We start from the raw sequence: 143,025 nt of genomic DNA on the forward strand, positions 1-143,025 counted from the left end.
GCTGCATGACATTGTTGCGTTCAGCCGAAGTCCATCTGGACTAAATAAGGTGCCATATTTGATGCGATAATAATAGGCGTCCCAAATAAAAGTCACAGCCACGCAAATGAACTGCAGCCACCAGGAGCTTTCTGCTGGTGCAGTTCGCTAAGGTAGTTGCCATCATGACCTTGTCCGTGTAGCGAAGTGGGGCGAGGAGGCATTGAGCAGGCCCTCTTTACTCTAGGAGACATGTGCCAATGCAGTTCTATTATTTAGGGGAGAACATCACTTATAGCAGTCGTACTCAGGGAAAGGTAACAGAAACTGTATTATACAGGGAATATAGCAGGTAACAGAAATGGACATTGCACGCTCAGAATACCTGAAACGGAAACTAAAATAATTTGCGGTAATAATTCGAGTACTGCAGGACCGAAATTATTAAAATCTGTTACTGTAGCATTTAGATAAATTTATGAAATGAAGCGAACTAAAGTTAACTGAGGCACTAATACTAAAATGCACTATCAAACTGGTGCTTTGAAATAAATAGTAGTATAAGGTAAAGAGAAGTATAATTCTTATTGTGGCTTTTAAGTTGCAAGCGTGAGTAACATTCGTGAAAACCACGTTCATATTAGCTGTTCAAGGACACGACGTAGACGTATTCTTGAAGAAAAAAATGTGTTGTGTGCACATATCCTTAAAGTCCAAAATATATTTCATAATATGTACATAGAAGTAAACTTACTAAGAAAAATAAGGAAAAACAACAAGAGGGTGTGTCGGCACTGAATCAGTAATGTAACAGCAATGAAAGCAACAATGGTAGTAATGGAAACTGAAAAAAATAAATTATGGGTCCATAACGGAGGTGGTAATGGAAACGAAAAAGATTTCGTTACCACTCCCTGGTCGTACTGCGAGAGCAGGAGTGACATCGCCTGCTCATCTGCTGCTACATTAATGTGATTTTTATATTTTTATTTTGTATTTCATTTTATTATTATTCTTTTTTTTCTTTTTTTTTTTTTCGGAAAGACAACCAGTATCATTTTTAAGTGCCACATTGAAAGGTAAACTGTTTTCGTTGTCATATTTAACATACAATATTAATTCCCGCCCATATTTGGAAGTGTTTGTTTTCTGGAACAGCAGTTGGTCCATTAACATGCATCAGATTGCGCATTTCGTTTTCGAAGATCGCTTCCCCTTCCTCAAACCCTTCCCCTCAATCTCGGTGCAACTCCGTCACGGTTGCCAGCGCAAGAAATAATGACGTATGTGTCCATGCACAGCGACCAAGGAAACAATCAGCGATTCACAGAGCTCCCATGACCACAACCACATCACCATCATCTCTACCCCAAAAGAGAAAAACTTATAGAAAAAAAAAAACGTGAGTACTGGCCAACGGCTGTCGTCAGCATCGCATGCAAATTGGCCCGGTCAGGAAGCAGACACACCGGAAATGGTCGGCGGCGCTGTTGTTGTTTGTGCTCTTCCGGAACGGACAAAGATGACGCTCGCGCAACAGCCGCCGCCCCCACAAGCATTGTGGCCAGACGAAAGGGGTGACGATGATTTATGACAGAGGTGTTCAGTGTCACGAGAGGAGAGGAAAGAAAAGGGGTTGGTGGGGGATTCCCCTTTCACAGGGACGCTAAAGAGCGTGGACTGCGTGACCTCCGCCCACGCTTGTTGAATTATATTCTTCCTTTCCCTTATTGAGGAAGAAAAGGGAAAGATTTTTTTGTCCGACCTGTCGTTGGATGTTCATCTTTCTTTCCCCTGATTTTTTGTGGTGGTTGCATGGTTTTCCGCGGTTTTGTGCTCTTTCTTTTCTTTCTTTCGGCGGTAATACGTTGCGTTTTCTGGAACAACAGCATCCCCCGTATTTCGTATGAGGCTGTTTTTTGTGTGTGAACGAAGCATGGGTGAAGCGACAGAAGGTGCCCTTTTTTTATTGCGGGAAGATGGGCTGTTATAACCGGATGTGGCAGTGACACGAGGTATTGAGTCACTCTTTGTGCTCTTACATACAGCAACTCAAACGGCTACGGCATGGGCTGTATTCTGCGCTCGGCATCGAGGCTTTCTCTTTTCGGTACCTGCACGATTTTGAGGAGCCCGCGATCTACATCAGTATGTATTAAAGGCAAAAAAAAAAAAAAAAGTGGATTCGAACTAGGGACTTGGCCGACACCCCCGTAACCCCCTACCCCGCCAAAAGTAAGAGAAATACGTGCCAGAAAACGCCGGGAAAACGGCAGATATGGGTCACCACGCCACAACACCACACCACACCCGAGACTGGTTTGAACGACCACGAAGTAATGTGAAATAAAAAGAAACGAAACTTGCAAATTAATAAGGAAGTTTGCAATGACCTTGAAGGATTAAAGACTTATTCTTAGGTGAGGGTCTTGCTGAATATAGTACAAGGAAATTGTATCTTCCACTAAAATGTGGAATTGAAAAATTTTATTACTTTTGTACCTTTGGGGTTGTGTAACTAACGATCCCCTCTTCTCATAATACATTATTAACGTTCCAGTTCATTAGTTAGTTCAGTCTCGCTTATTCTTATTGATTCCAGGAGACCAAAAAATCCGGCATTTGTTTGAAAATCTGCTCGCTGGCTGGAACTGTTCCAAGAATACCGTTCGCTCGCAAAAGGCTACTTTGCTGTTTGTTAGTTAGTTTGTATCGAATCGTGCAACAAACCGGTGCGTCTTTGCCGGTGTTTACTGGTAGCAGACGGAAATGGTGGTATCTTGGTTGGCACAGCTAGTAGCCCGTAAAGTCTGCACCAGAACAGAACACCATGGGACCACGGCTCGAAGCAACTGTTCAAAACCCGGAACAGTTCTTCCCGTTTCTGCATCACATCCCGTGTTCCGCTCCATCGAAAAAACTTTCCGGCATGCTGTCATCGCTCCACTGTCAAGAAACGAGGCAAAAACAAAGAGCAACCTCTACGAAAAAGAAAGAAAATGCTGGCCAACGTAAGCGTTGTGTTCCCGTCGAATGAAGGGAAATGCCTTATCTGTCTAGCCCCGCGTTTTAACACCCTGAGTGAGCCGAAACGTCGTTTTCGTACTTCCGGGATGGCACGCATACCGGAAGAAGAATCCCCCTTTTTTTCCGCTTTTAAACCGGTTCCCACGACTGGCCAACGTCTCTCCGCCGCCTACTTTGAAATCGAAATAAAATCCCCCAAAAAGAGACGCTTCCCCCGTATTCTCTTTTTTTCTTCGGGAGGAGCCAGGGTTGAAACTCTAACGACCGCACGTAACCTCTTGTAACCTGTAAGGAAAGACGGAAGCGGAACTTGGGTTCCGAGTCTAATGAACTCTCTCCCTTCGCTCTGTAGGGGTGTTACGTTTGTTTCTCAATGATTTGCGTGCATTGTGCGAACCATTTTCTGGTGCCGTCTCGGCCGTCAAGTTGTGACGTCGTAGACCACAAATGTGTTGGAACTGCAGAGAATGAAGCGTCCGAAAATAATTTTAACGAGTGACGACCTCTCGACTTCGTCAGCGCAGACTCTGCACGAATTAAAATTGCTTTCAGATGTTTCAATCTTTGCCGTTTGAGCCACTGTGGGATTGAGCTATGAACAGTAGAACTTTCCACCTTGTTTCTTCCATACTTGAATCGGAAGTTTGTGTATAGGTGTCCCTTTGCGTATCAGGGTTGCGGAGTTGCCACTCCGGGGTCGGAATGATTCCGGAATCATTCCAGATTTATCAGAGCCCGGAATGGAATTGGAATGTTATGGTCTGGGTGCCACACGGTCAAGGGCGATGGTTTGGTTTGGTTTTAAGAAAAAATAAAATTGAGATTTTGGCTTCACTAGTGTCAGGCCCTCAACCCCACATCAATTGCACCAGTTACTTTAGTGGAAAACTCCTGTAATGATAATGCCAATGAAGAGGAGGAGGAGGAGGATCGGAGGAGGGCGAAATAACCTTGTCTTTCTGCTTTTTCCATGCTGGGTAATGTCAATCTCCTCTATAGCACTGCTGGGCTAGCTAGTACGGTTACCGGTCCTAATTCTTTTATTGGTGGAATTAAAGGAATGGGATGGGGTTGCCAAGCCATTCCAGGAGTGGGAATTGACCATACCTTTTCATTCCGAGGAATTAAAAGGAATGGAATTATCACAGATCTTCATTCCTCGGAATGGACTTGGAATGGAATGGGTGATCCCATTCCGCAACCCTGGCGCGTATACCTTGAGATGATTTTTTATGAGCTGCGGCGGCATATGCATTATATTTATAGACAAAAGGAATTTGAAAACAAGTACTTTTCTGGGATTTGGAAGGGGGCTCCCTCGTTCATTTCAGCATTGTTCTCTATAACAGGGAAAGTATTATGCTGAGGTATTGGACTAGGTTTTGTGGTGAAAACCAAATATGTATTAGTTCAGAAATGCGCTGTACAAACGGAACGTCGAAGGCAAGTAGATGCGCTAGTCCATTGAATCACGGTTGGTGCTTTTCCTGCTGTCAACGGTGCATTGCGTCGAAGCTTGCTCATATTGGCGCGCGACTTATTTTGCCAGCTCGATGAAACCGTCGTTTTTCTTTTCTTTTTGTTTGTGCTCCTTGGACGCAGGTAAATTACTTTAAATGACCTGCAATTTATAACGAACATGGCTGCGTTTATCTGTAACATGAACCCACTCTCTTCCTCTGCCTAATGGAAGCTTAATTTTTCTTACGCCGTTCGAATCCCTCGACTGCAAAAAAGAAAAAAAGGAAATCATCTCTTACTGCACGCCTTCAGGTAAAAGGGATGTCAACCCACGCCATGGAATCTCAACCTATAAGCGCGCAGTATCACGTGTGGGGTCTCTCAATAAGATCCTTACAGAAATAAAACTAAACGCGAAAGAACATAGAAAATGTAGCAAATCATCTCTTCATAAAACGACAGCAAGCGACAGCGATCAAGTATCTTTCGTGGTATCCTCTTTATTCTAACCGACGAAATTAAAGCGGAAATAGGCTTAACTACGGCACGTCAGGGAAAAAGAAACTAAATACCCAGTGACGGCGAATGATGTAAATGCAGTCAGACAAAAACCCATTCCAGGGATGAAGCACGTGCTGCTTTCGGACCGTTCAATTAACGCCAGCTTTTGGTCGCTAATGTACGAGCGAAAAATAGTAAAATGGTGCAGGGATTTCCATGGACGACCTCGCTCTGTGTTCGTCCATTAAAAGCCCATCAAATGGCTAAGAGGGGAGTCGTGTTTTCGGGGCCTAAATCCAGGCGATTCCGCGCTTTCCTGCGAATTAGAAGAAAACGACTGACAACCCGGAGCGCGTGATTCCGTCGTCTGCTTCGGTGGGACAGGATTGGTCACGTTCGTATGCTTGTGTTTCTGGTGCGTTGTAGATGTGGTGGAGGTGAGGTTGCTTTGCAATATATGCATTATAGTGGCTTTGAAGACGTTTTGTTCACATATTTCTATTCGCGCAGCTATGGTGTGGGTTTGCTGTTTGCGAACGAGCTTGCCGTTTCTGGCGTAGATGCAAAAAAGGGGGGAAAGACACAATGTTGATTCATGATTCAGAGCGTTGTTCATATTGCGCATGCGCAGTTCGCCCACAGCAAACATTTTGCGTTTCCGGGACTCCAGTCGGGAAAGAATTAAGTGCACGGCCATATGTTTGTTGCTTCTGCTTGGAAACGACAGCAAATAGTCGCGTATGTTTAAAAATAAATAAATATAGGACCGTAAGTGGCTATCAGTCTTCAAAGTTTGGGGCAGGCTAAACCCTGTCTTCTATTTTTACGATGCGATCGAAATGTGTAACGTTTGCTAGACTAACCCTGTAAATAAAAGACAGAAGGCAAGAGAGCATATGGTGCGTCTTGCAGAGCAGGTTTAGTGGTAATTATCTGCGACACGTATTCAGTGAATTTCCGCAAAGATGCACCCGGATACAACACTGTACCTTTCAACTATAAAACAGGACGGTACCGTATGCAGTGGATGTAAGAGATATCGTATGAGGAACTTTGACAGCTAAAAATGTCGCAACAGCCCTGATAATCAGGCAATTATATACACAAAATAAATAGACAACGTGACACACACGCACACCTGGCGGTAACCCGTGCTCACAAGCAATTTAGCCGGTACCACCCCCATGTGTACACAATGCAGCTTTTTTTAACCAAACCGGCAAAGAGGTCACAGCCGAATACAGTTGTTATATAACGCTAGCTCTTCCTGTTTCTTTACTTTTATTTTTCTCTTTCGGCCATCTATAAAAACCGTTGTTCGCAAATCCTGGGATTTAATGCCGTTTTGACGGTTTTTATTCTCTTTTTCCCCGATATTTATGTCTTTTTTTTTGTATAGAGTGCTTTACGGTGAAGTGGACCAGTTACCGCATGCACACACACACATGACAAATTTAGTAGTATATAGCCAAGAGTAAAAGAAAAAAGAATGAGGAGGGACGTTGCATTTTTATCGGAGGAAGGGGATAGATTTTGGGGATGCGCGGGGGAGAGAGAGAGAGATGGGTGGGGGACAACGGAGGGAGACGACTACGTAAGAAAGAATGCTTAGAACACGAAAAATATAAAAAGAACGTTAAAAACGGCGGTTTGGGGGAGTTGGTACTTCCGGAATCGGAGATGCCGAATTACGTCACAGGGTCGACGTCCTCTGCCTTTTTGTTTTTGTGCGTTTCGTTAGTTTACGTTCCATGTCTCAGCTTTGTCTTTGCGAGTGTACGGGGAGAGAGGGTGGAGTGGTCATGAAGGAATGGTGAGGCAGCGCAGACAGCTGCGCGTGTTTCTGCTTTTTGTTTGTTTGTACATGGAAGTTTTGTCGGCATGTTGCGGGTCGGTTGTGTGACGGCCTTATTTATTCTTTTTCTCGAGTCTGTGGTCAGCATGGTGGCGTCTCGTAGTGTGGGAAGATGGAAGGAGGCAGGAACAGGCTGAGTTTGGTTTTCTTTTTTCTTTTTTTTTTTATGCTAGTGAGAATGAGAAAGGAAAAGTGGCTCGGAAAGGGGGCTGTCGGAAGAAAGGTTGCTATGTCAAGTGGTGATGGATGATTGCTCGCTGAAATATGGGGAGAAAATGGAGACGTTCAATACATAGGGGGCGCCACGTAACGTGTCAAAACTATTGTAAGAAAATACATTACAGTAAAATCGTGCATCGCACGTGTCGCTTTGTGGTAGTTGATAAAAATGGGGCTTTAATGGGGCTCGCACCTTGGGTAGCGGTATATTAGGGAATATTGTGAGGAGATTGCTTTTCAAGGAGCTAGGCGGCCGACTTCAATTCCGACACGCTCGAGTTACCGCATTTGGCGGTGTATAATGCTCGCACGCGTAACACTTCTTCAAGATTAGCGAGCCTAGAAAAATATTCGATCCACTGCGACGATGAAAGAAATTTCGGTGGAATCCTCCACTTTGGCGCGTCATACTATTTTGCTTGTTACGATACTTAGAGGGTCCCATAAAGTGCAGACCTTCAGCACAGTGTTTAGTCTATTGAAAGTCTATATGTAGTAGAAATGGGAAAGCTACACTGGGTCACGCGGGTTGCCGTATTTTCCGGCGTACAGTGCGGGCGTTATGCACGGTAAGATTGAGGCAGTTTTCCCGGGGAGTAATGGTAACACACACACCTATCCTGGTTTTGATATGCGTGTGTTTGATTCCCCATTTGATTCGTTAAGATTTCATGAACTGTGGCCCTTGTGTGACATGCCCCTTTACGCTGCCCTTTATAGCACTGTGTCGTCTCATCTCCTTTTGATCCTTGTTAATGTTGTAAACTGGGAATCACGTACCAACGAGCCCAAATTGCTGCGATGCCCTTTACAATTTCTGCCCTTACTTTTGCCCTTCTCCTTGCAGACAGGGCTTGTCCTTGGTGCTTGACGTACAGTGTGTCATAGAAGATATGATGCATGACGGTATGTTGCTTTCATATCGTTTCGAGTGTACTTGGCTATAGGGTACTCGAAGGTACCGCAGTTCATACTTCTCGTGGAAGAAGGAAGAGAAGGAAGGGTAATCAAGAGAAGAGAAAAGCGAGACGGATATGGGACAAGTCTTTGCATCTCCTAGGTGACACGTAAGCTTCACAGGCTATAGGGGCATATATATCTGTCAAGGAGCTCCGAAACTATACCCTTTGAACGGATATGTATTCGGGGAAACGGTGACTGCATGGCTCCCAATTTTCGCCTTCTCGCGTTCCTTCCTCCACGATATCTCTTACTGAGCAGGGAATCTGGTTATTATGAATCGGAGAAACGTTTCTTAGAGGGATGTACATGTGTATAGGAACATTTGTACCTGCATAGTATACCGCGCAAAAACGCGTCAGCAAAAAAGCTTTGTGTCGCTTATGCGACGTTAAAAAATACGAGTTGTAAGGTTGGCTGTGAAGCGAGACGACGTGTTCCGCCCTTGGTGTCCGAAAAAGGAAATAAGGTATATCGCGTCTAATGGACGCACTCGTAACTTCAAAAAGGAAAAGTTATGAAAAAATTATTTCGGTTTCTTAAAGGCAAGAAGTAATCGCGTTGTTCTCGGTGGAATGGCTGCGCCTATATGACAGCTTGGCCCTTTCGAGCCAAATATACCCCATATATATTTGATCCCTACACTAAAGAATGACACCTCTCTCTCCTTCGTCACGTGCATAAAACAAAAACGAAAAAGAATATAAGCATGAGAACACTGTAGCCATTGCGCCTAAAATGTACGTGAGGTAGACTTGTTACGACGCTATTAATTGCTGACTGAAGCACTCTTCCATGCACTTGTCCCCATATATAGCCCGGGGGCATATTGACCTGAGGCTTCTGTTTCATTTTACCTTCTCTTCAAACTGGGAAAGCGAGACTCGCCGAGTGTAGTAGAAGACGTAGAACACATCCTTCTCAGGTGTCTGAAATACGTTGCTGCTCGAAGGGTTTTAGAGGCGAGCCTCTCTCGTGTGGACTCCCGAGCCTTCGACGTCGCGAAACTGTCCGTCGTCCCACAAGGCGCTGAGGGCACTCGAAGATTTTCTACATACAACCGGGCTTCATTCTATGACTCACTGAATGTGTGCTGTGTGTGCCCCCAGCGATTCCGACATTTTACACTCACTTGGTTGAAACTTTTAAACCGCATGTTGCAATGAACTCCATCATCATCCCTGTTCATCTCTGTTCATCATCTCTCATCTGTTTGTACTTTCTGTGTGTAAGTGTACTGGGGTAGCCAGTTCGACTTGGTCGAAACTCACATTCCCATTTTATTTATCACATCGCCATCAGCTTTAGGCGCGTACGAACTGGATAGCGTTGGTGATTCTGCGCACGCGCAAAACGTAAAGAGCTTCGCGCATTGCGCAGAGCTACCACGCTATTCCTTACGTACGCAAAGGCGATAGCGTACGGTGCACTAAAACTACCCAAGGAACGAAGTAACCGCGAACGCAGTCACTCACTATGAGGACTGCTTTATCTACACATCCCACTTCTGCGTTATCAGCATAGATCAGTGTTTCCCAAAGTGTGGTCCGCGGACCCCTGGGGGTCCGCGAGAGTGTCCGTGGGGGTCCGCGACCGTCTCTCACATTTCAGTGAGGATTTTCGTCCCCACAAACACGCGCTCGTACATGCTGCTCGGTTTCCAAACACCCAGAACTTCCAAAATTGCTACAAGAATGCTTCAACGGCTAGCTTCTAATTTCTGATAGAAAAGTCCTGCAATGCACGTTTGTCCGCGTCATACACATACAAACAAGAAGAAAAAACCAGTCCGGAATCGTGTCTGAAGCGGTATCGAAAGCACGCAGCAGCTGATGAGGTTGCTGGTTATGCTATGGCTGTGACGGCGTGTGTGCGGGAGGGTCCGTGAATTGGTTCTCATCGTTTCCGGGGGTCCGTCACCGCCAAAAGTTTGGGAAACACTGGCATAGATGACGTCGTCGAAGGCTTCCACCCTTATCTGCATGGTCGAGGGGATCGCTAGGCGGCGTTCTGCCAGACGCAATCATATCACTAGGTCCATCGCCTACACTGCCTGCACCTCCGAGAGCTATATTTATTTATTTGGTATACTGGCAGCCTCTGTGAGGCTATAGCAGGAACAGGCATGCTTGGTTACATGCTTATTGCACCAGGTAACCTATTCCATTCATCAACAGTATAAGGGGAAAAAAACTATATTTACGTGAACGCATAGGAACAATGGAGTTAATAATATATAGTTAATGGAGTGCAACCCCCTCGCATTCTCTTCGTCATAGACCTCGCCTGTACTTGAGAACTGGTGCTGCACTAGTGCTGCACCGGTTCTTAAATACATGCGAGGTCTATCGCGAAAAGAATGCGAGAGGGTTGCACTGCTCGAACTATAGTGCAGGAGGTGCAGGCGCAAAGAATGGACCTAGTATATGTCGAACTTTTGAAAATGGTGTCTGCGAAAGCACGTGCTTGACTGCTTATGTGGGCATTTTGGTGGACAGGTTGAATGACGAGCATGCTCAACGCTGGACATATGTGAGTCGTCAGCATTCCTGTTCAAATATGGTGAATGTTATTGTGTCATGGGTTGTGAGGGCCTTCGTAGAGTAAAGCGAGACGGCTGAATGGCTTCTTCCTCGCCTGGCTGATAAGCGTCACTTCTAGTAGGCCAACTCGTTTATTATATCCTCAACGTGAACACACTGAGCATGCGATAAGGCATGGTTAGGAACGTGGATGACACAGTCTCTTCGAGTTTGGCTGCACTGTTCCAATAGGTTTGGTGCTAGTATGTTTGTGGAGTATATCCTTCGGAAAGGGGAAAACATCTGCGCTTAGCTCGACAACCGGCAATCCCTGAGGGTTAACAGCACTTCCTATTTTCCCTACTTTTGGGGCCGTTGACTGGAAAGCCACGTCAGACGCAATTCCGAGAACCGGGAGCGCTTTAGGGAATGAAAGGAACAATCAAGGAATATCATTGGCTCCGCCATTTCCGACGCTACTTTAAATGTCCCGGAACAAGACCGCAGGCCCAAAGCGCGCAGCTACACATTTTTTGGGGGGAATGCAGAGTTATGTATAAGGAACGTTACACTGGTGTGTACGTACACGCATAAAAATAGTAAAAACGAGAAATTGCTGTTTAGGGAAAGACCCTCCTCTTCCTCCCCTGTGGCTAAATTGTGATTCTGCGCGCTGCTCCCGTCTGGGCCTTTTTTAAATTTTATTTTATTTTTATTTTTCAGAACGAAACAGGAGAAAAATTGCCCGTTTGGTTTGTTTGTGCTACGTAACGACGTGGGGCTAAAAATGCGGCCAAAAATCCCGGACGATTTCTTGGAAGTTTCTTGGGGTTCGCTTTACACCATAAAAAGCCCGGCCCGATTTGGAGCAATGACGTGCAATATATTCGCCCCTGGTGGTGGTTTTGTTATTCGCAGGGTGGATTGCTGGGATTTTCTATGATACTTTGTTATTATTATAGTTTGATAAAAAAATATACTTCTCCACGCGAACCCCCAATACACTGTTATGATGCGAGCCACAGCTTGGATTGGGAGGATATATTTTCTCGGAAAAGCTGCCACCCGTGCTCTCTTTTCTCCAAAATGTTTTCTTTTCTTTAAAAAAAAAATGCGTTTTTTATGCGCGTACACTGCAGAGAATAACCGTACGGGATGTATGTGACGCCACACTCCTCGGGGGGAGATATAGTAGGGTTCGTTGAGGAAACTGAGGGATGTATTCATATAAAAGATGCGCCTTGTGTTGTCGCACGCGCATGTCGCACGCGCCTTGGTTACGGGAGGTTCCTGTTTTCTTTTTCTTTTTCTTCTTTTTTTTTTTCATCATCAGGATGAAGCATGGCGACGGATTGCGTCTTCGCTAGTGTGCGCAGATGTTACGTGTTTTTTCGACGTGTTGTTATTATTATTATTTTTTTACTTCACTTTTTCTGTGTGTGGCTGCAGGTTACACATGCTGCTTCCTGGTGTGGAGTGACTATATGTGGCATTCACAATGAGTGCGCTTTGTGTGCATGTGTTCCGTCTCTGGGTGATTGAAGAATTATTCGGAAAGGCTATTCTTCTTTCCCTTTCTTGTTTGCAACTCTCTCTTACATGACGCTTCGTAAGGAAGATGTCGCGAACTGAGAAGGAAGAGAGGAAAGGGCGTTTGGGGGTAGAAAGGTATGATGCTGTTGTGGTGAGCTGGTATACGAGCAGTTTCTGATACGCGTGTGATTGATGCACGAATAGCGCTGTGTTGTCTGTGTTGTCGCTGTGTGTGTTGGCTCAACCATACTGCTACGCTACGAGTAGCGCTGTTCAAAAGAGGGCGAGTGAAGCAAAAAAAAAAAAAAGACAGTTACAATTATGGACTTACGTGCCTATTGGCTCTCGCGAAAGCTGTGTTTTCTACGTTGCTTCACCAGCTCCCGTGGCATATTGGTTAGGATGATCGCTTTCCACGCCGAGACTGGGAGGTGACAGAGGTTCGAATCCTGTCACCGGCTATGCTGTCTGAGGTTTTCCCTGGGTTTTCCGAAGTCTTTCCAGACGAATGTTGGCACAGTTCCCCCTGCAGTCGGCAAAGGGCGCATACTAACCCCCCCCCCCCCGTCTCCCATTCCTTCCTGCTGTCCTCTCTCCACGTATCCACATCTGTACGCCGCACATAGCCACAGTTGCTTCGTGGCGCTAACAGGGAATTTAAAAACGCAATATTTGACCTTGTGCTTTCTTCATTTATGTTCGTTTTATTTGTAGTTCGCTCCATATATCTTGTTCATGTATGATTGCTGCGCTTGGTTCTATCGTCACTCCCTCTTCTTCTCGTTGCTCCTAATTACTCTCTCCTACCTATCAGTTAGTCGCTGTGTTTGCCTATGTCTATGCCCCTGATCATCCTTTTCCCGTTCACTAAAAATTATCCACGCGAGGAAATATACATTTACAGTATCTGCAAGCGTAAAGACACACCGAGAGAATACATTCTAATCAGGGTATCATATCTGTGCACTAAGTACTAAATAAAACGCAAAGAAAAAAGCAAACTAAAATAACGTCTCAGGGTGTAGGCAGTTTTGTTTGGTGACGAACAAGCACCCCCCCCCCCCCTCCTCCCATTCAATGCGGATGCCCTGCTTTGAAGTCGGAAGAATGTGGTCACTTTAAGTAAAACTCTAGCAGTATTGTGCATGTATATATATATTTCTAAATGCGCGTATTGCAGCTGTGCTCTGCCGTAATGATGACCCGATGCTGACAACTACAGTGTGTGTCATCCTTCATCCCAGTGTGTGTCACTTTTTGTGGAACTACAGCGTGTGTCGTCCTCATCGTCTTCCTCAGTCTCAAGAAAATGTTACCTCTTTCTGTATTTCCTCGGGTCCACCCCGCCGCTCTATTTTTTACCCCCGTATTCTACGTCGAAACATAGTAGCCAGTTTGTAATCCTGGCATCCGTGAAGGGTGTTTAACCCGAACAAAGCCAGACACCGCCTCTATATGTACAGCGTCCGCAGTCTGAGGGGCAAAAAGGTCGGACTCATTTTTATCGCGGAAGAGCAACCGCAATTCCGTCAATTCCCACTAAACTATTTCAACACCCATAAATCCGAGTGACGTTTCGGAACCCCTGGACCTAAAAGTTCCACCTGCAACAGACGAGCAGCGAGGCCGTTGTAGATTGTCGGTCAATGAACCCGCAACTAAAGACCACAGAGAAGGAATGCCATCCAGACAGGTCGATAGATATGCCAGCAAGTTCGCGGTGTAAGCCTCTCTAGACGAGGGCTCCGCATCCCAAGGTCAGTCGGTGGGAAGAAAAAGGCCGCACGACAGACAGGTTGCGTGATATGCGTGCAAAGGGAACCGGTTTTTCTGGAACCGGGAAGTGAGTTCATTGCCTTCGGGAGAATTGGTTGTTCGGACGGTAAACACGCTACAGGTGCGACCTTGGAATCTTGTTTTAGCTCGGGCAAATTAAAATGGTTTCCTCTGCGTTCATAGAGGGAGACCTTTTTAAGGGAGATTTACCTTGTATATAGGCCTTCATGTTCAAGCCATCACCGTGCATTGAATGAAATTGAAAGAAAGAACACGACTGGCTATACTTTAAACGTTCTTTCTTTCCGAGAACTATGAAATATTGGAACGTGCTTACACCGCCATATCGATTTTTTACAGAGAAGTGTTTAGTTACAGAACGTACAGTTACTTTTTACGTATTAATTTAGAAGTTACAGTTAAGTTACCTTACAGAGAAGTGTTGTTTTTACTGAGAAGAGCAGGAATGCTACGCACCCTTCATACATAAAAATGGACCTACAGCTTGTGGTACGTTGTTCTTATGATGATGGAACTCTAAGCAGTTTACGAAGCGTCAAACTTTTTCATTGTTGTATTGTTGTTTGCCGGTGTATATACCCATTAAAGATGTCAATCCTCGGCATTTGGACTATTTTCAAGAGAAGTGTTCTGTGACGACTCTTGTTTACTTGTCTGTTGCTCAATGCAGTGTCTCACAAAGATACAAAAAAGAAAAAAAAACTGATGTTTCATCTTGATGTGGTATTTTTAGACTATAATACATCTTCTCTTTTAGCCAGATCACGTGAGTTTCAAACTAGTTCTCGACACACAGTAACCATAGCTTGGAGCACTATGACCATAGTTGGGCCAGAAAATCCCGAATCATCATAACGGTGTTAAGTAGCGGGGTGTGGGTAGAGGTAAAATGCAATGCAGTCAGGGCGTCCTCTTTTTACTGCATGTACATGGCTTCTCGTGATTATAAGGTACAGTATTCGTCGTGAAGCGAAAAGAAATGGAAGAGGCTGCATTAGAAGCTAAAGCATGCGTTGGATGACGTATTAGACGCTTAAAATGCGATTGAATCTCCTTTGATTCAATATTGCTCCGATAAATCGCGACAGCGCCTCGTCTCAAAGTGCCTTCTAGCGTCATTACACCTGCTAATCCGTCCTCTCCTACTTTGTTTGAGAAGTGTCCGACTAGACGCCGAATTGTAGGTGAAAAATACCTCCTGCATTTGAAGAAGACATTTAAACTTAAAATTACAAATAATTTAGTTGGAACACCGGGCCCGCTTGTCTAAAAGAGTCCACCATGAAGCACCAGCTGCCCCATCGTTGATGAGGGCAGCAGGCGGACGGAGAAACGCAGATGTTCTTCCTGGCCGAACTGACCCTGAGATCGTAACCCCGTATAAATCAAGCCGGACTTGTTGCGCCAAACACAGCTTTGCGATTCTTTGCTGAGGGAAGAAAGGGTAGACGGCTTCCCCATTCAAAGGCCTCGCTCCCCCGACCTGACTTTTTAACCCGTTAGGGAAAAGAGTTAGCCACTGTTGTGTAAAAGGTCGCAAGACTTGATTGATGTTCCAGGATCTTCTGTGCATAGCTATTCCTGAATGGCCTTGCACGCACCTTAGGAAGACAGCTCGTCTGTCGAGTTTTAGGAAAAGGAGGGGATCGGTTGCTCCTTTTGATGGCGTTTGGCGGAACGCATTCACATATACAGGAAAGGCTCGCGGTTTCTTGGTAGTACCTGATGTTGTTGGCAACCCTTGGTTAAGTGAAATATTTCTTTATTACGACATGCTTCAAGAATCCTTTTACGTAAGGGCGGGGGCTTTGTGCTTGAAAACTGATGAACAGGGTTAAAAACTGGTCAGTTTGTTCGAAAACTTGTTGAACGACGTCTTGTCATTCCATAGCTTATCCCCGTTCAAAAGGTTACATCGAGGAATACTATGGACTATAGGAGGAATGAGTAACTAAATTATAAATCCAGGTGCCATTGTGGTCCACGTCTAACGTGCATCAATCCCGGACACACTCACAAGCTTAAATTAGCAAAATTCGAATGGCTTCAAATCCTCGCTGTGGCATTTGGGACAGCGTGCTCCGTGATATCAGCCGAGGATGCACACTCGTTTATGCCGTCCATGAGCGCTATACGCCGCTCATAGCCACGGTTGCTTCGCGGTGCTAAAAAAAGATGCAGACGTGCAGTTGACGTAATTCGTTCATTAAGCAATTTTGTACGAGAAGCAACTAGTTCGTGCTGCAACATTACGTAACAGAAGCACCGACCTTACAGTGCTTGCTCAACATAATGGCCCGCCATAAATCCCAGACGAACGCGATGCCATGACAGGGACAGACGACGAACAGGACGCTCTTCTAGTGTTATCTTGAGCAAATATCGTCCCAGTTAGGTCCCAGGAGGACGATGTTGACCATTCACAGCAAATGTAGTGGTGCAAATGGAAAAAAAAAAAAAGAAGAAAAACACAGTGTGACACATCAATTTAGTCCCGATCGGCGTTTCTCAACCCGGCCCGTCAGCGCCGAAAAAAAATCGTCTCTGTAAAAACAACTTAACTGTCCGACAGGGCAGTTGTCTTTCTATTCGTTTGCTTCTTGACAGACCTCTATACGCGTCGTACGTAAAGAGAAAGATAAAAATAGCGAAAAATTGAAAACGTTCAGGTGTGGCGCACCTGTTCAGTATTTTTTCGTGGTTCTTTTTCCTTTTTTCCTTTCTTTTCTCTCTCTCTCTCTCTCTCTCTCTCTCTCTCTTTTTTTGTCTATTTGTGTGTCTCTTCGGTTTGAAACTGCAGGGTCAACGAACAGCAGCAGCGTGAATGATTTTTGCAGGAAAGTAGTCGGCAGACGCTACAAAAAGTGAAGTAAAGAAATATAAAGTGTCTAAATAGTTCATTGCTTGAACTTGACGCGAGCGAAGGGAAAGTTGGAGGGCGATAAACAAACCAGGCTCCGCGACTGCGAGATAAACAAAGGCAAAGAGCGAGATGGGCGGATATGAGCTAAGAGTTACGTCTTCCCGAATCCCCAACCTTCGAGTTGGGTCGGAGCGAGAGAGAGGCAAGGTCACGAGAGAGAGAGAGAGAGAGAGGAAATCGGTTGCAGACGGCGGAGCGGGGAAAAAGGGATGCAATGTCGAGAACGAAACTAAAGGAAAAATTAGACGGACCAGTACAGTTGGTGGAGGTTGATGACCTTTCGTGTTGCTCACATTACCCGAGTTAATTGTGGATTGTTGCTTCCACTGTTTCTGTCATCGAGGGAAAGGGGCTCTGACTTATTGGGAGAGGGGGTGGTGCAGACATGGGAAACCGGTTCGTTGAGTGGTCTGAGGAAGACTTCTTTTTTTGTGTGTGTGTGTGTGTGCGCGCGCGCCTGGATGGCAGTGCGGATAGTTAGTCTCTAAAAGCGTCAAGAAGAACACTGGCGAATATGCACAAAGATTTCACACAACGCACTTTAAACAAACATTTTTTGTGTTCGTCGTTGTCGTTCTTGCCGCTCTTGGAGTTGAATTGTCACCAACAGGCCCAACATCATGTTTTAACGGTTAGTTTCGTATGGAGACGGCAACATATCATTGAATCTGCGCAAAGAGTAACGGGGAGACGAACACGCACGAAGTGGACGAGACGCACTCGATTGGTATCTTGGGTGTCAAAGGATTTGGTACCTTCCAGCAACGGTGTGTCCGTGGGAATGCGAGAAGGTCCCTTTGAGGTCCAACTTTTTGTGGGGGTTACAAAACATGCGTTATTCAGTGCGGTCAACTCAACACATGGTCAATGCTGTACGAATGATCCACGCAGATGGTGAATACGTTGGCGAACATGGGGAAAGCATAGGCTCCGAATTGAATACATTCCAGTTTTACCTGTAATCGAACATCATATTTTGGAAAAAAAAAGAAAAAAAAAAGATTTTGAGACCATCCTTTGATAATGTTGCTCTCGTGTTTTTAGTCTTTCGAGTACGCGGTGCATGGAGGAACGCTGCTAATATGAGGCTAATATTGCGACAATCACAGCTGAAATTGTTTCATTTGGGGGGACCCGCCTTAGTATACAGTTTCCATGCTGGGCCAAGCTCTTTGTTCTATCAATGCTTCCATTGTTTTATAAATATCATGTCGTGTTTTTTACCGCTAGCAATATAGTTTGCTCCATTATTTTACTTCATTTAAGTGTGTCGCTCTTGCTTTCCTGCTGCGTTCCGTATGAGCTCAAGTCAAGAAGAAGACTGTGCACGTACTCCACTCCCCACACTGAGTCTGACTAAATTAGCCCTCACTGCGGTTGCTACGAAGTTGCGGAAGTAAACTACCCGCCTGATTTTCAGCTTTTCGCCCCCACCGAAATGTGGTCCTTCCCACGCACATAACGTACATATAGACGACTGGCCACCCAATCTGTCGTCTGCTAAAAAAGAGGCAGACGAACAAAGAGAAACACGAATTGACGACATTTCTGACCGATGACAGGCCACTGAAAGGAAACCACAATACTTGTCAACCGTTCGCCAATATGGCATAATCGAAACGGACGACACGCGCAAAAAAAGTTGCAGACGACAAAAACGAAAATACAGGAGCGCCTCAACAATAACAGCGTGGTACGAACGGGTATGGGGGAAATAAACAGGGCAGGTGCGCCATGATTGGTTGATGCGTGTCACGTGGGTTGGAATCCACGTCTTGGGGAAACCCCTGGTGTGCGGGGGCGGAAAAATAAAAGCTCCCTAATAAATAAAGGCGGTGAGGGTCGGGGGGAGAAATGTCTGCTTTGTTGTTGGTCAGCATGGGTTGTCTCTCGGAATTAATGAAGCTACTGAGGTTTGCCTGCAACCTTGGTGAGTGGAGGTTTGTGACGTCGAGATGGTTCTTGGAGAATGTCGTAGGAAGCATGAGATATTCGTTAGTCGTTGTCTCGTAACCATTAAAGGATGACTTAGTCAATGCGATACGAATGTGTTACTTAATTTATGAAATTGTGTCACATAATTGATTCGTCCCTTCAAGGGTCCGTGCCAAGAATAATAAACCTCTGAGCGGGTTCTAATTATTCGCCAAAGTATTCTCCCTGTTTTCTATTTCCTCATATTCGATCCATGTCGTACGTCGCAAGTACAAGTTCTTTTCGACCCATCAATTAGCCTTGGTGTTCGTTGCAAAAATTGCTCATTCATTCAGTTTGTTCCGCGCAGGTTTTAACCCTCGTGTATAATCTGGACGGATGCAATATATGCACGCCGCCAGTGATTTATCCAGACCCCCCACCCTCCCCCAACACCTCCCAAATTTTGGTGGCACCCCCTAATTTTTCTTTATGATATAGCTGTAATGATGACCCCCCCCCATTTTTTGCTACCCCCCCCCCCACACACACACACATGTTTGCAGTTCTGGATAAACTACTGCACGCCGCATCCTGCAGGTGGCGCCTGTACCGAGATGCTCGTGTACCGAAATCGCGTCCGTATACCCAATTGCCACAACCGATAAGTACGAGTGATGTGTTACTTTTGAAGACGCTTGGTTATAAAGTTATGTGTGAAACAAATATCAATTTATGAAACGCGTAAAGCACACTGAATACAAAGTCAGCCTTTATCCTGAGGTTTAAACTTGCCTTTCATTTTCTACGAAATTCCACTGGTCGTTGCAACTAGTGCAGCAAATCTTGCACTGGTTTGAACGTGCATGTTACACTGCCTGTTACACACATTTTTATCGTGTACATTTTTTTATGATTTTTGTACGCGTAGCTGCATGTGCATGGATGAATGACACAAATGGGTTCCAGGGTCCTTGACAACATCTCTGGTCTTAGAATCCGCCCAGATAACGTTCTAGTAACCAATGTCAAGGTTGGATACCCATACCCTCAATATGGAGGATCAGGCGTGGATTTTTGTGAGAACTACAAGACGATAAGACTTCCTACCGTCTTATAGCATTACTGTCTTTCCTTGACTATTTTCTGCCAGGGCAGATTGCGGTATATTCGCGATCACTATCATATACTTTCTGGCCAAATATTCGCCGAGCGCCGTCCAATCAAGACGATATACCGCTCCACATAAAGACGTTTCCTTCATTCAAAGATGGCCGACCATTGGAAGGCGCTCGCGATCTAATGAATTCCGCCATTTTTGCCAGGAATGACTCGTTAGGAAAAAAAGAGGAAAGAAATTAAGGGGAAAAAATATGCGCGCTTCTTTGCCTTTTCTGTTCTGTTGTCGTTTTTTTCCCCCTTAGCTAGCGTTCAACCCTCTCTGTCTTTCTCATTACTCATTTCCGAAGCCCCAGATTAAAAAAAAGAAAGAAAGAAATATTAAGAAACATGGGCTGAAGCAAAGACGCACACACGACAGAATAGTGCGCTGTTGGAAGCAAAGGGGAAAAAAAGGGAAAAGAAAACCGCTCCAGTCTCCGTGCGTGAGAGCAAATGAGAAAAATTAAAAGTGGAGACCGGCCGGCAAAGTTGGGAGGATTACTGCGCTTAAGGAAGGAGCGCTGGAATTTAAAGTAATTAGAGGGACAGAAAATAGGGAAGAAGCGGATGGTTAAAAAAACGTCAGCGCGAAAAATCGATACCGCGCGAGAGACCATGATTTTTAAAAGCTTTGTATTTCTTTTTAATCTTCCTGTCTTAGCCTCTGCTTTCTAATGAGCGGGCGGCAACACAAAAACTCTCTCGAAGTTCGCTTGATCAAAGAGTGCGCGGGGTTGGGAGTAGGTAAAGTGACAGTGGAAACCTTGGAAAATGTTCTGGGGTGTCCTCAGTACTGATTGTAAATGAAATTAAATGAAATAAATTTCGTGTATTTTGTACGAAAGGCTCGCAACTAAGCGCATTTCATTTCATCGTATTCTGTTCCGTCTTCGATTTCGGTCCGGCCTGGACCGTTTTGAAGACTTTCTGGCTTCCTGACCTCATACAGGGATGTTGGAAATCGTCCGAAAAAAAAAAAAAACAAACAAACAAACAGAATGACACTTGACATGACTTGATACTTGACATGTTAATCTGCGGTGTGGGGATTAAGCTGTAATAATATTTTGCTCACTTTTCTTATTATCAGCCAATGTAAACCTGACCTAACGGAGCAGCTTAGTAATTAAGACATACGTGTCTCTTTACTGGCAGTGCAGGGGGATAGGAAACATTGCCAACGGGGAGCCCTCGCGAAAGATCGAAGTCCCAACACAAAAGCGGTTAACCGCAAAAATGGCATTTCTTTTCCCAAAGCCAAGTATTCTGTAATATCAAGTATGGAGAAGTACCCTGTGCAACAGAATCGTTCGAAAGTTACGTAAAACTGTATCGAGCGAGCTTTCATTCGCTCGCACTTATTTTTTCTCTCTCTCTCTCTGCATTCCTCCTAGGGTTGCCATTCCCTCTCTTCCCTAAAAAATAACGCCATAAAAAGGAGGAGCAGACTAAGGACGAAAAGAAAAAACAAGTAGCCTCGTCGGGGACCGTCTCAAAAAATCCGACGGGGTCCCCTTTCCTTGTTTTTTTATTTCGCCGACGGACGCCGGTAGATTTTTTTTCTTTTTTTCTTGCTCAGACAGAGAAACTGCCCGCGGGTTAGAAATGGGGGAGAAAAGGTTCTCTCTTTTTATGTGTTTCCGGAATATGTGCATCGCACACTAGGATGGTTTTCCGGGTTGCGTAATGCCGAAAAAAAAAAGCCTGCGTTTTGGTCCGTCGAGACGATGTAACGTCTTGAATGGGTTGTTGTCGTGCGGTTTCAGTTTTGGTGTGAAATACCGAAATATCTTTACGAAATATTTAATCCGCATCATCATCTTCGTGGACACTTGTCCGCTCGGCAACGATGAACTCGGGACAGGGTAAGATGCTGGGTTACCGTTTCTCTCTGTGCAATTTATTTCGTCACCTTTGATGGAATGAGGCTGTAGAAGGTGCACTCTCACAGGCTGAACATGACAATGAAAGATGTTTTTCTCGTCATAAGCCTGGCCATCTAGCCACGTGTCGCAGGGTTGACCTATACAGACATTTTCTATTACTGGTTCACAGATACTTCGTCCTTCACTTACATGTGTGGACAATTATAATTTGTCGAATGTGTTCCCTATAGTTTCATTTTCTTATCATCTATCCGTTTTATCTCGAAACAAATTCTCACGGTACGAGAGCTGTCGATACTTAATGGTTCTTCTGTACAAGCCACACCGCGTAAAAGTCGCAAGCGCATGGTAAATTTTGGTGAAGACAGTATAATGAAATCACACGCGTTGCACATGAATACACTAATATGATAAAATGGAGCCTACATATTGTGCGAGATATGTACAGTGTGGTGCCATCTATGTACAATATGCTACAGTTGTGACTATATTCAGGGCAGGTGCTACGAATATCTGGCGGTCAGCAATCCTGGCTTGCCGGGTTCACAATAGTGGTTTTGGGCTATTATTCCCGATTTATTCGCTTCATTGGTAGAAGATATAGGAAGCACTTTTAATCAGTTGAATACATACCGGCACACTCAGGGGATAAAAAAATTCCCGATATTATCCCCGGTATTTGGACTGCTTTTATCGGAAGCACTATTACGAAGACGGTGCTGTGATGCAGGTTCAATAATGTGCTGCAATGCTGTTCATACCATTCTTCTGCAGTCTATAGTAGAACTTCCTTTACGTACAATTTTGGAATCATATGCGTCATGTCAATAAGTTTTCATCACTAAGCAGCCGCATACGTATACGGTGAGGTAATAGCCACAAATTTCACATTTAGAGCACTGTACGGGCTGCATTCTTCGGCCAAGGCCCGACCTTTCTTTGATTTACCCGCACGGGCCAGGCCCGACGGCTCCATACCTGGCCCAAGCCCGGTCGAAGTCCGAAGAATTTGTAGGTTTCTCGGTCCGGGCCCGCCGCGAGCCCGAGAAAGTTCCAGGCTGTCCGGCCCAGTGCAGCAGGATGTAAAGGTTGACCGTGGCTAACTAACAAGGGGGTAACACAGGTTCGAGCCCTATCTAGGATCGGCAATGTACGGGCCCGGCCACTAATGTCAAACCCAAGCCCGGCTCAGGCACGCTAAAAGAAGGCTTTGCCCTGCCGTGCCCTGCTCGGGCTTTCGGGTTAGCCCGAGCCCGTGGAGTGCTCTAAATTCACACCGAGCTTCCTACGTGGTATATGTAATACGCTATATCGCATCTGTGAATTTGATGAAACAGAGCTTCTGCGTGACACCCGCTCAGACATGCAGTTGCCTCCTTCAGCACCTGCCCTGTCCACATGTGACGCTGTGCAGGACAACGTCCATCGACGTACTTAAATTAGCCCTTCGACTAACAGTCTGTACATATTGCACGTGTATGACTTATGAGGTAGACAGTGTATAGCTTCGAGACGTCCACGTCTCTGTAATTTAAGTTTTTTTTTATTTTTTTTATTTACGCACGTATAGTTTATGAAGAGCTAAATATACGATATTATATATAGGTGCATGCAGATAACGTGGTTACGATTCAGTGGTGCAAGTTACATAAGCATGAAATACTGGGCTTCTTGGTTGGTTACGTTGGTTCGATACAGTTTTGAAGTGCACGTTTTACAGCTTGTCCTATGACTGCGTTCCAGAACTCACCCGGGTCGATCCGAGAGTAGGGAGTATCTACTCTCCGCGTTCCAAAACCTACTCGATGACGTCGTTACCCCCGTGACCCCCAAAAGCGGGTCCTGCTCGAGATCGACTCGCTCTACTCCCTATCAGACGGGAGTAGCTAAGGGTGCGTTCCACAACTAACCCTCGAGTAGGAGTTGGTCACGTGACAGAGTTGTACCACGTGACCTATGAAAGACACGTTAATGTTGGGTACGGGCATGCAATACGGGAACATGAGATGGTGTTTCTTTTCGGTTGTCTTCCAGACAGAAACGGTCAGACCCGAAACAATCGCACATAGTAAGTTGTTCGATTAAAAAGCTTGCCGTATAATGGGGGTGCAGGAAAACTGTAAAAGATGGATACTTGTATCGGTGGGCGCGAACCTTCATTCCAATTTTTACAGCCAATGAAGTAATTAATAAAAATGCCGTTGAAAATAAACATTGCGAACACCTCATCAAACTGTGACTTCGCGGAAGGCATACTATATCCGCCAATGAGGCGGCAGCGGGAAAGGTCACGTACTTTTAGAGAGCCAACAAGGAATGACTGAGGCGTCCCCCTTAAAGTGAGACTTTTGGAATGGCGCCCGAACAGTTAGATGAATTGCATCAGAAAAATTGTTGGTACCAACAGTCTCCAAACGAAATCTCTTCAAAATGATTTTTCGACTTCTCCGATCGTGAGGTCACCAATATGGCGCGCGCGTGGCACGCAGAAAATGACGCATTCTTCTGACGTCACTGGTATGGCGGAAGGTCACATGACTCATCAATGTTTCGTCTAATAATTTTCTCTTATTCGGCGAATTAACTTGGAATTCCGCTCAAACAGTTTTGTCAAAACCGCAATATGCATGAAGAACATCCGCTCGTAGTGGCATGCTGCAACGTCATTAGGCGGTGGTTTCGAATCCCGCGATCTGGACGTCGGCAGTACGCGTACTAACCCCTCCTTCGTGCTATCTCCACCTCTGTATGCGCTCATAGCAATAGTTGCTTCGCGGTGCTGGAACTTAAAAAATACTGCGAGGAACACGCATGGCTGAAATTCTCAGCGAAGTTTTATACTTTAAGGAAAGGCTCGAGAAGACTGACCACGCTCAGTCTGAAGACAACGCACGACGTCAAAAGCTCCTTTCGGTCATCATAAAAATTGGAACCCACAATTCCCGTATGAACAGAACAGAACAAAACAAACAACCAAGGGAGCAACTTCAAACAAATCCTCTTTATTTTGGACATCAACTTCATGTATGACCACTCTCAGTTCACTCATTTCTTAATATACCGTAAAGATTCGCTTGCATTGGACACTAGAAAGAAGAAACAAACAAAACAAGGAGGAAGAGAACAGAAAGAGAGCAGAAAACGAAACCCAAAAAATCTCCCACCGGAAAAACGTGTAATCTTGGCTGCCTATAGTACATACACACACATTTAAGACACATTATACCGACACAAATAAATAATCGATTTTTTTTTCTCTCTCTCTCTCGTAATTTCGAAACAAAAAGGTTTCTTCTGGTTTTTAGTCACGTTTCCTGCGCCTAAAAGTCTAGGCTAACTTCGTCGCGTGCTCTATGTACAAAATTAACATTAGTGTAAAGGGAAAAATACAGAAGAGAGTGCGAATAGCACACAATCATGTATAGTTGAAAACAATGCTGCCGCGCTATACCAAGTCAGCACTGCAGCGCAACGATCGCGCCATGAAATCTCACGAAACTTTCGGGAGAAAAAAAAACATGGCACACGAATTAGATACTCGGAGAGTACCTTGAGCAGTACAGTAGCCTCGCAATACTGACTAAGTAACAGAACTGAGATATAGCGAGTCTGATCTTGAGCGTTTCAAACATGGAGGGAAGACGACGACGTGGGCACCTTCAGGGCTGTTTCGCCAGGCACATCCAAAGGCTGTACCCAAGGAGTGCAGACAACTGCGAAACCGGAAAACTATAGTGGCGACGTTACATGACTGGCCCGTTGATTCAGCTTTACATTTCGATAAAAAAAAGTCTCCTCGTTCTTTCCTCCATATACGTCTCAAGCCTCTTCCGCGTCAAATGTTAACAGGAGATTTAAAAAATACCCGTATTGCGCAAGAAGGGGGTTCGAAGCATTTCTGACTTCTTTGAGATCATGTGCTCATTAATACTAGTTTACCAAAAAGATTATATCCTTCGGGAATCAGGATACAAAGAAACACACACACGTCCTCGTTCTTCAATTTTCCCTTTCCTATATGCATTGTATGGAAGCACACACATTACCCGTACACCATTGAAGAATTCACATCCCGTGTATCATACTCCATCCCTTGCTTACCAAAGAACACAATTCATTTTGAAGAAAGGGGTATACTATAGGAATCCATAGTGGAGAAAATAATACGCTTTCAAATAAAAATAAAGATCGAAGGGGGCAAACAAAGGATTGAGGATCGCCAAGATAATAAACACAAGAAATTTGGCATTGCAACACACTGATGACACATAGGAACTTAGATTTCAGGTGGTATTATGCACCCATGCTAAAATGAACCCCTTTTGCGCGTGCCTCAGTTCATGTAATGCATAATACTGCTTGTGGTATGTGGGATAACGACGACTTGGTAATTTTCTACCCGACCCTTTTTTGACAATCATATGTATGAGAAATCAAAAGTGGATATTTCTGCACATCAGTATAGGTATACTGGATGACCTGATTTCGTGGCAAAAGCTGGTTGTCTTTCCGATTTTCAACACCGTGGAAAAGTATGCAGCAACGCATCGTTATAACGAAGCCGACGACACCGGAAAAATTTGATATAAGCGCCAATTCGACGCGCCACAAGAGTGACGCTGGCTTTGGAAGCGAGCTGAAGCTCAGGGAGAGCTTTAAAAGTAATATTCAAGCAAGCAAACAAGACTTTGGTGATGATCTTGGCAGCCCTTCAATTTAGGTGTAACAAGAATCCAAACAAAAGAAAAGCGATTTCGTTATAACGAGGATATGCTGTATATACGCAGAAGTTCATTTTCCAGAAGTTCATGTGCGCAGCACGTAGGCCTTTTGTAGTCTGACTTCCTTATTTGGTCCCCATTGCAAAACCCTGTGCCTACTTACGTACCAAGTTCACATCACATCGCAGTGCACGTTCTGCATGGCAGTTCGCACGCGCCTTCAACATGCAGACAGGACGAAGGGAAGAGAGGAGGAGCGGAAAGCGTCTCGAGAATGTGTATATATAGATATATGTATATATTTATGTACCCGTACAAGTAACAGTGCAGAGGACGCTGCCTACCGCACTTTATTTTGATATTGAGACGCCGTTTGATTCTCGTACTCTTTGAATGCTCCAAAAACGTGTATGGCCAAAACAGCTGCCAAGGTTGGGAAAAATGGAAAGAGCCGTATACCCTATATGTATAGACACGGCTTTTCTAACCATACCAAGAAGAAAAGGTGCTGCAGCACAGGGTTTTGCAACGCGTTGTATGGCTTCGATCTGCCCTGTATATGTATATGAGGTGCCGGAGTTCAGTGCATTGCGATAACGGATGGAGAAAAAAATAGGTTAAGGATTACGTTAGATATATCATACCACAATTAATAATTAGATATCGTAGATTATTTCACCACAGTTAGAGTATTTGTGTAGCCTCGAAGATTGGTTTGATTACGAGCTTTGTAATCTTATCAGTATAACTTATCGCACTGTGTTTAAGTCGCCATTAAATTTCTTTCGCGATTAGGAAATTCACTTTTTTGCTTAAGGTAAAGTTACCTCAATTTATCTACAAAGACGGTCACGGTATCGTTTTGATTATGCATATTTGTGAAGCCTTTTTTTGAGGCTGATCATTTTTGTTTGATAAATTTTAAAATAATAAAGTTTAACATAGGAACTGCCCTGCTATCCAGTGAACTCGCACCTCGATTGACCAACACGATTGGGCGACGGATAAAGGAAACCTTGCCAACATGAACCACTATAGAAGAACGCAACAATGTCCCGAGCACTTTCTCCCGAGTAATACTCACTTAAATAGGGGGTTTGTTTACTACAGAGCACTCCTGAAACTGGCTATTATATCGGTATCGGTTTTGATATTCAAGCGTGTACATTCAAAACAGCTTTGATTCTCCTGGGACCCGTTCCATGGTGTTTCCTGCGAAATACAGTTACGTTAAGTGTGGGTCATGCGATGTATATATATGCTACCTTGAAAGGAAGTAATGATCGGAATGATCGGGTATCGGTTACCTATGGGCACATCACAAACTGTTGAGAAAAACTGTGTGCCTTATACACACAACATATGCATGTGCGATATAGGTAACAGACCTGGGAGTTTTCAAGAAAATAGTACGCACTCGCCCTTCAAACGGGATGTTTTGAACATTCCCTGTCAGTTGGTCTGCTTTCAGGACAGCCAAGGGATAGACAACTTGTTTTATGCCTAGTGTTTTCGAAAATAACTTCGTCCGAATCTTTGTGGAAGAATTGCTCAGGGGGGCAATCTGGAGGCACACTTAATTAGGTGTCACAGCGGGCTCGCGACCATTGGTACGAGATGATTTTCGTGATGCAATCACACCGCAATTCGCCCTTAATGCTTTAGGTTCTGTGCGAAGTAGGTAAATAATCCGTGTTCAAATCAAGGACATTACTCGAGTGAGCGACTCAAAAGCTGGAGCCGCGCTGATGCTGATGCTAACTGATGGCTAACTGATGTTCGTCGGCAGACGCCGTAATATTTCCTTTTGTTCTATGCGACAGCCTCATAGTCCATCTCTTGACCTGTCCTGGGCTGACCTCAAAGTCGTGAACCAATTGGAGCGAGGCATGTAAAAATATTCTCCTATACCTCTGAGCGTGTACCCGTGTCGTCCCCGACGTGACCTCAGCTCTTGGAGCCATCGGGTCTGTATAGATACAACACACAACACAGTTCTCGGCAACTCACGAACGGCAGGTGCAGTTGACGTTAAGAGGACGCCGTTAAAGCGTACGAACCGTTACTGGCGTCGCTTTCCGCGCGGTCGCTCGGGGGCAGCGCCCTGAGCGGGAGGGGTCGTAAACAGTCTATCTCTGACCCGGACGTCAACTCTTCTTCTAACGCAAGGCCGTCGTCGTCGTCCTCATCCTCTGGCGCTTCAGAGTCCGATCGTGAACTAGACAGGTCGAGTACCCCATCCATTGGCACGGGGTACCTGTAGGCGGACGACGGTAAAAGGATTGGCGTGGGGGATATAGACATGTCCAACGGTTCCGTTTGTTCCTGGAGGAACAGGTCGCGCTGCTGAGGCGTCAGAATCCGTATGGTATGACGAGGTTTCCGCCGGCTCTTCGGTGGCTCCAGAGAGCCCGTGTGGGCCGCAGGCGGTTGCACCGTCGGTGGGGTAGGGGGCGTTGGCGGTGGAGGTGCGTCGACGTCGTAACTGAGGTCGTCGTAGGCTTTCGGTCGCCGTCCCCTGCGTGGCTTGCCGGCGTTCGCTTCGTCCTTGGGGCACTTGTGGTGCATGAGGTGGTGCCGTCGCCGGAACCGGCCCAGGCAGAGCTTGCACTCGAAGGGTTTCTCGCCCTTGTGTATGAGCATGTGCGCCTTGAGCTGGTTGGAGTCTGAGAACTTGGAGTCGCAGAGCTCGCAGGCGTACGGGCGCTCGCCCGTATGCACTCGGAGGTGCCTCCGGAGGTTTGCAACCTGTCGTGGTGAAAAATATTGTCATGGACACACGTATACTATATGGACGATGATCACGGAGACAGCACATGCGCGACGCTCTCCGGAATAATTTTGCCAAATTCTGAATTTGAAAATATCAGCACCCTGTATTTAACGTCCCTCGTGGAGGGAGGACAACGTGTCTATGTAACTTGTCTTGCCATACATATCCAACCGGTTGGTTTATATGCGTTCTCTTACATATATACTCAGGTTATGGTGACGCTCCCTGATATACCAAGGTTGCTGATTCGGACCGCGCCGAATGTCAGCATGATATACTAATTTCTTGGATACATGCATCGTCCTTCCTTGAGGGGAGTTAAATTCTGGGAACCGAGTGCTGAGATTTCCTCGGGACGGGCAAAATTAATCCAGAGGGCGACGACGAAGTTTATGATCGCAGTTATCTCGTGACGTAAAGGCACCTAAACGACGTAAAGGCGTTGTTAGGCTGTAGTTCGTTAGCGGGACCACTGACTTCTAAAAATTAGTGTAAGCATTTGAAAGGTAAATATCGCATACAAGTGAAAGAAGGTCATATACTGAATCTAAAAATATAAGAATTACGCACTACGTGGTGCGGGCATGGGACTGTGCCACGTTTTGGGTCTGAAGGCTCCAGGAAAGATGGTGGATCATCTCCGAGAAACGGGCGATACAATTTAATTTTTATGCTCTTCACACAATATACGAGGGTCATTCCTGTTTAATTTCGTTTCTAACTTGTTCCTGCTTCAGGTAAAATTATATCGTTTACCTAGTTTTTTTTTTTTGTTAAAAAAACGCAGTGGTCCCGGTAACGAACTATATCATAGGAGAATAGGTAATGTAGATTAGAAATAGGTACCTGAACGAACTGTCGCTCGCAGTGCGTGCAGTGGTATGGCTTTTCCCCTGTATGGAGGCGCATGTGCGTCTTGAGATGGTGATCCCTGGTGAAGCGTTTCTGGCAGACCTTACACTCAAACGGCTTCTCACCCGTGTGTGTCCGCTCGTGGTTCTGCAGGACGTGCTTGTAGCCGAAGGATCGGTTACAGACACTGCACAGGAACACTTTGTCCCGGGCGGGCTCACGACGACCACTCTGCAGAAGGTTCGACAGGAAGGCCAGCTCTCCCGTCGTCGACGAAGCAGCGCCCGGAAGTGGTGGACTGCAGCCACGAGAGTTGAGTGGCAGGGCCACCGGAGGCACCAGGGACGTACCCGTCGTGCTGCCTGGACTCCCGTTACGACGCTCGTCTGCCTCAGTGGCTTCCTTCATGACGGCTCCGCTCTGCTAGCCTGGAATACAAGAGCGGTGGCTTTAAAACCCATTGCGAGGAAGGCTGAACGTCTGCTGTCATAATATACCGTCATCGCCCCAGTGACGTTCCTTCGGGAACTACGCTAGTCCTCGTCAGAATTTATCGGAAAGCTCCGCGACATTGTGGTGGCTCGAAAAATCTGGGACGCACTCTTCATTGTGCGTAACTTTGACGACAACTTTACAGTTTAATAGCATTGGGGGAATCTCCTGTCGCATTGAATCAGCCTGTACTCAGCGCAGTCTTCTTGATAGCAGTTCTATAGTACCTTCGGTGTTGATTCTAGCAAATTATAGTGCGTTACGTGCGATAGCAGGATATGTTGCTAAATAGTAGGCCCCTTATTGCAAGACATTTCCCGCTGCATAACACGCGCATTATGTCGCGGACATGCACGTCATCCACGGGTGGGTGTTAGACTGGACACTGGAGTTTTTCCTGAAAAGAGCCGTTCCTATGATGTCATGCAACTCGCGGTCCGTCCACCGTTTGTTTAAGTGTCATGTTCGGGAAGAGTGGGAATGCTAGATTATAGTCGACGAACACACGAGCTAGCGAAGAGCATTATTCATGTGCACCGCGTTCGGTGACAGCAACAGTTCGACAGAGCAGTACGTCTCTGGTTATCTTTTGCTTCCTTTTTTTATGGAGTACTCGAACAGATAAACCGATTGACGCTCTGTGAACCTGCGTTTCACATCTGCACACGACTTGCGACTCACAAAGACCAGGGGGATCTTGACCTGGAGGGTTCGAACCACGACCTGTGGAGGTGCCCATAGATTACACCACGCGTACGTTAGGAACTTATCATCAGCATTTCTTTTGTTCAGCACGTACGCGACCTACGACCTGCTAGATTATACCGACCACGTCGTAATCAGTTATCGGTCACTCATGCAGGAGCCCGATCCGCGCTCTAGGTCGGCACGCGAGATCTTCATCATGCGTGAATGGAGGTGGAAATTTGAATTCTGAACGCGCGGAAGCGGACATACGTAAAAGCTCTAAATCCCCCAGAGCTTTTAAAGTCGGTAGCGTGTCCGTCTGCTGATCACAAGGCCGAGGACGGTGCTAACCTGGTGGAGGGGTATACAACACGCCGTCTTTCGCGAGGGGCGTTAAATGTGGTGTGCCGTGTCTCGAGATTTCGGCGCACGTGAAGCAACCCTGTTAATTCATTAATTACCAAAATTAATCCACAGATCCGACCACTGTGGCGTCGCTCATGAACGCAGTTTTCTCGTGACGTAAAGCCCCGAATCGTTTTCAGCGGACATTCGTCCGCTGCCGACAGCAAAAGCTGACATAAAAACGGTAATGAAAGAATGATGATGATAATCAATTTACAACCTTAGCAATAACGCATGTCCCGTGGGACACGGACTGGTCGTACAAAAATCCCCAAGGCAAGCTGAAGTACAAGATGTTGGGTGTGTACAAGGTGATGTAACGGGCCAATGAGATGCGCCAGCGCTAACTTTCTTAGTGCGGCACTGGGGAAGAGGTGCATGACATGGTCGCGTGCACATTCGACGCCCGAAGGCGAGCACTGCTTTCAGTGAGTAGGATTTCCTTTCTATGGAATAGTACCAACACGCAAACGCTGAATTAGTGCAGCTTCACTCAGACTTGTATTCACACAGCTATAAACACCCATAGAGCTGAACATGGCTTTGTTATATACAGTCTGAATACTACGGCTCAGGTTTCTGATTAGTATATGAGGTGAGCCTAAAACCGAGCAACACTGCCATTACATTTGTCGAGGTTAAGTTCCCGCGGATCACTTTTCGGATCAATGCCATCCCAATAGCTGATAAATTTCCCACGCATCACAAAAGAACGGAGATACACGCGAGAAGGAATAAAAGCTATCCTTTACGTACCATAAAATGCGATACGTATCCTTCACGTGCTCCATATATCTTTCCGTGAAACGCTCCCAGATGAGTTACAAGGATATCCACACGGGTTCACCACGTAACGTGCCACTCACACACATCAAACCGTATTCCAAGCTTCGCCTTCCAGAAAACCACGACCCGTCCCGAAGGCGGTCACGACTCGGACTGAATGCGACCCGCACCGGCCACCAACAAAAGGGATCGAAAAAAAAAAATCCTGCGTAACCTGGACCCTTCTTTCCGCAAAGATTTCTCCCTTTTTATCCCGAAAAAGAAGGAAAACACCGAAAAACTCCTTCCCCTTCATACGCTACATCCGTTGAGTCCTTCGCCTCCCGGCTATTGTGGATTGTGCTCTAGCAGTTCCTGTCTTTCAATTTTTACAATAACAAAAAAAGAAAAAAAAATAACAGAGATTTGGCCAAGCTAAACAAACGAAAGGCACGCCGCGAGCAGCTAGCCTACGCAATCATAAGCCAAGTAAAAAATAAACAGAAAACTAAAAAGAAAGGCGCACACAGTCGGCACGCAAGTTAGCGCAGTTCAAACACTAAAAAAGAAACAAAATGTTTTTTTTTCTTTCATGGTGTGGCTTTCTGCCTGCAATACAATATCCTTTCTTCCTGTCTTTTTTAAGCGGACAGTCCTTTTTGAGATTCCATCTTTCCCGAAGCTATCGGGGGACGAGTTTTAGGAGGGTTATTGCTTAATTACGCTCGCCTAAAAAAAAGAGAGAGAGGAGGTGCTGTAGGCGTTTTGCACCAAGGTCGAAAGCTTAAAAAAATATACTTGTTTAGCGGGCAAGGGGTTCCTGTCTTTTCGCCGGAAAGGTACACGTCTCTTTTTTTAAGGAACAATAAAGGAACACATGTACCGCGGGATAGGAAGGGTGCAATAAAACGGCTACAGAGGGGGTCCTAAAAAAAAGACGGGCGCTTAAAAAGGCTTGAGGTGTCAAATACGCCGACAATGCGGCACGTGTACCCGAAACTATACTGCACCAACCGATAGAGTTGTAGAAGCTCTTGGTGTGCATGTGGCGGAACTTGAAAGGTGCCGCTGCGATCGCAAGTGATGCGCCCCGAGGTGTGGAATATATAGGCTCCGTATGTTTACCTTGCAGGTTGTTGTTCCTGTGGTGAGCTGCTAAGGAATATTGTGTATCGTTTATTGGCGTAACTTGTTCGTCAAGGTCGCGTTACTGTGATTGAAGGTTTCACGCGCGCACCACGGCGCCGTCCTGGTGGCGGGTATCAGGACAAATAATGGCGGCGCGCGTGGTGGGAGGTAATTGGTGTTTCGTTCGGCGGTGGTCGGATTTATATGCTTTTTGACTGTCATTTTGGTGGCTGTTGTGCTTGGCATGTGCTTGAGTGTGAGTGTTCTTGTGCTGTCTTGTTTCAGTGTGTACTTTTTTTCTGCCGATATGGCACCTGTAAGAAACTGTTCCCTCGTCCAGTTAACGGAAAATTTGACAATTGGGTGGTACTTTCTCTCTCTCTCTCTCTTACGCGCTCTGCCCCCCCCCCTTCTCTGGCCACTGCAAAACAGAGTGTTGCAAAAATTCCTGCAGAGACGCAAACAGCTTGGCGTAATTTTAATTGAAGTTTCGCACGAGTTCCACACATTTCTATTACTCGTACTAATAATCACCATGTTATTGTTATTATTATTACTACTACCACTACTACTATTCGTTGTAGGCGTCGTTGTGGACAAGTGAAGCATCGTTTAAGCTCACAGAGAATCTACTATTTGTTTGTCATGGCCGCTTGAGTAACTCATGTAGTAGAAATAAGGAGGGAACCGTAGGTTAATGGTAGGTTAGGACGCTTCCTGAGCCACGTTCATGGGAAACCTGCGCAGTATATACCTAGGTCCACGTAACGCTATTGGCGTGAGTCACACGGTGTATGAAAGTGACTGGAAGTCTACGGTATTGATGTCAAGTGTGAGCCCACCGATAAAACAGAGTGGAATGTCGGAATCGGGTCACCGGGGACAAAAGAAAGCGGCATTGCAGGGCGGGAGCGAAATCCTAACTATTGGAGCTCGCTGCCCATAGAATTTGAGCTGGAGATACTGTGTTGGCCTTATTGTTCTAAATGTTCCTTTCTGGCAGATGGGGACCACAAGCAGCATGCTTGATATTTTGGATGCTTTATTAGCGTCGCCAAGTGAATGTCTGCATGGATAGCCCACACAACTCGGTGGTATAAAAAATTCGAAGCCTTCCAGCCTTTAACGCGATCTTAGGGAACGATCCGATCCACGCAACGTTGCGCAACGCGCAACGTTGAGTCAGGATAGCATCCTCGACCGTTCGAGTCACTCTTTTTGCTGCTTTTTCATCAACCGCGTCCCGGTGTTGCCTTGTACTATATAACACATGGACCCCGTCAGGGGCTGCGCGAAAACGGCTTTTCGTGTTGTGCGCAGGAAACTTGAGTGTGCAGAATCTTAATTTAGCTAAATATTTAGCTTAATTTAATTAATCAAATTAGCTACACGTAGATGACGAACAATAACCTCATTAAATCTACTCCAAATTATCATTATTTTATAACCCCCATGCATTTTTGAGGCACGTGGCCCGTTTCTTTCACCCTTCAGTACTATTCAGTACTAAAAGAGAACTTGACCGTTTGACACGCAAACCACTGCACGAAATGATACTCTCGATTTGAGGAGAGCAGGGCGTATACGCCGTTATGTGACAATCAACGTAATCAATGTAAAAGGCCTCCCAGTTTCAACAATCATTTAGAATGATTGTATGCGGTGAAGCTCTGTACGTTATGCGTGTTAAATATGGTCGTGCATCCTCCATCTTTGGTATCCTTCCGCTGTGTAGAAAAGTACCGCTTCATGGCACGGCAGACTTTCGTTAATGTCCAATCGTGTGGAAACCTTTGAGCTCCTGTATTTGTTTCGATAAAAAAGAAAAAAGAAAAATTACTGCTCTCTCCTATACGGTGTCTATTCCGGCCGCCATTTTCTTCAGCTGTCAGCGACACTTTGGAACACAACACAACACAACTGCATGCTACGCCTCGGCATCTTAAAAGCGTGGCCAAATAAATATGATAACAAAATCTCGCAAAGACGACCATATACCTCGGCAAAACTTTCTCGCGAGCATGTGTCATTCATGCTCGTTCATGCTCAATTTGGTGAATGAGTTGAGCTATGCTCATAGCTCGAGTGAGTGAGCAGGAGGCACAAGATCCGACCTCTTCACTCAAGATTATCGACGAAAAACTTGTCCAATTTTTATATTAATTTGACCCCAAAGCTATTACTTATGCATTTTTCACACATCGCTCTGTGTATTGCGGAAAGCCTTGTAGAAATCATCCTTGGTATACGATGAATGGCACGTCTACACAACGAGCATGCATCCATCAGTCCCATATATGCTCACGACATGCAGACAGTCATTCGCGGCTATAGCACCACCACAAGAGACGCCGTCCAATCGATCTGTGCATCGATTCGGGCTTTTTTCTTCCCTCTCTCTCTACTTTCGAACCACGGCTTCCCCCGGAGCAGCACCAGAGAGGATAAAAAAATATAAAAGAAAAAAGAAACGAATGGTGTAGGCGCGCGCGTAGAGTTGTTTTTCAGCAGACGGCCACGTAGACGGTGAGGTAAGAATGAAGAAAGCAGAGAAAAAGTAGGACTCACTCCATAAAATGACGATGATAAAAAATAGGAGAAATGGAATGAAAAGGAAAGGCGAAGGTCGTTTCTTCTTTTTCGTTCGCACGGAGTATGTGTTGACAAAAGAAAGACGACGACATGGGGCTGAAAATGCAGCTGTGCGTGGGTGGTCGTGCACGGGAGCAGAGGTGGGGAAATTACTTTTATTTTGTAATGCATTACCATTACTCATTGCTTGCATAAAAAACATTACATTACATTACATTACATTACATTACATTACTCATTACTTTTTGGATATTAGTAATGCATTAGTAATGTCATTACTTTAACGAAGTAATGGCATTACTCTGGCATTACATTTACATTTTAGGGCATAAGCCTCAAAGATGCTATGCATAAGTCTTTCCCTTGCTTATTATTATTTTTTTTTTTTTTGCTATACGCAATAGCCACCCGAGTATCCCCAAATTGGTGCCACTAAATCCCCGCAGAAGCGAGTCTGATAGGCAAGGACTATAGATAAGATTTATTGCAGATGCCTTTTCTAGCATTATGGAGCAGGCGGATGAAGCCCAGCCTACAGAAAAAATGGCAGAAAAACTACCTCTGACAGCACAAGAGAAACTAACAGAGTACCATACCAAAACAGTGAATCACTACAGCAATAATTACGTGTTACCTTCATAGAGGCTATGTTTCTATTTCACTGATTATCTTTTACTCCAAATGTACACAGGAGAAAATCGGTGATATCATCATGTAGACACTTGTGACACACACCACCGACTGTTGAACCCTTGCAGAATTTCCAAGGCCGCGCCTTTCTCTTTCCATGTTGCCCTGTGCTCATTGTTAAAGGCGGGTTGAAGAAAACATGGATGTTCCAAATCTTCGCGTGGCACAGTGAACATTCGACAAAAGTAATGAGTAATGCCGCCCTGCATTACTCAGTCAAAATGTAATGCATTACCATTACTCATTACTTGCTGGCAAAATGTAATTCATTACCATTACTCATTACTCAAAAGTAATGCATTACCAGTAATGCATTACTTTGTAATGCATTACTCCCCACCTCTGCACGGGAGATATATATGTTTCTAATCTGCAGCCTTTGTGTGGTGAAACAACTGTTCGCGAGTAATACAGTTGTCGGCCGTAACTTTGCCCACTAATTTTGAGGTCTTTCGTCCGCACACTGTGCGCCATGCAGTACGAATATTTGACGTATACATATACCTCGCAGAGGATGACGTAAACCGTTCCACGTTTGACCGCCTACATGTGGCCGGTCATTCTGAGAGCGGACATAAAGAAATGGCCATTGACATCTATATAGGTCGGAAATTAATCTCGCCTGGTTGTTTATTTCTTTTTCCATATAGCGAAGTCTCTGCGGGTCGTTTATGAAGTAGAGAACGAGACTTTGTACCAATGGACTGTCGAAAGCAAGCAGGAGGAGAGAAGTAACAGCTGTTAAATTTAACTTTACACATCTGATATCAGAAACGAATCTGCAAGATTCTGACCAGGAAGTCTTTATTTTTTTTATTTATTGCACAAATGTAAGCTTATGGCGCATTACTCTCGTACACGCTATAAGGAAAAAAAAAGGATATGAAAAGGTGGTAACTTCTATAGCTATACCACCTGGGTCAACATAGCGTCCGTTAAAGGGTGTAAAAGGGTGGTACAGGCAATTATCATATACCCAAGTTGCGACAAAAAGAAAAAAAAGGAGTACGCCCCCCCCCCCCTCGCTCGCTGTACCAGAAGCGGTAAGCCGGTAACCCTACCATCCGTAGGTAGCAGGTAGAACTTTGCAACCTGTTAGGCGCAACATACGCGACAACTATTACCTCCTAAAAGGTGTCACTGCTCCACACTTTTTTCCAAGAGTGATATAGAACGAGAGGTGCTTTCTTGCGTCATCGTTTGACAGCTTATTTTTAGGCGCTTTACTTTTTCGGTTTCACTTTCATTTCGACATTGCACTCTCTATGCTCGCTCTTCTATATACAGCGAGCACGATGTAACCCCGTTTCCATGATGACACGAATCCATGAAATGACGGAAACCGATGTGTATACGATCACGGAGAAATCTATTGCATGTCGAGCGAAGGATTGTTTACTACTCGATCCAGATGAGGTGCAACGAACCCTACTTCGCCACCGTGTATAAAACGAGTCACACGGATACAGCTGAACGGATAGACCTATATGTAACGCACACACACACACAAACACACGAGGGTTCATATGTTTTTACGAGTGCTTCCGAAGCTGCAAATGGTGTCGCATAGCCTCTCAGGCCGGAAGATGGATGGCACCGTTTGTTCACATAGACCCGCAGGTGCTGCACGCCCGTGACAATTAAATAAAAATGAGAGAGAGAGCAAAAGGATCAAAGTCTTGACGTCCTGAGTCCAGTTCGCGCGCACACGAGCCGTCATTTGCATTGTGTTGTACGTTCCGGAAGCTGGAAATGTCGTTTGTGTAATCGGTTTTGCATGTGGAGGATCAGTTGAGCAAAAAGGTTATGCACGAGGATATAATCGGGCATGAGATGTTTCAAGCTAAGCGAATGTCACGCGTAAGGAATAATGTGAGTGATGGCGTCGGAAAGGTGGCGTGGACGAGGAGGACAAACGATTGATAAGGTCACCTGGCAGGCAGTCAGGCGCGCATGTATACAATTGAAATGAAAATGTAGCGGGTTCCCCCCCCCCCTTAATTTACGCCGTATGCACTCTTAGAAACCACCACATAGAAACCACCACTTCACCACATATCACGCACCCAGTCATCCATTACCTCGAATGATATCGTTATCCGTACTGATTTGTTGAAGGCCCCAGGTGTACGCCTTTTTTTTTTTTTTTTTTGTGGCAATTATGAACAGCGTCAGAACAGTGACACAGAAGTGTCACAAAAAAAGGCGTACGCCTCCCGTTTTCAACAAGTCAGGACAGATAACGATATCATTCGAGATGATGGGTGACTGGGAGCGTGCTATGCGGTGGAGTTCATTTTTACTACACTCTTAAAAATGAACTTCACCGCATAGCATGCTCCTAGCCAACCATCATCTCAAATAATATCGTTATCTGCCCTGATTTGTTGAAAACAAGAGGCATGCGACTTTTGTGACACTGATGCTGTTGATAATTGTCACAAAAAAGGCGTACGTCTCCCGTTTTCAACAAATCAGGGCAGATAACGATATCATTCGAGATTATGGTTGGCTAGGAGCGTGCTATGCGGTGAAGTTCATTTCTAAGAGTGTGACTGAGAGCGTGCTATGCGGTGAAGTTCCAACTAGTGTAGGTGTATCGACTGTGTGACCACATATGCAGTTATATCGATTGTTAAAATTTTGTACCTTTGGATTTTGGGCTGTTCTTCGTTGCAACAAAATATGTTGAGGCACACACTAAAAGTTACTTTTATGAGCGGTAAACCGGAGTTCGAGCGCGAGTTCGCGTCTAAGCGGAAGAGATTTGGAGACGTGCCTCGCGTGTTGAAAGCATCGGATAAAGCGCAACGAGGACGTCAGCTGCGGTTGGCAGGATGCCCGAGCTTCCTACTGGCTGCTGCCAAGTTGGCTCAATTGGTGAGAGAAGGGTTCTTTTCCCCCTTTGCTCACCTGCGCTTGTATCACATCCGATTGTGTTGTTGCGAGCACCGCCCCCCTTCAACCCCCCCGATATCAGCCAATGGGAGAGCAACGGACGGGAGCTCAACCCTCTCCTCTCGTAGCCAATGCTCGCGAGGAAACATCGCCACGTGGTGGGACTTGAGCGTGCGCTTTCGGTTTCGTGAAGCGGAAGTGTATAGCGTGAAAGAGGGGACCATCTTTGCGTAGAAGGGAGCTTTTTTTTTTTGTCGTTGGGAGTTTGGGAGTGAGGAAAATGACAGTCAAAGTCAACTTTTTAAAAAATGTGAAAATAACGCTTCAAGATGTCACAAGCGTACTCTTATGTGAGCGCTTGCTCACATAAGAGTAACAACGAATGATATGCTGGATGCGTCACGCGGAGTCAGATAGCTGTTATGGGAGATACACGCTGATGGCCGGTCCACCATCGTAACTTCAAATGGTCAACTCCTGATTTGTGCAAAGCGCGGTTTAACGGCATAATGTCGCAAAAAGGCCCACGCAGTACCTTTCGCAGTACCACGCAGCACTATACTAATCGCCGTACCTTTTTGACAACGTGACTGGTTGCTTATCCCGCAAGGTTCTGGGTTCGAACCCCGGCGACAATACCAGCACCGTAGTGCTGAACCGAATACTTTATCGGTTCGATTCGGGTTCGATTCAATTCCATGGCGACGACATATATCTACCGATTCCAAACCGGTTTTCGAAAAGGTTAACGGTCGTTCGCTCATGAAATGTGTGTCCATCGTAACGGCCATGTAGCGTAGCAATATAAGGGCACTAGAGACAACAAAAAGCTGTATTTTTCTTTTCGTTGTTTATATACTTTATATATAATTTCGAGAGCGACATTATAATGGCGCGCTACGAACGTGCACTCAATGGTTATCGGTGTACTAAGTCATATATAGAAACTAAAACGGGTATCAATGAAACAATCAGACAGCATCTCTATATGCACTGACGACTTTGCAAACGAGATGACTGGCGGATGAGCCATGTGCGTGCTCGCGTCCGGAAAACGTTCCTCCCACGCTCGTTCATATGGGACAGTTACTTGTGCTGTGCATCACAATATACAGGACTGTGCATATCACACACAGCGTATAATCATAAGTAAGCCGTAACGTCAGCACGGAGTATAAAGGTCCAAGATGGCAGCACAGCAATATCTGTTCCACGCGCGGTTCAACCGGAAAATAACGGTTATTTTCGGTTCGGTTCAGCACTATAGGGTCAGCACTACTATATACGTCGAAACATGGGCGTGCCTCGGGGCAGAACTCCATAACTGATAAAACGACAAAGTTTCCCTCCTTTATCAATTGTGAACAGAATAATGCGTTATGTTTTACGTTATGCTTGCGTTGTTATGTTATATATCCACAAGAACGGTATAATTAATACCTGCACGCTCAATGCACGATATGGAAGTGCTTACCTGTTCGCTGGAGACGCAGCGACGTGTATGAGCGTTTTCCCAGCCTCCTGTATATGCAAATGCCACAACAAGTGTGCGCGTAGTATATGTAAGGAAAAGAAATATCCGTCCGGCAAAGCCGATTATTTCGCGACTCTTGAACTTTGGACCGCCATTTTGACGTAATCACGTGATCCGAGTGGAAGGCGCGCGAGATAAGCGATTTGGTTAGGCCCGTTTATGTGTTGAACCAGGACTGCATGCTTATCGAGAGAGGAAGAGACCTGCATGCTGGGACCAAAAATTTCGCTTTCCGTCGAGAGCAATGAACTTTTCCACGCAGGTTTCTCTTATCTGCGGGTCCGCCCGCCTCTTTTGGAGAACGCCTGCTGGCGAACATTGTTCTTTGCAGCCCATGTTGTTAGTTAGGCTGGAATAATTATTTTTATGTTTTAGGTATATAGTTTAAAGATAGTCTATATATCGCTATAATCTAAATCGCAATCACTAAAACCTACAGGTTCCTGCGTCGATATATATTTATAGATAAAAAGATATAAAGCCTGATACGTATATTTATAGTTGTTGTATAGTTCAAAAGGCTGCGTGTACACTTTTTATCGTTTTACAACGGGGCAGATTTTGATATTGGCTACTTTTGTTTTCTTCTAAGTCATTGTCATTTTATGGTATTGTTTGGTGACAGTACCTCTCACACATTATTACGTTCTCGCTATAATGTTCTCGCTCATTTTCAGAAGTTTCTCTCGTGTTTTTTATTTCTCTGCTCACGTACTTTCTGTCGTTTGAAGCGGAGAAAACTTTTAAATTATGTATTTTACTGACTTTTTGTGTTGGACGCACCTTGTGTGAAGTTGCAATGTATGCGTAAATCCACGTCTAAAGTGAAAGTTCGAGACATACAGGAAGTGAGTTGGTCTGGCATTTAAAAAAAAAGTTAACATCAGACAGTTGAAGGCTGTTGTAGTTGAAATGCACAAATTCTAAAAAGCGCGATAATATACCTCATATAAAACCCCATTCTGCGCGTTGCCCTATATACCGTCAGCCTCGGTGAAATCAGTTGGTATAGCGTATTCGCGTACCGATCCAAGGTTGCAGGTTCGAACCCTGGTGCCATACATCAACCTGGCCAGGCTAGAATATAAGTGGCTTAGACTGCGGCGTGAGGAACGTCTTAGTTTCGGTGCATACTTATAGCAATCCTTATAGGCGTCGCTCATGGTTGTCTCGTGACGTATAACCATCAATTATCATTATACTGGATACAATTTAATTACAAAAATCATTCACTGCAGAGTCTAACGATAGCGAGAAGTCAATTATACCGTTTTGCCTCTTACCCTCACAACTCCCACAATTGAAAAAAAAAAAAAAAAAAAAACACTCCCACGTTTCTGTGAAACGGTCGCTACTTGGCGTACTAGTGTATCTATGTAAATGAGATGGGCGGAGCCTCCAATGTAATGATGACGCGCCAGTTGTCCGCCGGTGGCGCTACGCTTCGGCGATTCCTTCGGGGACGGTCTCATCACTGTTTTCACGCTGCTCTGCCCACTTGTATATATCCTAGTCTGTCTGCATGCACGTTGGTTTCACTTGCCGCTTTCCTTTGTTTCCATGTTCATTTCTGCGATGCCGGCAGTTAGTTTGCCAGGCTTATCTTTGCTGCAGCAGACGTGCATGGTATTCCGTCAGTCAAGTATCGGGCTCTGACTTTTTAGGTATTTACTCACAGAGTATTAATGAGTATTACATAACAGACTGGAAACACAGTGGCATAATATACTCAATGTGGGATCACAAACGAAGCAACGAATTGGACGAAAACATCGAATAAGACGAACAAACGAGATATTTTTTTTTTGTTTCCTTTCTTTTTGTTACCATGCTGTCAATCGTTTAAGCGATGAATAATTCAAGAGGGTTATCTTTAATGGTATATAGGAAGTAAGTAAAACAATTTTAAAAACTTAGCGAAACTTAGCGAAAGAGTGCATGTATGTCCGTGCTTTCTCGGTGAGTTTCGCGGATATTTCCCGCATTTTTTTATTTATTTTTATAATCGGATTACACCCGATTTTTCCTTAATTGAAAGCGCAGCATTCTGCTTATACGCGCGACTGGTATAGGTCCGCCTGAATTTCGCGGCCCCAAATTTTCTTGAATTTTTCATCTGGCATATATTTGCGGCAACAAGAATTTACGAATTGTGCTGAATTAGTACAGTAAAATATACGTGACTCGATTGGCTTTTTATTCCATGGTAAGCTGAGATTTCCCAGAGCACATTTAGTAAAAAGCGCCATTGCGCATGCTGCAACAAAGTAAGTTCACACCGCAAATAAACTGGATTCCAAGCATGTTTTCGACGTGTGAATTTTTACTTGACAGGTCCTCGCCTGCCCTTAAAATCCGCGAAATGCTTGAAACTCAGGGCTTTGCGAACATGAAGTGTTATCGCGCAAATGGAAATTGAAGGTTTTGAAATCCGTGCGGATAAAATGCGGATATACACATATATATATAAATGTCCTGAATTTTATATATAAATAAAATATAGCTGTCCTCAAATAAGCATGTCCAGTAAGTTCCCCATATAGACATACAGGAGCCACTATTTACGTACGTATCCAAAATGCGCGCCCAAGTGTCCGTTGGTTGTATGCTCTTGCATAAAAAATGCTGTTGTTGCGTAACATTTTCATCGTATAGAGCTTATTAAAACAATGCAATGAGCGGCTGTACTCGATATATATCCGCGCGGATGCTGCATGTTAGTGTATAGCGATTAACTTCGTGCTGTGATGGACGTCTGGGGTTTTTGCCGCATAACTTTAAATTTTTGTTGAGAAACTGTTTTTCGATTATTGTTCCGCCGCTGGCACTCTTGATTTGAGTTGCGAGCTTATGCGCCTTCTTTATTATTTTTTTTATAATTGGGGAATAAGTCGCGAGACAATTGAGATCGTGAACGACGCCACAGCGGTCGGTCTGTGGATTGCTTTTGCCCACCTGAGGGTTCTTTACGTATACGATGAAAGCTCATCACACGGCACCCCGTATTTAACGTCCCTCGCGGAAGACGGCGTATCTAATCAACTTGTACGCTGCCAGCAATTTGCTGGCGTCCTCGACCGGGTTCGAACCCGCGATCTCGGGATCAGAAGGCGACCGACTGAGCCGCCGAGGCAGGTCTTATACGCCTTCGTGTGACAAACATCACCAATGGAAATCGTCACGAAACGGCGTGCACCCCCACTTTGAACAAATCAGTATGTATAGAATCGCGTTTAGGACATATGGGAGGAGGCATAACTAAGCATGTTCCAATGAAAAAGAAAAAAAAAAGAAAGAAAGACGTGTTTTTGCTATAACAATAGCGTGGGAGAAAAATTCGGGGCCGCTTATACGAACGCGCGTGTGCCCTGCACGGGCCGACTTTTTCGAGCCTGACCCGGGTCTTCCTGTTTTTATGCGGCCCAGGCCGCCCTGGTGACCCATTGAATAATGCCCGGCCTGCCATCTTCAGCTGTGTGACTTGCGTGAGAACACAGGTTACAAAGTCCAGAACGCACGGGGGCAGCGCACTGTATACAAGTTTTCATGAAAGTAGAGAGGACGCTGTGGATCGACGGACTCGATCCTTCTTCCAATCGCTACTCCTCCATTGAAGCTTTGCGAGCGTGATGGTGGACGATGTGAGGAGTCATGAGCAACGCGAAATTATAGCTTTGGGAACATTCTAAAGGTCAAACCCATGAGCATAATGGAGCGCCGTTTGTTTGTTATTGAAAATATATATGATGACGTGCTTGCGTGATTCCTGTGCATATATAGTCCTGTACATTGTATGGAATTAGCTGCGTGATCCGGTTCGGCCGTGCTCACGGACACATGTTTGGCGGTATACAGCCCGGCCCCCGACCCGAGAGCCGGGTCGGCGGCCCGTGCCCGTGCAGAGCCCTATATCTGCAGCGGATAAGCACTCCAAGGGAAGGCCAGGTATATATCGCTCATCATGTTTATCATGATTTGACGAACTAGCCGGCTAACAAAGTGCGTAGGTAAAAAAGTGGCACAGAAATGGTGCTGAAAGAATTATCAGATTACACAATAATGTGTACGGCGAGAGTTCATGAGGTCAGCTGATCGGAGAACTACCTATCTGCATGAAGTACCGTGCACGAAAAGCGCCATCAGATGGAGTAACTTATAAACATATTCATCGCATGCACATAGCTTCCTCTATTTTTCCGTTGTATATATGCACTTCCTGGCTTGCACTGCGGCTTCACATAGGTGTCGGTGACGCTGTGAAACACTGATGTCTCGCCGAGTCCTATGTTCCACAGTGTTACCCATATCCATAAACCCATAGTGTTACTGCCGCGCCGATGATTATTCCCATATAGGATGAACCGACCGTCCTCACCTGAGATGGATACGATCAACATATTGTTCACGTGCAGCCATACAGGTTCGGCTATTTTTCTTCTGTATATTCTATGCATACACAGCATTGGATACTCAAAAAGTGAATGCACGAAGTATGCTGGAACGAAAGACACAGAAACCGCAGGGCTCCTCACGTGCATCTGTTTTCAGCCAGTAGCAGACGACATTCGAGAGGGCGCAACGTCTCAGGAAAATGGTCCATTGCGCGCGATAGAAAATCGAGAATTACTTTTTCTCTGTGATTCCAAGTGATATCGGATGCTGGGTAACGGAGCTATCGATTAACACGAAGCTTTATCGCGAACATCGCAGCGGATTGTTTATGGAAATGTACGTGCGTTTTGTGTTCATATTGGTCGGACCAAGTACCTACGCATTGTAATTTCGGGCCTCTAATATACTTGCACAAGTATACCATCTTAGGCTTCGAGGCCTATTCCTGCTGCTTCTCCCTGTACAAAGTTTAAGTGTCCGTTTGATGTATGCAACATGACCCTGGAGCAAACCGTGTCCATGTCCATGCCAGACCAATAAGCTGTGCACAACTGTTTTGAAGAAGAGGAAGAAGAAGATTCTTGCGCTTGTTGAGTGCAGTGCAGTCATCCAGCACTAAAGCTATTCGTTATCGTTCCCGGGTCCTTTCATACATTTCTGGTGCCGAGAAGCGTAGCCTCACTCATTGACGGAAGCAATCCATGAACGGGAAAATGGTGTATATCAGCGTTAACGTATAGTAATGGCTACGGCTGTTTTCAGCTATGTTTACAGCTATGGTTCCATTGTTTTCAACCAGAAGAGCAGAAGATCCGGGATGTACATGCGCACAGCGATCGCGTGAAAATGGCAGATTGGGAAACGAAAAAAAAAAAAAACATGATAAAAAATCAGAGCCTCAAACGGCGTATATACATGCATGTGTGCAGATTGACGTAACAACAACTTGATTTGAATGATGATGAATATGTCTCGTGCACAGAACATCGCAAGCAGTATTGATAGAGACGACAGGATCTTCGCGTGCACCGGTGTGGAATGAGAAGAAGTGTTACACGGAAGCGCTTCTCTCGAAGGGTGCTTGGCCTGCTGCCAACTGAGTCAAGGTCGGCCGCAGGCCGCCCATAGTCTTTTGCTTGCTTTCTTACATATAATATAGAAAGCCACACAGACGGAATCAATACGGGGAACCTCCCTTGATGCATGAATCGCTCGAAGAACTGGCTTTTGAATTTTTACCGCGATTACGTATTTGCTTCTTTTATGGTATTTAAATTGCATTATATGATGAGGGTGAGCCATTGCATAGAATGGTACCTTTGTCACTCCTGATTTCTGGAAAGCGTTGCTTTTTTGTGGCGATTAACATAGCTGCATATGTGTCACAAAAAGGCGTATGCCTCCCGTTTTCATAACCAGTCAGAGGGGCAGAAAAGTGTCATTCGGGAAGGTGGTAGTATAGGAGGTAGTTTATTTTGCGGATACACTCTTAAAAATGAATTTCACAGCACACTCGAAAAACTGAACTTCACCGCATAGCACGTTCTGCGCCAACCACTGCCGCGAATGATAGGGTTATCGCTTCTGATTCGAGGAGAGAGGGAGGCGTACGCCTTTTTGTGTCAATTATAATATACCTAAATTGACACAAAAAGGCGTACGTCCCTCTCTCTCTTCGAATCAGAAGCGATAACCCTCATTCGTGGCTATGCGGTGAAGTTCAGTTTTTAGAGTACATACATAGTACGCTCCTAGCTAACCATCATCTCGAATGATATCGTCATCTGGCCTCATACGTTGGAAACGGGAGGCGTACGCCTTTTTTGTGACACTTATGCTGTTCTTAATTTTCACACAAAAGGCGTACGCCTCCCGGTTTCAACAAATCAGGGCAGATAACGATATAATTCGAAATTATGGTTGGCTATGAGCGTGCTATGCGGTGAAGTTCATTTCTAAGAGTGTATAGTATTCGTTAAAATGTGGGCGTGTTGGTAATTAAGTCATGTGAGAAGCATCCCGCTCAGTACGTCACGGACGTTTGATTCCTGCAGTGGCGACGACTGCAAATTCAGATGATCGGCTCACTTGGATATGCTGCGAGTGCTAGTGGTTCTACTAGTTTCTGCTGGTCAAAATAGTTAGAAACAGTTTGGAAGAATATTAGTCGCAGCCATACTTAGTTAGGTTACAGCAGGCTATACGAGTACTTCCTATTTTTTTTATCCCTGCTGCTTTCAGCTTGCTCCACGTGTGTGGCTCGTTGACACTCGAAAAACGCTCTCAGAGGAGTGTTTCTTCGGATACCGATGCTTATGAAACACATCACTCAGAAGTCGAATAATGCCGAAACCATAAATCCACTGAGCTGTCACGTTTGCAAAACCATGGCGCGAAAAAACAAAAAAAAAAAAAAGAAAAAAGAAAGAAAGAAAAAGGAAGAGAGAGAGATTCAATTCACCACATAACATATAAACAAGTGGTGCCAGTGTGTATAGTTACACACATTGTGTTAGTTATGCAGTGTGCATTGCATAAGTATAATATAGTTGCAAAAATATATATACTCGTAGCTTTAAGTCTCGCGTGATGTAGTACAGTATATAGTACATGCAGTTTCAGGTGATAGTTATAGTATAGTATATACTTATAATAGGAGTTAGCAATATGCTCAGAATATTCATTTATATATTTGTCTATGCTCCTAAGGTCCATATACGCATTACATTATGCGAGGGATACCGCGAGGTGCGTACGTTATAACTACACTCTTAAAAATGAACTTCACTGCATAGCACTCTCCTAGCCAACCACCATCTCAAATGATATGGTTATCTGCCCTGATTTGTCGAAAACGGGAGGCGTACGCCTTTTTTTGTAACACTTATGCTGTTCATAATTGTCACAAAAAGCAGGGCTCGGAACCGTTATTTTTTGGGGTTCGGTGCAACCAAAACAATGGTTTGAACCGATATTAATCGGTTCGAACCGGTTTACGTGTACTGTGCTAATCAATGTACCACATGTGAGAGGTAATATCAGGTTCAGGCGATGGCTACCTCCTCTTTCCTTCCTCTTATTCCCTCGCCTCTACACTTCATAGGTACAAAGAACCATGCAGTTCACAGCAGATCATCCTTTACTGCCGAAAAGTGCTGGGAAATGGCGTGCACCATACCATTGGACTCCATTGCAAAAGGCTTATCGCCAATTTCTAAAGAAGAAACGGAGAAGAAAGCTGTCACGTGGTAGATCGTGCGCAGGCCGGCACGCTGATCCTCATTGAAAAGAGGGCGAGAGGCCGCTAATGATGTGTTTCGTTCCTCCATGCTCTGGACCTCACGCCAACCTCTTTCCCCGTGGTCGCTAAAGGTTTGCGTTGCTTGTTGATATCACTGTGAACCATTGAAGTTTATGTCGCCTTCACAATGCGACGCTGAATGAAAGGAAGTAGCCGAGGCAACAATGCAAAGTGTAGCTGTCGTGTAGCACATCTTTTTTTTTACACCTCGAGACACAAAAATGTACAGCGATGTCATGAACATTCTGGAGGCAAGCCTGTAGGAGGTGCATGGACTCACCACTTCTTGGTTTACCAATTTGTCCGCTCTATGAATTCGGCAAGACCCCGAGCGATGCAGGGAGCTGGTGCGCGGCTGTCGAGTAGGAAGGTATAGGCGTTTTTACCCTTTGGCGAACTGGGTACCGCATCATATCTTTTCGGTTCAGTTCCGGTTCGGTCAAAGGGAGAGAAAAAATGCGTACGGTTCGGTTCAGCAAAAAAATAACGTTTTTCTTTTTTTTTTTGCGGTTTGCGGTTACGGTTCAGTTACGGTTTCGACCCCTGACAAAAAGGCGTACGCCTCCCGTTTTCAACAAATCAGGGCAGAAAACGATATCATTTGAGATGATGGTTGGCTAGGAGCGTGCTATGCGGTGAAGTTCATTTTTAAGAGTGTAGGGTTCCGCGTTTTCGGGTTTTATTTTTGGGCAAATTCGGCGTATATGTTTTTCGATGTTTATTGATTTTCACGAAATCTGCGTTTTTCGATGTTTTTCCCGGCGTGTACATGGTTTACCAGACGGTTATCGGCGAACAGAAATCAAATTGTAATTTCTGCACAACGCTCATTTAACATGGCGTTGTTCGCTGCAGTGACATGTTACGGCTTATGAAAAAAAGTAAAAGGACATTTTTCACAACCACCGTTTTTCTGTATGGTTTTCTGATCTGCATCAACACTTGCTGGCCACGTGTAGCAATTTATCTGTGTCATGTCCTGGGATTTCCCTCTGTATTCGGTGTTTTTCGATTAAAACCGAAAACCCGGAACCCTACACTCTTAAAAATGAACTTCACCGCATAGCACGCCCCCTAGCAAACCATAATATCGAATGATATCGTTATCTGCCCTGATTTGTTGAAAACGGGAGGCGTACGCCTTTTTTGTGACACTTATGCTGCTCATAATTGTCACAAAAAAGGCGTACGCCTCCCCTTCTTAACAAATCAAGGCAGATAACGATATCATTCGATATTCTGGTTGGCTAGGGGCGTGCTATGCGGTGAAGTTCATTTTTAAGTGTGTAGTTATAACATTAAAATATACACGCCCATTACAGAAACGGATAATAATAATAATTGCTCCTTATATAACCAGTATGCACTTCTTATTGTTATGACATATGTCATCATTCCTAACCATGCATACTGGATAAATCTTTGACCATTTTCAGGATGCTTATGTACATATTGGGTATATTTCTGAGGATGCTGACCTATATACAGTTATAAGTATATTTATAATACTTCTCTTGTTTATCTTCCAGGACGATAAACGTGTTCGCAGTGCACACGAAAATCCGTACTGATCATGTTCATGTACGATTTTCATGCACACGATATAGACCTATAAGCTATGCTGTGGAGAGATCTACTCTAAAGTACTATGCGTTTCTTACTGATGAATTGGTAACCCGTGATATACGTTACTCGCATAACATATAACAGTTCGCTAAGTACGTGTGTTCGGCTTCTGTATATAACGAACTCGCAGGCGTGTATATACTTGACGTCCTTGCAGTTATGTTAGCTGCAAACATCATGTCACCGAATTTAGTACGCAAACACACTCGTATTGCAGTGGAAAATGTACCAGCTCAAGCGTGTAACTCCTGCGCCGATTCTGAGGGCGCGTCCTTTTCCGTTTCCATGACAACGCTCGGGGATCATCTCTAAAGTGCATACTAGGGCGCACATGCAGCCGGTGCTGGTCGTTCATTTCTCCATATATTCGCGAGGCGGGGTTTGCGTAGATCAAGTTTGATAGAATGACTCAGACATTTGTGCTCGGAACATAAAAACACATTTCGAAGTGATTGGCAGTCTTGCCAAGAGACGTTTCGGAGGTGATGTTCTATAGTGGACAGCATTGAGGTATCAACAACGAAGCTACTGAGAAAGAGGGTATGAAATTCTTGGAAATCGATTTTTAGAAATCGTTATATCTTGTAACGTACGTATACCAGCTCATTTGTTCATATACAGCTAAATATTCCTTTAACGTAAACTCCTTTAAGATGCGTTGTAATGTATTTCAACCTATTTCATGGAGAAAACGGCCGTTGATAGTCGATGTGGATTTATATAGTAACTTTTAAATAGACAGCGTCACGTGTCATATTTGTTAAGTGTTTGTGGTTCAACTTTCTGCGTTTAAAAGGTTTGGGTCTTCGTGGTACCGCCACAACAGCAGACACTGGATTAGTTGTTTCGTGACTATAACGTGTATAAGTGTCGAATTAATCGAGAGACAGCATAAATTTGAAGACGGCGGGACAAATTCTTCTCATTGCCTGCGTTACGACTAAGTTCTAAAGCTCGGCTACGCTCAACTGATGGTAAAAAAAAAAAAAGAACACGTTGATGATCTATCTTACCTGCGTCACAGACAGCATTCCTTTTGGCAATCCGACGAGCGAAGTTGAAAAAGTCTCCGAGGGACATCACATCCTTTGATTCACGCAGACTGTCTTACACTGTCGCAGACACGACCCGTCTTGTCGTCCACACATCGTCACGAACAAATAAACAACAAGAAGTTTCTCTCTTTTCTTTTTCGAAAAACAAGCAGCGCGCCGCCTGCGTCCGGAGAGCGCGCGCAGCGCCGTTTCACTAAGAAGCACGCGCTTTTCCCTCCCGCCAAAACTGGCCTCTCGCTCGCGACCAGCCTCCCCGACACTCGACCAATCGCGGGTTACGCAATGGGAGGGTGATCCGCCAATCACGACGCGCTCGCGCCGGCCTTGCTCCAATCAGGTCTCGTCCGTGTGCGCGCGCTTGCCGGAACGAAACGAGGCGCGCGCGCGCGCGCGTGTGCTGAAGGCGTTTAACGCAAGACAGAAAAACGCGTGTGTGACGTCAAAAGTGATTTGCATGCTGATTGGGCGTCAATTAGGGCTGCAGGCTGTTTTGCTTGAACATTTGGGGGCAAAAAGGAGGGGAATTGTAAAAAAGAGAAAGTTATAAAGAAAATAGAAAATATGAGTGGGATCTCATTAAAAGCTGCGCGCGTTCTCTTCCTTGTTTTAGCCGCTTGTCAAGCGGCCTGTTTGGTTGCTATGGTGACCAGCGGATGGTGGAGAGATAAGACGGCGGCAATGGAAGGACATCTTTTGAAGAAGGACAAAGTCGCGACGATAAAAAGGCTGGTAATACGATAGGATTGGGATAGAGTTGCTTCCGTGTTTTGATTAGAGCTGATTTAGTCGGCCTTTTCATAATGATCGGGTTTCTTCCCCCCTTTTGTATACGACCGAATCAGCAGGTGATGTTGAAAGACGTTTGCTCACCATGAACAGGCATTACATTAAGGGACACGTGATGCAGAGTATATAATGGTCAGTGCAGGAGAAATTTTTGACGAAGGGCTAGATTTCGATGAGACTTTTTGGCGAAATCGTAGGCTGTGTGTAGCGAGCAGTTGCGATTAAAATGAAGTTATCACTCTAAAAACAGCACTCTGCGCCGACCATTGCCACGAACATATTTGATATATATCAGCTTCAAATATAGATTCGAATTCGAAGAGAGAGGCGGGCGTACGCACTTTTGTGCAGATTTGGATATATGATAATTGACACAAAAAGGCTTACGCCCCTCTCTGTCCGAATCAGAAGTGACAATATCATTTGATGGCAATTGTTCGCGCAGAGTGCATAGTATGCGGTAAAGTTGTGTTTTGAGAGTATCTCGACAAAGCAAACTCCTTTAAGTGTGTGGACAGCAATGCAGAGAACTGTCTCCTTATTCACTCAGTCATTCTGTTCCGTTTGTGTATAAGGGTGTACGACCCCTGGTCTTCTGTCTCGCGAACAGCGATGCATAGCATTTACACGTTTCGTTGTCGTACACATAAGACGGCTGCACATCTAATACTCTGGAAATCACCACTTGTCGTTTAGCTTCTCTTTTATGTTCTTTTTTCTTTCAGCGCTCCCTAAGAACTGCATATATAAGTTCCTTTTGAGCGTACGAGATACATTTCCGCTGATATTCGATCAATACATTATGCTTACTCAATTGTGGGACATCCGTGCCACAGAAGTAATAATAACATGGAAACGCTGAATTACCTGCACGACTTCGACATCTTAATTGATATCAGCTTAAAGTCCAGCACATCTGCCTCTAACCTGTTTTGTAAACTTATGTTCCAGCAAATCGTTTTCTTTTCGTCTTCTATTTTTTTTTTTTTCGGGCAGTTCAGCGCATAGAACGCTGAAATATTCTGAAAGGCCTAAAACCCCCAATGCTAAACACACTAAAAGCAAGGACGCAGAGGCAAAAGAAAAAAGAAAGACATATGCTAGAAGATCAGTGCGTGTGGTGTGTCTGTTTTGTGTGTGTCTTGCTTTTAGTGCGCTCACTGGGGGTTTTAGTCCACTTCCGATTATGCACCAACCTGCCGAAGCTTTAACTTTGTTGAAATATCTAGCACCAAAAAGAAAACAAAAAGCACAACTATACGCCCACATTTCATCACATTACGCGGCGAAAAACACTTCAAGTATGGCGCATCTCGACATGATGGTCCTCATACGCCATATGTCCCTTTTCTTCTTGAAAAAAGAATAAATCACATCCGGAGACTTGGACGAAAGTGGCGCTGACACATCAAGCAAAAACATGACAAAAAAGAAAAAAAAAAGCGTGGAAACTCGCAACCCACATATCAGGAAGAAAAAAAAAATCCTCTGACCCACATGCACTCTCACCCGAGCTGAACCAAACAAGTCGTTCGAGAGTGGCTGACCAGCCGCGTTTCCCCATTACCTTACAGCCCCCCTTTCTTCAATACCACGCAACCAAAAACCGTCTCAAGGTCGCACGGTGAGCAGAAACTTTTCATACTTAAAAAAAAAAAGAAAAAAGAAAAACTCGGCAAATATAACGTCTCCCAGGAGCGGCCGAAGCATCTCGGACGGGTCCCATACACACCCCAACTTCACTTTTCTTTGGGCATACATAACAAAGAATGGACTCGGGGCAAAAACTGCCCTCTCCTGGTATATATACAACCAGTCATAACAGGGAGGCTTCCCATCTGGACTTTGTTGTAGGCTCAAAATAAATATTATGAATAAAAATTTGGAAAGGAGAAAAAAAAAAAGACCCCACCCCTTTTCGACCTTGAGACGTCTGACCATGCAGACTGGCCTTCCGCTGACCCTTGCAACGTAAAGGCACAAAAGGGGGATGACGATGTTTACGGGTCAGTCGCTTTCCCGCCTTTCCTCCCCTATTTTTATTTATTTAATTTTTTTTCCCGGAGGTGAGCCCCCTCCCCCTTTTTTTAAAAGTTGGGTCACGGATTTCTTTGCTTCTACGTAACCACTTATTTCCATTTTTTATTTTACCAGGTTAAGGTTGTCTTCGAAGCCTGCAAGGTGATCAGGTACTTTTTTTTTCTTTTTAGGAGGATTTACAGTGTTAGGATATGTTTTGAGATTTGGCTAAGAAAGTGGTTAGTCTGTGGGATATAAACTCTCTCGCTTGCTTTCTCTTTTTGTTGTTTCTTTGTTCGGTCTGCGGAAAGTATCGAGTGAATAAATGATTGGAATGTTGCGATTAATAGTGATGTAGTGGCGGCTCAACCGCCTTATCTAACGAGTTCGATCTGAATATTTGTTTCGAAGCAGAGCGCTGTGCTGAAATGTGTATTGTGCAAAAAGAGCTTTCTTGGCTCGTCCATTAACAACAACTAACAAAGAAAGCTTGTGTGAGTCCTTCCTCAACATGACGTCGTATACTTTAACATGGCAGCAACAACAACAACTATACATGAATGACGATGGGATTGAGGTGATTCAGTTAATTCAGTTCAGTTCAGAAACTTTCAGTGTTCAGTTCAGGTAATGGCTTCTCTTATCTAGAAAATGATGCAATCACTATAGTCTGCGGCAAAAGTTCCTCGAAGAGTTGACTGCGTAATTTTCCGAAAGACAGATCTATTTAGTGATTCTTTTTTTTTTTTTTTTTTGTCGCGTCACGTGCGACACCGAACATAAACCCTTAATAAACACCGAGCCCATAATAAAAGATGGCGTCTCAGAAACTATATACATAACTTGCTTGCGCAGCCACGTTGCATAGTATGCTGGCTTGGAACAAATGAGTCAGAATGAACAGAAACTAATGAAAGAAGTATAAGTCATTGAAAAGGTTAACCAGCCGTATAGGACTCGAACCCACATCTTCTGGAATGCCCACATCTCAGGCACTTGAACCTTGTGTGTTGTGTTGCCCTTTCTTCTGTGTTCCAGCCTCGGAACGTCGATTTCCATTGCATTGAACAGAAACTACTCTGCTATAAACCAGTGATGATTAAGCCAGTACCTGACAATTAAAAGGAACTGGTTATAAGTAACTGCGTTACTGTGCAATACATATATATATATATATATTCTGACGAAGTTGCAAGAAAAGTTTCGAAGTTACTTTTGAACAGTAATCAGCTATACTTTCAAGTTACTTGTAACGTATGCACTCTACAGCTCTTGACCATTGTATAATTAGTTGATGTCTTGATGTCACAGCGGGTTATGTGAGAAGTTTTATAATAACTACAAAATAACGTCTTCAATATGATGTAACACTTTGTTCTTCCTTATAGGTTGACCTTTGATGAATTTGGTGTCCAGTAAAACTTCTTGGACGTATAGCACAAAGCAGGCATCTGGCAAGGTGATCTTCTATTACAGAGCTTCACCACATAGTATACGCCCGCGCCAACCACATGATATAGGGTTATCGCTTCTGATTCAAAGAGAGAGGGAGGCGTACGCCTTTTTATGTCAATTTGGACATATGATAGTTGACACAAAAGGACGTGCGCCTTCCTCTCTCTTCGAACCAGAACCGATAACCTTACCCATTCGTATATATTGTGGTTGGCGCTGAGCGTGATGCGGTGAAGTCCTGTTTTTATAGAGTGTATTTCGTAAAGAACATTTTATCTAACTACACCAGTATCCTCTTCCATTAGAAATACACAACTCGCCGCTGTGATGGCCGCCATGCGGCGCCACTTGAGTCTCCGAATACGCGGCCGAAAGTCACTTCGCGTCACCGCGCAACGACAGGGAAACGGAGACAAACGAAGAGGCATGCATGTGGCTGGTGTCTCACAGGAAAAGTTTGTGCACCAGAAATAACAAAAAGAATTTGGAACCTAAAGTTTCAAAGCTACCTGAACAAGTTACAAGTTCCCCAATTAAGAGGAACTCAAAAAGTATAACGAGTTCATTACCAAAAAAGTAAAGAAGTATCTTATTGTTATAGAGTAACCAAGAAAAAAGGGTGTGAAAAGGTGGTAACTTCGATAGTTACCACCTGTAAAATGGTGGTAAAAGAAATTATCATATAACCAAATTGCTACAAAAGGCGTACGACCCCTCGCTCACCGAATCAGAAGCGATAACCCTATCATTCGTGGCAATGGTCGGCGGACAACGTGCACGCTCTGCGGTGAAGATCTGTTTTGAGAGTGAGGTAACAGGTGGAACTTTGCAACCTTGTAGGCACAAGATATGCGATACCTATTACCTCGTAAAAGGTGTAACAGCTCCACCCTTTTTCTGTAAGAGTGGAGCATATATACCCTCAACACTGCCTTCAACCACAGCTTGTTCCGATTCAAACGCTAAGCCGCATGGCACACTCCTTTATTGAGGTAAGGGTCCTTGATACGACCCATGCCTTATCGAAATAACACATATATAACTGAAAGAAGTTTATAGAGTGCTCGTGCACTCTTAAAATTCTACTTCACCTTCACCACACAAGTACGCTCTTAGCCAACCACCATCCGGAATAATGATGTCGTTCTGCCCCCCGATTGGTTAAAAACGGGAGGCCTACGTCTTTTTGTGACACATTCTGTCACGTCGAGACTGGGAGGTACCCGGGTTCGAATCCCGGTGCCGGCTCTGCTGTCTGGGGTTTTTCCTGGGTTTTCCTCAGACGCTTTCAGATATATGTCGGCACAGGTCCCTTAGAAGTCGGCCCAGGACGCACATTTCCCCAGGGCGTAAGTCGTGACGTTGCCCACTTCTGTGAGGCCGACAACGGCACGCCCTTCCACCATCACCACCACCACCACCTTGTGACACATTGTAAAAACTGAACGCCTTTTTGTGACCATTTACATAACTGCATATGTGCACTCTAAAAACTGAACTTCACCGCATAGCACGCTCTGCGCTAACCATTGCCACATGATAGGGTTATCGCTTCTATCATTTGTGGCAATGGTTGGCGCAGAGCGTGCTATGCGGTGAAGTTCAGTTTTTAGAGTGCACATATGCAGTTATGTTAATGGTCACAAAAAGGCGTACGCCCCGCGTCTTCCACAAACCAGGAGTTATAACGGTATTCTGTGCAATGATTTGCCTTCACCGTGCTATGTGGTGAAGTTCTGTTTTCAGAGTGTACCTATATATCGGCTATTGTCCAACTCGCCTTCCATTCTGTCCTCATTTTCCCATCTTAGTGCCGCGAAGACACGACGCGCATGCGCCAAGAAGGCTTTTGAGAAGGGGTTAAAAAATACGTTCCAGGAAGAGCTGCGCGGATTCAAAACGAAGAAAAAAGTAAAACGATCTTTTTTTATATTATTCTATCTACTCGATGATTAAAAAAGAACAGGACGAACGTTAATGAGAAAGCCGGCCTTTCAAAGACAATATCTGCGAGGTTTGGAGAATAAGAATTAACAAAAATTCTAAAAACGCGAAAAAAAAAATCCAAGACTTAAAGGGTGCCGTACGTACGTTAAAAAATATATATAGACGTTAATAAAAAAAATGCAAGTTTTCACTGCGTTTTCTTTCTTCTTGTGGCCGCGTTCCCAAAAGTTAAGCGAAAAAAGAAAAGAAAGAGGGAACGGTTCTTGAAAGGACTTGATTTTTCATTCCAAAGGCTGCCCCGAGAAAATATATAAAGATATATAGAGAGAGGAAAACGAGGATGGCGAGAAGGGGAAGGTCCGTAATTATTCGCGATATACTAATGGGAAGAGAAAGGAAGCGTCTTTGCAATTTGAATTTAGCGGCAAAAGAAGAAAAAGCGGCATTAGAAAAAAGCTGGGAGAAAAGGAAAAAAAAAACAGAGGGTTTTTAAGGGTAGGAATACAGAAAGAGAGAAAGAAAACGCCTTTTGATGAGGAGCAACAAGAAAAAAAAGTTGTGCCGCGCGCTGCTTCTCTTTGAGAGAGGAAGGATTAAAGAACGCGCGTGCGCGCTAAGAAAAATAAAGACTGCACGGGGGAAATATATTTATAAAATACGTGAGAGAGAAAAAAAGAAGAGCATTGAGGAATAAAAAAGAAGCTGCACGGAGTAATGATATTAATAATAATTGCACGATCGTCAAGTTTGAGAATATGTGGCGCGCGCTCGAAGCGAGAATATTTGAAGCGATGAAAAAGAAAAAGAACCGAAAGGGCGGTAAAAAATAAAGAGGGATTAAGAAGCAGGAGAAGACGAGGGGTGTGAGGGGGGAGGGGCGACGAAAGGGTGCAGTCAGGGAGAGCCGCGTGAAAATAATTAGGGAGGAAAGGGGAAAGGTGTGTATAGTTGAAGGGAGGAATATGGCCGCGGAGCCGAGATTGATGTCTTTGTAAACGAACGGACCTTGCATTTACAGATGCGGGAAATGCTCGAAACGTCGTGTAACATAATGTGCGTGAAAATCGGTGGATGTTCAAAGAACGTAGGATTGCTTTGAATTGCGACATAGATGTTGTACCAGAAAGCTTGCATTCGAGGGCCGGGTCTCAGCGCAACGTTTCCTCTCACCGACAATGATATGCCATACACGGTTGCCCATGATGTCGGGATGCGCCCGATCAAGATGGATCAGATGGCATATCGTGCCCGATCCCTATAGGTTTCAGGTTCAAACCCCGCCAAGGACGCCAACAGCAATATTATAAGTATGCTTCGAAACGTCGTCCTCCGCGGGCGTTAAATATGTGGTGCGAAGCGCTCAGATTTGCTGAGATGGGGAAAGGTTAATCCATATATACATGATCTATCTTCCCACGTAAAGCCACCACTGATCATTTTACTCGATGTAGAGGCAGATGCCATTGACAAGAACAACATGATTAGCGGGAAATTCTATATAGTGGCTGCTCTGCCGTATACTGCCGGTCCTCCGTACACCCATTCACTACATCCAAAGGGACGGTCTCGAACTCCCTGCCCTTCTCATAAAGTGTACCATTCGATTACCCTTTATTGAAAATGGAATATCGCGCGAAATTACCCGAAAGATTGCAGAGCATGCGGCGACGTGTGTTGGCAACAATAAGAACGGCAACGTCGCCCTGCGCGAATGTCCGTGATAGGATGCAGAAATCGTCTGCTTTTGCGCGCGCTCGTGCACTGGCGTGAGCAGACGGCCTTCAGAAGTGACTGGGGACCGCGGCCAACTCTCGTACATTTTCTTCCAGTTCTCAGGCGAAAAACGCACATCCTAAAAAGTGGCCCGCACGCTGGTCTAGAACCACTATGTTAACCCCACCTACAACCACAAATCTCAAGTCGCCCATCATCGGCGTGCGTGGTCGCATTACAGCTCCGACCAAAAATATATTGCACGCGCTTCCATTACACTCCTCGTTGCACACTGATCATGTTCCGAAATGAAGTATCGCTGACGACATGCATGGAGAATGAGTGCGTGTTTGTTCAAAAAGCTCATTAAATACCCGTAGAAAGAAAGCACGTGACTTAGCTTCCCCGTACCCGACTATGCGCCACATTCTCCGAGACCCCACCACACTCATGCACGGACTACATTCCCCGCTCGCGGAGATATACGTCTGAGCTCCCCATTTCGAGAGCAAATTTTTTTTGCTCTCGCTTATAGGGATGCAGGTTGGAGCTGCTATGACAACGGCTGCTTACCCACAAGTCAACGTCATGCGTGACGTTGCATGAGAGTGAAGCGCAGGTTTCGTCGTCTGCTACTACGCGACATGTTTCGTCGGCGGCATGGTTCGACAAAATCCTCGAAAACATCTTGGTTATTCTGAATGAAACTTTGAGGGTTGTATGTGTACAGTACTCGTGAAGATCTAGTTTTGGCTAAGTTTCGAAATCGCCGCGGCTGTACGAGACCTGAGTCGCCCCCACAGCACACTCCCAGAAAAAAAAAGTGTGAAAAGGTGGTAACTTATACCACCTAGGTCAACAGAGCATCTGATAAAGGGTTTAAAAGGGTGTAAAAGCAATTATCATATATCCAAATTGCTACAAAAAGGCGTACGCCCCTTTCGCTCACCGAATCAGAAGTGGTAACCCTGTCATTCGTGGGAGAGAGTGAGGTAGCAGGTAGAACTTTGCAACCTTTTAGGCACAACATATATGCGACAAATATTACCTCCTCAAAGGTATAACTGCTCCACCCTTTTTTCTGGGAGTGCAGAGCCAAAAGGAAAAGTCCTAGTATTCGAGAAGACAAATTAAGTATACGTATATACACAGCCACTACAGTGATATCGGGGTTCCTCACAATGAACCTCAAATCGCGTCCCTCGCTCCCTCAGCTTCCTTAATTTTACTTCTTCCCTGTCACACGCTGCATATAAAAAGGAAGTGTGGATTTCGAAAATTAAACATCGCGGCGTCTTTGTCTTTGCAGTCCCAAAAGCTAAGAGTCCTGAACGACAAAAGAACGCATATTCAATTAGGGACGTCAGGTTGCAAAGCCAGAGATCAAACGCGGGAGCCGTTTAATTAAATATTTGCTCCACCCCCTCGTGTTATTGTCTCTCCGTGTCACGCATGCGCAACAGCGGTTTAAGGCTCCAAATAAACAGGAATAAACAATATCGTCTCGAAAGTATACGCGAATTGTACAGTTTTCCGCCCTGCGGCGACAAGGTGTCAAAGCCACCACTGCTTCCATTTTGTTCTTATTAATAAAACGTAAACACGTCGTTATTGGCGCCTTTTGTTTCAGTACCCAGCTAATTATCTCCCGTGACAGTTGCATTATAAAGGTTGAATGCGTTTAAGAGGTTTCCCCCTCAGTTTCGGTGTTTTCTTGTTTGGAAGCGAGATGGCGTTATGTACCGACCGTTATAATGTGCCTCCGTTAGGCAGACTGCTTCAGGGCATCGTGTGGACATTCCTTTGTGCGGAATGCAGTGTCCGCACAGTCTTTGACTGGTCGGATATGAAGTTAGGTGTTTTTGTTTTGTTTTTTGATTGCGTGTTAGCACCGCAAAGCAACTGTGACTATGAGCGGCGTACAGATGTGGACAGACGGAGAGAGGACAGGAGGACAGCAGCAAGGAGGAAGTTAGATGTTGTCTAAGAACATAGTTGTGTAAGGATAGAGAAACTTGATGACAGAGATGATATAGAGAAAAACGGACGTTTTGGATTGCGATGTTGGAGAAACTGCACATGACATCTCTCGAACTGCACTGTGGTGAGTGCAAGCATTTTGAGTGTCTCTCAGAGCGTCGAACTTTTGTGGCTTTCACAAACCCGTCTACGTGATGCTCAAAGCTTCTTATAGGCACGTTGTTCGCGAGGGACGTTAAAGTGTCATTTCGTATTCTAAATGAACCTTGCTTTAACGATGCAGACTGCGTCGGTGAACATTCCGCGCTTCCACGAATTTTTGAAAGAACCGGCAAAGCCTCGCAGTTTCGGATTCTGCGAGATTAGATGACGTCACAGGAAATTTCCTGTCTGTTTCCTAGCAACTGCGCCGCTTTGGGCTTCACTTCGGAAGATTTCCAACAAATATGGTGAGAGGACAGAAATGGACCTTCAAGGATCGAGATGTTGCCGGATGCAGCAGCTCGCGTAGTTAGGATTAGTGATGTAGCGAACTTTACGCGAACCTTAAGTTCGCAGTCGAAACACGCTGGTTCGCGAGGTTCGACGAACTTCCGAATTTCGAGCCAGACTCGCCGAGGTTCGCAAAGGTTCGCAGACTTGTCCTTTGTCGTGAAAAGTTGAAAATGCTGAGACTGATATATTATATAGTTAAAATTGAGATGTATGTTTGTCAAACATGATAAAACGTTGGTTTCGATATTGAGTACAGGTTCACGATGAAGCGAGTGCAGCACTGAGAGGGACTGAGAAAGAGCGATACCACACAGGCGCTCACCAGCAACCTACGGAAAGTTTATAGACAACAGCAGTTCTTTTAACCACTACCACGGGAAGTGCAAACGAGATTGTAATAATGCACCCGAATCTACCAAACCTACACTCTTAAAAATGAACTTCACCGCATAGCACGCTCCTAGCCAACCATTATTTCGACTGATTTCGTTATCTGACCTGATTCTCTGAAAACGGGGGGCGTACGCCTTTTTTGTGACAATTATGACCAGCATATAAGTGTCACAAAAAAGGCGTACGCCTCCCGTTTTCAACAAATCAGGGCAGATAACAATATCATTCGAGATGATGGTTGGCTAGGAGCGTGCTATGCGATGAAACGCATTTTTATGAGTGTATATACCCCTTATGTCGTCTGTCTGCGTCTGCTTCGGAATAGTTTGAAACCGGAACACGGTTGTTGCCCGGCGGCGTCTCAGTCGCGCCATCAAGTGGCACGCATATACTGTTTCCTTTTCTGGTTTCCAATTCACCTTGCCAATGTAATAAATATATAGCGCACAGAAAAATATAGAGCATCATAAACTAAACATACCACAAGTATACTTGGCAGCTTTTCGGGTCGAAAAACATATGCCTCCGGTAAGGATATCGGCGCGCATGCGCAGTTGAAGTCGAACTTCCCTGAACTTTTTTGAATTTTCAGAAGAAAAGTTTGAATTTAGCGAAACTTTGCGAATTCGAACCTCGACAAGGTTCGCTGCATCTAGTTAGAATGATCGCCTACCACGCCGAGACTGCGAGATGACGCTAGTTCGAATCCCGACATCGGCTGTGCCCTGAAGTCGGCCTAGGACGCATACTGACTCCCGTGTCCCCCACTCCTCCCTGCTGTCCTCTCTCCGTCTGTCAACGTCTGTACAAGCTCGTGGCCATAGCTGCTTCGCGGCGCTGACACGGAATAAAAAAACAGTTGCAAGACGCTTTGGGGGGGTTGGGCAAGCACCCGACGACGTCATACTTTGCACAAGTAGAAGTTAATTAACAGTTAATTAATCACTAATGAAAGAAACAGAGAGAAAGAAGAATTTGCGAGAACGGAGATTGAGGTATGCTGAAGACGTAAGATTTTGAGACTGAAATTTCGGTGCACGTTAAATAACCTCAAGTTTGGCCGAGATAATCCACAAACAGAGAAATCACGTTGTCCCGCGACGTCATCATTGTCGTCATGAGCGTATATACTGCGTTACTGTATAAGGCTCGAGGGCCTTTTCTCGCATGTAGGCCGATCTCCCTGAAGACGTCCCCTATATATTCCTACAGCTCCAAACCACGCCGCAACCGCCACTGTTGGCCAACCCATTGTCCAAACCCATCGTAACAGTCATGTACGCGGTCACCAGCTGTCCACGCGCGAAAATTATTAGGTCAACAAACATGAGTAGTCTTCTCGGGTTACCGTCGACCCCGATACCCTGCACATATCCCCTTCTTGAGTTTCCCGAGGCCAATTCAACCGGCAGCCATAACCCAATGGCACCGAGCACTCCCCAACTGTCCTCTTTCGTCACGCCGACCACCGGCTGACCGGTAGACGTCCCGCTGACCTGGATACGGGCACCTTCTTTGTTCATAACGCAGGAACGGATGTGCTTACATCCGGTTGCGTGCGCAGGGGAGTCTCTGAGATCATTTCGCCCACGCAATACGTAGGGATTCCCTTTTCCCCCCGTTCTTTTATCGAGAGGGTGGGCATGGTGGTTAGAGTAGTTGACGTCAAGGAGTGGCTGGTCCTGCGTGATGGTTGTTGGGGTGCAGGGCCAGATGGGGAGTTTTAAGAGGCGAGAAGGCGTGTTGCGGCAACTGTGCGATGAGGTGCGCGGCACTCTCGATCTGTATAGCAACATTGTCACTGAATCATGAGACGAATTGTTACTTCTCCGGAACAACAGAAGTGATCCAGGATAATAGGTTAATCCCCCGTCGCTCATGGCTATAGGTTTCTCCCGGCGCAAAGTCAGGAATAATCCCGATGATTCCACATAACATCCGACATGTCCAACTTGCTAACGAACATTTACCGCAGAACGTGATGCACTTTGGTGCTGTCCATGGAATCAGGTCTTGCCCATGCACCAGGCATTCATCCAGCACACAAGTCTCTCCATTCCACATATTTTCGATATACACGCTCTGCATATGCGATCACTAATGAAAGCGCAGTCCAGCACGTTAATGTACGGCACATGTAACACGGATGCCTTTTACTGACGCCCCATATCAATAGCGCGGGCTCTGCATACTAATGACAGAAAAGTCTTTCAAAAGGCATTAATTAAAGTTTAATAAACGGCTCAGCGCGAAAGTCTCGAACGATTCCTTGACAGACACCCCTGTATGACGCTCTCAGGGGTGAGGCCCGCTATATAGGGGGGCCAGTGAGGGTCATTAAATTGGACCTCCTTTTGATCCCTAATAGAGGAGAAGGCCTAATCGGGCCTTAATACAAAGTTAGCCATCATTACCGGGAAAGAAGACACTTTGGTATGCAAATGTCGGTTCCTTTGGGCACTAGGAGGCTTCTTTGTCGTATGCAGATGAAGCGAAGGCGTGTAATTAAGGTTCTTTGAACTTCCATCCCGCAGGGCTAAAAGGAAGAGGAGCTCCTTCGTTAGGAAGAGAATTGCAAATGTCGCTCTTCTTGCATTAGGCATTCATTAGCGCTGTCCGACTCGCTCTTAATTAAGATTTGTTTTTCCGTAATGAGCTGGGGGCTCCAGAAATGGTCACGTGACTTCCCCTTTTTCTCTCCTCTCTTATATGCAAGCAGGGTTGTGCCGCCATATCATTTTATTTTTTATTTTTTGAGGTCCCAGTTTTATTGAGAGGTCCTCTTTGATCTTCGGTTCGTAATGTGCTAGAACAATTATGGTGCGTGCGTTATGGTCGTGCGTCTTTCTGCTACCACATAATGTAACCTTACACTCTAACAACAGAACATAGACCGAATAACCCGCTAAGGACAAATAGTCATTCAGAATGGTTCTCTTTCCTGATTTGTTGAAAATTGAAGGCGTACGCCTTTTTGTGGCAGTCTATGTTTACAGTTGTTCTTGCTTCAACAATAACCGGGTGTTATTCTTCAGGCTTAAACACACAATTTTCTGGTGGGCAGAAATGCACTCAAACCGAACTTCTACGCACAGCACGCCGCGCGCCAACCATTGCCACGAATGTAGGGTTATCGCTTCTGACTCGAAGAGCGCGAGAGAATGGGCGATATATCCAAATTAACACAAAAAGCATTATACACACCCCTCTCTCTTCAAATCAGAAGCGATAACCCTATCATTCGTGGCAATGGTTGGCAAGTTCTGTTTGTTCACTCTAAAAACAGAGCTTCACCGCATAGCACGCTGTGCGCCAACCATTGCCACGAATGATATGGTTATATCGCTTCTGATTCGAGGAAACGGGGGCGTACGGCTTTTTGTGTCAATATGGGTATATGGTAATTGTCACAAAAGGGCGTACGCCTCCCCCTCTCCTCGAATCAAAAGCGATAACCATATAGTTCGCAGCAATGGTTGGCGCACAGCGTGCTATGCGGTGAAGTTCCATTTTTAGAGTGTAGAGTGAGGGTCGCTGATATTTTAAATCTATAATTTGCGGCGAAATCCGATCTTATGTGTTCCAGCGTGAACGGTCTAAAGTAAAAAAAAAAAAAAAAAAAAAGGAACGGAAAGTTCTGTTACCAGCGGTATGACCGAGCGGACTAAGGGGTCCCGCGTGTTGCCAAGGTCGTGCTAAAAGGTTGGGAGGTGGTGGGTTCGAATCCTACCACCGGCTGTGCTGTCGGAGGCTTTCCGTGCGTTTTCCGAAAACGTTCCAGACGAATTTCGGCACAGTTCCCCCGGAAGTCGGCCCAGGACGCATACTAACCCCTGTCCCCCACTCCTTCCTGTTGTCCTCTCTCCTTCTGTCCATATCCACACCGTTCATAGCCACAGTTGCTTCGCGGCGCTAACACGGAATAAAAAAAAGTTCTGTTGATATCGCGCATATAGCCGCAAGCACGAAAATATGCGTGTTTATGTATATTTTCTGAGACTGTACGTGTTGGAGTAACCAGACTTGATCGTGTGCGTCTATGCATGTTCACCAGCGATTTATAGTGTTGTACATTTATAGTACACCCTAAAAACAGCATCTTCACCGCATAGCACGTTGTGCGCCGACCGTAGCCAAGAATGATAGGGTTGTGGCTACTAATTCGAAGAGAGAGGAGGCGTACACCTTTCTCTGTAAATGTTGTACGCAAAAAGGCGTACGCCCCCCTCTCTCTTCGAATCAGAAGCGATAACCCAACACTCTAAACAACAAAACTTCACCGCATAGCACTCTGTGCGCCAGTTATCGCTTCTGATTCGAAAAGAGAGAAGGGCGTACGCCCTTTTGTCTCAAACATATAGGCTATCCAAACTGACACAAACAGGCGTACGCCCACCCTCTCTCTTCGAATCAGAAGCGAAACCCATATCATTCCAGGCAATGGTTGGCGCACAGCGTGCTATGCGGTGAAGTTCTGTTTTTGGAGTGTACACCCTTAAAAATGAACTTCACCGCATAGCACGTTCCTAGCCAACCATCATCTCGAATGATATCGTTAACCGCCCTGATTTGTTGGAAACGGGAGGCGTACGCCTTTTTTGTGACACTTATGCTGTTCATAATTGTCACAAAAAAGGCGTACGCCTACCGTTTTCAGCAAATCAAGGCAGATAACGATATCATTCGAGATGATGGTTGGCTAGGAGCATGCTATGCGGTGAAGTTCATTTCTAAGAGTGTAGGGCTATCTAACTGCTCTGTGCTCTTTTTGCTCCCGCTTATGACGAATGAGCACGCATGCGTGTTCTACACTCTTAGAAATGAACTTCGCCGCATCTGCCCTGAATTGTTGAAAACGGTAGGCGTACGCCTTTTTTGTGACAAATATAAACAGCATAAGTGTCACAAAAGGCGTACGCCTCCCGTTTTCAACAAATCAGGGCCGGTAACGATATCATTCGAGATGATGGTTGGCTAGGAGCGTGCTATGCGGTGAAGTTCATTTTTAAGAGTGTAGGAACGCCTCTTTCAGAGACTGAGTGAACAAGTGAGGATGGAGCCATCTCCCGGATTTTCTCGCTACCATCATGCTCAATCACGCCAAAAGATCCAAGGCCAAAGGCTCATATGGCTACTTTTCGTTCTGCAGTGACGAAATACTGTTCTACGAAAATATTTTTCATAATGTCCCCTGATAGATTACTTGATGAATGGGTTTTCAGCAACGTTAAATGTTATAAATAAATAAATTTCATTGCTCCTTTAAAGAACCTTCGGATGGACAAATTGAATCCAGAGGCAGCGATTGAATCCAGTAAAGCGATCAACTCCTTCCGAAGCCTAGACAACATAAGAAGAAAGCGGCTATACTCACTCTTGCGGTGTGAGGGTCCCGTTACATCCGGGTCCTCGGCATTCTGGAAATGGAATGAAGAAGCACAATTAAAAGTGGGAAGCGCACACAGCTTTTTACGTGAGAAACATGATTATAATGCAGATCCAATGAAGTTTCAAGTTTGCACTTTTTTTGATACCACGTGACAACGTACCCGCGCGCTGCGATTGCTGGGCGTGTTGTCTCGTGACATTTGTCTGTCGTATGTCGCGGGCATTCCTTTACGAAGAAAGAGAAAGAAGAAAACAAAAAGAAAGTCGCACAAAGCGTACCTCGCTGGAAACACCTGAGTGGAGTGTTTTTCGAAGCAGTCTATATAGAAGATGATGGAAAGTAATTTTTTTTTTTGGGGGGGGGGGGGAGCTGGAACATACAAAGGGGCAAACAGAACTCAAGCCTAGAGGTTACTGGGGACATGAACAGTTGAAATACGACAATCATCGAAAAAGCCAGACAGCGGCGGGGTCTTTACCGGTTTAAAAGTGTTTAACAGCGATTACCGGTTGAACGCCTTGACCAATACGACCACGCTGGCATTCGCTTTTCGATGTCTGGCCTGGGAGCCTCAGTTGATTGACGAAACACACGTTCACTCACATACTCTCTCCTACAGTTATCCTCCTTTCACACACACGTCCATACCACGACCTATACTATATAACGACCATGTCATAATCGGCAACCCTATATGAGGAACCCGTCCGCACGATTCGCCAGAGGCGCTACTCATCGGCCCGCGAGATCTATATCATGATTCGACAAAGGAAATTTGAATTTTACGCGCGCAAGCGGACGGGTATACGACTATACCGTAGCAGACGACAGCAACAGCTCCTATTAAAACGCGTAAAATGATGATGATAATCAACTTTAGAAAGAAGCATCTCCCGTGGGACATTTACCGCTTGTACAAAAATACTAAGGTAAGCTGAAGTACAAAGTATTGCAGAAATTGAGGAAACAATAACCTGCCGATGAGTAGCGCCACCACCTTCCAAATGCGGCGCTGCGAAGGGGTGCCTATGACATGGTCGTTATAATATAGAAGGTCGTGGTCCATACGTCCGACACAGTGTGGTCGAATTGGTCAAGGCGCTTGACCGGGTAATCGAGAGATGTGTGGTTCAAATCCCACCGCTCTCTGGCTTTTAGACTACCATATTTCAACTGTTCATGTTCCCAGACACCTTGGGGTCCTTTTATACGTTCCAGCCTCAGAACAATTACTTTCCATCATGTTCACCAGATCCCGCACTCTTAAGAATGAGGGGGGGGGGGGGGGGGTCGAGGTAGCTTGCCGTTGTTGGCCGCACTCAAGTGGGCATCGTCACGACTATAGCCAAAAAAAAAAAAAAGGAAAGTGGGAGAGGGGAGTTGAGGACTTCAAAGTGATGCATAGGCAGGATGACCGATACTGATGGGACAGAGGCACACTGTACACTGTTAAAACAGAGCTTCACCACATAGCACGCTCATAGCCAATCATCATTCCGAATGATATCATTCTGTGTATTGATTTGTTGAAAATGGGAGGAGGCGCCTATCTGGGACAGATTGTCCTTGTCCCAGATAGGCGCCTCCCCTCTGTTTTGAACAAATCAGTACACAGAATATTATTCGGAACGATGGTTGGCTAGCAGCGTGCTATGAGGTGAAGTTCTGTTTTAACAGTGTAGGTGAGAGGTGCACTATAGAGTGGTCTTTCCGCTAGGCCCGTTTCTTGAAGAAGGCGCACGAGGCCGCGAGTTTTTGAAAGTCGTTCCGCACAAGAACCTTCGGGGAAGAGGATGTCCGTCAGTATGCCAGGCCTGGCGTGGGGAAGATGAGTTTGCCGCATAGTATGGTATGCACAGCATTCTGTCAGGATATGCGCGATAGTCTCCGGATGATTACAGTGTCCGCAACTGGAGTCCTCCCTGGAGCCGATCTTGAACAGTTGCGAGTTTGTGAACGCAGATCCCGTGCGTAATCGATGGAGCATTGTCTGCATACCACGGGGAAGATCTTTCGTGGGAAGAGAGGGTCGGTGATTCTGCATGATGTCCTATATGCCAGGATGACGCACCTCAACTAGCTGTTTGACGACCATGTGCCTGTCGGTGTCGGCCGGAATTGGTAAGGATGGGCTGCAGCTGTGGTGTGCTGAGGAAGCTAGCTGGTCCGCTCGTTCGTTGCCTCTGATGCCGACATGAGACGGGATCATTTGGAGCGTAAGCTCACCTCCGGTTAGCCTATGCTGGGCACACGACCTCCTTATACATCGGGCTAAGATGCTATCACACATGGGGTTCATCACGTTGTTAAGGGCACTTCTGGAGTCCGTAAGCAAAACGGCCTTAGTTATTCCGGTGGCTTGAACCGCAGCAGCTGCGTGTAACAAGGCCAGGAGTTCGGCCGTCGTAGATGAGATTGGGTAACGAACTGATTTCCCTTACCAGGCCATGTTCATTGACGCGCTGGTAGTACGCGCAGGTAGTGACGCGCAGGTAGTACGCGCTGGTAGCGCTCTCGGAGCGGTGGTCAATGGAGTCATCCGTGAACACCAGAGTATGTGTGTGATAGACGTCGCTTATCAGGTTCTCAGCCGCCATCCTGGCCACCAGGGGGCTGGACTCGCTCTTCTTCCGTAGACCCGGGATGCGAAGCGTTGTTGCGGGCACGAACTCCCGCCACGGCGGCGTAGGTGGACTAGCTGGGAGCCGAGGAAGAGCCCCCCTAGAGAGTTGGCTAGAGTTGGCCAGTTGGTTGAGAGCTGGTGGCTCTAGCCAGGCGTCCTAGGAATGTGTGTGTCCTTTGTTCGAGGTCGGTGAAGAGGGAATGCTTGTTGATAGATGTTGATGCATTATCCAGAAACTGGAGTCCTTGGAGCTCAGAGTGCACACTAACAGGCTTTTCCTTAGCTTCCAGGTACGTTCGGGTGACGCTAGAGAAGGTTGGGATACCAAGCGCAGTTCTTATTCCGGCGCGATGAAGGCGCTCAAGGGCCTGCCATTGTGTAACCGAGAGGTCTACGTATGGCGCCACGTAGAGAATGCGTAACAAGATCAGGGCTTTGTGAAGGGTGAGCAATGACCGCGCATTGCACCCCCATGATTCACCGCTGATTCTGCGAAGCATGTTGAGCGTTTTCTTTCCCTTGCAGATAGTCTCGTTCACTTGCTTAGACCAGCGTAGTGTGCTATCGATGGTGACACCAAGATAATTACATGACGCGCATGTTGGGATGGGAGTGTTGTTAATGCTGAGGCTTGGGAAGTCTTTGCCCACGTACTTTCCACGGGGAACGCAGACCATGCATTTTGACTTACTTCTCTGGCGACTCTTCCAGCCCTCTCGCAAGCAGCGCTGCATTGAGCACGTTCAAGGCAATATCAGCTGTGTCACGAACTTTCTCCTTGTCCGTTCCCACGATGCGGAGGCAGATGTCGTCCGCGTAGATGGTGAGATGAAGGGCGTACGGTGTAGGGCGGATTCCTCGGTGAACCCCGGCCATGATTAGGTTGAATAGTATAGGTGATAGAACACTGCCTTGTGGGACTCCTCGCTCAAACTTCTTCACAGAGCTCATACACCCGCGAACGAAGACGTCAAACGTTCTGTTGGATAGAAAGTCACATAGGTATCCCAGCAGGCGGCCAGTGACTCGAGCTGCTTCGAGCGCAGCGAAACATGCCGAGTGCGTTACCGAGTCGTATGCCTTCTTCACATCAATGAAGAAAGCGAGAGCAAACTCATTGAACTCTCTCGCTTGCTTCAGGCTAGTAGGCTCTTCAGCGTTTGCGTCAGACGCGCTCCAGCCCTTCCGAAATGCTGTAATGTGATCTGGGAAGCAATTGCCTCGCTCCAGGACCCAAGCCAGCCTGTTGTGAATTATACGCTCCAGTAATTTGCCAACGCACGATGTTAGAGCAATGGGACTGTAAGAGGACAGTTGGCTCGGTGGGCCTCCCCGGCTTTAGGACGGGTATTACTCGAGCATGTTCCCAATCAGATGGGATGCATCCAGAGGTCCAGACGTTGTTATATAGTTGGAACAGAGCGTCAAGCTGGTCATCACCTAGGTTCTTGAGGGCCTGGTTAGGGATCCCGTCCAGGCCAGCTGCACTGCGCCGCTTTAAGCCTTGGATGGCGGACTTCAGCTCGAACATTGTGAGGTCGTCGTCCGCTGGGGAACCGTTTGCTATGCAGTGTGACTAGGAGGAAGGCGTTGGGCACTGCAACTTGCGACGCGAGCTAGATCACTGGCATAGTCTTCGGCTATGTCCTTGCGCTCCCTGTTAGACGCTACCAATAACGTGACAAGCGGGTCGACAGGCTCGGGAAGGCTTTCGATAGCTCGCAGGGTATGCCAAACCTTCGAATGAACTTCACCACATAGCATGCCCCTAGCCAACCAGCATCTCGAAGGATATCTTGGACGATAAAAGCGCTAAAAGAGACAAACACAGACGACACAACATAGAGTAGTTTGTATTTGTCTCTTTTAGCGCTTTTATTGTCAAGTAATGTACCAACAAGCCCAAATGGATGTTTTACGAATGATACCGCTATCTGCACTGATTTGTTGAAAACGGGAGGCGTACGCCTTTTTGGTGACACTTATGCTGTTCATAATTGTCACCAAAAAGCCGTACGCCTCCCGTTTTCAAGAAATCAGGGCATATAACGAGATCATTCGAGATACTGATCGGTTAGGAGCGTGCCGTGTGGTGAAGTTCATTTCTAAGTTTGCGCGCCTCGTAGTTGTGTAGGATGCACACTCTAAAAACAGAACTTCACCACATAGTACGGTGAAGGCCAACCATTGCACAGATTGATATCACTCCCGATTTGGGGAAAGCGTACGCCTTTTTTTGGAACTGCATAAGTGTTCTAAAAAAAGGCGTGCGCCTCCCGTTTTTAACCAATCAAGGGGCAGAACGATGTCATTCGAGACGGTGATTGGCTAAGAGCGTGTTATGTGGTGAAGTTGTTTTTAAAGCATATGGTTGTGCGTGTGAAAGGAGGATAACTATAGGAGAGAGTGGGTGAGTGTCCCATCAGTCGATTGAGGCTTCCAGGGAAGTCATCGGAAAGCGGATGCCAGCGTGGTCGAATTGGTCATGACGCTCGACCGGTAATCGAGAAATGCGTGCGTGGTTCATATACCGCCGCCGCTGTCTGGGTTTTTCGATGACTGCCATATTTCAACTGCCCAAGTCTATAGAACTTTCGAAATTACACCACGGCCAACCAGTATTTTAAAAGTTGGCTATTTAATGTTATCAAATTGATTAAGTACAATGAACGAACACACTCTTAAACATGAACTTCACCACATAGCACGCTCCTAGCCACCCATAATCCCTAGTGACATCGTTTTTTCCCCTGATCTGGTGAAAACGGGGAGCGTACGCCATTTTTGTGGCATTATGCGGCTCATAATTGTCATAAAAATGGCGTACCCCCCCCCCCCCCCACCGTTGTTTTCATCAAACCGAAGCAGAGAACTTTGTCAATCGGGACGATGGTTTGCTATAGGAGCGTGCTATGTGGTGAAGCTCTGTTTCGTGAGTGCAGGGTACAGGGCTGGCAACAACGTTCATGATGGCTTCACTTGTGCATATGCGAGCGGTGCGTCTTTGTTAAAACCTTGGTGTGTGCTTGTTGGGACGATATGCTCCTGAACCATCTTGTTTTGTACAGTCTATTGTGGCTTACGGATGCAGCTTGGGAACATTCAGTTTGAAAGAGACGATGTTCGGAACAGACTTGTGCCTAACGCGTTACTTGTAATCAATTACTTTTCTGAGTAATTTTTCGAGTAATCAATTACTTTTCTGAGTAATCGATTACTCAGTAATTGATTACTTTTCCGGCAGAGATTAGCTTATCTTTCATATGGTCTGTCCCAAGTCAAGCACCTGGTGCCGTCAGCCTTTGTTGGGCTGTTCTATACTATAGCAAGCGGAGGTCATTGTAATAACGTTCTGGAATTTCAGGGTATCCCTTCCTAATCTCTTCCTACACCACTGTGATGGTACCTGAAGGTTTGGAGGTTCAGTGAGTCATGGGGAAGTCCCACGCAATGCTCCTCCACAATCGCGTCAACGTCTTCCCGGGCGATAAATATGGTAGAGGTACAGATCTCTTTGTCCTAGGCGTTTTTGTTTTTGTTGTTATTTCAGCTGTTCGGCTGTTGAACCTTTTTTCTTTTTTCTGAGGCACACAAAGACGGTTACAATTTGCGTGAATGCAGAGTAACGACTGGAGTAACGCGTTACTTTTCTACTCGTTACTCAATGACATTTGGAGTCGAGTAATTGGTAACGGTAATCAATTACTTTTTCCGTAGAAGTAACGGTAATCAATTACTTTTGCCGTAGAAGTAATGGTAATCAATTACATTTTTCGGGTAACGGGCACAAGTCTGGTTCGGAATTCCACTGAAATACGCAATTATTCGCGTAGACATTGGGAAAATTGGAATATCCGCGGAGGAAACTTGCTGCTTTTTTGTGCCCTCGTCTCATTAGTGCGTCTAAACTCTCGCTCGCGTGTCATTCTAATTGGCAGAAATGTATTAGCTTCTCATTAAATGTCAGCTTTGAATACGCCTAATTGATACGTTATCCTTCAAGGTTATTAATTATGCCCGGATTAACGTCTCTCTCTCTCTCTTCGTAATTAATCATCGAACGTCGACGGCACGCGTCATTTGGACAGAAACAACGGAAAGATAAAAAAAAAAAAAAAGAAATACTTCGATGTAGCCCTCGCACCATCATCAGATATACAGGGGACTTCACCTAACGTGTTAAAAAAAACCTTATGAAAAAATCTAATTGTCTGATAATTACGGGTTCAACGTTATCTCGGAGGACGCCTCCCGAGAACCGCCTATTTACGTCTTCGGTTACGTCTTCCGTCTTCCGAGCATATCTATCAATTTCAAGTCGTGAGAAATTGAATTATCTGAATTGAAACTCCGAAATTTTCCAAGTTAACCCCGCTTTTATTTATTTATTTATTTATTTTTTGCTTTTTGCCAGAACCATAACGCCCATGTCGGATGTACCCTATCTACCCGGCACGCCCCTGCTATAGGGGTGAAATTGCGACTATTTATGTCCACCCGGCGTTCTGATGGAACGAAAGGAGTTATTTAATGACTTGTTCAGTATAGCTCATATAATGCTCTGCGCTTCCAATTGACTGGCCCTATGCGCCTAAACATTGTGGTACAATCGAGGCAACAGTTGGCAACCCTGAGAAGCCATTTCCCCCCTCCTTACAGTTGCGAAAAGATGCAACGACCGTTTTGCACCGCTGTTATTCTCACGCACTTCCGGTCATTCATTTCCGCACCAAATCGTCTGTGTCGTGTAGCCACCTTCACTAACACAAGGAAGCTCTCCACACTTATTGGAAACATGTCACTTAATAGAGGCTGGCTCCACTTAATATCACACCACACGGATCACGGATCGTCGTGTATTTGTCGTTCCAGGTAATGATCAGCGGAGCTTATAAGCGTGTTGACAATGTAGGTGATCTGCTTTTTATCACGAACGTAAGAAGAAAGTGAAGTCTAATAAAATGACGGTAAATTTCAGTGCTGACATTTGCTCCATAACTTCTGCGCCATCGGATGGATTTCTATAGCGAACGCATAGACAAAACTTCCGTAATGATCTGTCTTGTATTGTCATCTGTCTTCCACCTGTTTCTTCTTGTGTGTGCAAGTTCCGTGAATGCTTGATGAGCTCAGTGCCATTATTGCATGACACGTTCTACAGTGGTTTAACCACAAGGTCAACACTATGTAAGTCCACAAATGCGATTCTCTTCTCCTGTACACCTTTCGGGTGTCTCGCCCTCTGGACACACCTTTTGGTGTAGGCCTCATAGGTCATGCAGAAGTTATAGTTTCTGAAACTCACACTCTTGAAACAGAACCTCACCACATCGCACGCTGAAGGCCAACCATTGTACAGAATTATACCTTTATCTCCATACGCGGAAACCGCTCTGCATACGCCCTTTTGTGACAATTAACATGCTCTATAAGTTTCACAGAAAGACGTACGCCTCTCGTTTTCAACAAATCAGTGGAGAAAACGATGTCATTCGATATTATGGTTGGCTAGCTGCGTGCTATGCGGTGAAGTTCTGTTTTAACAGTGCCATCGGCAACATACCATGCTGAATACGCCGGTTCTCGTCCTACCACCACCTGTTTTAACAGTGCACTTCTAAATGGCGTATTCTACATAAAGCGCAATTTCAAATGGCACATTCTACACAATACGGCATTGCAGGAATGTCTATAGGGAATTCAAAATGCCATAAACTTCGACGCCATATGTGCCTCCACCAATTCCTCGTCGCAACTATATACAGTTCCTTTAAACGAAACCGCGTGTATTGGAAGTTCCCATTAAGCGGAGAACGTGCAAAGAGAGCAGTGAAAAGGGACGGGGGATCAAAGGGGTGTCGAAATAATAACCCGACTCGAGCGGAAGGGGTTCCAACAACAAGACACGTGGCTCTCCTGACCAAAAGTGGCCATGTTTTTCCTTTTGTTGCCGGGGCAGCCGTTATTGCTAATTTGAGTTGTATTATCATTCCGAAAACAACCCTTTCCAGCCCCTTTTGTTAACAGTAAAACTTGACGGCGTTGACAGCTGTGCTTCCGGAAGTCAGAGTTGGCGAGGAGATACAACGACAGGATGGACCGGAAGTCATGTAAGGAATCTTGTGTCATCGTAAGGAGAGAAGAAAAGCTGGGACAGAAATGTGGTGGTGGATGGTACACTCTTAAAAATGAACTTCACCACATAGCACGCCCCAAGCCAACCATCATCCCGAGTGACATCGTTCTCTCACATGATTTGTTGAAAACGGGAGGCGTACACCTTTTTGTGACAATCAACATTTCTGCATAAGTGTCACAAAAAGGCGTACGCCTCCCGTTTTCAACAAATCAAGGAAGGGAACGATATCATCCGGGATGATGGTTCGCTAGGAGCGTGCTATGTGGTGAAGTTCATTTCTAAGAGTGTACGACCATCATATACGGCCCAACTTAGTGGTGCAACAGCGGAACACTCGTACTGTGTTATATGGCTCGTTGTTCTCAGTGACGCTCTCAAAACCCTATCACTCAAATCTTGTTGAAAGTGAGTATTGGGTATAAGTGAGTATGTAGGCTGACTCATGTTGCGTGTAAACAATGAAAAAAATATCATAGGTATTTTTCAAATTGGGAGAGATCACACTGTGGTCCCTGAACGTGTTATGAGCGTTTGTGTCATCCATGAAATCCGAGCTCCTGTGCTCGGTCTTCATAGTTTGATCAAATGTGTTAATCCAGCATTTGCACGTTCTTATACTTCTTTTCTGTGGAAAAGATTTCCGACAACGTATACCAACTTTGTTTTTGTTCCGTGTTACTATACCGCGTGTGGCTATGAGCGGCGTACGGACGTGGACAGCTGGAGAGAGGACAGCAGGAAGGAGTTGGAAAACGGGGGGTCACTGTGCGCCCTGGGCCGACTTCAAGGGGACTGCGGCCGGCATTTGTCTGCAAAGTCTACCGGAAAACGCAGCACAGTGGGTAGTTGTGGATTTGAACCCATTACCTTCCAGTATTCAGCACGACTTTGGCTACCACCAAGGAGCGGTCGCTTTTTTTGGCCGCAGGGCCATGACGCTGGTCGTACTCATCCTATGCTAGCGTTCTATGTGTACTCTACAGACTGAACTTCACCGCATAGCACGCTCTGCGCCTACCATTGCCACCAATGATAGGGTTATCGGTTCTGATTCGAGGATAGAGGGAGACGTACGCCTTTTTGTGTCAATTATCATGTATCCAAACTGACACAAAAAAGGCGTACTCCCCCCCCCCCCCTTTCTTCGAATCAGAAGCGACAACCATATCATTCGTGGCAATGGTTGGCGCAGAGCGTCAAGTTCAGTTTTTAGAGTGTAGATCACATTCATCTTCAGCATTTAATGCTGGAACGTGTATTATCATCGACATATTTGCTTGATCAGTTAAATTCGAATGGGAGGGGGGGGGGGGCACGAAAATGAAACTTCTGCGACTGCTAATAGACCTGCTGAGCGAAACAAACTGCTGAACGGAGCGATATATTTTCCTGATTTGCTCACGTGCGTTGCGTTTCGCTGTCTACATTATACTGCGGTCGCCATTTGTCTCAGTCACCGTGTTCGTGCTTTTTCATATATCCAGTCTGTGTATAATCCTTTTGCAGCTTCGGACATCGATATCGACATCTTCACCACATTATACTTGGGTTGCTCCGAGATCTCTCATCTTTCCCCTTATGGTTTAAAACCTTTGCATCCGGTATGTTATCTGTTACGCACACACATGCACGTTTATATTTTCACTTCTGTTGCTGTTATGTGTAGGGTTCCGCGATTTCGGTTTTTGTTTTCGGGCGGATTCGGCGTATGTTTTTCGATGTTTATCGATTTTCACGAAATCGGCGTCTTTCGGTGTTTTTCCTCGCGTTTACATGGTTTACTCGCAGTTACTCGGCAGTTATCGGCGAATAGAAATCACGATGTAATTTCCGCATGACGGTCATTCAACATGCCGTTATTGTTCGCTGCGGTGGCGTTTTACGGCTAACGAAAAGGTAAACGGACATTTCTCACAACCACCGTATTTCTGTATGGTTTTCTGATCTGCATGAACAACTTGCTGGGAATGTGCAACAATTTATCTCTGTCATGTCCTGGAATGTCCCTCGATATTCGGTGTTTTTCGATTAAAACCGAATGAGAGAAAATTTACCCGGCGTATGTTTTTCGGTGTTTTTCTATTAAAACAGAGAACGCGGAACCCTAGCTTATGTGTGATTCGGGCAATACCTGTTAGGCTCCTGGTGTTGGGTGGATACCCCGGGAAAAAAATCGAAGAAACCAAGGAAGAGTGTAAAAAGGCATCATAATTTTAATGACTAAGCACACTTGCCATGAACGCGAACGTTAAAAGTGTGGTAATTCAATCTAATTCTTCGTCAAAGTAACTGCAGTCCTTTCAGGTTACTCCGTCCAGAATCGCCGTGCTCGCTGCTAATTGCACGGCGTCATTCCGCTGGCTCCTCGAATCAAAGAGCAAAGCCTGTTTTTTTTCTCGACAGGAGGCGGTCCATTGCGTCATTGGACGGGTTGTTTACTGGTGGTCGCTGTTGATGCAACCCTTCCCTCTCACGGCATTCGCCCAAGCGCAGGCCTTTCACAGACGACAGACAGCCCTTCCGCGGCTCGACGCCAGAAGGAGCCACCGTCGGGCGGCGCTGGCGTGTAGCGCTCGTTGCGTCCAAACCACGTCCAAACGGGCCTCGCGTTGAGTTGCTAAACGCGTTCGGAGGCACGGCAAAGGTTGGCGTAGGCGCTAGAATTTTGGAAGGAACAACGCGATACGATGTTGTGCTTTCAAGTTTGTAAATGCAGCACAGTGGGCGCGCTTCCCGCAACGCGTCAACTGCACGTGATGGAAAGTCAGCGAACTGAGGCTGGCACGCGTAAACAGACAAACACGAGCCTCAAAGCGAGTGAGTCTGATTTTTTCGGAACTGCCATCCTGTAACCTTTCACGTCCAATGTACGTGCATGTTAGCGAATGATGTTAATAGTTCAGCGTTAGCATCGCGAAGCAAGTGTCGCAATGCGGGGTGTATGTACAGATACAGATGAAGAGTTGACAGCTGGAAGGAGTATAGGAAGGAGGACAGGGGACAGTACGCGTCCCGTGCAAACTGTCGCAATTGTATAATGACCGTTAAAACACGCCGAAAATAAATTCGGAATTGCCGGAAATAACCTGTACGAGGCTACCGAAAAGTACACACAATTCACTGACAAAACATATGTTCAGCTAGAAGTGAACTTATTTATTAGCTAAACTGTGGTACCCCATTCGAAGGCAAGAAATATCCTATTGCCGACGAGAGACGGTCATGTACTGACATTAAAAAAAGAATTAAGATGAAACATACCGGCAGAGTATACAAAGTTAAAGAGAGAAAGAGGGAGGGAGAGAGAAGCGGGAAGATGTCGGAGACCCATTACACAAGCGCACTCGATAGGGTTCTTCAAGATAAAGTACAGAGTTTGTAATGCGTAGGTAAAATAAGCAAAAATAGTGTTTAGTTAGAGCTAAACATACTAAACTATGCGCTAAAACTTTTATAAAAATAGCCACCCGGTCCAGTTAATTGCGGATAAATTGGAATAATAATAATAAAAATACTTCTGTCCTTCTAACCATCACCTTTTTCTATAAGAAATAGGATGACTGGATACGAAAGCCCCAAACTCGCAGTTGCTGCCCTCCTAAGCCTAACATTTTTGATGGTCGCCTGCTAAGCCACGCATTACTATGTGGTTTCGCGAACCACCATTTTTGTAAAACAATTTTTGTCGCGATTTTTACAATTTGGAAACCTAACATGCGCTTCAGTCGTTCCGTTTCTATACATGTACCTCACATCACCCATCCCGCTGAACCCAAACGCTGAATTTGACCGCTCGGCACGATGGTCGCCACGAATGATAGTGTTATCGCTTGGAATTAGAGAGGGAGGCGTACGCCCTTTTGTGGCAGTTTCGATATATGATAATTGACATAAAAACGTGTACGCCCCCCTGTGTCTTCGAATAAGGAGGGACAGCACTGTCATTCGTGGCGATTGTTGGCGCACAACGTGCTATGCGGTGAAGTTCGCTTTTTAGTGTGTATACACACTAACGGTAGAAATAGAAAATCAGAGAGAAACAGGGAGCTGACTTTATTGGCTCTGTATGGTTTTAGGTTTGCTATTTTAAAATGACAAAAAAAAATGTATACGATGGCCTTTGTATCTTGTGTGTGTCACTACTTAACTTAGTTTGTGAATTACGATGAACTCATCCTAATAATCAAATTACTTACGGTGGTAGTTAACCAAAGCGCACGCGAGGGCTGCAGGTTGCTCTGTCCGTAATGTGTTGGGGTTCATGAGCCCCAAGACGTGTTCACATGCATATGCGTTCTGTCTAACATGGACAGGGGCAGCACTACGCCGGGGAAGGATAAGGAAATAAAATGCCTGATAGTCTGGCTTTATTCTAAACTATTATCATTATTTTTGTTTTTTTTTTGTTTTTTAGGAGGTAGATTATTCGTTGGTCAAGGGCCCTTGGTGCCACAGAATAGGTAATTTCAGGCCAACATGCGTGCTGCGTGTCGGAGAGCCCTATCCTTTAGGGGGTGTGCAGATCGAGCAGCTCTCGATCATAGTTCTGTATTATTTTTCCATTCCTTATCATTTTTTTGCACAATGCCCAGCAGCAAAAAAGAAAAAAGAAAAAAAGGTTAAGATAAACAAGAAAAAGAAAGAGAAGAAAGAAGTGGTAGCGTAGCTTTCACTGTCAATCTAAAAGTCACTCCGAAGAAAACTGGGTTCAATCCGACCCAGTTCGAAATGAATTCTTCACTGTGTGCCGAGAAATCAATTTCGAAGCCATAAAAGGAATCTGTAGAACATTTAACAAAATGCAAGCAATGAACTTCACTCGCAGGTGGCGCCACCGGATGTGCCGCGCCATCATGCAGGTCCTCATCACATTCACCGCTCATTTTGTATTTCTATAGTATTTCCAAGCGCGTCTAAACCAAAACCGAAACCAATTTCGACGGCCTCGCGTTTTGGAAGCTGGCGCCTTCTGGAGCGGTGACATCAGTGAATAAAGCCTGTAATGTTTCCATTGGGCAACACGTAACATTATTTTTATTAGAATTCTGGAATTTTCGAAAGCCAGCAGTCTTGTCTTCCGTTCTCGCCCCGCAAAGGTGCGGGCGCTAATTACACTTAATTAGTGACTCATTTGCAATGTAATGATCCGCTAATGCACGTTGTGTAAGCATTTGGTTAAGCGCAACGGGGACTCTTGGATTAACGCTGTCGCACATATGGGACTCGCTTTTACGTAACTTAATGCGAGCCTTAAAAATTTAGCCCACGATCAGACGCTATTTTTTTTTTAATTATTAATTGCAGGATGGCAATCTGGAAAGTAACGCGAACGCGTCGGTTGGTTCGAGGGGCGCAGAAAAATGAGCGCACATTTGAAGATTCGTAAACATGTCCAATTACCGGTCCTTGATGCCTAATTTCCTAGCGCTTGCAATGTTTGAAACATGATGCGTACCAAAAGCGTATAGAATGGATCCTTCCTGAGTGGCATGTTTCATGAAAGAAGAACATGGCGGCATGAAAGAGAGAAGGTACATCGAACAACTATCGTTTTGCTTATTATGTGGTACATACACATACGTAAACATACAGCTGGTGAAAAAGAAAATCGGAACCAGGATAATCTTTTTAGAAGCACCAGAAATTTCTATCGATATCTGGACATATCGCGATACAGATAAAAGTGTGCGCACGTATACCCCCTTCGCAACGCTATACACCAATGAACGTCACCCCGAAAAATGAAGCACCTCATAACCCACCTCTCTCCTGACGACACACAACGACATATCCATGGAACGCAGTCACCGCAAACCGACACCTCCAACAAGAAACATTAAGCATCGACGAAGACATAGCTGCAGATACTCCCGCGCAACACCACCGGCAGCTCTGCTCGCTCTGCTTAGAACCCTTCCGGAAACTCTGCATCACAACCCTTGCATCCCCCCTCTCTTTCCACAGGCACCACTCGGGAAAGGGGGGAAGCAGGCCGGAGGAGTATTTTTGGGGAATAGCCCCCCTCCCTCCAACTGTCACCCCTTTTTCTGCACCCAGACTCGCGAGCCTTTTCCGCTCAGGGTCGAGGAGGGGGAGGGAAAACTCAGACGCGAAATTTGGGTCAACCACCTGAAAGCCCACAGCCGACGACGTCGACGGGTCTGGGTAAACACGGTACGGGACGCTTAAAACACTGTAATCAGTGCTGTGCTTTCCACTGTGTTGCTTTGTTGCATGCGAGCGAAGCACACTGTAAAGTTCCTGCTATCCCCACACAACCCTTTCATTTTTTTTGCGGAATTACTGTACTGGAAAAAGAGAATTAACGGGAGGAAGTCTGGCGGGTCTTTTTTCTTTTTCTTTTTTGGAAAGCTGTTCTGTCGGAGAAAAAATGGTCGTATGCTGGGTTATTACTAGGTGTAATTTGGTCTTCCTTAATCACTGGTTTATGAAGGCTTCGTAGCGGCGAGAGTGAAGTTGAAAGGGAAACTTTGTTTTCTATGGTCTTTCGAAGGTGGGATGCTGGAGGAAGAAACAAGTGTTGGTCTCCCGGACAGTTGAGCAGATGCGATGATGCTAGGAATGTACACTTTGAAGTTTGAAGTGCAAATATAGGCAAAGCTTTGACTGAACCGCATTGGTTGATATTTTGATATCAGCGCTGTGCAGCTGTGTCTTATTACAACTCTTTTTTTACTGCTGTGTAACTGCTGCGACGAGCCGTGGATAGGACGCTGGCACGGAGAGAGAAGACTGGTCAGTCTGAATATTACAGGAAAACATTATTTGATTGTGATTAATTCCACTAATGTGGATTCTGATCAGCAACTGCGTGGGATGTAAATGAAAAGTGAAGAAGAACTAAGACAGAAATTGCTGTGACACAAGTGTGTGAGATTATGAAGCGACGAAGGCGAATAAGTTTGTACATTGCTTCACTCCTTTCCATATGACCTTCCGAATTTAGTGTCTGCCTGAAACGTGAATATCACATGTACTGCGTTGTGCGTTCAGTGGCAGATTAGGACTACATCAGGAACATGTTAGTGCACCTTAAGCACTCTATGAGCATACGACAAAGGAAGCTGTCAAATCAAAGATCACCAACCTGATGTGATCCACTTCAAAAGAATAAGACGATTGGCCTACCATATTATGTGTGTACCGTTGATGACGCATTCGCAAGGGCTTGTAGCCACAGTTGCTTCGCGGTGCTATTCACAGTATTTATATAAGGTTACCGCGCATGCACGTTAACCCGAGCAACATGCCGTCCAGGCAAGCAAGCAGACCGCTCGGAAATACCAATGCACGTTCATGTGGTTCAACATATAATTCGAACACGCAGGTTTAAGTCGAATACGCCCATATTACAGGCAATGTTTCGATAACAACCCATCTATATGTACACCGGAAATGAGAAACTGGAGTTGTCTCTCTATATAACTGAAACGACGTAACATTATTTGAACTAGCTCCTTTCCAACGAACGTTGTTGCAGACAGGATTTCCACGGCTCAGAAAGGACGGGTAACGCTTAGAACTTAGAGGGAGAAAGGAAAGAGCCAATTGACGCAGAGACCAGGAGAAAACAGAGCACTAAATGAGTGCGGTGGCAGCTCTGCGGGGGGGGGGGGGGGGGGGGGGGGGTCATCCAGGAGGGGAAAAGAAGGGACACAGAAGGCTTGAGAGGAGGAAGCTAAGACGGAAGGTGTCTGGCATGTTTTTTCCCCCTTTCTGGGGCAGCAAACAGTGTGTCTGGAACGCTGTAGCAGACATGTCTCGAGTGAAAGTCTGCAGGAGAAATCTTTGGGGGAATAGCCTTGTTTCGTGTGCCTTCGGGGAGTATACCATGTTCTTGTGTTGTGGTGTTTGAATATATCCAGAGAGCGGGCTTGCTTTTGTAAGAGTTTCGTGTGCTAAAGATAACCAAATGTCCGAAATGTACGGTAAAAAACCGGGCATGTTGGTGTTCACCTTGCATGATGAACTAGCACTGGGAACGCCAATAAATTCTTTCGTTGGAAGTCTAGCACTTGTCCTGTCGTCTGTTCTCTCTGTCCCGTTCCCTTTGCTAGTTCATCATGCAAGCATATAGTACTCCGATAATCGTAATTTTACTAACCCTAATTAATATGCATAATACCCTCGCTTCCTCAGGCTGCGTTCACAAAAGCCAACTTTCTTCACCAACTATGTCCGACTTTGGAGCTCCGAATCGGTCACCGACCGAAAACTCCAGAAAGTTCGTGGTGTTCTATAGCCAATCACAACGGGGAGCACATGTCACGTGATCTATACATTCTGAAAACCGGGCTTCACCACATGGCGCACTCTTAGCCAATCACCGTCCCGAATGACGTCCCCCTTAGTGGATAAAATGTGATGATTGAAACGTGGTGGTTGGTTAAAAACTGGAAGCGTGCGCCTTATTTTGGAACACTTACGCAGTTCCAAAAAAAGGCGTACGCCCCGCGCTTTCCACAAATCGGGAGTGATAAAGGTGTCACTCTGTGCAATGGTTGGCCTTCACCGTGCCATGTGGTGAAGTCCTGTTTTTAGAGTGTATATACGTGAAGTCTTCAAGGCACGCGTCTTCCGGAGCGTACACTCTTAAAAATGAACTTCACCTCATAGCACGCTCTTAGCCAACCATCATCTTGAATGATATTGTTATCTGTCATGATTTGTTGAAAACGGCAGGCGTACGCCTTTTTGTGACACTTATGCTGTTCATAATTGTCACAAAAAAGGCGAACGCCTCCCGTTTTCAACAACTCAGGGCAGATAACGATATCATTCGACATGATGGTTGGCCAAGAGCGTGCTATGCGGTGAAGTTCATTTTTAAGAGTGTAGCCGCCGGAGAAAGGGGAAGTGATCCGCATGGGGGGGGGGGGGGATTCTCATACGATTCACGTGATTTGATATCCAAAAGATATATAAACAGTCCGGTAATGCGGAATTCGAGGCAGTACGAGCGACAAAAGCCGAAAGATGACGACGAAATTTCACAAGTTCTGCACTTCGTGTGAATTATGAATTCTGAACAGTTTGGTAAAGTACAAGGCTTGCACACATTTCTTTTTTTTTTTTTTTGCAGAAAGGTACGAGCAAATATCCATACAAACGTTTATTTATTAACAGAATATAGTCCTATCATCGAATGAGCAGACGCAAAATTGGCCGGTAATATTGCCGAGTTGGTATACGTGCGAAAGCGAAGACGGCAGCGGTCTCCAAGTTGGTCATCAAGGTGGTTGGACTTGGCTCGTGTGAACGCAGCCTAGCATTCCGTAACACACAGAAAGTGGCTATTTCCCGGACGTGTTGACACCCAAACTCCGCGCATCATATCAATGAGTTTCATCTCGTGTAATACTGGTGCTTAAACAAATACGGAACGCTTCCGAAACGGTATTCGCAACCCCGTTGACGACGACCTCACCGACCTAACGCCTTCAACCCCGGAGAGTGGGACGGCAGCGATCGCTCACCGAAGAGCGGCTGCCAAAGGTTGACAAAGTTGGAAGCCTCGCCATCTATTTCCGGGACAAACAACCCTTAACCCGGGCCCCCCTGGTGGGGGCTTCGAGCCCGGGCCGCTATTTACAGAACGGTTCGTCCTTTGACCTTCCAACAGTTCACCCCGTGCTGTGCTCGGGCTAAAAGCGACGGAGGATTCGCTATTGTGACACTCGCATTAAAGGGGTGCCGGAATTTTCCGACGTATAACGCCTGAAGAAATTGCACATCCCTTTGCCAAAGCACGAAAAAGAGGCAACATGCCTCAATCTGCCTGAAAATACTGCTCCTCATTATCGTGGCTGGCTAGAAAGAGGCAGTGCGCGTTATGCAACGGAAACGTACCATGCCTCGTTCTGCTGAAAAAGCAAACGCGCGCTGGTGCCAACGGGCCAAAGAGAACATCAAAAACGCGAAACTTGTCGTCCTCATTGTGGTGTTTCGCCACCTTTCACTATATGGCGTGGAAAAAAAATGAGTTATCCACCGGAGCGCTATATGCAACAAAAACACTAGTTTTTTTTTGTGTGTGTGTTTTTTGTGGTCCGCCGGAGCACGTCAAACGAGAAAACTGTTTGCCAGAAGGTGATGTCACACTACCCCTATACCAGTTTTTACGGGGCTAATGCAACTTGCGCTCAACAGCAAACATTAGTCGTGAAGCGAGCCTTTCTAACGTTGCGTCCATCCCTTCTTTTTGGAGACTTTCGCACGCTCTACTTCTTCCCCATCGTGTCCCTCCATTTGCCACGGACACACACTTTTTTTTCTTACCTATGTCCGCCAAATTCCGGGTCCACTGAGTCAGTAGTGCACATTGGACTGGCGCAACAAAAGATTGACCCTGACCCATAGTGACCACGTATGGTCCAGACACCTGGTCCTCGACCCGCGGCGGAGGGACCCGTCTGGCCAGACTTCCGTAAACAGCTTCCACGGGAGAGAAGGAAGGCTCAAGAAAGGCTTTTCCAGACGCTGCCAAAAAAAGAAGAAAAAACGGGTTGCGGTGTTTGTAGCAGCGCCACCCGCGAGAAAACCGAGAACCTCACCACAATGGCGGGCTTAGACGAAAGTAGGTCACCCTTTCAAAAAAGGGTCTCCCCCCCACGACAACAATCTTCCTACCCTGTCTGAGAATGCTGCTCTACCCCTACGCTTCAAAAGAGTTCAAAGGGGGGAGAGAGCTGTATACTTCTTCGTTTCTGGTTTTCTCTCTTTTCAGACCGATTTTTTTCAGCCCTCCCGCTTCGCTGTTCTGGGAAAAAAGGAAATTAGGGGTGCAGAGGTCTACTCTGCTTGGCGGGGGGGTTCGACATGCTTGTAGTGCGCACTCTGTTTCCCCCACCCATTTTTTAGTGGGGCATATGGGGGGGATGAGGGTGGAGAGGGGTATACACTAGGCATTTTCGTCGTCTGGAGGGTTTTATTTTCCAAAATAGGGGAAGCCAGGAACGAGTTATTTATTTGTTAAAAAACTAGGACTTTCCTGTGAAAGAGTTTAAATCCATCAAATACTTTCTTCGCCACTATGGTCAGAAGAGAACCGAAAGGAAAGGGGAAAAATTTCAACGCCCTCCTGCTTTCGATAGCATATCCGAAAATATATTTTCTCGCGTTCGAAACTGAAAGGCCCATGAAGAAGGGCTCCTTAACCTGCGCGCACCTGCGGGGTCTGGAAATCACTCGGGGCTGTCACGCTGGGCATGATAAATAGATCGGTCAGTGCGTGCTTTCCTTATAGTTGTGGTTTCCACGAAACTTCTCTATGTGCCGGTGTAAAAAACATACATAATATATATCTGGACATACCCTTTCGGTCATTGGAGATGTTCTGTGTGCCTCGCTGGGATGTTGTTTACGGGAAACTCCTTGCATACAGAGCCGTGTTAGGGTCAGCACAAAATAGGTTCTAGTGTGCGTGTTGTTTGCACTGATTTTACAGGGACATGTGGTGCACCGGTTTTACAGGGATATATATACATATATACAGGGTGTTCGCTGTAACGTGTCCAGAAATTATATTTAAAGGGAACGATAAAAGAAAAGCAAGTGGTACTTTTCTGCAACTTGAGTAAGAAACAGGTACTGCTTCACCAGTAGCCCCTGTTTCTTAGTCAAGTAGCTGAAAAGTGGCGCTCGTTTCTCTTTCATGGCTCGCTTTAAATAAAATTTCTGGACACGTTAGAGCAAACACCCTGTATATAGCTGAAATGAAAAATGAAACACAGACTACGGAGGTACGGGAAGTAAGAAAAAAGGGGATCATTTATTTACATTCAAGATACTTGGAATGCTAACAGGGTTGTCTACGTTACGGCGGAAGCTCCGCCTTCGTCAGGACAAAAAAAAAAAAGCAGCTGCTGCTTTCGAGTACATAGGGCGCACCAGAGCGATGAAAAAAGCGACAATAATAGCGCACATAGTCGGTCTTTACAGTCATATGTCGACTATAATTCATCGATAACAAACGCAATGTTATGCATGTTACAAGGTGCATTATGCACCTGAAAATACGTTCTGTACATTACTGTAGTACACATTACCGCAGTACATTAGTACGTGCTACCACGGTACTGTTGGTTTGGCGGGTTTTAGTGTCGTCCTGTAGAGCTTCGCAGCAGGGATATTAACCCGGGTCACCTGTACAACACTGTGGTATGCAGTTACAAGTTACAATGTGTGTATGTGTCGATGTGAGGGGGGGGGTGCTCAGTCTCTTTCACAAATTCGATTATCCTTATATTCTAGTTTTACGAGTGAGGGAGAGACAACTCATCTCTCATGAGCAGAGGAGGAAGTTTTGAAACTATATAGTTGCGAGTCGGCTCCAAGAAGTCTTCATGATTATGTTTAAAAGCTCTAAAACTCCAGTGCATGCAAGAAATAAAAGACAGGCAGACACAGCACTGGTGCTCCAGTGCAGCTGTGCATGTCTGTCCGTCCTGTATTTTATTTCTCCCCTTGCACTGGAGTTTTAGCGCGTTTAAACATGTCCTACCATATAGCTCGGTTTTTAACTCGAGCCTCAGGACGACAGCCGACGAACAGAGGCTGTTCTTCTTCTAGAAGAACAGCTCTGTCAGCCTCTTCCTCTGGCGGGCCAGAAAACAGAAGGTCACAACAGTGAAAGCGCTGACTAGAAATTTCAATTGGCTGCGAATTTAACTGAAATACTTTGCACCGTGGTGACTGTGTGCATCATAAGAAAGTATTTCAGCTTTGGTTTTAACTCTCGAATTGTCGCTGAATCATTGACTATAACACGATACTCAAATCATGAGTGGTCGTAGCAGATGTGAAGAACAACTTACAGTTTGTGACACACCAATGTTGCGTCAACTCACGTCAGAAGCAAAAGCTCATGAACTCGGGTGAACACAATGTCGTGGTGCAGAATTGTACAGACTTGTGCACGTGCACTTTTCGCGTGCAAGGGAACCAACCGGTTCATGAGCGTCAACCCTTTCGGTATTCCTCTTCTTTACATCCGATTCACACACAGCGGCAAGGTGTATATATTTCAACAGAGTTATAGAGTCCGTTTCTGCCTTTTCTGTGCGCCTCTTTTTCTTTTCTAATACATACAAGTGCATTTCCATATTGCGAGGCTTAACGAGACTGTCGCATTCGTCCCAATCGATTCCGAAACTGTAGCTCTATTTAATTCCTCGTTCATCACCGATAATAACGCAGAAAAATCGACGCAAATTAGTGAAGTACCGTAGTTTTTGTGCAATATGATGTATAATGCATAGCAAGAGCATATGCCGGATTTTGAGAGTAAGCCGGAATTCCCTCTCCGAAAATCTGAGAAAACGTCACTCGGACAAGGCCAATCAGTGAGCTCCGTTTGTCGACTGCCTGCGGGCCGGCTCTGCGGGCGAGCATTCGTCTGCATGTCGCGAGGAGTATATGTGATGGGCGTGTGGAATGTCAATTCTGTATTGGCGTCGGGCGTGTTCGTGCAGTCAGGGACGTAACACCATGTTCCACGCGTCAGAGCTCGCAGTGACAGCGTATATTTACCGAGGACTTTTCACTTGGTGTATTGCGATGCGAACGCGAGGCAGACTAAAGCTCGGAGACAAATCGCCCGCGTTGCGCTCTCTCTCGTCATGATGTTAACATCGGTGGGGCTTCCTCAGCTGCAGAGGCAGTGCGAATCTTTAAAACTCGTTTATTTAATATGTAAGCTGTTTTCGGACGAGAAACTTGGCCAAGTAGACTGTCAAGAGGTGCCCAAACATTATACCGCATATCGGTCTACACAGGTTTCCGGATGCGATAGTCCCTTTAGTCATTGGGTTTGCCCCTCTATGACTTGAGCAACATTAATAGTGTGCGTTCTAGAGGTCGCATTGGATAGTGTCGTGCATAATGAACAGACACAACCTTCGGCTCACACAAATACAGATGATTATTGTAAATTGGCAAAGTTGTGTAATGCTGCGCCTTTCTCACAGAAGACGATAAGATAAGATAGTAACTTGTTTGTTGGTCAGGGGTTATCGTTCTTGCAGCGGTTGGGCGAGTTAAATTCAGAACGGACCCCCTTGTGGTGGATGACGACTCCGAACAACGTATCATCGCTTGTTCACTATATAGACCACTTTCTGTTTACAAACATGTGGCGTCCCGAGAAGACCGGTTCGAGGTTATATTTTGCTCTGGTTGGCAAGAAGCGGGAAAAACGCGTCTGCTGATAGGCCGATAAGGCTGATAAGGTTGATAGGTGCCCACCAGCATGCTTTGCGCGGCGGCGAAACGTAATCGATAACGTAGGAGTGCAAGTCGTCTATAGCTCGGCATGTCTTGCGAGTAAGGTACACGGATAAAAAAGGTATGAAGACTAATTTCTAGTCTGCCACTGTTTCTGTCAACATAGAACATACCACACACATATATGTATGATACGTTTCTGTAGGATGTAATGTCACGCGCGTTCTAGGTCAATTGTGCCATATTCAGTGCTGCAAACCCATCATGTGCACGTGTGTTTCATGTTCTGCTGATGGCTTTTTGCACTAAGCGACGTGGCGGAGTGGATACAGCGTTCTCTGATTTGTGGAGCTCTAAGGTCACTCTGAAGTCTGGGAGGTGGTGGGTTCGATTCGAATCCTACCACGGGCTATGCAGACTGGATCTTGCATGGTGCACTTTTTCCGGCACGCTTTCCAGACAGATGTTGGCACAGTTCCCCCCTGAAGCTTGCCCAGGAGCCCGATCTTCAACTTGTCGTTATCTCCATAACGCGCGTTAAATGCATCACTTTGCCCGTGATTCGCCACGAGTTCTTGCGCGAGCCTTCCACAGCGGCCTAGGAGCGCGCAATTTTAAATACAACGATAACGCTTGCTATGTCAGAATTCAAGATTGGGGCCCTGGACGCATACTAAAGCCTCTGTCTCTTGCTGCTTCCTGCTGCCCAAGTATGTATATGCCGCTCACAGTCATAGCACGGATATCGACGCGAAATCGAGAATCATTGTTGCATTCGGCATTCTTGGAGGTAGTTTTTAGTAATGGATTATGTTGACTTATACTCCTCCCGATTTATTAGCCTCTCGAATCAGTTTAGGACCAATCCGGGTTAACCCGATTTCCCACGAATCACGTATCGTATGCACTATATTCAGTAGCAATTTGTACTCGCGTCTGACGTAAATGTTATTTGAATGCAACAATAAGAATGTGAAGCACATTTGATGTCACATGGTGCTTGTCACTGTAAATGGCGAGGATGTATATGCTTTCATGACCAATATCCGCGGGCGTCTTATCCGCTTAACCGCACGCGGCTTGCTGGACATAAAATAAACAAATGAAATAAAATCAATAATAATATAATAGCCTGACCATACGCGAATGTGTGAGTAGCACCCGATGTCTCCCTGCACTACACCAGGTTTAGAAAAAACACTCCGAATCTGGGAAAGGCATTTTACCCGAAAACGTCAGACCCTGCTTATACTTGCTTCGCTGTTTGTCCGTATAGATGGACGACTGACCAGCTTCGGAAACGTGTCCCGTTCCAAGGCTTCCGATTCGAACGCCGAATGCTGTGTGTTAAGCGTACGGTAAAGACGTAGTTGGTTGGTATACCGTGTTAATTGAGAGTTTGAGTTCTATGCAAGGAAACACACCGTGTTCATACTGCGCATGCGCTGTACGCAAAGTCACGTTCAACGCATGTGTAGTGTATTTATACCCGCTATTTCCTTGCGCACGCGATACGAAAACTCTCTATAGTGCCGATCGAGCGGTCTGCCGGCCGGTACTGCTGGTAAAGAGGTTGGAGAAACCAATCCAGAGAGTGTGGCGCCGCTTATGACTTTGCAGGCCTTGTGCCGTTTGTGGGCGACCCAATTAAAAATAAGTGAAATAAACGAAACAAATAACGAGAGTTACGCCGGATTATTATCAATTAATTCGCTTAAGTGCCTTCGGTACATTGCAGCATTGAAGAGGGGTTAACAATACACGTTCGAAGTGGACATAATTTATACAATGCGGTACAATACAACGCAGTAATACGGAACGCAAACCAAACACACGAAACAAACGAAACATAAAAGTTGCGCAATTTTGAGTAAAACGGTGTTTTGATTAATGTGTGAGGCAGTCGTGTTCCATTTACTAGCGGTTTCCGTGCTTAAAAAACTCGCGAAATGTGAGAGAACTGATGTTCTGAGGCTGGAACAACATAGAAAGCACAAACACATACAAAGCCTCAAATGCCTAAGAAATGAACGATGAAAGATGGAAGTCACTGGAAAGGTTAGCCAGCTGTAGGACTCGAATCCACATCTTCTGGATTACCTTCCTTCATCGTTAACTTCTTAAGCATTTGAGGCTTTGTATGTGTTTGTCCTTTTTATGTTGTTCCAGCCTCAGAACATCAGTTCTCTCATGTTCAACAGTTGCCGCTTGCGTCGATCCCGTCGTATGATTGTGTGTATGAGTGAGAAAAATGTAAGAGTGAAAGGGGGATGAGTGAGAGAGAGTGGCTGATTTGTCCCTTACGATGGGGGGACGCGCCATTGGAAGTCGCTGGGGAGGTGTGCTAGCTTAGCTCACTTGGTAGTGCCCTGGATCGCTAATCCAGAAGATGTGGGCTCGAGTCATACAGCTGGCTAACCTTTTCAGTGAATTCCATCTTTCATCGCAAAATATGCTCGTTCTGCGAAAAATGCGTATCGACTAAATTAATGTGAGGTCAATGACCAAACGATAACCACATTTTCCCTCCCAAAGCCGAAGTAGAAATTTGATTCTTAAACGGCGGGTATGCTTCACTCTCGTTAACGAACATCCCATCTCCCTAAAGAGGGTGAAACACCACGCAATGAATGTCTGCCTTACAGAGGTGAACAACCCGACGGAACGCCAAAACCATTTGCTCCCCTTCAACTCCAGAAGGAGCCCTGGGTCGGTCAGTCGGTTGCACAACACGGCCGTGACACTGACTGATCGCCCTCTCCACACAAAAGCTTCTGCCCCAGCAACCGATTGACCGACCTTGCCTTCTCTCTTTTTTTACCGAATTCCGTATTACGATACATATTTCGACCGAACCACTTTCAGTCTCGCCGATAACTATTAATCATCTTCCAGCTGGAACGACGTGTGTCCGTCCATTGTGGCTTTGCACAATGAGGGCGAAAAAATACCGGACGCCTTTGGGGCTAAAAACTCTGTATTTTTCTTGAACCGTTAACGGAAAGGAGGAAAAAATATGACGGCCACCGTGACGCAAGAGTGGACGACCCCGTTGCGAACATGACCTTGACGGGATGAGAGGTCGTTGCCCCGCACCGAACGGCTCCCTCTTTTTTAAGTTTCTTTTTTAGGAAAGCCGGTTTATTTCTTTTGTATTTGTATATGATGCAACACCCTTGCATCCGGCGGGACCGAGTAGGGAAAGAGGGTACACGCCCATCCCTAGACGCCTTTCTCCTTTTTCACGTATGTATTTACTTGCATATTCCCGAGTATCCACGAAAAAAAAAAAGTTTTCCTGAGAAAGTATAGCCGCTATTTTTGGGTTGAATCGCGTGAAGAGTACCCCCTCCCTCCTCCAAACAAACGTGTTTCCCCCATCCGTCCTGTCCCCTCTTCCTCTTAAACCACAAATGCCGTTATGTAACTTAAAATAAAGCCAACTTTCCTCGAAATCTATGCACTGTGCCCTGTAGGTCAACGGAATATATGTATTGCTATAGCGAGGGAGAAAAAGAACGGCAGAAAGATGCGTGACGCGCGTATTTGTGTGTGCGCGATATATATATATATATATTTACTTGTCCCACACAGAACAATCCCCGATACAGCGACGAAGGGGCACAAATCACGTGCGAGCGAAGGGGTCGGCGATTTTCCGAAAATTTCTCGGGAAAATAATTGTAAAAAACTAAAAGAGAGAGAGAGAAAGAGATTTCGGTTTTGGGGTGTGAGATTTGCGAATCCGTTTGTATGTCCGAAAGCAGATGCTCCTGTCTATATAGTTCGTGTATGTGTGCGTGTAAGAGAGAGGACGATGAACTTCCGGACATGTTGTTGTAATCAGCGGTTCGAAAGTTCGAGTGCTCTCTCTGCCCTTCCCTTTAACGTTAACGGCCCGGCCGTTGGGGATTCTACGTAAGTGATTTTCGAGTGTTTGTGGATGGTATAAGCGTGAAATTAAAGAGCCGGGAAATAAATGAAAACCGTGAAATGCTTATGCCTCTGACTGAAAAAGTCCACTTTGTACAGGGCTGCAGCGCGCGTTGAATCTGCGTCGTTTGTCAGTTTGTTAGGGGAGTGACCTGGGGGGAGTCCCTCGGACTGCACTTGAGTCGCAGTTACATTAGTCAGTGCGAAACGCGCATGCGCAAAGCTGCTTTCCGTTTGTGGAACAAGGAGAGCGATTACATTTCTCTATGTGGCAACCGAATGTACGCTCAGTCTTGAAATTTGCTCCCTGGTATTTTATGCGTTGTTTATGATCACTTGCACCAGCTCACGTGGCGTCATAGTGGTTAGAATGACCGCTTTCCACGCCGAAACTGGGAGGTGACGCGGGTTCGAATCCTGGTACCCGTTGTGCTATCTGAGGTTTTCCCTGGGTTTTCCGGCAGACTTTCCAGAGGAATGTCGGCACCGTTCCCCCTGAAGTCGGCCCAGGACGCATACCAATCCCGCTGTCCCCCAGTCCTTCCTGCTGTCCTCATCTCCATCTGTTATTAACGTCTGTGGGCCGCTCATATATAGCCACAGTTGCTTCGCGGCGCTAACCCGGAATTAAAAATTTATATACTCACTTTCACTTCGATGTGAATATGCGAAAAGGTTTAGTTAAAAAGTTAAATATGCACGGAAAGCTAAGGGTTTCATTATTGGCGAGTGGATAGCGAACTCGGAGTCGCGAAGTGGGAGCCGCGGAATAGCGAAGTCGGCCCAGGATCCACACACAGAGGCAGACGCGACCGACCAACCACAAATCTTTACCACCGCAGCAACAGAGTTCTATACACAGCGCCAAATTACGTAAATTGGCTGATGAACACACCGTCGAGCGAATGCTAAATCCGCAGGGCTCGTTATATTCTCGCTTTGCCGACATTTGCCCTTTCCCACCCTCCTTGATTGTGACGTTCGATGCGATTAGATACCAACTGATGGTGGAGGGAAAAATCATTAATCTTGCTTTGCTTCATAAAAATTATGACGGGTTGCGTGAAGGCTCGGTCACTGGTCGTATATATAATTGATGGCCGGGTCAGCTGTGATTCATACGGAACAATGTGTCCTCCTTTGCATCGGGTGCGTTATATGGGAATGACAAGAACATGACTGGGGTGAACTGCATTCGTTAATACGCCCTCCCTGCCAACATAATTTTCTGTAACAGTGTCATGCGTTAAACCGACGAACAAAGACTTCAAAAAGCGCATGAGTTCAGGCTTATGTTAAAACTGGTGGACAATTGAAAAACGGCACTGAAGCTTCCTAAAATTTATTACAAGCTTTCGCGTGGTCGTCCATGCTTCATCAGGTAAAAACAGTAAGTGGATTTGTCGTTTTGCACTGCTCCGCTGTTTTGCCCACTTGCTGTTTTTTTTTTACCTGATGAAGGGTGGTCCACCACGCGAAAGCTTGTAATAAATTTTAGGAATCTTCAGTGCCGTTTTACAATTTTCTGCTCTACTATTGGACATGACTCTTCTCACTTTACCGGAGTATGTACCTCACCTTAAATCCGGTAGCAAAGTCGCACGGCGTTTTTTTTTATCCTTGACATATCGTTTTATAAGAAATGGCTGCGAGAGCAGCAGATGTCATATTTGCACTTGAGTTACACAGTCAGGCAGACATCCTTTCGAAGAAAGTATGTAACTACATGATGACTAATTACCAACTCCAACTCCATTACCAAGTTTCGGGCAAAAACGAAATAGCAGAATGGGAGACAATCCTCGTAGAAAACACTCTATTTAAAAAAAATTGAAACACGCGCATGCGTTGAAATATCTATAGCCGAATCTTCATATGCAAATGAGCCGAAACCGAAACCGCGGCGACCGGGAGCGCAGGGAGCTCAGCGCTCATTCCACGTCAGAGGGTCACGTGCTTCGAGCGATGGAGATGAGTGGAGTAGGTGCTGATCTGCTGGCCAGATCAATCACTTTCCGTCCGGGGGGAGGTCGTGCGCTCCTGCTGCGCGCTGTTTTGGTTTCGGCTCATTTGCATAGCAAAATTCAGCGATGGATATTTCACGGCACGCGCTCGTTTCAGGATTTTAAAACCTAGAATGCTTTCAGCGAGAATTGTCCCCCATTCTGCTATCTCGCTTTTGCCCGAAATTCCCTACTTAGATAATTAATTAATGATTTTTTTTTTGATAACTAGTCATCTTGTGGCAGAAACATGAAATAGGTTCCCACAAGTTACGTACTCTCTTCGAGAGGATGTCCGCCAGGTCGTATGTAACTCAACTGAAAAGACAATTGATTGATTGAAAAAAAAAAAAAAATGAGACACTTACATCTATGCTGCTCCAAGGTTTTAAAAAATAAAACTTATGTATAGGACACACACACACACACACAATCCCTCTACATCCAGTAACGACAATGAGGTTACTCGTTTTTTTTTCGTTTTTGTCGCGACACAAGTATGATCATGAACAACGCGAAACCGATCAGTCCACACATACTGCAAGTCCTCTCTCCAACTGTCGACGTAACTGTACACCGCGCGCCCATAGCCACAGTTGCTTCGCGGTGATAACACGGAATAGAAAGAAAATGTGAAATCGCATATAACTAATATTGGAGGTTTCATGCGAAACTACCGCTCATGAAAGTTGAAGTATAGCAGTCACCGAAAAGGCCAGACAGTGGCGGGCCGATGATGATGATGATGACGGTAGGAGAACAAAAAAAAAAAAAAAAGGAGATGTGAGCCCACTCACTGGGGGAACAGTAGCGGGAGTTTGAGGCTTGTGTTGTTTTTGTCCGTTTGTTACTTTTCATACTGATCATGCCAGAGTGATCGGTAGGTGAATAAATTTTGCCCACCTGAGGGTTTCTCAGGGGTTTCAGCTGCGCAATCTGAACCTCCAGTAATCCCTCGCAGACGATGACGTGTCTACAGGAGACTTGGAAGACGCCATGAAGTTGCTGGAGTTCTCGACCCCCCCCCCCCCCCGGACACAAAATATCTCGCCAACCGAATACAATGTTCCAGGCTGCATGCTACTGGCTACAGCTGTCATGCACGAGTGTGAGAATTTGAATTTTCAGTTATCCGTATCAGGTTATGCTATCTTCTCTCTGTTGACACAGCTTATAGCCACAGTTGCTTCACTGTGCTAACGTGGAATTGGTTTGTACGGTTTCTTCAATAAAAATTCACAGTTGAAAGTTGCGCTCATCTCGTGCGCATTCTCCTCTACTCTCGCTACGTGTTTCGACCTATACGTCTGACGCTATTACGAAAAAAGAGATAACGGCCACCCTAACGGTTTATTCCTGTGCGAAGAACATATCTACAGTTTCGTTGAGCGTTATGAACGAGAAGTCACCTATTTGATTTTCTGGGACTTTCCTGGTCGTCCAGCGACTTCTTAGCCTTTAGACACGGCGAGCGACCTGAAGAGGCTTAGCAACAAACACCCCATCATGAGGATGCCACGATATTCTACCGTTAAGAATCCACCGTTTAAAATCCCAGATGTTCAAAATCCTAGATTTATAATTTTAAGCTTTAATACGAAGAATGGCGGAACGATAGTGTTGAATAATACACATTACTGAGAAACCTCGCAGTATTTCGTGATTTTGACGTCAGTAGAAGTCAGTGTCGTGAATAAAAATCAGGTTTTTGGGGACCGTTAGGCTTAGCATGGCGGTCACATCAGAGCAGCAAAAAATATTAGATTTTGGTTAGGTCAGGTTAGTTTTCAGAGGTTAGGTTAGGTTAGTTTAGGTGTTTTTTGACAGTTCACCACACCGTTGGGGGGCTTCCCACAGTTGGGCACGCACGCAACGCTACGCTAGCCTCGTTTGGGATTTTGAGCATATGGGATTCTAAACGGTGGCGGGATACCCCCCTCATCATCCTCCGTAAATAGTTTTCACGTAGCCATCATCTTTCACCTGTGTCATGTTTCCGTCATCTTGTCATGACCTTTGATGACGTTATCATCAACCTGAATGCAAACGCATCATCAACGAAATCATCCTCCACTTCAACCTGACCCCGTGCACTTACGTCCGCCGCATCATTAAATGTGCTTATTTACAGAAACTCCCGATTGCTTTAACGAGCGTCGCTGACCTCCAAACAACAACATAAACAGTTTATTTTTCGTCCACATGCTTTCACCACAATTCCCAATAGGAGCAAGCTGAGCCGCATTCTTTCTTTCTTTCTTGTGTGTGTGTATGTTTGTCTCTTTGGTCGTCTAGCGAGAGGTTAGACCGCAGCAGGTTGTCGGCGGCATCTTGGCAAAGGTTGGCCACAATGGGACGACCTGCAGCGAGAGAGAGAGAGAGAAGCAGGTTGTTGTCAGGCCCGTCTCCGGGTGGCTTTCCTTTCCCTTCCCTCATCTCCTTTCCTCCTTTCTCCCGCAGACGGCCGCAGCAGGAGGGATGCTTCTTGTGATATCACCAAGGACCGAGTCTTATAGCGCTGCCTATAGCATCGTAGTAGTAAAATCGTGGAAACGTAATAAAATGACTTTACCCTATATTCAGTCGCATAAGACACTCGTGCGTACGGATAAAAAGTGCCGCGAAAGAGCGTGGGTTATCCACCAGTGGCGTTAAGGGCAACCTCCATGGAGCGAATGTACAGCGAAAAAGCTGCGAACTTCGCTCAGCGTCGGACGCCCTGCGCGAGGCGTCAAAAATGTGAGCGTCCGCCGCCGATCTGCCCGTGCCAGATATTTTCGTCCAGCGTCCGCGATTCCGGAAGCGTCAACTGCAGATGAACCAATCAAAGTGCTCTTCCGCTACGAATCTACGCCAGATCGCCTGCACGTGGTCGTCTGCTCTCGTGAATCATCGTCATCGTCCTCTTCTTGCAACTGGATGCTGTCGTCTGCTCGCTGTTTCGCCAACTGCATCGTTAGAACGTGAGGCATTCTCTGCCAAGAAACATATTTTCTGTTCGCAGTAGTGAATATGCTTTTCAGTACGTTACTGGGCGCATCTTTTCAGACAGATGTTGGATTTAGTTGCAAAATTTGTGACATTAAATGCACTTTTTCGAGCAATTGATTTCACTAAGCTTTCACCTGGCAACAGTGACATCACAGCATGATTTCCCGACGCCGTCCGCTGGTTTTTCGCTCCATGGAGCTGGTGCCGGCGAACAACTGGCGGCGGAACGCGCGTGGCAGTCTGCCGCGCGAACTTCGTCGCAAAAATTCGCTCCATGGAGGTTGCCCTTTATACGCCGGAGTTTTCCGCGGAAGATACGGAGAAGACGTCGTCAGCCGCAATGGGTAACGCCGAGGCAGCGAATGAGGCTGGTGCCGTTCGGAAGGAATGTGAGATGGCGAGGACACCGAAATGTAGTACCTCAATTTTCGGTGTATAACACGCGTGTTATTTAACACGAAAATTATGTTATGCACCGAATTACACGCGTGTTATACACCGAGAAAGTTGGAAAGTAGGTCGTGCGTGCTACACATCGATATATTTCCGCATAGGACCACCAGTGACATTGTATAACACGCAGGGTGATGACGGGCCAAAATCCCGTTGAAACGAACGGGTGCGTGTTATACACCGAAAATTACGGTGCCTCCGATTCCCGGTCGGGTTGGAGTTTTATGGCTTTGTGTAAGCATTGCTGCCCGTGATGATACACAGGCTTTGATTATCCACCGATTTTTCGCTAACTTGTTGCTATACTGTATATCGGAAGATATCGCACATGCCTCTATAGCCACATGCATCCAATGTTTTCGTAGACTATACGCGCCGTTCTTTTCTCCCAGTTTCAGCACCTTAGAATCATTCACTTCCTTTTCACATTTCACGTTACCACCGCAGGGCAACTGGCTACAAGCGACACGCAGATGTGGATAGACAGAAAGATGACAACGGGAAAGAGACAGGAGCTGTATGCGTCCAGGGCCGACTTCAGGGAGAGATGTGCAAAACTTCAGTGTGATGGATAGCCTTCCAGGAAATCCAAGGAGAACCTGGGGCAGCTCAGCCGGTGATGGATGCGGGCATTCTACATCTGGCGTAACCCTTTAAGGCTACCACCAGGATTAGTTCGGTTCGGGTTCAGCTCCGCAGCAGCGCAAAATATCGGTTCGAGCCGGTTCAGGGAAGTGAATTTTGAGAGATTGCCATGGGTTAAAAGCAAGCACATACTTACCAATCTCAAGCAACACAAATGTACTTCTTTGTTGCTGTTGTTGCCGACACAGGAGCAGTTCAGAGCAACGCTGCGTGTTACAGGTCTACGTTTCTAGTGCAACGTTACGGCAGCATATACTGTTCGATCTTACACAACTGTTACATCCTGCTCAGGGACTGGACGTTATTTTCACAGCCCCCCAAAAAAAGAAAACTTGGGGTTGCTGGACGACAGAAATCGCGTACAAGGAAGCCTACAACCGCAAAAAAGGACGACATCGAAACTAACACAGCTGTTAGTTTCAAAGTATTGTGTAACAACGCAATAGCTGCGAGGAAGCAATACCTCGCGCACTTGGGTTGCAGTTGTTTTGTTCAGTTTCGAATTTGTTTGGCAACGCGGCTTACTCAACCCGCTGTGTAAATTGTAATTCCGATCTCTCATAACGCACATTACGTCTCTAGAGGCCGCCGTCACGGGCCGCCACACGTCTAAACCGTTTCGCGTACCGGTAACCGCCTAAATTTATTTCGGTTCAGTTCCGGTTCAGCGAAAAATACGGGCTTTTAGCGGTTTTCGGTTCGGGTTCAGTTTCGGTTCCGACCCCTGACTACCCGGCCCGCCCACTTCTGCCCGCGCTGTCATCAACCGAAGCAGAAGCCTTTGCTGTCTTATCTGTTCTGTGGTACATCTCTTCGTCCACACCAAGAGCGTGCATGGACTTTTCTTTCGGATAAGCCCTGGAGGCCATGGCATCGTATTCGCCCCAAAAGTTATCAACGACATCTACACTGAGGTCATTTGCCTGCACGCCATGCTGTCGTCTCTAGGCCACAGTGTACATGGTTCCAATGGATTCCGGGCCACGTTGGTATCTCGGGGAACGCCCTCGCCGATTCTGCGACCAGGTGTGCTCTTGCAGCTAGGCCTGTCACTTCTGTCCTGCTTGCCCCGTCTGTCTACCGGCTAGCCATTCGCCGGTAGTGCACGAATAGCTCTCGGGCCTTTTCCCAAGACGCTGTCAGGACGAACTCTTTTTCCGCGCTCGATTGACCCTACACTCTAAAAAATAAAACTCCTTTTTAGGTGTAATTGGGGCGTATTTGGGGTGTATCAATTGTTTAACTCCCTTATTACACCCTCAGGAAAAAGAATACACCCTGTTTTTGGTCTGAAATGGGTGTAATATATGTATGTCCCGCTCTGCAGGGTGTAATTTCGAGAATTGGTGTGAAAAAGGTGTAGTGGCCATCAAATTTCTAACGTTTCGCTACGACAGGTCTGGCAACAGTCTGCTGTTTACTCTGTGTTCTCCAGCTATGGCGGTTGGAGTTAGTTGTGGAAGTTTTCGTGTTCTTTGGGGAGGTCGTTTGGTGAACTACAGGTCATTTGACCATCTGAGTTTAGTATGACACTGCAAGGATTATGGTTCCGGGTCTCGAACGGATGCAAGCAACAGATGCGCCGTGCCCATCGGATCGAGTAACTTGTCCGAGCGTCTTGCTGCAGCGTGCTGTTTGGTAAGTGTTATCGGTGTATTTTGTCTTGTCTGGTTGATTGAGGCGCCTTTGAAGCGGGTATTTTGAGATTATGTTTGAACCTTAAGTGAAATGCACGGATTAGATCAGAGAACAGTGCGCGTCGTGTTGTGTCGTCGCGCGTCACGTGTGGTCGTTAGGCAAAGTCAAGGGGTATACGTAACAAACGAAGTTGGTGCAATTTGTGGTAGCAAGTAAGGCAGCTGGCAAGAGTCACAACTCAAGAGGCGCGAGGTAGAAATCAGAGAGGTATGGGTTCTGGTCTCGCTACCGACACTTCGCTGACCCTTTACCGATTGCAGCTTTGTAGGGACATTGGTCTTTTAACTACACTATGATTGTGTGCTTCTTAATTTCTACGTTTTTTTTAGTATAAGCATCTGATTTTTAACTAGTCACAATATTACCATGATTTTGGCGCATTATAGCTTAAGTTGCTTTTGCGCCAATAAAATTCAATCATCATCATCATCATTTATCGATTGTCTTACTTTCTATCTTGAGCTGCTTGCATGTTGACGAGGGCTGTGTTTGTGTATACTCTTAATTCTTCTCTAGCCTCAGCCATCTGCGTAACTGTCATGTAATTTGTATTTCGCCCTTAATTTGATTAAGACATTTCACAGTTCATTTTTTCTTTCACTACAGAGGCAGGACTTCTCTTGGCCTCACCGTAATACCTTCATCTTGGTCGACATGTTGGTGGACACTTTTGTGTTTTGTATTGTGCGGTGACCATTGGTGTTGTTATTGCAGTGCATGCAGTGTATTATAGGTAATCCGAATAAAGAATATGCCTGTTATTTTAACCGTTGTGTTTCTGTTGCCCTCGTCATAACACCCTTACTGAAGGGTGTTGTCTTGCCTGGGGGTGTAGACATACACCAAAAAGGGAGTCAGTTAGGGTACCGCTAGATTACACCAAAAGAGGTGTTCAGAGAACACCCTTTCTGAGGGGTGTAGTTTTGCCAGAGGGTGTATATATACACCAAAAAGGGAGTCAGTTAGGGTATCGTCAAATTACACCCAAAAAGGAGTTATATTTTTTAGAGTGTACGACGGCCCAACACTGTTATAGGCCGCTATACCCCAGGGAGGAAGAGTCCTTGCTTCACAGGCGTCGACTGGTTGTGGCGCGGACTCCACTGCACCTCTTTACGATGGGCCACCTTTTGTCACCCAAATGCCGCACCTATCATGTTGAAGGAGACATTCCGCAACATATGCTGCTCCGCTGCACCCGTTACCGCCAACATCATCTTCCTCTATACGGTCGCGCATCGCTCGCCTCAGGATTTCGGACTTTTCCCTAGCTACGCTGCTCGGCCCCACACAACGTAGTCAGGTGACAAAGGTAATTGTTCAGTTCCTGCGGATCTGTGGCCTTCTGGGTGCACCCAGAAGGCCACAGAAAAAACAAACACGAAATTGATCGCAGTTCATGAACTGCGATCAATTTCGTGTTTGTTTTTTCTTTTTGTTTGTTTGTTTTTCTTTCACTTCTTTTCTTTCTTTTTCCTTTAGAAATCACTTTTTGCTTCTTTTTTTTTTTTCAAAAGGAAAAAAAAAACTTCTTCGTTTAGGGAATAGCAAGCCGCCGTAGCGCAGGCTAACCTTTCTCTCCTTTTATTAAAATAATAAACATATTTCACCCCCTCCCCCCCTCTCCGGCTACCACCGGATGCTGTATCAATTTGGCCACGGCGGTGGTGCAAAGTATTTTTTTTTTTTAATTTCGCTAGATCGTGGGAATGCGCGTTGTACGCAGGAAAAGTACGCCATCCAGCTAAGGTTCTTATACCGCTCAAAGTGAAGCGGAGAACGAGACTTGTACTTCACAATTTTACTTGGTCATATTAAACACCCTGAAGAAAACGAGACGAGACTTTGTGTCCACTTGGACAGAAGTAGACTGCAGGGGGCCAAGAAACAACTGCTAAGTTTACCTTTTGGCGACACCTGCGTTACTGACCCCAAGGTTACGGGTTCGAACCTAGACGAGGGCGCGAGCAAATTGAAGTCAAAACTGCTTAGACCTGCCGTTTTCCGCGAGCGATATCCTGTGTGCTGAGATTTCGCTACGCTTTAAAGGACACTCAGGTGGGCAAAAGCAATTCACAAACCGACACCGCATATATGATCATAGCCGTCTCGCGACGTAAACCCACCAGTTATCTATTAAAATTTGGGCACCCTGTATTTATGCATATTTTAATGTGTTCCGCACTTTTTCAACACTGGTGCCTCCTTGTTTTCTTCTTCACAGTTTCAACAAAGCTGAATGACGGATCTAAATTCAGCTTCTAATCTCAGAGAGCTCCCCAGACAGGGCAAGGAGAACACTATAGTCGTGTCCAACAGCATCTCGAGTTCTGAAGGAGAACTTTATAATATATTCTTACCACATTTAATTATGAAAATAAATTTTGCGAAACGTAGTTATGACCCGAATATATCAAACGTACGATGTTCCAAACACAGTGTTGTTCTCTGCTTGTTAATATAGGGAGAAAAAGAGGCTCCCGTTGTTAAATTGAACGTGACTGTGTTTAAATTCCTTCCAGAAACTTTCCTTCCAGAAACTTTCCTCGCGGTTCCTTTCCCGTAGGTGCCTCACACGTTGCCCGCACACGTACAACCGAGACATCGGGTATGTGGATTGCAGTTTTTCGACCTGGAGACGCGACATGCCCCCTGTATAATCTAGCCTGTCAAGTCATGCACATGGCGGTATCAAGTGCAACACCATGCAGACCGTTCATTTGCAGAAACCTGTTTACGTCTGTCTCCGCCTGAGGGCGCTGTTTACCGGGCGGTCAACGAACCCTTCGGGACGACCTCTTCCCCTTTCTCTCGAACAGGGTGAGAAGGGAAGGAAAAAAGTGCTCTTTTTTTACTTTCTCTTCCACTTCAGCAGCAATCCCGTCTCTCCCCTTTTTTATGCTTTTTTAGGGGTAAGGGATTCCTGGAGGGTGGTAGCAGATAGCTAAAGATGGCGGCTGGACATGGAGGTCAAGGGGAGGGAGGCCAAAGCTGGCATGTTGGATAAAAAAAAAAAAAAGAGATGGAATGTGGGACGTTTTCGAGTTCAAGTGTGAAAATCGGTTGCAAGAGGCACGACATATGCGGTTATGGGCTGCTCTTTCATTGTGTCCCTCCCTAGGAGTTTCTAGTCCTGGTTTGACCGCTGTGACATCATATGTATTATGATCAATGTTCAGGTGACAGTAGGTAGGCCCAAGCCACGCTTGTCGAACGCATTTGAGTACAAATTAGGGAGCCCGTTTCCTAGCCTAGAAAGCCAGTTTTATAAGACCCGGACCAAGTGCTAGTTACCAGGGGCATACGTTGTGGGCGTTGGCCCCATCACATCAACGTGATATGTACGAATTTTGATGCCTTCGGATAGATTGTGATTTTCAAGTATAACGATAATTCGCATAAACATGTTGACTGGTACTGTTTTCCTACACAAACTTAAACGTGTCTATATGTAATATTCACACAGAAAAAAAAAGAAAAGAAAGAAAAGAACAGCCGTTTGCGAATTAACGAATACCGCGATAAGTGGAAACAACTTTAGATATTCTCTACCGTGCATGGCGTACAGAATGTGTTGTACGCATTAAGCCCTTTTTCTGAAAACAGCAACTTCTTAATGCACCAATTCTTCAGCCACTTCAGTTCGCAGTGTGGCGAGGGCCTTCTGACGCCCCAGCTATTCCCTACAGCAACGCAGGGGTGTGATGCCTAACTGAGGGCAGAGACGCCGCTAATAAAAAAAAAACTCGAGCATCCATCGAGGAAGGTGTCGCGAGCTCGTTATCATCCCCGGAAATGACGTCATCAATTTAGTCAAACAATCGAGACGCGCAATTTTATCGAACGCAAAGCCGCCACCCAGTGCTGTCAGCGCCATCTCTTCCCAGGCCGCTGTACTACGCTTTTCTCCTCTCCCTTTTGCGTGAGGAGAGAAGTGGGGAAAGTGATCGACGTCATCGCTGCTAACTGCAATGTGAATGCTTCTGGGGACAAGAAACCTGTTCCGTAGGTCAAGTGATTGTGTCCACCGCATCGTACGAAAACATAGAATGGAAATTTAATGATAAAATTGTTCTCCAAAATCGAGATTTATTAATGTTCGCTATTGCTTTTTCAGGGCCATGTTCGTGACCTAATGTTTTGCGATTTAACATAATTTGATGCTCATGACGTCAAGGTATTGTTCCTAGAGTAAATTGGCCCATTTGCAATGGTTGATTAATGACAGAAATGGTCGTGCTCATATCGATGTTTCAACTAGTAGTGTTTGCAATTCCGAGATATTGCCAACCAGTGTTCGTTAATTAACATCACTGCTTACTTTTGTAGTAAGAAAGGTGTTCTTGACAGTTATAAAGCCGGGAAAAAAATCAGGTTTACTGAGATTCAAACCAAAGTCTCGCGCGGTGCAATATCGGATAGAATCAGCTTTATTGTCGAAAATGTCAGATCCTGCGCCATACATACAACTTTTTGGATGACTTATATATGCTTATATATAACTTGTATATGTATATTTATAACTTAATTTATAGCCTGCTTATAGGTATACACACACGAAAAGTGCGCACGCCACCGGCGTGATAAACGTTAGAAGACGAGGAATTTCTTATCTCAAACACCCGGGCAAAAGACGAACTTGGAAATGACATCCCCACTTAACGACAGCGGGCGCAGTTCCGCTCATCGAAGCGTCAGAAGTCGAGGTCGTACCAGCGGACGTCCGGAGGTCGTGAGAAGACCTTCCCGTATTCCTTTCCTCACTCAGCGAAATGTTGGGTCACTGAACTCGAGAAACGCAACACGGCGTAACCCTAACGCAACGACTCGAACGGGTTCCCCAACACTTCCCATGACTCCGCAGTGACCTTCTTTTTCCCGGAAAACGGAGGGCGAAAAAGGCGGACCTTGTCGAAAGCTGCGTTTTAGGCCATGCGGAACCATTGCATAAAAAGAGTCTCGAGACAGAAGACGTTAGAAACCGACGCGACGGACTCATGTTTCTGACCGGATATATGTATGTTCGAGGGACAGATTGTTTTTTCTCTTTTTTTTTGTTCGCCCATTTTGGGAGTGCGGCCTCCCTTTGGTATTTCGTATACGCAGAAGAAGTCAAAGGGAAACGCATTTGGGCCTGTACGGGGGTGAAAAATCGGGCGCTACTTTGTAATCTGAAATTCGGGGTGAGATCGGGTGTGATCGGGTCACTTTTTTCTTGCTGTCCAGCAAGCGGACCGTAGTTAGAGGTGCATCTATTGGTCAAACGTGCATTCCTCGCGAGTTATAATCACAAGCACCACATGATATAAGTTATATCATGTGGTGCTTGTGATTATAACTCGCGAGGAAATATTACTCGAGTGCAACAATAAAGTAGGCGAAGCACATTAGATGTTATATCATATAACATCTAATGTGCTTCGCCTACTTTATTGTTGCACTCGAGTAATATTTTCGCCAAACGTTTTGCTACTAAATCGTGTACATGATACAACGTATAGGATAATTGATTGGAATTCGGTGAGAAACTAGGTTTAACACGAATTGGTCTACAACTGATTCGGGAGGGATGAATAGGGCGGAATCGGCTTTAACCCGAAAAAGTCAGACCGTATATGTATTGCACCAGGCGTGAAACTTTGCCATTGGAAAGCGTGTGCCGAAATTCGTTCACTTCCTCAACGCGCTGGTGCTCGACACATGGCACAGAAAGGTTAAATGTGATAGCATGCTAAGGCATGATAGCATGGCAACCGCATGTTCCTTCTGTAGCGGCATTCCCTGTGATGGTTGGATAGTTCGAAATTTAGGATGACTTTTCCCATAACCCTGTTGGTCTTGCCCACACCTATCAATCATCTTATCTATAATTCTCGAACGTAAACACCGCCGAAATGGCAGGGAAGTGAGCTAAGTCCGGCACAGGATTGCCGAATGGAAGTTGGGGAAGTCACGGCACGACCGTTGACGTTCGGGAGCACAGGTGAAAATGCATCTTGAAAGTTGTGTTGATTGCGTGCTGTGTCGTTACCTGTGTATGAGGACAACACATGCGTCTTTGCTGGTACAGGGTATTAAAAAAATAAGAAAAAGAAGAGGGAAAAGGTTGTGAATGAATTGTTCATGTCACGTGCAAACAGATTCTGCCAGAAAAAATCGCTATTTATTGCTGTGTTGATTCTTCATTCGAAATCCGCTTCCTCCACAAGACAGCAAAGCGCTCCTCACATAATAACACACACCATAGTTTATAAAAAAGCCACCCATCCTGATTACACCCTCTCCGGCCTGTCAACACACCTGATCTTGTTTTGATGCGGGTGTCAATAACACAACTCGAGCTAGAAAAAAAAAAAAAGAAGAAAAACTCTCTTCAGCGTACATTGCTAAGGCGTGCTTATTTTTAAAGTGCTAATCTAAAAAAGAACGAATACCGCAAAACATATGAGACGAAGCACCCACTTCATGGAGAAGAGGATGAAGCCCTAATAAGGCAGCTAGTCCATCCAGCCGTATCCCTCAACCTAGAGAGCTCCGGTTGAAAAAGAAAAGAAAAAAAATCCCCGTGAGGCCCACCCTTGCCTTATTAGCATAACGTCGCAGCTCCCCAGGCGTGACCAGAGCGCCAAAACAACAAACAGGCCAAACGAGGAAGCAACCAATCACGAGTCTCGCAGAGGTTGTTGCCAGCACAGCTTAATGAAAGACGCTGGATTTAGTTGCAGAAGTAAAAAGACAGCAACAAAAAAAGAAAAAAGAAAGAGCGGGTAGGAAGGGAAGAGCAGTTTAAGACACCGCGACACGTTTTAACCGAAGCGGTAGTTTCGAGTTAGCCAGGGGGAAATAATTAACCGAGTGTTTTTGAGATGGAAGTTTCGGACGGTCTTTTTAGACGCGTCCAAGAGCAGTAAGGAAGTTATTGATCGTTTTTGTACGCTTGCGGGATGTGGGAGCAACGTAGTGTGTTCACTAGGCTCATCGTGAAAGGAAACTGTGCCATGGAAGCAAAAAATCGCGCGGCTGCTTCGCGTCGTGATGCCTAACAAGTGAGCATAGCATCGTGAGCAGCAAGATGAATACCAAAATATAGAATTCACCCGTTTGTTGCTCTAAACAACTTGAGGTTGGATCAATACACCAGTGCCTCGTCTTCTTACTCGTACATTCTTCCATGCAGACACAGAAGAACAAACTGAGGTACGCGGCATATTTTTATACTAACAGACGACACAACACCGCAACAATCATCACAGACCGAGCGTTTTGTTGATTGAGCCAATTTACGTTGCTCTGTTCATCATCAACATCAGTGTCGAGACAGGATTGCCGCAGGTCAAAATTCTGAAAATCCACGAACGCGCCAAGAGAAGGTAGCCGAAAGTAGCAAATTTCCCTTGTATTTACCCAATTCTGTAGCCAGTGGTGTGCGGGCAACATATATGGATTGAAGAGAACTCTCTAACGAGTACTAAAAGGCCAACACACAAACAAAACAATCCGAAGGACATTTTACCAACTGAGAGAAGGCCGATCATCAAGGGAAAGAGGAATGAAGGCACTGCGCGTAAACTTCTGCATTATGTGGTGCGCGATGAAAACTATCCCGATTTCAGTACGGAGGAGTTTCGTATGTAGCACGAAGAAGTATCCGCAAAAGTAGCCAGAAAATAGTCAAGTCGCCACAAACAAAATTTCGGCGCCGCGACAGTCAGAAAGTGGCCAATTTGGTGCAAAGTAGCCAGATCTGGCAACCCTGGCGAGAAGTGCTACGGCGCATGCGCGAAACAATACGCTGTTGAATTTCATTGAGTCCCGTTCGCATCCACCTGAGCATGTGAAAGACGACGTCGTCAATCAGTCACCGTCATGGGCCTGGCAGATGTTCTCGATAGCGAACGCCTTAATAGACGGTTTGCGCCCCTAATGATACGCTTTATACCGATTTGCCGCTTCTGCTTTTCGACGATCAACGAACTACGACGCCTTGTGTCTCAAGAAACAGATGGAATCGTCAACTGGTCGAGAGCTCTGTCTTCCCATTTGCGACGGCAATGGGCTACCTGTCGTTGTTGAACCCCGAGATTTGCTGTTAGCGAATCCGCTAACTTGACTTCTTCCTCTCGATTTTGTCGCAGTTTTTGCGTGGATGGTATTTGTCAGTTTCCCTTACGGAGGTTAAAATTTTGCGAGCAGGACGGGTTAAGATAACTACCGTTGCTGAGACTGGGAGGTCACTAATTTGTTTGAGTATATTTCCTTGGTCAACACTAACCTTGAGGGTCAACACTAACAGTACATCGCGTAGTAGTATCTGAGGCCAATATCCGGGACAATTAAAAAATCGTATAGTGTCTATATAAACAAGGTCCGAACATTTCTCGGAAGTGAGAAACAAAACTTGTTTGGCCGTCGGGGACTACTTAATTGCCAAAAGAGCTGGGAAGCTTATATGGAAACCGAAACCGAAAATCCTGAAGGCTCCCCCTTCGGCCTCCTGTATACTGCGTGACGTCAAAGGTAGTCACGCGCGGGCCGTCGGCTGTCTACTTAGTTTTGGGCACGCGCTTGGTAACTTCTTCGTGCGACATGGATGACTAGACCTTTTCAGAAACTGTTTCGATAGGCCCTCCCCAGGTGGCGCCGTTGGCGGGCTGAACGCCATTGAACGCCTTCTACTTGCGTCTCCACCTATTGCTGCGACTGCAGGTTTCGTGCTGCGTTTCCCACTTCTATGACTCGCACGCTTACATGCACGCTTACATGCAATGTCGAGAGGTGAATTTAGAGCTGGGAAGACATACTCAGTCGTAGGGCGCAGCAACTGCGACAGCGATATCAAAGCATGGAAGTATTCCGTATTTGATTACGCGTTCCGCTGCTGCACATCGACTGTCCGTGCCTTGTGCCGTATTCAATGTACACATTGTCTTCGGGGAAAGAAAATCAATATCTGCGTCGAAGGTGGATCCAAAACCGTCAGAGAAAGGCTTGAAATCCTGGAAAGTCAGCTCTGGTAAGCTACTCGCAGTGTGTGGCTTTTTCTGGCTGGTAACACCTTCTTGTATCTTCTCAAGTATTCTCGGTTCATTTTCCTGATGGCGGGCCCACGAAGGCAATTCCGTATCCGACGCTTCGTTTGTCAACCCCAGTAAGTAATCTACCTAGTCATTAATTTCGCTAAAATTATCTCTACATTGCCACTCATATTCATTTTTGTCTCACAAAACCAGCCATATTTTTAGCAGTCTCGTTATTTTCGTAACATGCACTATTTTATTGTCAAATTTCAGCGTATATATATATTTTTATTGTTGTCACATAGGTTTGTATGCATGAGTGTACATGTTTTATTACGAGTTCTCTGATGTTCTTCGACCTATTCTTGCTTTACAGAGCATTATGCACAAGGGACGACGAATCCTGATCAGGGAGCCACTTTCCACACTTGACAGTGATCCCGCAAATGTCGTGAATTCCTGTGATGAAACAGCAACATGCTGCAATGACCCACCTTCCTATGAAGAGCCTTTCCATCACAGTTGCCCCAACATATCAGTGAAGAGGTTCATGCAAACCTTTCATATAAAAACAACCCCCCCCCCCTCCATAACGTCAAAACCAAAACAGTTCAGAGACCATCCCACGGAAGGAAAGATTTGCTGTCCACAGTTACAGCAGAAGTACTCCAACCCTTGTCTGTGATCGCTCTGTGCAGACAACCTTTAGTTTTGATGAAATTCTACCGGAAGAACAATTCCCTCCTTTACTGGACTTACAGAAGGAGTATTTGAGGAATATGTCAGAGCTGCAAGGACCGCAGCAAATCTTCCTTCTAACAAAATTTATTTTCCTTTCTTTTGTCAACAAAATATCTTGCGTTTTTGTGTTCTCTCGGGATGTGAGTATGCCTTAGAAGGGTTCAACACCTGAAAGAGCACTGTGCCTTCAAGATTATCTGTCCGGAAGATAGATTTATGCAACTGATTCGTAAGCACTGCTTGCGAGATCATCCTCAGAGTGCCATTTTCTCTGTGCTTGTGTGACACAACATTTTTTTGTGGTCGAGGAGTTCCACACCCATTTTTTGTCCGCACATGAGGTTCCAGTGAGTCCTTTCTTTCTGCCACTTTAAGTAAAACAGCCCCAACGTGAGAGGATGCTTTGCCCAGTCCTGTCCCACACGGGCAAGATACATCTTGCGCATTCCTGTCACGAAAGGCAACGTTGGCTTTATGCGAACTTGAGACAGTCTATGTTGACCTAACATTGGCTTGCAGACAGCAGACGTTTCCACCCACTTTGCAGAGTCGAGGAGGTTGGTTGCCTTAGCAAATTTTCTGTAGCTTTCTGCTGGCCGACCATCAATGTCTGTTTCGTTTATCATGTGCTTGTACACCGCTGAAAAACAAGCGAAAGAAGGAATTGAAATTTTGCGGTCGTTATATTGTTATGTATTACCATGCCCTTTTTAATGCGAAATGTAAGCAACAACATACGACAGAGCATGTACATAGTGCGAAACTATGTGACATTGCACTGATAAACATCCCAGAAAAAACGATCTTTCTGGGTGTTGTAAGAGCGGGTTCGAATCAAAACATATTTCATTCACTTACGTGTACCTTCTCTGTACCTTGAGCCGTGTGTCGTCCACCCATTCCGTGCCAGCGCTTACAGGAGTCATTATTTACATGTCATGGTGATGAAGGAAGACGCGGATTTGCAAACAATATGTAATAAAGCTCTCGTTGGTGGTAGCGAAGGTCGTATTCCGACATCCAACTTGCTGAAAGTCGGCAGTACGTAGCGGAAGATCACGTTTTCTCAATATGGCGGCGCCCAGAGATTTTTGGAGAAGGTGAAGCCCAGTGTTGCTAGACCACTCTTCCGTGGAGGAGCGTCGAATCACTCAAGGGGAAATATTCGTTTTCTAATTATCTGCGCCGCCTGGGGATGATAGATTCTGTCAATTGAAACATCATGCGCTATGGATTGATGTCGCACTGTTACTTCAACGCGTTTTTGGTGCGGAGTCTCCCTTTAATGACACAGCCAACTTTCTGGTCACGTGCCGCCTGGGATACAGAATGGGCGCCATGGCTCGCTATAGATCGGCTTTTCATCGTTCTTGCCTCGGCTAGACAGTGAAGCATCAATTGTCAGCATTACTGGGGCAGTCCCACTTCTTCAGAACACAAACCTCTCGGAAGAGTGGCCTTGGTTGGTTCATTGGTGGCGTGGTATTGTCGCGTGATCTGCCTGCCGGCTGGAAGTGTCATCTGTGGGCCGAGCCGTTCCAACGTTCTATTTTGATTTCATGCTCCCCTCAAAGCTATCGCCTTGGTTTTCTTTTGGGCCATAAAAGCTCGTATAATCGTCGCCGTCGTCACGCGGACGTAGTTTGGGAACCATGAGCACATTAGTGAGCTCAGCCATTTGCATTTTTTTTGTGTTATTTATTTTCCTCGTTAAAAAGTGCAACAACCACCGGCAGCAAAAAGAAAAAAGTGCGAAACAAAACTCGAGGGTGAAGAAAAGAGAGTCCATGATTGAAGAAACAAGCAAAACAGAGACAACTAACAAGACACACGCTCAGACTAGAGCATTTCATGGGCTCGGGCTTACTCGAAAGCCCGAGCCTTCTTTCCGGAACCAGGCTTGGATCGGGCCCGGCATGGAGCAGTCGGACTGGGCGCGGGTGAGTAAATCAAATGTAGGCCTGGCTCGGGGCGGACTTGGGGCCAAAGATGCTGCAAGCAGTGCTCTGCCTCAGACTAACAACTGGAGCTTTTGATAGGACTGTGATGCGATGAAAAAAAAGAAAAGAAATGGGGATGTAAGTTTCGACAAAGTCGAACTGGCTACCCCAGTACGGGCTTTTTTTGTGTCTGTTTTGCTTGCTCCATTTATCGCGGACTCTCACCAACTAGCCTGTCTTGACACGTTTAGAAAAGAGAGCTTCATTGATACAAGGCGGGATTGGCCCGGAAGGGTACACAATAATGGAGTCCCGTACAGCGGGTCAATGACGCAACAAAAAAGAAAAAAAATGTTAATAATAGAGTCTACATTAGACGCGCATTCAACCCGTTGACAACACAGGCGGAGATGCTTTCACACTCTACTGGGCTGTCAGGGTGCCACGCGTTTTCTTTTTTTTTTAGTCTTTTAGAGAGACGTGTGTTGTGCTGCTTGGGAGAGGCAGCCTGGTGATCACATAGGAGCATAGATCGAGAAGTTACCCGTCAAAAAGAACTCGTTACGACTTAAGTTACTGTGTGAAAAATGTAACTAAGTTAATAGCGAAGTTCTTCAGCCTGAAATGTAACTCGCAGTTACGGAGTTACTTAAAAAAAGAACGAGCTACTTCCAAGTTACTTCGGAAACAAAATAGCACTACACAGGTGCAGCGCGTGAGCAGTTTAGTTCGACATTGAGTTGCCTGCGGAGGAGTGCAACACGCTAGATCGTTTTCGTTTATGCCCAACAATTCGAACGCTTTGCATATTACGCCCTGTGGGCGCACTATGGTTCAGCTTCATTTCAATGGCAGCGGTTCTTACTTCTTGAATAGAATACTGTCATGGATTGAATATCACGTTTTATGGCATAAAATGCCATGAAAGAACCGGAGAGAAATATGTGAACGTGAGTGAAAATCGAATTAAAAGTAACTTGGAAGACTAGCTTAAGTTACTTTGGCAAAGTTACCTGAAAAAGAAACGAGTTAGTCTGAAAGTTACTACGGTGAAAAGGTACCGAGATAAGTTACAAGTTACCAAAAAAGGAACTTAGTCACAGTAACGAGTTACTTGTAATATAACACAAGTTGCCTGGGGATACAGAAATTCAGCCATATGTATTAGGAATCTAAAAAGGCGTGCAACATTTTCAGTATATACGGCAGTGGCACGTTGCTTGTGTCACGGAGAAGCTTTAAATCCAATTCCTCTCGGTGAATGTTGGCATTTTCAAGGTTCCATTTAGGTTCCAATCTGTAAAGGAGGCTTCACCTGCTGTATCGAAGCATTGCAGTGTAGCGGTCATCATCATATGCGCGTCATGTATTCCGAACACTGATTCTGTGACAACTATAAAGGAGTGAAAGAAAAGTGACGATGACATGGGATGCTTCCGGGATTCGGTGAGACGTTTGAGACTCCTGCGAGAAATCGGAATGTTGTGTAGTATTCCTGTAGCCTGTACATTTTTTTTCTTTCTTTTTTTTTCCGCCGTAGCATATATAGGCCTCATTTTTCCATCGTCTTCATCATGTTCAGCCATGTCTTCGTAGCACCTGTAATGACGCCTCCCACGGAATAAAATTTTCCCATACACAATATTCGTGAAATAGTCGACAGAATAGTCAGGTTTGCAGAACTGAGCTGTACACAAATAACTGACTGTTCTCCTATTGGACGCGCGATCTCGTAAAAATGAGTAAAATGCGCCTACCAAGCAAACCTTTTCCGTTTGCGTGTAGAAACAAGTAGTTTCGCGGACCACTCTACTGTATACAAACAAGACGCGCCATATGCGCATGCGCGGGTTTGGTGTGGGCAGAGCACACTGAACGCAACGTGCGAATGCTTTCCGCAAGCGCGACATCGGCCGTGTCGCACTGCTACACCGTTCTCGATTCTCTCATTCCGCAATACCCGAATACTTTAGAGGTGTGAAAGAATCAGACAAGTGTCGCTGCAAGGCGAGGTTGTTTATGAACAGTAACAGCATGACGATCCCTTTGCGCTGCACGTCGACAATTGGACAGTCCAACCACAAAACATGCCGCCGATCACAATCGCATTCAGGCAGTTTATCTAATATTTTCGCCGAGCCAATTCACTGCATGCTGATGCTATAGAAGCGTACAACCAGAGCCGTCGCGAGGCGGGTTTGCGCCCGGGGCAGGGTAAACGTGAAGAGCCCCCCCCCCTCTCTCTCTCACCGGCGTCAGAAGCTCTGTAAACAAAGAAAAGGAAACGTTCATTCGAACTGCCGAGTTCGTAAATTCAAATTATCTTCATTCCCGCTCTATACTGTGCAAACAACCTACCAGGGCCTGCCGTTCGGAGCCTTCTCCGGCGAGGGCGCTCGGGGCGGCTGCCCCTCTCGCCCCCCCCCCCCCCTTCCCACCGCTACGGCTCTGCGTACAAGTCACTGGAAGCGTACAATTACTTCACCTTAAGCGAGCTCTTTGATCGTTTGTGGTCAGGCCGTTTGTGAACACAGCGTTAATTTTCTACCGTGCACCGATTCATGTTAGCGTCGTTTACTTGTAGACAGGTATCGTGACGAAGTCTCACAAAGGCAATGTCAGGGAATCTTTCCGTTCAACTGCAGCGATCAAACGATTTCTACGTTCTCCGTTGCGTGGAAACTGATGCAAAGTGACTTCGCCACCCTTTCCACATCGAGTTGTCTACCCGAAGGATACACGGCTTTATGGCATGCCCACTTTGCAAGAAAACGATCACTCCAATAGCTCCAATTTATTGTTGTTTCGCCCACATCAAGCAGACGATCTGTTGACTGCAGCGCTACCGCTAGAGTTTGACGCGCAAACTGGTCTGCACAATGGTGAGTTTACGTGGTGTTGTTTCCTTCAGGTATTAAAGACCAAAATGAAAATTGTTGTGTATGTCCGAGGGGAAACGCATAAGTACCGACTTCTTGTACCCCCCTTAGGGATTCCGTGAGTGGAAAGGCTGCCGTGAGAGGACCGTCTGCTGCCTCATTTCTCCAGCAATCAATGAAATCACGGCAAATCACGGCAAATCACGGCATAAATGAAATCACGCCCTTCTACAGTTATCACTTATCAACAGCAGGCAAGATCGTCGACGCGAAACTCACTTCATCTCCTGTATGATCAGCAATATCCTCCTTTTTTATTCCCACAGTTGCCGAAGAAGATATTTTTATGCGGTTGACTCTCGCCCTGGACACACCGCCGAAGCGCACGCCATTAATCACAACTTCAAGTACATAGTAACAGTTTAGTAAGTTGCAGTGAAAAGTAGTAAATCGTAAAACGAGCGAAATTAAATTAAATAAGTGAAATACTATCTCAGAAACCACTACACACATTACCGTTACTCGCAGGAGTTATCAAACTCGTCACGGAGTCAGTGTTCGAAATACATGGCGAATGTGATATGGTGGGTTTCACCCCAATGCTTCGGTGCAGCAGATGAAGCCTCCTTTACATTTTGAATATTTGGAATGTAATGAAACATCGGAGATCTCAATATTCGCCCAGAGGAATTGCAGCAAACGCTTCCGCGTAACAACGGGCGACGTTCGAGTACGAATGCAAAGCGGCGTCTGCAAAATATGTCGCACGCGCCTTTAGATTCCTTATATACTGTATGACTTCAGTGGAAGCATAAACAGGTGAAGCCTGCTTTAGGTTTTGTTCCGAACTCTTGGGCATCATGAGTAACAGTACTCCTCTGATTCCACGGCGGAACATCTGGGGTGAGGGGGCTGTCAGATAACAAAATCAAACTCTAATTTTCTTTGCCTACACTCTGCGCTATAACATCTTTCTTTTAGATTCTATGTACTTCCAAGCCCGCACTTAAGATACTTTGACTAGAACGTACCCTGTTTACTCGCTGAGAAAGTGAAAAAAAAAAGAAAAAAGAAAAAAAGAGCACATTTAGTCATCTTGGGGAGTGGATGCATTGTCACAACCAGGGTTGCGGAATGGGATCACCCATTCCATTCTAATTCCATTCCAAGGAATGAAGATTTGTGATAATTCCATTCCTTTCAATTCTTCGGAATGAAAAAGTATGGTCAATTCCCACTCCTGGAATGGCTTGGCAATTCTATTCCATTCCTTTAATTCCACCAATAAAAGAATTAGGGCCGGTAACCGTACTATCTAGCCCAGCAGTGCTATAGAGGAGATTGACATTACCCAGCACGGAAAAAACACCAAGGTTATTTCGCCCTCCTCCTCCAGTTTTACAGGAGTTTTCCACTAAAGTAACTGGTGCAAGTGATGTGGGGTTGAGGGCCTGACACTAGTGAAGCCAAAATCTCCATTTTATTTTTTCTTAAAACCAAACCAAACCATCGCCCTTGACCGTGTGGCACCCAGACCATTACATTCCAATTCCATTCCGCCTGCAAAAAATAAAAAAAAACCCTAATTCCATTCTCATTCCATTCCCAGGATAGTTTCCGCCATTCCATTCCAATTCCATTCCGGGCTCTGATAAATCTAAAATGATTCCGGAATCATTCCAACCCCGGAGTGGCAACTCCGCAAGCCTGGTCACAACCATTATTCCCTCGCACGAAATACACGAGAGTTTGTGGAAGGTACAGGGGGTAGCGATGGGAGTAAATTTCACGGCCAGGAGACTTAAAAAGGGTATGATTCCAATCTACACTCTTAAAAAAAAGGGTGTACTTTAACTCCTTGCCTTGCCACATATATAACACGCTTTTGGAGAGTACAATTACGCTCAAAAAGGTGTCTCATCACTCCCTCAAGGGAGTAGCATAACACCTTCTCCCTGCCGGGGAGTAATATTACTCTCCAGTAGGGTGAAAGGTGTCATGCTACTCCCTTGAGGGAGTGAGGAGACACCCTTTTGAGCGTAATTGTACTCTCCAAAAGGGTGTTATATATGTGGCAAAAAAGGAGTTAAAGTACACCCTTTTTTTAAGAGTGTAGGAGACGAGAAGCTGTAACTTCTCCTTCTCCTTTTACAAACTCGTTCTACATCAGCCATCCAACACATCCATCGTCACATGATTACCTGTGTGTAAAGGCGCCCTCACCACAGGGGTGGCCTCCAATGTATTGCTCCATAGACGAAAGCGTGCTGGGCGAACGCAATGCATTCTGGACATGTCCTGGTCGCACATCACAGTAATCGTTAACGCACACGTGACATATGGCCGTGCCCGTAGTTGGCGGCAAGTTCGCTTGTAAACGAAGCGTTTACTGTTTCTGTGCGCCGTTTCGGGCGTCTTTCGACCTCGGTAATTACTTTCATCCGATAACCTCGCATTAGACGCGCAGTTTTGCACGTGAGGTCTCGTACTGTTGACCACTTCCAAAGATGCGATGACGACGCGACATGGTGACACCCCGAGCCGATGCGGTCTACTTAAACTAAGAAGAAATTGGCTGTCATGTCGCGGAAGAAGCACCCGTATAGTTTACGCTGGCAAAATACGTTCATCTCTTGGCTCTTTGTCGAACGGAATATCTCGGGAAGCACTAGAACGACATGTAAACAAAGGCACATGACTTCAAAATGACGTTTCCTATGACGTGTGACCAGGACAAGGGGGCAGTTTTGCGAAAAGCACCCGCTTGAGGGTAGTTACAAAAATGACGGGTTTATGTCACCCGTGTGGTCCTCACGCTCAACCGTCACGCGCGGGCGCGCGGCCCGACGAAGCGCTAGCGCCGCCAAGCGTTGACGCTGGCGTCACTTCGGGCCGCGCGCCCACGCACTACGGTTGAGCGTGAGGACGCCTCTACGAATACAGCAAAGTGGGCGCGTGGGTATCACACGTCCGCCGCACACGCTACTCATGTCCTAGGATGACTTTTTTTTATTATTCCGGCGTTATTACCGCAAATGAGGTGTGGCTATGAGCAGCGTATACAGACGCAGACACGAGAAGAAAGAGCAGCAGGAAGGAGTAAAGGAACCCACGGTAGACTTCAGGAGGGCAGGTTCTGACATAAGCACAGATCAATGTTCATAAGCGTTGAAGGCCTTAGCTAAACATGTGGACGAAAGGATGTGTATTCGTCCCTAAGAAGCCCCCTCACCGGGTCGTGCGTGCTTGTGGAATGCTCCGCACCTATGGCTGTTACGCAAGAAGTTCCAGTTGCCGCTGTCTGGCTACATTTCTTCGATCATTTCGCCTCGATAAAAACAAAAGAGAACGAAACAAAATCTCAATTTTCAGGATTTCGAATAAATGTCTGTACCACTAGTATGCGGACAATGGGCAGAGACACGGTGCAAGAGATGACACGTACAGTGCAACGCAATGCGTGGGGCGCAATCGTACCGTTTCCTTTTTTTGGGGGGTAGCAGAATTCAACCTCCCCTTGTTATTTTACCAACCACCAGACCACCACCAACCGGATGACACGTGTGTCCTTTAGTGTCTCTGTCTAGTGTTCGTCACGCACCAGCTACACTCTGCGCTTTATCCCTTCTGTCAATCCTTTAGAAAAGGATTGTGCCTCCCCCCTCCTTTTTGGTGGATCACACCCTTTCTCTTTTAGATATTGTGTTTGTTGTTCACTTCTTAGGAAGCGTAACACGTCAGGTTTAATTTACTCTGTGACATCTTTTGTCTCGAGCACCAGCGACGTTAATCCTCGTGTTCGTAACTTTACCACTTAACCGCTTCAAGGGATAATTTGACACGTGAATAAGCTTGGTGGTGCTATATGATACGGTTCTTGTGTAAGAAGACAGTGGGTCAACTTTGTTGGGGCGTATAGAGCCACGGAGAGGCATTTAAAGAACGGTTCGAGGAAATGTCATTTTGGAAACCATGCTTTTTATTCATCGTTACAGTAGCTTCGCTGAACAGTGTCGTACCACTGTGCAATTGAAACGATTCGAATAATCCGGCAATGCTCAACATGGCACCAAAATCGAGAGTCCGCCAATTACACAGCCACGCTTCAAAGGCTGGAGTCATGGGAGCCAGCCATCATGAACCACATGGGCAGCCAGTCGGAGTCGGGGGCATTCTTTGTTCGGAAAGGTTTCCGTCTGACTGGTTTTGGATCTACTGGCGCTTGTGTGACTCGTTTGCGTAGTTTGGAGAAAACGCGCAGCGACCTCTGCAGTTCTGAACATAGCCAGAGATACCAGGGTGCCTCTCTTACCACTATCGTCTGCCAGTATAGTGAACATTGCCGCGTACTAGATGCAAACACAGAACGACGCGCAAAGCGGCAGAAATGATTTTTAAATGGCACACTTTCTGGTAAACGTATATCCTGTACTTTTTAATCCATAGATTTGCCAATCCTCCGCGAGCTCTTCAATTCGCAGAACGGGGAATCGCGGCAGCAGACGACACAAGTCGTCCACCTAGCGAACGCTTTGCAGCAAAGAGGATGCTGGCGCCATCTATCGAACACTGCCAGAAATGCCAGGTATGGATGGCCGACTTCCTTGCAAGATGCGACTTGTGACATTTGTGACATAGTGTGTCGTTCTGTCTTCGTGACACAAGCTCGTCTTTAAAAGAACCCGCATCACGACATATTCGATTCAACATTTTCTGAAAAATGTTGGTGTTCCTTTAAATATTATTATTAAAACGTCATCCCGCTGCACAGTGTTTGCTTTCTTTTCTACTCAAATTTTCTTCTATTAGCCTGATTAGTGCCACTATGCGCACACGCGCTAGTACACAGCGCATCATCTTACAGTTTTCGTACAATCTACGCGATTAAAGCGGCTCACCCCTTCATGAATTCATTTAAGAAACAGCCAAGTGACCATTAAGATATTAGGCATTATTAAAAGGAGGAAAAAATTCCGCCTCAAAAGTCATTGCTGCTCGCCTCAATTATCATTTGTCGGACTCTAAACGAAATTACGCCGTGCATTACACTGAATGGGTAAGCCAGATTCCAAACATTCTGGAAAAAGAAAAGAGGCACCAAAAAATTGCGTTTGTCTTTCTTTCTTCCCTTACAGCGCTCATAATTTCTTCGCTTAACGCCCGAGACAAATTTCTTGCATTCGCAAACACGATGTTTATAGGAGCGAAACAGATATCGTAGGAAGACAGAAAGGAAAGGAACTCCACTGAACGAGAAATTAAAAAGAAAGAAAAAAGAAGAGAAAAAGCCCTTTGGCAGGACAGAGGGGGAGCTTACGCCATGCAGTAGTTGCAATAAAACTTTAATAAAATTAAATGAGATAAACAGAACTGCTCTTTTTTATTTTTGTTGATTTACTATCTTTTTAAAGCCAAGACGACGAAGGGGTCCCTTATCTGCAATACATAGGTTGGGACTTAATATCTTCTGTCTCGGGACATAAATCCAGCATGCGTAAAGGGTTAGGGGTTATCGATTACACACGAGAGGGCGCGGTGCACAAATTACACTTAAAAAAAGCGCGTTCTTTTTGTTTTTCTTGTTTGCTTATCCCGGTGGTGCGTAATGCCTCGTTTTTATGCGGGCAGAGTAAATCCTCATCTGACAGCGTGGTATTAGAGAACTCTTGTGGGTATTCATCCGTGTTTTGTAACAAATAAAAAAGAAAGTTACAGACGGGGATATGTGTACAGCGGTTAAGTTTCCGAGGAAGTTTTATAAAAGAAAACGAAAAGTTTGGGAGGGATTAAGGCAGGGCCAAAAAGCGTCAGATTAAGCGCTCACAGTTATAATTCCCACTCTTCTTTCGCCTTCGGTGTGCATGAGTTTTGAAGGATGACATAGAATGTGTGGACAGCAATGCACATCAAAGCCCTGAGTGCATCGCCTTCATATGATGAAATATCACCAAACTTGTTTCATATGTGCACACGCTCTTTGCGTAAGATCTCAATTCTCGATTCCTCGAGTTCCTTGAGGCGTCCTGTGCACTTTATTATTTGTTTCGTAAAAGTGCAAGTACGTCCAGAAGACGACAACGCGGGCCAGCGGCACATAAGGGGATGTCACGGTGGTTGGAAACGTTTTTGCGACGGTGTATTAAAGAAAAGGCACAAGGGTACAAGGAGCGGAACGGTGTCTCTGTACTCGTTCGCTCGTTCCAGAACCATGGTGTCCAAGTGCACTTGGACTGTCTGAACCGGCACCTGCAGGCTCACACTGTTCCGGAGCTTTCCAGCAATAATGCAGCGGGTGCAGACGTATACTCGGCAGCACATGGTGGTGTCGCTCCGAAATACGTACCAAGCTGTTCTTTGTGTCTACTATATACGTGTCCACAACACCTATTTCAGCGCACGGAAGCTCTCCATATTTTTTTTCTTCTTCTCAGGGAAGGGGGGGGGGGGGGTTCTTACGCAACAAGAGCAAGATGAACAACTTTCGTCGACGAGGTCACCTCCTACTGGGTCGCGATGAACGCATGGCTGCCCCTGTGATTGCATAAGGAATATATGTGTCACGCTCAGCATGCCATTAGCACCAGACAACGTGATTTGCGGGAAGCAACTGTGGCTATGAGTGCCGTACGGACGTGGACAGATGGAGAGAGGACAACAGGAAAGAGCGGGGCACAGAGGGGGGTAAATATGCGTCCTGGGCCGACTTCAAGGAGAATCGTGCCGACATTCGTCTAGCAAATCTGCCGGAAAACCCAGGGAAAACCTCAGACGGCACTGCCCGTGGTAGGATTCGAGCCCACCACCTCCCGGTGTTCTGCACGACCATGGCTACCACCAACGAGCCGATGCAGAGCGGATGCGGCCATACTGCTGGTCAACGTGAATTGCTGCTGGACAATGACGTCATCCAATCCAACCGATGCGGGTGATCGCTTTCCACGCTGGGACATGGAAGTGACCCGAGTTTGAAAATCGGCAACGGATGTGCTGGGTTTTCCCTCAGACGCAAGTTCCCTGTGAAGTCGGCCCTGGAAACACGATCCCCCGAGCAACACGCAATAACACTTCACAAATACCGTCTCTATGTTCGTGACAGCTACCGTGAACAAGCGTGTAGTCTAATAATGGTCAACAAAATTGGTAAGCTCGATGTAAATATAGTATCTACGAATACGCATTCTTTGACGTTTTTTATCCCGGAGCAGCTGCTGACATTTTTGATAGACGCATTTTTTATCGCGTCTAACACACAGTATTGAACACGCGTATCATACTTTTCGACCGTTCGCAGTTGTTCTGTATTCCTTAATCATCGATGAACACCAAACGATTGCTCACGTTGGACTCTATTGCTGCAAGGCCGACTTGCCTCCGCATCGTCCCCTTTTTTTTTCTGTCAAGCTAAACAAACAGTCAGATGAGAAAATCGATTTTTCCTCCTTCCGATCTCATAATCATAATGTTAATGTCTGCATTAGCAATGCTCCGAAAAAAGAAGAAGAAAAAAAAATAGCGCGTCCAAATTTGTGTCCCGCTCGTTTAATGAGCTTGAGATGGAAGGGTAGAAGCGTGGCTCTCTTCCTCTCTCTATGTGCATCCACGCTTATTGAATTATATGGCCAGTCAAACATTTCAAAAGCGTCAAACTTTGCTCGTTACACCCATAGCGTATGTATGGACGTTGTGGGTCGTTCGCGTTGTCGAGCCAATTAGTTGAGGATGGCCACGAATAATATTGGAAGAAGATGAAGAAAAAAAGTAGCGCCGTAAAAATGTTTCAGTCAAGCGCTTGAAAGATATCCGTACGTGAGTGTGTTACGAATTTAATCGTCCAACGCAGTTTCCAGAACGTTTTTTTTTTCACCCTTTGAATTTTTCATATTTGTGGTCGCCTTATCTGCATAATGTTATCGGGAAGAAAGTTGATAATGGCTTCGTTGTAAAAGTTGCTCCTGCTCTTGTGGAAGGGTAGCGTTCTTTCATTTTTCTTTCGGAAATTATCGAGCGCCAAAATACTTTAAATGGACGCTAAATAACTTTCTATTGAGCAAAATGAATGCACTGTGGCGCCGCTCACGGTCATAGTTGTGATTGATTGATTGAATGTGAAATAAAAAATATGGAGATGCGAGGCCCGACAAAGTCATGACGTAAAGCGCTGAATTCTTATCAGTACCAAGTCAAAACTAACGGCTACCCTCTCGCAGACGATATAATTGTTTTCGGAGTCCCTCAGGCTGTGGTGGTGCAACAACAGCTCGCTACGCAATTGGAGGCAGCGACAGGAGGGAAGATGAGCCCCTAATTTCTGAGAATTCTCAACGATGCAGCCAATTAGAGTTCATGTTATGTTACGACAGTTCTTTGAATAAACAGTGGTTTCTCCAAGCACACTAGTGACCCTCGCGGAAGTGTCATATGATAGGTGTGTTTTGTTCAAAGTTCTCCAATGGAGACAGAAAGTGTTGACTGGCACGTAGCTTGATCATCACCCATCTACATTTGACCTTCTACACAAAAAATATACAGGGTGTGTCACCTCACCGAACGTGTTAAACAATCGTGCTAAGAAATCTACTTGTCTAAAAATCGTGGGGTCAACGTTATTTACCTCGGGAGAGCCTTTGCCAAGACTACCGAGCGCTTTTATCGATTTTAAATTGTGAGAAATCAAATTTTCTGAATTGAACTCAAAATTTGCCAAGCCCATCGCAAGTTTTCTTTTTCTTTGCCCACCAACGCTCTGCTCTCAAAGCTCTTTTGACCGTTTTGGACACCATAGGACTTGGATCCTTATTGTGAAGGGGCTCAAGAGTATCGCCCCTGGAAATGAATCTCCCCATTCATCATCTCTCAATAAAGTTGTTGTTGTTCTTTTTCTTTTTGTTTGCCAGAAAAAGAAAAGCGCATGTCGGAACAAACAACACTCATGTCGGACTCACCCCTATTCCGTTGCGAAATACGTTCTCTACTGCAATGATAATACCTAAAACTAAAAAGAGAAAAGAAACCGCGAAAACCTTCGTTCTGAGGCCCGCAAGCTGTCGGCTGCGCTCCGATCTCCGCGAGAAGCGACGCGAGGAAGCCATGGAAATGTCCTTTCACGTTTCCTTGTCCATGCTTTCCTTGCGTTTCCTTGTGCTGATACTGAACGGCAGGATGGTTACAACGCAAAGTTATCTGAAACAACAGTGGGAAGGAAACCGGTAGGATGGGTCACCGTCTTCTTCCGCCGCACCTTGCAATAACATGACGCAGAAGCGAGCTCGGTGGACATTTTGCGCGCCTCGAAACGGCGACTTTTGCAGTTTTCCTCCATCACCATCACTATCAATGGAATGTGGGTAACTCCAACATACGCTTTCTGTTTTAGGCAAAAAAGAAAAAGGAAGAACAAGAGAGAGAGAGAGAGAGAGAAAATACGTGAGGTTGACTTGGCAAATTCCGGAGTTCCACCCAGAAAATTCAATTTCCCGCGACTTAAAATTGAGAAAAAGGCTCGGAAATCATTGGAAAAGCTCCCCGAGATAAACGTGTGTCCTCTTTAGCTTTACCGGATTTTTTAGATAAAAAAGTTATGCGAGCAACATAGATACCGTTTTTTACAGTTGAGCTACACGGTAAGCCTGGCACCCTCTCGATGAGAGTATGCAACTACTAGATGACTAACTATCTAAAAGTCATTAACTAACTCTTTAGTAGTTAGGGGCTTTAGGGCAAAAGTAAGATAGCGGAATGGGAGACAATCCTCGTTGAAAGATATTCCACTTTTACAAATCCTGAAACGAGCACGTGCGTTGAGATATCCGTCGCTGATTATTGCTATACAGATGGCCTTTGCATGGCCTTTATCACGGGAATCAAAGAAATACAAATACAAATAAGCCGAAACCAAGACCGCGCGCATGAGGAGCGTATGTCCTTCATCTTCGCCGGTTTAGCTGGGCCGCAAAGCATTTGATTAGCAGATCAGCATCTACTCCAATCATCTCCATCGCTCCAGAGGACATGGTCCTCAGACGTGTAATGAACGCTGTGCTCCCCGCGCTCCCTAGGCGCACCGTTTCGGCTCATTTGATATTTCAACGTACATGCTCGTTTCATGATTTCTAAAAAAAGAAGAAGAAGAAGAAGAAGAAAAAAAGAATGGCTTTCGACGAGGAATATCTCCCGTTCTGTCATCTCACTTTTGCCAGAAATCCCCTAATTAAAGAGTTAATAAATTTTAGAAAATTAGTCACCTAGTAGTTAGATTCTCTTTCCGAGAAGAGGTCCGTCTGGTCGTATAACTCGGTTGCAAAAACAGTGTCGACGCTACTCTCATAACGTTTTAAAAAATCGGGTGCCTATTAAAAAACAAAATATCTTGTATAGCGTTGACCCCGTAATTTTCAGACCATGAGATTTTTTAATACGTTGAGTAGACACACTTGTTGCTTGTGTTTCGCTTAATGTGTTATAATTAGACGGGAATGCAGATACAATTGACAATGTCCGCATCCCCACACGCGATCCGCGCGTGTAATCTCCGCATCCGAAATCGCACTAGTTGAAATATGTGTGTCCGCGCAGATATTGAGGACATCCGCACAGCCTTAAGCCACATTGCGTGGCTTTTGTCCCACTACCCTTGGCTTACTGTGGAAGTAAGCAGCTCTTGCAATGGAGCAGGTATAGCACATGGTGGGTTGCCGAAGGCTTCAAGGTTCACTTTATTTTGCTAATTTATTAACTAACTAACTAAGCAGAACAAATAAACTGAAATGAAAATCCGAGGTCATTACATTTGTAGGAAACAACCTGCACGACGAATATGTTATGTTACAAACGTTTTGACTTCAGCGTACAAACTGCCCTTTCTACTTCTGGAGACTGTGCAACGTACGCGTAATGCAGCACACACACGAGATCTGATCTTCCTACAGGGTAATGAAGATTATGACCCCATAACGGAGCAAGCTATGCTGGTGAGATCGCGTTACCTGTGGTGCTCAAGAGGGGACAAAGAAAACACTGGCAGAGAAAATAAGAACGCCACCAGAGGTATTCTACCAGAAGATTAAATATAGCTTGTAATGTTCATAAGCTGTATTGCAGCAAAGAATGGACTCCAACTCTATCAGTTGGCTGCAAGCCGAGAAAAGGGCTGCAGAAGAACTACATCTGGAGTACACTTCACGAGTGAAGGGACAAGAACGCAGGGTTTCATACTGAAGATTATCGCGTGTAATAGGGTAGTAGCAAGTTCACTGGTCTATTCAACAAGAGGCTGAAACAAGGGGGGAAGGTCATCTGTCGCCGAGCGACAAATTTTCATCGGTTAAATTTAAAATACGTAAATACATGTAAATAAAGCTTCAAAGCGAAAGAAAAAAGAGAAGAAAAAGAAAAAGTGTCGTAAAGATAGCATGGCCCTGATCGATAATCAGGCCTTCCCCTCCCTCCCTTTGCCTCCCCCTGAGCAACATGCCGCCAGTTAGGCAGGCAGACCGTTCGTCTTCCCAACGTTACCCCCCCCCCCCCCCCCCCCAGGCGGTCAAGGTTCAAACCCTGGCGCTGGCACGCATTGTCTTTTTCGTGCATTTCTTGTTGATACAAACTCCCTTGGGAACGTGATGTCATCAACATAATAGACATAGCGGCTGCTCCTCGGTTATTTAGTTCCAGCGTAATTCAGTGACAGCAGAAAACAAAGTAGCTGCACTATGCCTAGCTCTGTGTACAACAACAAGGAAAGACAAACATGATTTTTGGATTTTGGGGCATGGTGGATTTTGAGAAGGCAACCATTACATTTATATGAATGTATAACACGTTAGATGAAACACGCTGTATATGTACGGTGCGATCAGTTAGCTTTGATGACAACCTTTCACGGCCAGGGTGACACTCTACAACCAGGCGGAGTCATCGAGTGCCTTTTGATAGGGCGCCGATAGGACCACAGCTACGAGGAGGGGGGGGGGGATAATACAAGCATATCAGGAATCGTAACGTACTCTCAACTCTATAGGAAATAAGACCGATTGTTTGTCTACGCCGAGATAAAGGGGTAATGTATGACTGATACACAAGATCAAGGTTATCCCACCTTTCGCCATGAAAAATAATCGCTCAGTGAGTGAGATCAACAGGGAGAGGAAAAGGGAGGAGAGCAGAGGATTGAGTAACAGCTGAATAGGAGATAGAGTAGGAGAGGGTGAAAGGCAAGCGTATCTGTAGAAAAAGCTCTCATTTGGCAGCGTGCACGAAACCATACTCCGTTTGGAATGTTCAAGTCGTGTGGAAGTGTTCAGGAAATTCGCGGAAACTATACATGAAGTGTTTTGTGCCCCCCCCCCCCCCCCCGCGGAGTACACACAGTCGGCCGAATGGCAACCTTACACGAGATACTTCTGGTACGAGTTGCAGGAGGGGCACAGGAAAACAATGAAATTGTAATGATTCCATTTTATTGTCCAATCAAAAGCTTCATCATTGGCTGCACGCTGCACGTTTTTTTCTTTTTGCACAAGCCCATGCTCTCCCACTACACACTTGTTTGTTTGCTTTATTTAAAGCAACGTGCATTACAAATACCGAGAGAAATGATTGTCAAAATTTTGCAGTTGTTTATTTTTTTTTTTTTTACAAATTTTACAGGTTTTTCCAATTATGCGTCCAACGCCCAGTTGCACCAACCTCAAGATGGATGCTGTCGTGATATGCTATACAATACATAGAGTTTTTGAGGAGCTTGTATTTTGTAGAACGTATTTAAGAACGCAAAATTACTAATTTAACAGTACTATTTCCTATACTAGTCGCATTATTCACCTTCCTCTATTTCCTAATATAAGCTTCGTTTCGAACTTCATTTTTATAGCTCCAACCGAAAGCTACTTCGAGGGGACATCCACGCCCGTGTTCTTTTGTACGCATTTTGCTCAAAATAACGTAACGTACAGCCTTTCGCATCGGACACTCGAGCGCATGCTCCATATAAACGATCATCTTAGAGTAGAGGAGAGTTTATGCATGGGGCTCCTATTCTCTCCCTGTAACGGTGACCCGAAAGCCAGATCGCCATCAGACGAGGGACAGCGCGCGGCGATGTGTGCTGGGGGCACAAAACGTTCTGGAAGGACACTCCATGCTGGGACATTGAGGAGGTCGGATGGAACACGCAATAAATCAACAACCTGACAACTTTACGACACTAACATATCCATTTTTTCTTTTACAAATCAATCAATCAATCAACTTTATTACGGGATGATGGCTGGGGAGTTTCATCGCCGGGGCGATACTCTACCCCATTGCTGGTGGTGATGCGGGGAATGAAATAATGAGCCACTTCACAATAAGGATCGAAGTCTTGTGGTGTCCAGAAAGGTGAAGAGCGCCTTGAGGGCAGAGCCTTGGTCTACTGGATGTGGCCAGGGATAGGGCGCTATCGCTTGAGACAACTTGCCTCTCCACGCGGCAGCCACTGCGGTGCTGTTGAAGATCTAGAGCACATTCTTCTCCATTGCCCACAGTGCCAACCTTCCCGAACCGTACTCTCCGCAACAAATCAAAGTTTGTTATTAGCAGGGTCTCTAGATTCTCTCTCCCTATTTCCCTTTTAAAGGAGCAATGAGATTACATTTAACATCGCTCTAAATCCTGCCTCTTCTGTCAAGGTGTCCACCAGGAGTCACCATGCTAAATATTTTCGCTCTGCGGTGCGTTATAGTTGCGCAACTGGATTTAAAATTAAAAGTCGGAGAAAGCAGCCGCGGACGACCGACACGATGCTCTTTGGACGTTGAGAAGGCCCCGTGCCTTTTCGCTTTCTTTTTTCTTCGCGGCTCACGCGCCGCTTCTACATGCTTCAGCTGTGTCGCCGTACGTCACTGGTCACGTGAGGGGAGTAATATACGTCACGCCGTCCTTCTCTTTCTGCGATGGGCTCTTTTCACGAGAAGAAGAATTTTTCAAAGGTGTGCGGAACAGAACCCTCGCGCTCACTCTGTAGGTCATCTACGCTCATCGTTCTTTAGCAGGAACTCGTTTTATGCGTTGGTGAACACTCAGCACAGAAGAACGAAAAAAAAATTTTGTGGGTTACCTCAGTGCTCCTTTAATGTCTATGTCGTCCATTTTAGGCTACATTCAGGCTTTCTGGTCCGGCTTCTCCGCGTTTACCTTCCTCCCGAATGTCTCTTCAGATATTAGGCCTTTCCTTTCAAACTTACTTAGTTCACCGTACAATTAAGTGAATTAACCCCCTTCCCCCCCAAACTTACTCCCTATACAGACGTACTCCGCTTTCCTTAGAGTTACCCTGAACTTACCCTTTCTGAAATATAGCGGTCGTCGAAAAACCCGTACAGCGGCGGGTTTCGAACCACACACCTCTCCGTTGCCGGTCGAGTGCGCTTGTATTCGTCCGTTTGTTTGTTTCAGCCTCACAACACTTACTTTCTATCGTGTTACCCCCTTTTCATTCTGATTTACTCCTCTCCTCTCAGAATTACTCCGTTCCCCGCAAAATTACCCTCAATTTACACTGCTTTTCGTTCCGACCTACTTTTAAGTGCTCCACCTGTCAACGTCTGTACAGCGCGCACAGCCATAGTTGCTTCGCGGTGCTAACACGAAATTGAGAAACGAAAGAAATAAAGGCTGCGAGAAAAGTGAGAGAGAGAGAGAAGAGAGCGGGAATCTGAGGGAAGGTGCCTGGCGCCGTTTTCCATCAGAATACGCACCTCGTTCCAGAAAAAGCTATACCACAAAGAACTCACTTGGCAAAGAAAGAGAAAACTCTCCAAGTTTGGAGGAGAACACAGTGAGCGATTTCCGGCTGTTTATTTTGACTGGGCTCTGGGGAAACATTAAAGAAGTACAGTCGCCGGGCGGCGAGTAATTTGGATGATGCGGTCATCAAAGGATTGGTCGACATCGGAACGACCCATATGGGCCCAAATGCGTTTTCGTCGAGCTTAATTAAATCTTCGTCATGCGTGTCCAGGAGCTCTAAAAATGCCCATTTATACAGTTTTGAAGGCACCGATGATGCTTGATGAAGGAAGAAAATTATCAGAAACGATTAGAAAAGAGAAAAATAAAAAAAAAGAAGAAGATACAAATAGTAGAACGAAGTAGTGTGTCCAGAAAAAGACCCCGGGACATTCTGGATGACCCGCGGCGAGATACGCTGCTTCTCTCAGCAACGAAACCCTTCCGAGAATACGCCGTGTTCCTCTGTATTGGGGTGTCACTTTTTAACTACGAAACCCTCTCTACTGAGGTAACAGTACACGGAAACGTAGCAACGTACAAAGTGCACTAACATGAGTAAATTTGTCGTCTGATTGGAGGTTAATTAATTGGTGGTATTGCTGCGAGGTGTGAGGGGCAATAGAATAGAATATAATAGAAATAGAAAGAAAAAAAAATAGAAACGCAGGTCGCACTGGTGCGACCAGCTGGACCAGCAGGACGCTTGACGTGTAAAAGCACTGAATGATTTGTAAGATTATTTCAGCACATATGTCCTTGAAGTAGTTCGCCAGTGCACACAGCGCAGGTTGCTGGTGCTGCCTTGGCCAGCTCCCCATTACCTTCTCAACACTAAAAAATCTGTTGTCAAATTTCGCGACGGCGTTTTTCAGTGTTCACCGACTATCGAAGTCGAAGCGTCGGCAGGTGACCAGCACGTGCTCAGTGTTCTCTAGAGTTCCGCAAGTTGAACTGTTGGGCTATCCAACGACACCTATCTTATGAAGGAATGCTGCTGCGAACGGGACGTTGAGTCGCAGGCGATGGATGACGGGCTCCAACGGCCTTGGCATCTTCGATGGGAGGCGGTAGGTGCAGTTGGGATCGATTCGCGCGAGGAACGAGTCATTCATGACGCCGCCTGTCCACATGGTTTTAGAGAGGCGATTGCGTAAGGAGGCCAACAGGTACTGAGTGTGAGGGGCAGTCATGTACCACTTGGCTTGATTTTTGGGCTGGCGGTAGCCTAAGTGGTCACGGACCTACAATCCACAGAACTCTTTCACGAAGTGCATCAAATGTCCGAAACGGACATTTGATGCACTTCGTGAAAGAGTTAAACTGTTAAATAATCTTCCGATTTAATTGGGAAAGAAGCAAAAAAAATCGGTACAAAATTAAAAACAGGTGATGTACATAAAAGATGCCCGAAAAGTGCGTGGGCTGCACTGATGTGGAGTTTATCCGCCAGAGCACAAATCGTAAACTAAAGAGACAGAGAAATGGGAAAGCGGGAGTATAGACATATTCCATTTGACAGCGCGCAATCGTTCTAGTGATACATACGTGTATGTACATTGTCTTCGTAATCGCACAAGAAGAAACAAACGAAAAAAGAAACAAATAGAGAAAGGGACACACAGGAACATTTCGTACGATGCAGCGGAAGTATGCTCACAACCACAAAGACCCAATGAAAGAAAGACATATATATATAAAAATAATAACTTCTACTGCCATTTCCCGTCCGCTATTCCGGGAATCAAAGAGGGGGAGAGAGAGAGACGCCCCTCTCTCAAAAGTCCCCCGCACACTGGGCCGATTGTTCCAAGGCGCGTGGTCTTTCTCTCGTGTCGATGCAAATTCGCTTTGGCGGACCAGCTGCCCCAGAATTTCGTCCCGAAAAAATTGTTATAAATGACCGATGCCAATGTAGTTTTCTTTCTTCTTTTTTTGAGCCGGACAACACGGTTAACGCTACCCGCATGGTAGCGATACCGCGTTCTGTCATTATGGTCTAGAACGGGTAGATGGGCACGAAGATGATGAGCAGCTGCCTCCGTCTTATTGAACTCATTCAAGAACAAATTTCAACTGGAAAGGTGTAGCATGTTCTGTCGTCAGTGAATCACCAAGTCAAGGATTTGAAAAAAAAAAAAAAAGAAATGTTGGGTTGCTCGATATGGAACTGTGTGTGTGTGAGAGAGAAAGCGCCTCTTCATTGGCGTTATGTGTCTTGTTATTTATTATTATTATCAAAGATTTGACAAGCAATCTACGTCTGGGGTCGAGCTTTCAAGACGGGGGGTATATGTTTATGGGTACACGATTATGGGTACATGTATTGGTATCCGGACTGTACTGCGCAACCTCAGATATTTCAGGGCGTGGTGTTGGCAAAAAAATAAAATAAAAAATAAATAATAATAAAAATAAAAATAAAAAACGGGAAAAGGGGGAGGGGGTAGCGAGATCCGTGGTGAGCATCACGAACGTCGGTGGGGTTTCTCACACGTCTCTACTTGGACATCGTTACGTTTTTACGTAGTAGTAGATGATGCAAAACGTAGGATGACGAATATACACCACAAGTCCCATACCATAACGCCCAGTTGTATTGTCCAAATCAATAATGCGTTTGTTCGTTATGTTTTTTAAGTGCTCTTAAAAAGAAACTGGAAACTGTCAGACCGAAGTGACGCCCATGGAGTGATAACCACCATCTACAAAAAATAACCGTAATACGTAGGATGTCAGCATGGAAATGAATGTTGGCATGTTGACTAAAAGCTGGCCACGTTTCCGGTAGAGCAGTGGAGGAAAGTGTGCGCGACACCCAAAGTAGATTGTCCGCTGGTAGAAGCCTAAGTTGACACGATGACATGCAGCCACTTGCAAGATGGATGTCCACTTAGAGGGTGTGGTTGACGACTGCGTTGGTGGAGAGGGTAGAAGTCTTCTTTCTTTTTCTTTTTTGAAAATTTCAACATATCATTTCAACTTTTCGGGCAAACTACTTTATCGTATCATCCCATATCATATCATACCATGTGGTATCATTGTATCATACTGTGCATTCACACCACGTTGCTGATAGAGTATAACACCAAATGATAAAATTTCAGGAATAATTTAATCACTTCAGAGCGTCGAATGTTATGCCAATCGGTTGAAACACAAAGTGAAGATTTATTCCTTTTTTTTCTCGCAGATCACTTAAGCTGTATTATTTTATTTTATTGCGTAGATTTCGAGACATATGTTATCATTAATAGGTCTTATGGGCTCGTTGATTGTCATTCATAATTAGAAATGGTAAAAAAAGAAAAAGCCTACGACTTTAAAACTACGACAGACAAAAAGAAGCATTGTACAGCAGCGCCGTGTGCCTGCGTCCTTTTCTCTGACTAGGTAGTCCCGATTTTAAAGGTGCATTGAAGAGTTTTATCGTTTTCAAGTACTGTTATCTCCACTCTGTCTCAATTTATCCGTTAATGCCTTCTATACTAGTACTCGATTTTCCTCGATGTCTTTGTGTCCAGAGACTACCCTCGGCAACGTTATTAAAAACATCTAAAAAATTATAACAAATACTGAAAATTATTCGTCACAGACATCGCTTAAAAAGCGCCGTGACGACACAGAAATGTCTACAGATTAATTCTAATCGATCCGTTCCGTATTTTGTGCCGATCGCTAACTCTCGCTGACAAGCTCGAAAATAGGACGAATCCCCGACGCTGCTGTACAGATAATCATGGAGGAATCCGTCCACTGCTCGGACTCGAATTGCCGACTCCGCTGACTCACCGGCTTCACAGGAATACGTTCCGAGAAAGGAGGGGCATCCCCACACCCCAATCATAATCTAAAAGTCCCCATCAAAAGAGCGTAGGAAGGAAAAAAAAAAAAAAAACACTACCGTCGGCTCTAAAAACTATCACGCAAGAATAACACTGCTCCGCCAAAAATCCGCCGTCTGCCATCGAACGAACCTCCCCCTCACGGTTAAACCCCCCCTATAAAATAATGTAATAATAATAATAGACGAGAGCAACAAAATGCAAAATAGATTCGTTCTTTCTGTGTAGTATATCTCTGAAATAAAGAAGAACATACACGTGCGTAAAAAAGAAAGCAAAACTACGCAAAAAATGAAAAAGGAGGTGGCTTTTTTTAAAGCTTTCTATTTGACCGAGCTGTATGTGTTGGGCTTTGATGTTTCGCTCCGATCAATATGAGTGTGTTGCATGCAGGCAGTGTAGGAGAGAGAGAGTATTCAGTGTTTAAACGAAATAGAAAGAAAACTTGAGGGGGAGAGGGGTTTAGATAAATTGGCAAGCTAACAGAGGGTTATAGCGAGCATGGGTGTGGCTTAAAGTACGCACATAACAAAAAAAAAAAAAAAAGAAAAACTAGAGAAAGAGCTTCGGGATTGCCCTCGTGAGCAATGTCGCCCGCGGCGTTCTTCGAAAGCTGAGTGTGTTTGGCACACTCGCGGCTTAGTTACACTTACATTGTAGTAGTAACCAGTGTTTAAGGGTACAGCTCGTTACTGTAACTATGTTACTTCTTTGGTGACGTGTAACATAACTCGTTGCTTCCAGTATCCTCTTGAGGAAATCGTTCATTTTTTAAGGCATCCTTTTCAAAGTAACTTGGGGTAAGATCCGAGTTTCTTTTGTTCAGCTGTGGTGCATAAATAACACGAGGTGCGCCCGTTGAACGTGCTATAAGCTCCTCTTGCTCCGTTTTCTTGTTGCTGCGCGGTGAACGCTACAAATTCTGTTTTGGGCGTCAGGTGGATGTGGCGCTCGTAATAGCGACGAGTGTATTTCTAATGGCTGAGGGCATTAGGCTGTGTATCCAGGAGATCGCGTGTTAAAGCCTCTTTCATCATACAGGAGACTGGTGTGATTTTGATGTACCAAAGTATTCCAAAATGTCTCACATTGTGACATGTAGATATCAAGTAATTATACGAAGGTCAATAACCAAATCATGCATATTACGTCGCAAGTAACTTAGGAACTTCAACTTCATACTCATAACTAGTAATCTCGTCAGTAACGTAGATAGATTACTTAGTTAGATAGTTAGCAACCGAACTTGTAACGAGCTCCTTTTGCCGTGTAACCTCCTCATCTGTGGTAGCGTGTTGACGTTGAACCGAAAAGTAACTTCTGTCCAGTCGAAGGTTGTAAGTGGTTGTGTGAAAAAAAAAAAAAAAAAAAAATGAAAAAAAGAAGGAAAGAGAGGAAGGGAGAGAAATTAAATTATATGTAAACACGGAGACCCTGACGAAAACAAAAGACTTTGTTACGATGTGTAACATGTAAAATTGTAAAGCAGGTTAAAAAAGATACACCGCACAATTCCTGTATTCATTGCTTGTTCGCATTATCATTTTATGTACACCAAAACTTAACAAAGTAGCGGCAATTTAACGACGTCTTTGGTAGTTGTCTCTTTACATAACCCGCGTGACCCTTTAGTAGATGTTACAAAAGTAAGCTGACCTGCGGAAGCTACCCAGTTAGACCTCGTCAGTTTCCATCACGTTGGCACTGGGTATCGTTTTCTTTTTTCTTTTTTTTTTCTGAATAATGTGCCGCCGGAGACACGTCAGTCGAAACTCATTGGACACGCATCACAGCCGCCAGGATACTGTGAGAGTCACATTCCTTCCCAGACGAGTCCAGCTTCCCTCTTTTCCAGAACGTGGGCACTTGACCTGTATGTCATGCGGCTTGGTCAACGCGCGAGCTTCCGGACATTTTTTTCTTTTTTGTGTGTGTGCGCGTTATACAGCGGAAACTACGATACTTGTGTTTATAGTTCCACCCTCTCAAACGACCTGCTTTCGAGCCACAATGGTGACGATACAGCTGTCCTGACTTTGCGGGACTCTTTACAGAAACGAATACACGGAGCTGTTTCGGTAACAGTTTGTGCAAAAGGCACGATGTGAAGTGAACGAAGAAAGGTTACACACAAGATGACAAGGAAGCAGGCGAGCTGGTGATGACGGGCATTCATAATCAAAACCCTGAGACTGATGGTCGTTTCTGTGTCCCTTAGACTCATCATGGTTTTGGTTATGGAAGAAACGTTGTACTAAATCATCTTAGAAGAGCCAACAACGTATATTCAGGAGCAGTTTTGATTTTTCACGCGCGTATAGAATGAGAAAATGACCTGTTATTTTCGTCTGTGCCGCAAAACTGCGGATGCCCAGTGCATCGTAAAATCGAGGATGCCCATTAGACATGTGCCCCGAATGTCCGGACGTACTCCTATAGGGTTCAGTTCCGGCGTGATCGCTATTCGTCGGGTTTCCAAAATTCCTTTTGTCTTTTTATTTATTTATCTCTCTCTCCCTCTTTTTTTTTGTAGCGGGAGATTGTTGTAGCGTCGCAAGCATTGCAAGGGTAGTCATAACACGATACTGACCTTATTGATAATGAATGATAAACAATAAAGTAACGCTAGTACTCACCCTTCACTGTCGTTGCCCTTCCCTGTGCCAGCTTCATGCGGCACAGCTCCTAGAACAAAACGACACATATAACTCACGTGACACACTCGCCCCATCGGTGTGCAAACAGGATGCACAAAATGGACAACCAGTTCCCCAACCAAAATTCACAACACGGGAACAAATATAACATTGCACCCTGCTGAAACATTTATGTACCTGTATTAATTCGTACGAATCGCTGTGTGTCATGTCATACTAATCCACGGCGTCCTGCTAGGCCTACATACTCGTAGTCACTCGCTACTTCCTATATATAATCCTACGAAAACGAACACAAGCGTGACATCCCGTGAGGCAATAGGTGCTGCGAATGTGTCTTCACAGAATCTCAAACTTCACGATATAGTTAGCACCGAACCGTATCACAAAGCACACGTCCCTCAAACAAAGCAACCAACCTGTCACATGACACTATGAAGTATCGGACGACTGCATTCATCACCGTAACGTCCACGTTGAGACAATCTTCCAAGGAACAATGACAGCGCGCGAAACCTCACATAGCCTCACGCATCAGACTGGACTCTGTCAGCTAGCCAAGAGACCTACATAGTATGCAGACTGCACACGAAAAATGACCTACACCGATGACGCAAGAGCGACCACCCTCCTCTCGGCCTTGCACAAAAAAGCCACTTCCCTAAAAAATAATAACAACTATACAAACACGCGCGCGCGCAAAAAAAAAAAAGTTTCCCTTGACATTGAAAATTTCCCCATTTCAGGGCCAACGAATGTGCATAAAAAATGCTCCCCATCGTCTCCATCGAAGGTATAACAAAGAAAATGCGATGGGTGGGGCTGGAATTGTGTCCCTTCTTAAGAGAGAGTCCCTCAATAAAAGGGAAAGAGGGAAAGACTGTCTTTTTTGTGAGTCCGCGGAAACGTGGAAGGTCTGCACCTTCCTATAGTGCAGACGTTGTGAAAGGAAGTGTTGGTCAGTGGGTCTGCGCGATTTTTCCTTCCCCCCATATTTTCGAGGTTAAGGAAGGAAGTAAGTACGATGCCCTTGTTCAACTTCATTTCGGGGTCAGTGTAGCTAGAACACGGAGGTGAGTGTGTGGTGTCGTTTTTTGTCGTAGAAAAAAAAATAACAACAACAAGAAAACAAAAACAATCATGATAACGAGCGCATGTTGCGTGATAGAACATGTGTGACTCTCAGACCGGCCATCTAGGTCAGAGAGTGGTAACATTACCTTGAGTGAGTCAAGGGAAACTCTCTAATGTATACCTGCCCACTTGTGCCCTATTGTTTTACTATATGTCGGTCATGTTCGTGGTTGGAAACAGTGGAGAATGTAATCCACCTTAAAACAGCGAATTATTACGTAACAGCAGCAGCGACGAACAGCGTATTAGCGCTAGATACCATACAACCAATCGGGAAAGGCAAAAAAATACGCTACTGCTCTTTTGCGAACTCCCCCCCCCCCCCCTCATATTTTTTTTTCAAGTGACTTTTTGATCTAGAAACAGGAATGATGAATGAATGATGATGAATGATCTGGAAACACGTTGATATCGGTTTCGGAGATTTTCCTAATTAGAAAGTGTTTGAATCTGCCTTTGCGTATGGACGCGTGGTACACTGGTATTTCATTAGCCAACGTAAAACCGGAAGTACATAAACTGTACCTGTAAATTCTGTCCATTATTGTAGCAAATCAACCCGTGATACACGTCACCGGTATACTACTTTAATGTTTGTTGTTGTCTTCGACACTTCAAGCATTGATATAATCACTATCTCAGTTCGCGCAAGATTTATCCACCGATATTCTTATCTACACTCCTAAGACAGGTGGTGATGGTGGTGGTAGCGCTAAAAGAGATCGCCGTTGTCGGCCTCACAGAGGTGGGCAACGCCACGACTCTGGGGCGAATATGCGTCCTGGGCCGACTTCTAAGGGAACTGTGCCGGCATGTGTCTGACAGCGTCCGAAACAGCACTAAAACATAATTTTACCACATAGATCCGTGAAGACCAATCATTGCACAGAATGATACCATCATCACTCATGACTTGTGGAAAGTGCGGGGCGTACGCCTTTTTTGTGACAATCATCATAACTGAATAAGTGTCACAAAGTGGTGGTGATGATGCTGGAACTGCTTGCTGCAGTTGGCCCCACTGAAGGGGGCCGTGCGTCCTCGGTCGACTTCGCAGGGAGCTGTACCGACATTGCCCCCCCCCCCCCCCCGCCGTCTGAGGAAAACCCAGCGAAGACACCCAGACAGCACAGAGCACAGCCGGCACCCGGGTCGCAAGTGTCACAATAACGCGTACGCCACCCGTTTTGAGCAAATTAGTGGGCCATGTCATTCGAGATGGTGGTTGACTAAGAGCGTTGCTACACGGTCAAGTTCCGTTTTAAGGGTGTAGTCATTCATGGTCCTCCACTAAGCTCATAACGACGCTATACCAAACCATTGTACGGCGACTAACTTACGCCAGGAACGCACCTTAAGCGTCCGCAATCCGTATCTCGTAACCCAACCTGCTTTCCCTTAGACCGACATTAACCCCCAAACCCTTAAAAAACATCCCAGCAGCATCGTTCCTGGCTTCCGCTTCGGGACGGCACGTATTATGCGAGAGGAGTACTATTAAAGGTGGATGTTCGGGGAGCAAATAGGTTCGCACATTCGTCTTTTGCTGCAAATGTTGGGAACCGACGCTCAAGAATGGCCGCCTCTGGTCCGCCGGAAGGGCACTGCGGGATCTCTCACGAAGATTTTTTTTTTTTCGCGTATGATTCGTCCCCGTAAAAAAAGGAAACGACGAAAGCTGGACATTCTGTGTTTTCTTTGTGTGTGTTTGGAGAGCCTCGCGAGCAAGTATTTTTCATTTTTCTGCCTTCTTGTGGTTACGTGATTGAGAGGGGTAGGGCAGGGGTAGGGACGTAATCCTTGCGAAGATATAGAGTGTGAGACAGGAAGTGCAGATGGACAGCGTGTGAATGTGAGATTCTTGTTACATATTGGTGGCCTGCTCAGACACTTGCACATTCGGGGGCACTTGTACGTTCTACGGTACCTTCCCCTCCGTTTCACTGCACTTGCTTCTATACGTGCTATAGCAGTTTGTATAACATTTGCGGCACCTTCGCATGCGATCTACGTATTCTACTGCACTTAAGGACCACGACATACCGCACTTTGTGGCACATTCTACTGCACTTTCTGGTACAATGGCACTTAGCACATTCTACATCAATTCCGCCATGTGTGGACAGGGCGGTGTATAGACGACGAAGAAGACACTGTACTTTTTCAACATGGACAGAGATCCTTGACAGCGTGTGCGCGAGATTCATCCGTCTTCATCGCACGAGGAGTTGGCAACTATGGACGCCCTGTAGGCAGCCATCTTTGATGGATTGCCGTCTTACAGCTGCCTCTATAAGTGTGCTTTACGTGAAGCGTGATTTATGTAGCGTTGTTCCCGCTACCTACGTTGCGCTACTGCTCACGGTGTCGGGTGTAATGTCAGCGCATTGTAATCTAAAATAGGTCAGCGTGGCGGCACCCGTTCGTTGGTGGTAGCTTCAAGGTCATGTTAAATGTTTGGCGTCATTTAAGAGGTTGCCTGGTGTGAAAGAGACATCACTTTAGGTGGCAACACTGGCGCATGTATCCAGAATTTTTTGTTGTGCCTTTGGTTTCCGCCGTAGACGTCGCATCGTTAAACCTAGTGTTGTATGCGCATGCGCCGTACTTGACGAGCAACGCGAAGCTGCAAGGTTACATCCCACTTCGCCTATTCCCATTTCGCCTAATTCGGATAATCGGATTAAAGAGGCCGGAGGGGTGACAGGCGTTAGGCGAAATGGGACTGCCGTGCGATCTCATTAGGCGAAACGGGACTGTCTACAAGTGGGCGTTACTTACATGTCCCACCCCGATGGTGACGTCTGTAAGAAATGAATACGCTCTTCCGACAACAACATTTCGTCGCCCGACACAAGTTTACATTTGCAAATGAAGGTGTGCGCGATGGGGAGCGGACAATTGCTCACCGGACGTTTGCTCACCAGTCCAGAGCTGAGACCGGACATTTGCTCACCCCGTTCTATTTTACCATAAGCCCACCCTGAGGGCTTCTTAATTTATCTTCTCTTTTCCACTGTGTGGAACAGTGAATTATAGTAAGCGTTGTATTTTCCGGATCAATTTCATTTTTCGAACCTTTTGGAAACGACAGCATCGTCCGACAGGTGATATCTGTATATATAAAAAAAATGAAAAAATCTGTTTTGGTCTTCCCTTGGTGAAGTAATGGCTTCGATAACGCAAATTATGACAATCTCAGATGCTGTCACTCGTTTTGGCCCTTTATAGCCGTGGCCACATCACGCTTTTCTTTGTTGTTTGGAGGTACTGAGCACAAAATTTTAGTCGGCATTTGTGTGGTACTGATTTTCAGGAAACGAGGAAACTGAGATATTAAGCACCAAAAGACCTTCCTGACGTTCATCTACCCAATGAGTTTCAATCCCTTGCAGCAGATGCATTAAAAAAATCATTTCAAGGCGCCAATAATTTGGGCTCCAAATTTTCACTACACGACCACAGGGAATATATGCGCGCTCCGTGCCTTCGCG

At 45.5% G+C, this 143,025-nt stretch overlaps 1 protein-coding gene and 1 long non-coding RNA gene across 2 annotated transcripts; one reads left to right on the top strand and one right to left on the bottom strand.

Moving 5' to 3' along the window:
• Nucleotides 1–5,348: 5,348 nt before the first annotated feature.
• On the top strand, nucleotides 5,349–67,739 carry LOC135394171 (uncharacterized). Its single transcript, XR_010422776.1, has 4 exons — nucleotides 5,349–5,405; nucleotides 7,890–7,948; nucleotides 55,843–55,913; nucleotides 67,706–67,739. It is a non-coding gene; the product is annotated as an uncharacterized LOC135394171 (long non-coding RNA).
• LOC135394170 (Krueppel homolog 1-like) lies at nucleotides 24,725–89,530 on the bottom strand. The gene is made up of 6 exons (XM_064624751.1): nucleotides 89,425–89,530; nucleotides 86,888–87,088; nucleotides 67,812–67,854; nucleotides 30,079–30,512; nucleotides 28,520–29,207; nucleotides 24,725–28,428 (listed from the first exon to the last, which is right to left on the bottom strand). Exons 4-6 carry the CDS (start codon nucleotides 30,490–30,492, stop codon nucleotides 28,217–28,219), a joined length of 1,314 nt encoding a protein of 437 aa, XP_064480821.1. The 5' UTR covers nucleotides 30,493–30,512; nucleotides 67,812–67,854; nucleotides 86,888–87,088; nucleotides 89,425–89,530; the 3' UTR covers nucleotides 24,725–28,216.
• Between the last annotated feature and the right edge of the window lie 53,495 nt (nucleotides 89,531–143,025).

This window comes from Ornithodoros turicata, chromosome 5 (genome assembly GCF_037126465.1).
Source record: "Ornithodoros turicata isolate Travis chromosome 5, ASM3712646v1, whole genome shotgun sequence".
Lineage (NCBI taxonomy): Eukaryota > Metazoa > Arthropoda > Arachnida > Ixodida > Argasidae > Ornithodoros > Ornithodoros turicata.

Bases quoted from the DNA above. Each gene is read 5' to 3' on its own strand.
- LOC135394170 (XM_064624751.1), bottom strand. From the start codon at position 30,492: ATGAAGGAAGCCACTGAGGCAGACGAGCGTCGTAACGGGAGTCCAGGC. The intron at 29,208-30,078 runs GTACCTATTTCT...TCACCACGACAG, and splicing joins GCGAGCGACAGTTCGTTCAG to GTTGCAAACCTCCGGAGGCA. The intron at 28,429-28,519 runs GTTCGTACGCTT...GTATCTATACAG, and splicing joins GGAAAGCGACGCCAGTAACG to ACCCGATGGCTCCAAGAGCT.